The following is a 102,995-nucleotide window of genomic DNA, read 5'->3' as shown; positions in this document are numbered from 1 at the left end:
GAGAGAGAGGGGAAAGGATGGAGAGAGTAGGAGGAAAATAAATGAAATAAAAGATGAGGAAAAGACAGAGGGAGACAGAAGTCGGGGAGGAAGACAGACGGAAAGGCAGGGACAGAGAGAGTTGGGGAGAAAGAAGAAGAGAGGGAGGGAAGGGTGATGAGAGAGATGAGTTAGAGAAGGAGAGATAAAGAAAGAGAGGAGGGGAAAGAAGAGGGAAGGAGGGAGAGAAACAGACAGCGGGAGGGAGAAGGAGAAATAAAGGGAGGAGAGAGGAAGGGAAGAGAGGGGAAGGAGAGCAGAGGAAAAAGGAGAGGGAGGAGAGTGGTAGAGAGAAGAAAAGAGGGACAGAAGGAGAGATAAACAGACAGGGGAGAGAGAGAGGGAGGAAAGAGCAAAATTGAATTGAGAGAGAGAGAGAAGAAAGAGTAAGGGAGAGAAGGAGAGATAGACAGGAGAGAGAGAGGAAAGAGAGCAAGGGCAAAATGAGAGAGGGAGGAGAGAGTGGGAGAGAGAAAGAGAGAGAGAAGAAAGGGAGGGAGAGAAGGAGAGATAAACAGATTGGGGAGAGAGAGGGGGAGGAAACAGAGCAAGGGCAAAAGGAGAGAGGGAGGGAGGAGAGAGAAAAAAGAAGAGAGAAGAGGGAGAGATGGGAGATGGAGATGGAGGGTGAAAGAGAGAGAGGGAAAGAGAGAAAGATGGAGAGAGAGATGATTTCTGATAAATAATTGCAGCAGCTCCGCTACGTTCAGCCTCTCATGCTGGAGGCTCAGAAACATCAGCATCAACACCCACAGTAAAAATAGGAGCTATTATCTGAAAACAGGCCTGGGGAAAAATGTATTTGCAAATAATAAGTCTGAACATTTGTTTCATCCTACTTGGAGTGCCAGATGGGTGGGGTTTGTCACATAACGACAATGTAAAAAAAAAGCAAAAAAAAAAAAAGCAGTTACACCATCACAGAAAAGCATTTGAAAGTCATTTTAGTATACAGTATGACCGACCTGTCTGGATTGTGGTAAACACCACCCATCTGGCACTTAAAGCAGACTATAACAAACCCTAAAAAAACAAAAAAAAAAAATCAGTAAAAAGGGAGGTAAAGAGAAACAGCGACGGGTGGATTTTCACATTTAATAATAGACAAAAATGTTCTGTCATTCTTTTATGTACATCGGTAATTACAAGTTCAGTAAGCTATTATCCTCAAGTTTTACACATAGTTTCATCAGCTTCTAGTAATGCTTGTTCATCTTTACACTGCCGTCTTACATACAAAATATGCTATGTACTGTACTCACATTTTAAAAGCCTGGAGAGTTTCGCCATAAATGATTTTTTAAAACCATTCAACAAATGTCATTCACAATACTTTCTCATTATTTACAAAAAAAACAGAGCAATGTTGCTAAATTATACATATTAACAAACTACTTCCCCAGTATATATAATGCCGCTATACAAAGAGAGACAGAGAAAGAAAGAGAGGGTAAGGCTTGATTTTACAATGGCCTTTTTCCTGTGTATTAATATGTGGAAAAGTATAAAAAGTACACATTAATACTGAGTGCTTAACGAAAACTCCTCCCTGTATTGTTTTAAGCATTAGGGAGATTTTCATTAAGTACTTACACAGTATAATTGTGTACTTTGTGTACTTTTCTATCAGTTACTACACAGGTTAATACACTGGACTAAAGCCACTGTAAAGTTAAGTGTTACCCGAGAAAGTTTGAGGCCTGGAGAGCAGGGTGGGATGGAGGGAATCGCTCGTCTCTTTAAATCGAGACGGACCCCTGGGGTGCGATGGCACGACGACGGCAGACTGTCGGGGGGGGGGGGGGGGGGGGGGGGGGGCAGAAAGACGTAAACAGGGTTCCTACACATTTCCCTTTTCGACATTCAACTCTGTTTTTTTTACCCCCCTCAGAATGTTAAGTTTGAATAGCTCGGTCAGTGTTAAAGCTGCGCTAGGCAATTTCACACGTTGGCGACTCCACATGGCAGCGAGAGGCGAGTGAAAAATTTAAACTTCAAAACTTTATACCAAAGGAAACCAAAGAGACGAGAGAGGGACAGATCTAACGTCGGTGAGTCCAGCTTTCTCTCTGCTGCTGTTCAGGAGACAGTTTGGATTTCACTCTTCAAATTTTGATCCATCACTTCCCGTGGGTGGAGAAGTGACCAAACCTGACTCCAGATTTTAATTTGGGTTAATAAGGTGAATCTATGGGGTTTCGATTAGGGAGGATAGGACACTTTTTTCTGTTTCAGCCCCACTTTGAGAAATGTATTTAGGCCAATAAGGTGCATTTTGCCTAGTGCAGCTTTAAACATGATGTGTGCTGTTAGTGGCTGAGCAATATGAGTGTCAGCTAGGCCAAATCACTCCACAACCAGAGATTATTCTATACATCAGCAAATAGCACAATATGGTAAATGACATGATAAATGACAAGGTGCAGTCTCGAGTAAATATTGAACCGCAGTGCTTTTCCCGTACTTCGCAAATTTGTCATGGTTTAGGGATGAACAAAAATCATTTTCCAATACTTTGAGACTTTCCAGACCTGTGCAGGAACCCTGTGTGTGGCTGCTGACAACAGATCTGGGTCAGATAGGATTTACAGATAACCGAGTTTGTTTTTCTCCCCCCTGCCGTTATTGGAGTTCCAAATGGTGAGACTGGCCACAAAGGAGAACAAAACAAGATCCAGAAAGTTTAGACCATCACAGAAAAGTATCTCAAAGTCAATTTAGCATACTTTTTTTGTGACTACTTGTCCGGATACAATAAACCCCACCCGTCTGGCACTCCACGGAGATTAAAACAAACACATACGATTCATTTGTATCTACTATGAGACCCGGGATCTGGCTGTCTGCGTCACCAAGCGATGAAGACCGCGGTTTGCCAGGCAACAGGGCGGAGTAGCTGCCTCACCTCACCTCACATTACATTTGAGGCGCTCTCACAACGGCTTCGATGTCTTGCCGAAGAACACTTCAGCAAGACAAACTGGCTATTACCTGGATTGAACCTGTGACCTTTCGGTTACGCGGCTGTCTCTCTTAACCGCTGCGCCGCCCCGTCGCCCCGGGACACAGAGGGACTGATGGAGGATCCGGCTGCAGGCTGCTGGGACAACACACTGCTTCCCAAACAGTTTCCACTTTACAGGTTTGCCTTGGGGCCCCCACAGCCTTTTCTCATTATACATTCATTTACAGAAAACAATCTTCACCCTTTGTGAAATTATTACTACAGTACATTTGAATCAGCCTCGCAACAGATTCCTTAATAAGAATCCGTTTCATATATGAGGAGCTTCGGCCCAAAATGAAATCTCCACCTTTGGAAAAAGTAAAGAAAACTCACTACTGAATATTATTGGGGTTATTACATATCTTGAGCCTTCTTACAAAACAATAACATTTTATGTTATTGGATACTATTATTGGAGGATGTAATCACCTGGGTTTTTTTTGTTTTTTTAAATATTGAGCAATGAACATCATGAACAGGCAATGTTTTTTTTTTCCCCAAATGGAAATCAGATGTAGGCAGATCCCAGAGCTGCCCCTGTTAAAGTGAGAGGGAGTGACGTTTACTTTTTAGGCATTTCAGTGTCAGGGGTTCAGTGTCTTGCTCAGGGACACTTCAACAGCACACAGCGCTGATGATGGAGACACTTTGGCTATTGTGGGGATTAAACCTGTGACTGTTTGGTTATGGGTTATAGAATTTCAAAAGTTATGGGTAAAATAAGAGTTTGAGACACGGTTGCTTGCCTCTCCCCAGTCTCCATCAGATCTGGGTCACACACTACCTTTGTTTTAACCTGCTTGGAGCACCAGATGAGTGGAGTTTACCACATCTGGGCATTTCAGATAGCACCAAGGTGCCAATCACAGCAAAGTGTATCCTAACTTACTAGCACACACTGAATTGTCCAATGAGTCAGGCCACACCCATCTGGTAACCAAGCAGCTTAAAACAATGGGAACTGTTATTTGACACTACAATCTGACCCACATCTGGTCTGTATGCAGATTGAGTTTTACTCAGTAGTCAATGGACAAAGGTTTTCTCCAACAGCCACAGTGGCTTGCACACCCCAAAATCTACCAGCTAATTTCAGTATTTTACTAGCCAACTACATTTTTAGAAATGAATAGCATCTCCAAATGATGCTCGGTTACCTGCCAAAGAGGCTTGTACCAAATTTACCAGCCACAGTCCAAATGTTCTAGTATTTGGCTGGTGGCCGGTGGTGATTTCCCACCCACAATTCTCTGCAGAAGTGACAGAATTAAAACGTAATTGAAACCAAAAACAAGACCTGATCACTGAAAGGAGGATTGCTGTAGTGGGGAAATATAGAAACAAGACTGGTAGCAGAGTAAAGAGAAAGGAAGTGAAGCTCTCTGATTCCTCTGTGCGTCCGAACAGTCGACTCCTCATCGCAGCGATGCTGGTCAGAGTCGTTGAGGGAAGTTGCGAGCACAGCTAGATATCCAGCTCTCTATAATTACAGAATGTCAACTTTGTTCATGCTTTCTGCTCTGACCTTTTCCCAGTGCTAAAAGTGTGCCCTTTAACCAGACGGTGAGCAGTTCTAGTATGCTGAACACATGTGAAAACTTTGAACTAAATACGATGAGCTCTTTAGGGCAGGATGCGAGTTATTAAACTGTTCTATGACTGTACTTCTCCGAGGGTGGAAGTTAATAACTTTGCCAGGCTTGTGAACAGGAGAAGGTATATATATTTAAAGGTATATGACTGTGCCTTCAATCAAAGGCCTACAGGAGTTGCCTGCTGAATACTGGTGTAGTACAAAACCAATGTTCTGCAAAGACAACCGGGATGGACCAATACAAGCCTGGTGATATTGCGTTTCATGCACTGAGGGGAAAAGGCAGAAAAGGAACGAAACAAAGATCTGACAAAGCAAAGCTAACATCCTTTACGGATGCTGCTCTATGCTTTCGCCACCCTGATGCCCTTACAAGACTGAAAATTACTTCTGACATTTCGAAGTAGCTCTGTTTTAAACAAGCAGCCTGAGTTTTTTTTTTTGGGGGGTGTCTGTGTTTGCCTTGTGTTTTTCAGTCTGTGTTTTCCCTCATTTCCGCCTTTGACAAAAAGAAGTAATGTTTCTTTAAAAATGGGCCAGTGATTTAAGATAAGGACTGTGGAGCAGACAGGTAAAACAGATATTAAGGGGGAGAAAAGGACTTGCTTAGAGAAATCTCACACATAGAGCGCCAAATGGAAGAAGCCAAGGAGACCGGGCAGAGAGAGAGAATTTCAAGAGGTAATTTGAAGAAAAACCAATGTATTTTTTTTTTTATCAATACTCGAGGACTACAGCGGAACGACTGTACGTGGTCAATTTAACAGTTCCATTTAACAAAGGCGCCAATATGGCAACAGAAGATCTCTCCATTGACCCTCACACTGTGGCTGTGCACTCTGCTGACGTCTGTGTGCACTTCATGTTCCGGGTTGTTACCCTGGTACCGTTTAACGTTAGCAGCCTCGTTGTAGCCGCATCAATAGGAACACAGACGTCACTGCTGCAAGAGGCTAATTGGGCAGCCGTAGATAGCTCAGGGACATGGAACAATCGCCATCGAACGGCGGGGGGGGGAGGGGGTGGTGCGGAGGGCTGGGATGGGTTGGGGGCATGCATCACATTCGGGGACACGGGAGCAGCAATTAGAGGCTATGGATTTCTCAGGCAACGATCAGAGAGGTTCCCATCCCATCGCCGCCGCCACCCCCCTCCCCCCCTCCCCCTCCCCCCATCTGAACCGTGGCCCCGGCTCCCCTCATGCAGATCAGCCTAATCACTTCAGTCAATCAGAGTCAGCAGATCTATAGGATGCCTGTTCCACATGAGCTGGGAGCACAGCGCAACACACTGCACTGCCAAAGGGACAATCATTAAACACCGAAGCGTTTTCTCACTACCAACTGTTGTGCTGTGCGTGTGTGTGTGTGTGTGTGTGTGTGTGTGTGTGTGTGTGTGTGTGTGTGTGTGAGCGCCCGACGTGGCACCTATGTGTGTTTGTGTGTGCGCGCACACGGGGGGGTTGGCTTTCATTGTGGCCGGAAGAGTAATTAGCTGGAAAAGTTTCAATCACCGCTGGGTTAGTATCCAGCCGGCGCGGATGAGATGTTGCCACGGTCTTGCGCGCTCTGTTCTGCACACAGCCGCGGCCCCACAATGCCAGAGACGCTAGAAAGGCAGACGGATCGGTGGCCAGATGGGCAGAGAGACAGAGAGAGACGGGCAGAGAGACAGAGAGAGAGACGGGCAGAGAGACAAAGCTCCAGACTGGCCGCGGAGAAGACAGCGGCGGAACACACAGAGCGGACGATTAGAAATGTCACAGACTCTCGAGATGGGCTTTGCTCGCACGGCCAGCCCCCCCCCCCCCCTACAGTAAATCCTCATTAAAGGAAGACTGAACACGCTGTTAGCTCGCATGGAGGCCAAACTGTACAGGACGCCGGTGACACCAGCCTTCAGTGCTGAGCCATGAACATGACAGCAGGCGACAATGGGCGACAAATGGGTACAGGGGCTGGGGGACTTGAAAGGAGTGGAAGTGTGTGTGTGTGTGTGAGAGTGTGTGTGTGTGTGTGTGTACGTGCGTGCCGTGTGCAGTTGAACATATTCAGTTAGTTCCTGCCATTTAAAAAAAACCAAAAAAAAACAAAACAACAATAATAACTTAAGTACAACATGACTGAAGAAGGGTTGCAGAGTCTCTGGATTCATCGAAAACTACGAGACAAGGATCTCTTCTAGCAGCAAGCCGTGGCCGCCTCTACGCTAACGAGGCGGTATCGGACAAATGTCAGTTTGTTTGTTTTTTTTTGGGGGGGGGGGGAGGGGTGGGGTGAGCGCCGCCTCTGTCCCTCCCTCCCTCCCCTCCTCCTCTCCCCGTGTCCAGTTTCTGTCAGTCAGTTTGAGGGGACCCCGAGTTCCCGCGGGAGGAAGGGGAGGGGAAGCCGGCTGAGGCTTCAGTCCGCCAGGCGACGCGGGCCCCTCCCTCCCTCCCTCCCTGACAGTTCCAGTCCTGTGTCCCAGCATGCACCTCTCCCCGACAGCGCGGGGCTGGGAGGGTCTCTGAGGGAGGGGGGCCGAGGCGGGCGGCTGATGGGAGAGAGCATGGGGCGGGGCGGTGGAGGATGTGGGCGTGGTCAGATACAGGTGGATGGCTGTGCGCTGGGCTGCTGTTTGCGGTTTCTCAGGCCTCCAGACTTCTCCTTGTAGCCCACACACATCTGCTGGGACACGTCGACCAGGGCACTGGCCACGGCGAGACCTGCACACACACACACACACACATTATATTTAGCCGATGATCTTATCCAGAGTGACAAACAATGAGTGAGCAGATAGGGGTTCAGTGATCGGTTCCTGTGAACATGCACCCGCACACAACCACATACACAGGTGGTGAGATCATAGAGTCTGAGAGCAGGCAATCATCAACTTATAACACACTTCATTAACACTAATTAATACTCTTCCAGCCATGAAATTCCAAGAAACTCCAATTTATCTCCAATGCTGGATGCACTTACCCGGTTCAACTACATATAGCCAACAGCAAAATAAAAAAAACCAAAGGGAGCTGCTGGAGTTGGGATCTCACCCTCCAACAAATCATACAGTCTGATACAGTCTGATAGCCTTCAGTGTGCCATGCTGAGACCATTAGCTCGCTCCTTCATCTAAAAGTGGGTGCTGGATGGTTCAAAGCACCCAAACGAGGCTCAGATGCTAATCAGAGCTAATCGAGTGCTGACCTCCTCTTGGCTATTTGGAGAGTTACGCGGGCGGCCATTTTGGAAGGAGACAAACTGTAAACAGATGTAGAGCGAAGGTTGTGACGCTCTCGGCGGTCTGAGGATGCTGAAAAGAACGAGGCCCGGATGGGAAACGAGTTAAAAGCACTAAAAGAGAAGAACCTCGGGGGCAGGGGGAGGCGGGAGGAACACGGCTAACTTGGTCTCAACAAATGCTGCCCTGGGGGAAGCTCCATAGAGAGCAAGGCGGTTTTGTTATGACAAAAGGGCTATGTGGTAATTAATAAGGGCCTGGGGCGCACTGAGGGTCTGGGGACTGCAATAGTGGGAAGGAAACAGAGAAAAACACTGAGAGAACACAGAAAAACTAGAGAAAAGGGGAATCAAGTAAAGGGCTCTTGCCCGAGTTCTCGAAGGAGAGATTGGAAAGACAGAGAAAAGAAAGAGATAAACAGAGAACAGGAAAAAAAACTAGGGAAGAGAGAGAAAGCAAGTCCTCAATCCTGGGTCCTATCAGACTGTCCTGGAAAGAAAGATAAGAAAGATAGATGAAGGACAGATGAGAAAGGAAAGAGAGCAAGAGAGAGAGAGCAGAGGATTAAAGCAAGTAAAGGGTTCAATCCTGGGTCCTATCAGACTGTCCCGGAAAGAAAGGTTGGAAAGAGAGAGGAAGGAAAGAGAGCAAGAGAGAGCAAAGGCAAAAAGCGAGTAAAGGGCTGTAGCCTGCACCTTATCACACAGACCTCAAAGGCAAGGGAAAGGGAAAGACAGGAGGAAGGAGAGAAAAATGAAGAAAGAGAGAACAGAAAACTAAAGAGTGGGAAAGCAAGGAAAGGGCTCTAACCTGCATCTCACCAGAGTCCTCAGAGGAGAGATGACAAAGACAGAGGAAGAAAACATGCAGAGGGAAAGATGATCAAGGGAGGATAGCGGGGAAACAGAGAGAACAGAGAGGAGAGGGAAAGCAAGGAACTAGCCTCGGCCTTACCAGACAGAACTCAAAGAGACAGAGAGAGAGAAGAGACAGAATATGGAAAGAACAACGGAGAAAGAGAACAGGAACAAAACAAGAGGGAAAGCAGGGAGAGGGCTTTAGCCTGCAGGGATCAATATATCAATCAATATGTCAATCAATATATCCTTGTCAAATTAATTGTCATACCTTGGTATAATTACTGTAAGCAAATTAGACCATGGCAGAGATGATTGATAGCCTCTGTCTCACACAAGTGGTATTTGTTAGCGCAAGTGTTTCTCATAAAACCATTTCTTGCTGCAAAGGGGATCTTTGCTTCTTCAGTCAAAGGTTTTCTCATTTGCTTTGCTGAAGAGGACAAACATGTTGGAAGGGATTTTTGCATCAGCCTTTCACTCCTTCCACCATCTGCTCTGAAAGCCGTTTGCACTGGAAAAACAGCTCCCCCCTCCTGTTCTGTGCTGTACAGCAATGTCCCTTTGTGCCAGAAAGCAATCCAGCAGAAAGTCATTCCGGTGCTGCACAATAGGGCTGGGCGATATGAACCCAAAATCATATCTCTGTATTTTTAGGCTGAATGGCGATACACAATATATATCTCGGTATTTTCTACAAAGTGGGCTAAATGTTCATTTGTAAGTAGGGCTGGGCAATATGGACAAAATCAAATATCACAATATTTTTGACCAAATACCTCGATATCGATATTGCGACAATATTGTAGGAATGACTATTGGTGCTTTCACAAAATATTTACACAATGAGATGTTTGATAAATAATCATCAGTAATGTGGATATAATGACTAAGTGGGTAAAGGCAAATAATAGAACAGCTAGAACAGTCTGGTAAGTTCAGAAAATGACATCACTTTACTGTAATGCAGCCTTTAAAACCAGGAAAAGACAACACTTATGCCATATCATGATATTACGATATCCAAAATCTAAGACGACATCTAGTCTCATATCACGATATCGATATAATATCGATATATTGCCCAGCCCTACTGCACAATGTAAAATGCAGTGTAGAGACCGGTAGAGACAGCTAATCTTCTTGTCTATGGTAATTATACTCACTTGGGAATCATTTATTGATGTTAAAATGCTACATGTAGCAGCTCTAAGGGACCGTACAGGAAGGAAAAATAGTAAAGACAAGAGAGAGTGGAAGAAAGAGCAAGTAAAGGCTCTAGCCTGAGTCTTTCTAGACTATCAATGAAGATAGCAAAGACAGACGAAGGAAAGCGAATCGAGGGAAGATAGTGCAGATCAAAGCAGAGAAGACAGATAAATGAAAGAAAGATGAAAAACAAGTTAAGGACTCTGTGCCTGCGTCTTACCAGACTGTCCTGGAGGAGGGATGCCGCCGGTGCCCCTGGGTAACCGCACGAAGATGGAGAGCACGGCGGCCTTGTTGCCAAAGCAGGGCTCCAGGGCGATGGGCTTGGGGACGGTCTGTAGAAAGAAAAAAACCCAAAGCATTACACATCACAAGCCTCCCAAATCCTGTTAAACACATGGCATTTTCAAAGACAACAGGGGCTTTGCTGTTACTCTTCTTGTTTTTGTTGGCAAGACAATACACACACAGCAACCCCAAAAAAATCCCCCACCGCACCCCAGCCTCTGTCGAGATGCACACACTGATCTGTGGGCGGAAATTGGATCCCCCCCTCCCCCTCCCCCTCCCCCTCCCCCTCAACTGTGCACAATTTCATGACAATGCCACCAGTGTGCAGCGCGGACGACAACCGGTTATCGAGTGTGCCAATGCAAAGGCCGTAGTGGCGGCACCGGGAGAAGAGATTTGTGTCTGTGCACTCCTGTCGCCACAGGCAGTCCGACACACCTGACTCTCTAATACCAATATCTCCTGTTTATCAGCAACTCATCCATATGTGGGGATGAGTTTCTCCCCTGTAAACACTGGCCAGATCTACTGCGGCTCGCCTGTTACAATATTCATGGGTTTACCTCAGCTGAGGATATGGATATGGAAGACGCCCCGCACGTCTCCGGCATACAGATGCTTTTCTATCTCTCTCGCTCTTCATCTTTCTCTCGTTCTTTCTTTCCTCCCCCCCCCCCCCCCAATTCCTGAGCTGGACAGAAAAGTGGGCCATGGCAAGGTTTCACACACTCCTGACACTGCCTCTCAATGCACTCTCTCTCTCTCTCTCTCTCGCTCTCTCACACACACACACACACACACACACACACACACACACACACACACACACACACACACACACACACAAATACACAAGTTCAATCCCTTCCCACACCAGTCTTTAGACTCTGGAGAGTAAAGCTTAATGCCCCAAGTGGCAATGCCACTAGAGTGTAGACACACACACACACACACACGCAAAGGCACACACATACACACACATTTCTCGCCTTTCTCTTACAAACACTCAAATTCCTCACTGCATCTCCCTCTCTTTGTCACTCACACACACACACTATATGAGTGAGCACACATGGGGAGTAGGACAGTAATGATATTCAGGCTCTGACCCATTTTACACATTTATTCTCTGCTCCATCTCTCTGAGGCTTACCTTTCATACCAGCAGGATACACAGGCTGTCACACAGGTAGCTGGGGGAAGTGGCACAAAGACCTGGGTGCTTCTGTGTGTGTGTGTGTGTGTGTGTGTGTGTGTGTGTGTGTGTGCATGTGTGCATATGTGTATGTGTTCAGTGCAACTGATGCTGTAACAGAAGGGAATTCTGTGTTTGTTTATGCTTCTGTGTGTGTGTGTGCGTGTGCATGTATGTGCATATGTGTGTATGTATGTGCATATGTATGTATGTATGTGCATATGTGTGTATGTGTCTGTGTGTGTGTGTTTTGCATGTGTGTGCTCGATTGATGCAATTGACGATTAACTCACTGCCTTCATGTGTGTTTTGACAGAAGGGAGTTCTGGATGATGTGCTTGTGTATAATGTGCCTGTGCCTGAGTGTGTATATGTGTGCATGTGTATCAGTGAATGTGTGTGTGTGTGTGTGTGTGTGTGTGTGTGTGTTTTACATGCTTGCTCAATGCAACTGAGAACTTGCTATGTTCATGCATCTTCAGACAGAGATTAGGAGATTGTTTGTTTAAATATGTGTGTGTGTGCTCAGTGTGCAGCAGTTTCCAGGCGTGCTGATCATGCACATACACACACATATGCTGTAGCCCCCCCCCCCAAAGGCCTGACAGAGGGAAGGGTTCAGATGCAGACAAATGGGCTCGTTGGGTGGACCGACTGGCTGTCTGGAAACGCTGCAGCAGCATCGACAACACGCAGCAAATATCAAACACACAGACTGTTAGGACACATGGTGCAGCAAACCGTACAGTCCCCCCCCCCCAACAGCAAGTCTTACGTTATTAAAAGGCGCTACATGTAACATTTTAACATCAATACCACATTAATTTTGAGACATTAGCGTAATTATTGTAAACAAACAAGACCATCGCTGAGAAGATTGGCAGTCTCTACACCATTTTGTTCTGCACCATCTTTCTATGATTCCTCGGTTGTTTTTTCTCCTCTTCCCATCTTTCTGTTAATGATGGTCTAGAAAGACACCGGCTAAAGCACTTTACTTTCTTTCTCTCGTTGTCTTTCCCATTTCTCCTTCCTGTACAGTCTCTTAAAAGGTGCTATGTATAGCATTTCAACATCAATAAATCATTACTACATTAATTTTGAGACATTAGTATAATGGTTGTAAACAAACGTAAATGGTTGTAAACAAACGAGACCTGTCGTGTTCAGCTGTCTCAACAGTTGAACGCAGCTCTATTCATACACATCACATACACTTAAACATCGACTACTCATCACTACATGTTGTTTTAGAGCAAAGGTTCCCAAACATTTTCATGTCCAGGACCCCCAGTTAGAGCCACATAACACCACACACCCTGTTTGATCAGATTTTAGCTGTTAGATATGACTGTCTACACTGTAGGTGGGGAGAGAAACAGCAGAGAGACTGAAACCTCTGATCAGAATAGTGATCGTTACGCATTATTTCATGAAATAACAGTGAAATTAAACTTTTATTCACTTTGCTGGGGAACCCCCGGGACTCTGTCAAGAGCCTGTTCCTCACTTTGGAAGCACTGTAGAGAGGCTTCTTTAAAAACGCGACAAGAGAGGTGGGAGTCGACCAAATGAAAGTTTCACAATTAAATACAGCAATATATTGCAAATGACTATTTTGTTTTTCATTTGAATGCAGTAAAAGCTACTATTGTCCCTTAGGGCAATAAAACATTAATATCATTTATAGCTTTGTGTGATAAATGAGTGATGACTCAATAACTAGATAAGACAACCAAGCACTCCTACAAGGATCATTTGTTTCCATTTTCAAAATCATGTGCTAGAACATCATTATATTCAGCTGTCATTTATTGCTCTGAAATGGGAATAAAAATACTGACAACTGTGCCGATACAACATCGGGAGGTAACGTAATGCAATATCGCACTTGGCCAATTTCCTCCCCTTATCCCTTGGTACAAGGAGAGATGAAGCATTTCTGTTGGCCTTGCCAGAAGCAGTGCAACCAGGCTTGGATTGCTCCAGTCCACAGGTTTGTTGTTGCCTCAGGCAATATTTATTTCTCATCCAGTGTGTTTACAATTGGAAAAATGAGGCCTACCCATGATAAGTCTACCTGCAATGCATCTGTGTTTTATGTGTAAAAACAAACAAAAAAAGACTGGCAGCTTATAATTTCACAGCTTAGGGCTGTCAGAAGACACCTCTGCCAAGTCCAATTTCCTATGCAGCAGCTGCAAGCTGCTCTTAGGTCCTAGCTTGTTTATGTGCTTGTTTCTCATTTTCCAAAACCAGCATCTCATATTCAAATTGGAGAGGGAATAAGCATGGCAAATAAATTGGGGAGGGGAAAGACTTGTGCTGTCGAACATATTTGGGATGTGACAGTGGGATCATTTCCATCTCAACGGGCTCCATTTTGTAATCAATCGCATTGAGTGTTCATCAATTCGGGCGACTGTACCCAATGCACAACCTCAATTTCAACCTGAAGCTACAAGCCTGGTGCTTCTCTCTCCATTTCTGACAAATTCATAGAACCACACAAAACAGCGTGCCATAAACAAGATTTATCTCCGTCAACAGACGCGCCCACTCCATTTTGTCTCAAGCTGAAATTAAGGGGGGAAAAAACAAAACAAAACACCTCGTAAAATTCAATTATGCATCCCTTTAAATTGCTTGTGTGTGTGATTTTTTGCCTAAGATGTTCCCCAAAGGTAGAGTGTCTTTTCTCATGGTCTTCTTCAGAGGCTGTGTTAATAACATTCCCAAGCAGATGCCTTTGTTTTATGCAGCTGAAGCCCTCCCCTCAACGCCCCCCTGCCCAACCTCCCCCACCACGAGCACCACTCCGGAGACTTATCTAGACTGGCCAGGCAGAGCGGCGAAAGGTTTTGTTAAATTACCTCCAGTAATTAGCCCTGTGCGTAGGATCGCTGCTGAGCCCACACACGGCGTGGTGGGCACACACTGGGGCTGCACGCTGCTACGCTTTCATCCGCCGCATTCATCTCTACTTTACCAGCAGCCAGGGATGAGTTTCCCCCCGCCAGCAGTGAGCGCAAGTCAAACTCCCTGTTGCTATGACTCACCAGGTACAGCCACTTCCACTGAGCCATCTTTGATGAGCTTTTATTCGGTTGGCTTCTGTTTGCCATGAAATGTTTTGTCAGCCTGTAATAATAACGGCATATTGCAAAGTAATGAAAATAAAGACTGGAAAAAAAATCTCTGGATAAAAGAAGTGAACTTTCTTTTTTTTTTTATTAATTTTTAAAATTTGGAAAAAATAATTCAAAGGAAACTACTGTCAGGGTGCTGTAATTTTGACCTTTGCACTCCTTACTATTGGTTTCCTGTAACATTGGCAATCTAGGAATTTAAGGTTATCACACTGGTGCAATCATTATGATTTGCTCTGGGCAAAAGCGTCGGCTAAATGCCGAAAATATAATGTAGGCGAAGATAATGGAGCACCACAATCATGTTAGATAAACCAGAACTGATGCCCCCCCCTACCCACAGAACCCCTTCTTTTGCATCGCATGTCCCCGTTTTCCCCCCCATCCCACAGTACCTATAAATAAAAGCAGAGCAGAAGGCATCACAAAGGTAATCATCTGCCTGCGATGCCGGGGCCGCCAGCTCCATTTGGCAGAAGCAGAGTGAATATATCTCATCGGCGGAGCAAGTTTGGACTTCCCACCGAGGCTATAAACAACTTTAATGATCTTCGCCTCACTGTGCGGCGCCCGGCCCCCCCTTCTACTCCAATCGCGGGTCATAATGCACTACTGTAGCCTCCTGATAAAACAGCATGGAAACAAGGGGAAGAACCTGCCCCGAGTCGCTCAATCTGAGCCGGGGAGGAGATAGGATAGTGTGCGCTAACCGCCGGAGCTGGTGGAGGCAGAGAAAAGCAGAGGAGGAAGATCTAAATTGGATCTCTGCTCCCGGGCTGCTCCTGCCCTGATGGAAAGGAGGAGAGCAGGCTGGGAAGAATGGGAGAAAGGAGGAGGAGAGGTAGAAGGAGAAGAAAAGGTAGAGCAGAAATGGAGGAGGGGGGAGGCCTGATTTCCACAGCAAGCCGCTTCTTTCCTTCACACAGCAGCATGACACACACACACACACACACACTCCAACTCACAGATGTACACAAAGACACACACGGTCGCACATATACACACACACATACAAACAGCAGATAAGGCCAGCAGAAAACCCCAGACTGCTGATAGGATCAGTAAAGGGCTAGTAAATTAGAGGAGAATGCTAGAGTAAAGTTAGGATGTCAGGCAGGGGAGAAGAGAAGAGAAGAGAAGAGAAGAGAAGAGAAGAGAAGAGAAGAGAAGAGAAGAGAAGAGAAGAGAAGAGAAGAGAAGAGAAGAGAAGAGAAGAGAAAGGACAGGACAGGACAGAAGAGAAGAGAAGAAAAGAGAAGGGAAGAAGACAGGAGAAGACAGAAGAGAAGAGGATAGGAGAGGACAGAAGAGAAGAGGATAGGAGAGGACAGACGTGAAGAAAAGAAGACAGGAGAGGATAGAAGTGAAGAAAAGAAGAAAAGAAAAAGAGAGAGGATAGGAGAGAAGAGGATAGGAGAGGACAGAAGAGAAGAGGATAGGAGAGGACAGAAGAGAAGAGGATAGGAGAGGACAGACGTGAAGAAAAGAAGACAAGAGAGGATAGAAGTGAAGAAAAGAAGTAAAGAAGAGAGGATAGAAGAGAAGAGGACAGGAGAGGACAGACGCGAAGAAAAGAGAAGAAAAGAAGAAGACAGGGGAGGACAGAAGCGAAGATAAGAGAAGAAGATAGAGGACGGAAGAGAGTGAAAAAGTGAAGAGGCGGGGTAGTTTCTGTTCCAGCGGGGAGTCGATTAGCTGGAGAACTACCCATGGGGCCCCGCAGCCTTTGCTGGGATGTAACCTTGTGCTCGGGAGCCAAACCCCTTGAGATGCATGGGCCCTGTCAGAGCCGAGGGGCCCCGAGCGACCCTGCTGAAACAGCCCTATAATTCTGCACTGCATCTGCATTCAGGGGTCATTCATCACAAAGTGCACAGTCACAGGTACGCCCGGCCCGGCCCGGCCCGCGGCTCCGCGCCCGCCGAATCTCCCACTGCAATTTCTATAACTCTGCATGATCCGTACTTTTAAATGTACTCCACTGCTGCTGCTGCTGCTGCTGTGCTCAAGATCTACATTTAAATCTACTCTAGCCTACTTCCATCCGACTCTCCTCTACATTCAAATCTACTCTACCACTGTGTCCAACTCTACATTTAAATCTACTTCCAATGGCTCAATCTCTACTTCTAATCTACTATACTGCTTCTTCATCTCTACCTTTAAATCTACTCTACTGCTACTATGCCTCTCACTGTGCTTGAACTCTACATTAAAATCTACTCTACCGTTAACGCCAAACTAGGGCTGGGTGATATGGTTGAAATCAATAGCATGATAATCATAAGGATTTTTCTCGATATAAATATATATCACGATATGGTTCATGTATGCAAAATCACATTAAATAATCAAATGAATGTTCATCTCATTGAACCGAATGGTAGTGTTAGGTGTGATGTCAAACAAAACAGAAATATTCAAATAATATTCCTACCATACCTAATTTTATCATAGTTTTTAAGTAAAATTTGCTTGTCATCATCAATTTAGACAGCAGAAATGTCACGTGTCACGATATTAAAATATCTTCATATCATCACAATATGATTCCACTGAAAGACGATAAACGTGAGAATGAGAGGCTTTTCAAAACAAATTTTGGTCAAAAAGCTGAATTGATATATCGTCTCTGACGGCTTGCACACTGTGTAAAGTTCATGCAAAAAACTGTGTGAAAAGATTAGATTCAGACATTACAGACCTTTTTTAATGAGATTGTAAAAAGAGTTTGAACTTTGAATAAGCCTCGCAATCAAGCTTTTTCTATCCAAGTAACAAACCTAAGTTGACAACTTTAGTCTCTTTAGCCCTGACACCTGGTCCAATGAAAATCTACTAACAGTACTCTTGTCAGGTGGAAACCCACCAAAAACAGGACCAAACCTGTTTTGGTTCCAGAGCCATAGAAACACAGACCAACTCTCTATTCCTGACTCTGTTCCACGCTACAATATTAATAACCCAAATTTGATCTTACCACTCTTTAAACGGCACTATAAATATATGAAGGGTTTTGTTCCAGAAAGCTGCATATCCATTTTGGCAGAATTTGCTACCTGCAATTAATCAGTCAATATTTCAAAAACACAGATGGTTCCATCCACCAAAACAAGGCTGTTTTGTAAGATGAATCATAACTTTAATAGTATCCCCTAATGTGCTTTATTTTCATGCCAGCAATCATTTCCTAAGAGTAGGCGTCAAGTTTTATTTTTCCAAATGGCGCATATCTCAATGTTGGAATGAAACTCTTCAAATCTAATTTCTAACTATAGTCTTACTCTACAATAGTTTGCTCTCATTTGCATCTATTTAACTCCAGGGTTAACTGGATTAAGCCAAATCCCCATTAGAATTCACAGCCTACCCACTGTACCTGGTATAATGTGCTTTGTTACTCATCGTCAGCCCACTTTCATCACGTCCTGCCTTCACTCTCTCTGCATTGACCCTCATTAGGTCTACTAGACCCCGCACTAGACTTCCAGCTCTTCCTGCCAAATTGGCCTCCTTGGTGCGTGGAAAACCAATGGATTCACCTCCAGAGTTAAAGCCCAGAAATGACGCAAGGCAGACAGTGGATGGAATATCTATCGTTGCGGCACGACTGCAGTCTAGATGGCACAAGACTGAGCTCCCCACTTGAGGGAGGGTGAGCGACGGTGCCGATGATGAATGGAGCCTCCCCGCCTGCATCGCTGTCAGCCCAGGCAAAGGTTTGATCTCTGGGGTTCGGCGGGCGATCTCTCCAAGAAAAGGTTGCGCTCACCTTGACGTTTCCTCCTATCAGGTCAGGCGGCTCCTCGTCCGTCTCCAAGGCGACGTTGATGGTGGCGAAAGGCCGGCTCGCCATCTGCTGCATCTCCCTCAGCAGTTGCTAGGGAGAAGGAGGAAGAGGAGGAGTGCGAAGGTCAGTAACAGGTAAACAGAAGAGAGTTTATTCTCTAATCAACTGCCTGCCAAGATAAAGTTATTAAAAAACTGGTACAGATGGTAGTTTCTTATCTTTAAATCATGAGGAACACAATTTTCCGTGATTTATATAATGGAACTTGATGAAGAGAAGGAGGAAGAGGATTATGAGAGGCAGAAGAAATTGAAAATGAGTAGCAGAAGGAAGTGGAGGAAGAAGAGAAGGAGGACGTAGAGGATTATTATGATGATGATCATCATGTGAAAGACGCAGAGAACAAGGAGCAGAGGAAAACAAGAGGACAATGGGGGAAAAAAGAGGAGGCGGAGGATGAGGAAGATGGGGGAAGAGGAAGGCCGGAGACCACGGTAAACAAAGAGAGGCATCTGTGTCATAAACTGTCAAAGCAGCCGGCACGCTATAAATAGGGAAACAAACACCGTCAACTGTCAAGACACCAAGACCTGAAAACCTGAGGCACTCCCCTCAAAAACATCTTGGAACAAACAAAAACACCTGCAACCGTCACATACGGAGAAATGAGAGAAAATAAAGAGCGAGGGAGGGGGGATAAAAAAAACAAAAAACACAAAATATGAAAATCAAACAAAAAAAAAAGGAGGTCTAACTGCTGGTTCAGTTGGAGTGTGTATCACAGAGACAGATCACAGAGGAAGTCAAACAGTAAAGATGGAGATTGATGCTGTTTGTCTGTGTGTGTGTGCGTGTTGACAAAGACACTCAGAAGAAGTTTGACACAATCCATTACCCTCTGTCTCATTAAGGTGATGCTTTCTGAAGAACAGGCAGAGCGCAGGTGGGAGAAAAGGGCAGCGCCGCAATTCAGCTTGAACGCACGCGAGGTAAAAATCACATGTGCTTTGTGGTATTTCTGTGTCGACGCGTATTCATGCGGGGGTTAAGGCTGCGGGTGAGGGGCCTCCTGCTCGACTCAACAGCTTGCAATTAATCTGCCAAGCGTGTTTTTTTTTTTTCTTTCTTTCTTTTTTTTTGCCCTGCGAGGCTGTCGATTACGGTTATTGACATCTTCACACTCACTCTCTGGATGTGACGCCTTATAATCATATCCTTAACAGGGGTTACGGAAATAGCTTGAGGGGATGTCGGTCTCTACAGAAAAGCCTGACAAGAGAAAAAAAATATATATAAAAATCCAAATTTCATGTCCCGGATTCTCTTTGTGGAGCAAGCCAACTCATTAAATTTCCATGTGTGTCTGGGGATGAGTGCTTATACCCAAATCTCGCTACTCTCCTCCCCATGATAACAGCTGTGCTTGGAGGAGCTGAACCCTTATTTTCCCTGAGTAACTACTTTTAACCTTAGATAAACTCAGTAAAGAACCAATCAAAAGTTTAACCTTTTTTTTTACACATTTTTTAAACTAGTAACGTAACGTTGATTCTACTCTTGGAGGGGGGCTACCTGCTGTGGGAGCCGAGAATATCAGACATTAATAAATAAATAAGCAGTGATACACACTCCTGTTGCACACACACACACACACACACACACACACACAGAGCAGCTGGGGAGAACAAGTGTGAGGTTGGAGGTTCTCTAAATAGAATGCCAACCGGTATAATGCGATCTAATGGAAATGGTGCAAAAGCGTTACCTGGATCCAGCCCCCATGAATCGCTCATTTTCCTTTCCGCTCATATTTGCTCGCTAACCACATGGCCATATAAATTTCATGATTAACAGGGCTGGCATGGCCATCTTTTGGAGCTGCCTTCCTGAATTCATTGTCACCTGGCCCCATGATATTTCTAATTTAGTTCATTTGCACATCACTAAAACAAAAGTGAACTGACGAATGAAACCACGGTTATGAAGTAGGATCAAAAATCACTAGTTTGTGGAGGTAAAATAAAAGAGGGGCCGATAAAAACATCTCACATCAAAACACAGAAAGAAACAACAACACAAATCAGCAATGACAAGCAAAGCCACAAAGCAGAATTTAAATGACAACATGGCGCAACATGGTAGAACAACAATAAGACCCATAAACTAACAGGGGAACAATGGAGAATGAATCCTCAGCCTGGATTAGTCCTGACCAAACACGGTGGTGAAGAGTTGCTTCACTACCGTGTGCACAGATAAACACAGGCAGACGCATCCAACCCACAAATTGGCAAGCGCCATCTAACTTCTTAATGCCGTACACTCAAACTACCTATCCACTGCCACCGCGGCAGTTAACGAGCAGAAACGGATGAAAACACAAATGAGCAATTCATTGGGCTGGATCCTAATTTGATGGGATTATACGTCCTACTGCGTGAAGCATCCGAGCGCCAACACAGCCCTCGCCAGTTGACGACTGCTGGGCGTTGCGTCGTCAGATGACAGCCCAGGAGCCCGCCATCTTCCAGTGGAGTCAGTTTGGTTAGTCTTTGAAGTACTATACTGCTAATCTACTACTAACTACTATCAAGTACCAACTATATTTGTAACTTTCCAGCCAAATTGCAAAATCAAATGTCACCACTTTGTAAAAAAAACGACAACAACAAAAATGATTGTTTTTCTCTTCCTGGCTCTGTGCAAGGCTTTTCTGCAAGGCTAAGATGAGGGTTACGGTAAGAATTAGGTTCATAATGAACTTGAATGATGTGTTATGGTGTGTTGCAGTTTGGAAAGTACAACATCTTTGGATTTGGGGGGGGGGGTTCATCCATAATGATGCAATGGGGCGAGCCAGGCAGCAACATCAGACTGTGAGAGAAGCAGCGAGAATCTGCATGCAGACAACATCCTTTTTCATAAGCTGTGCTCCTTGATCAACACAGAGCAAGAGAATTGATTTACTGGCTGCAAACCAGATGGAGGAGCATCTGAACGCTGGAGTAAACAAACTTTATATGCACCTACAGGTAACATACAGGTAAGCTTTGTTCATGCAGGGACAGTTTGGCTGATTGCACATGCCCTTTTTCAGCACTGTGCTGCTTGACATTCAGTTATAGATATCTACATGAGTTCTGTCCACAGCCTCAGCCCTCTGCTACTCAAAAACGTCCAGCTCTCCTGGAGCTGGTGGTGTATGGGTGTGGGTGTGAGGGCAGGGGCTTAAGTGCCTCGCTCAAGGGCACCTCAACAGTAGTCACTGACTAAGGCCAGCTGCACATTAGTGGCTTATCAGGTTGATTTTCAGCACATATGTCCATCCAATCGGACGCTTGGTGAGGACCGATGTACAGTCGAGTCATCCCAATAATATATCGGGATATATACAGTATATATTACATGTTTGATATTTATGACTTGACATCTGGATGGCTCCTGTACAAGTGTACGATTGTACCGTTGTTGTTTTTTGTTTTGTTGCCTGATCGTCTAGTGTGAGAGCAAATTTACAACTGAGAGACCAAAAAAGAAAACGGTGAAATCCCTAGTTATAGTGTGAAGTAGTAGTGTGAAGCAATGTGTTTTCAAAATCAGTTAAGATTTTAAAAGTCTAGCGGTTAGAGGAGCCTGCTTCTCTGAACTCCAGACTGCCACCGGTAGAATTCACAGAACAACGGTCCTAGAAGGAGTCCTACACAAGATAGAATTTGCACAAATCTCATTATGCCGTGCTGCGAGCAGGCAGCCCCTGTACAGCAAACACTCAGCACTCTAAAGATAACCAGGAGCCAGAAGAGTTACAGTGCGGTCGCCTACTTCTTAAATTGGCTCTCAGTTTTCCGCAGGGTAGTGTATGTGGACGGGAGCAAATATCCTGACTCTGGCAGAATGAGCTTCCCCCCCACTTTAATTGTGCATATATATACCTAATTATGAGACATGTGCATGGGGACGGACACACAAGAGTCTGCGCGCATGTATGCACCCACACACACACACACAAACACACACACACACACAATGAAATGCATGCCACTTGGAGACACCTGCACACGAGCAATCACATGTGGTGTGTACATATTCACAAATGCAAATGAGTTCTCTCACATACAAAGACACACACGTGCACACACACACACGCACACACACACACACAGTGAAATGCATTCTGCAGGCACACACAGATAAGAGCACATATGCAAACATGACTGCATGTAAGTAAACACACACGAGTGCACGGATGCGCATGCACACACAGAATTAAATGCATGCCATATGTGCATACAGATAGCAATATATAACCAATCCCACAGAAAAGCACTGGCATGTGTGTGGACAAATTCACACACACACACACACACACACACACACACACACACACACACACACACACACACACACACACACACAGAAACTGTCTGGGGGAATTCTGTTTGAGCATTCTCAAAGTGAGCAGCGGTGTGCCAAAGAGATTGAGTGCGTCAGCAGAGTGCGCGAGAGGGGAGGGAGGGAGGGAGGAGAGAAAAAAAAAAAAAAAAAAAAAGGCAGGATGCGGGAGAGAAACAGAAGAGGGAGGGAAATGGGACCAAAGAGAAAGGGGGGAAGATACTGGAGAGGCAAGAGTGATGGCGAACGCAGGGAAAAAAAGCTTGGGAGGGAGAAGAGAGAGAGAAATGGGAGGGGAAAGAGAGAGAAAGGCGTTCAAAGAGTTCGCCCCTGGGAAGAGGCGATTGAGTGAGTGTGCCGGAACGCCTGGGTGCGGAAAAACACACATGCAAACACACAAACACACACACACACACACAACACCCCCCTTCCTCCAAGCAGTTACCGGTGTGCGTGGACAGGCGGCAACACACACACACACACACACACACACACACTCACAGAGTACACACATTGCACATCTCGGTGCACTACATCAAGCCGTTTATTCATTGATGCGTCTGTTTAAAAATGCTGTCGGTGGGAGAGCTCTCAATCATCCTTCAGCATCACTAAAGGAAAACTGCAGAGTGAGAGGAGAGAGAGAGAAAGGGTGAGAGAGGTAGACAGAGAGAGGAAAGTGTAGAGAGAGAGAGAGAGGAAATCTTCATCTGTGAAGCAACGTTAGCTGCTTGCTGGTTCTCCCTCTCTCCATCTTTCCATCTCTCCAGCAGTGAGGTGGGGGGTAGAGGATGCACGCTGTGAATACTGACAAGGGAGAAGGCTTTGATCCCTCCTTCTCCCCCTTTCTCTCTGCCTCTCCATCTCTTTATGTCTCTTTCTCTCTCTTTCCCTCTTTCTCACTCACTCTCTTTATGTCTCTTTCTCTCTCTTTCCCTCTTTCTCACTCACTAACTCTCTCTCCCTCTTTTTTTTATCCCCCCGCCTCCCACTGTCCATGTACCCTTCTCTCTCTCTCTCTCTTTCCCCTTCTCACACTCTTCTTATCTTCTCTTCTGTACATACTGTATACTTTCATTAACCCCACTCCACCCCATCATCGCTAGAACTTTTCGGAGTGTAGAATGCTAAATCGATAACCCCATCAAAGAAGTGCGGACGATCAACAGGAGCCGTGACAAAAAGCAAAGAGAGAGGAGCAACAGAAGAAGTAAAGTTGGGGGGACAGAAAAGAGTGAAGAAGAACAGGGCGGTGCGTGTGGGGGGGCTGGGTTTCCGTTATCCGGTAATGACCATTTTTTTACCGAGAAAATCTGTCCGACATATAAATCTCTCCGGTCATAATGTCCGGTGAAAATAATTCCCTCTAAGCACAATTATTGGAACATTGTGCTCCTTGTTTTACTGAGACTGAGCTACAGCAACAGGTTGAGTTCTACTCCCAGTCTATCTCCCGACCTGCTCCAGACGAGTAGCTTCGAGTAGCTTTGAGTCTCTTTCAGTAAAGTAATAATCGATATTGCACTACGTGAGTTGATTTAAGTGACATGAGACACAACTGGGGAGGATTTACTAAATTGTTTTGAATGTAGCGTAATATATTAACCGATCAAGGGTGATGTGTGTGTGTGTGCGTCGGGTGAAGGTAAAATGCTTTTGCAGTTTATTTTCATGACTTTTTGCTGGGCTGTGCTTTTTACATATTTACTGTGTTGTTTTTCTTGGTTGTCGGTTGCGTATTTAGCCATTGGCAATGTGTGATGATGGTTAACGGGACATGCACGTTGCGCATTTGGCATTGCGTAATGGTGACTGCATATGGCTATTTGGCAACAAAATACATGTCAGGAACGAAGTAAGTCTTTCTATTTTGCATGGTAACGTTGTGTGTGTGTTTGAGAGAGAGATAGCGTTATGCACGTGAGTTTTATTTGGAATATAATGTATAAGCAAAAGTAGCCTACTTTTCAATAAAAAATATTATAAATCTACATGCCTTGATGATGTCATTCTTTATATAGCCTGCCTATCAATTGTTTTTAAGCTCAATAAACACAGATAATATTTGACCGGAATTTCTCCCATTTGTCCGGGACACTGAAATCTTCAAGGACACGTGGACTGGCACCAATTTTTTCTAACGGAAACCCTGGTGGGGGGGGGGGGGGGGGGGTAGCAAACGGAGAGGGTAGCAAAACAGAGAGAATATGAAATGAAAGAATGAAAGCAGAGGAACTGAAATGGAATAATGAACCGTGGGGGGTGGGGGGTGGGAGAGGGGGGGTCGGGGACACCAAAAAACCTCCATTAAAACCATTGCTGAGGAAATTCTCTGAAACAGCATTGAGCCAAATGACACTAAGAACTCTGGAGTAGCTCATGCAAACTCTAGAAAGTTTGGGCAGGTGAGAACAATCACATTTGAATTTGGATGGCACCAAATAACCGCACCAAGACGGCCTGGAAAACGGTTCTTTTCCAAGCAAACTGCGGTGCTGCTCATTCTGAGTGAGATCGTAATCTGAAAAAAATTACAGGAAATGACCCCAAAATGCAAAGTTTTATGGGTATAAGGCGACAAATGTTGACCTCTGACAGCCAGCAGTTACTCATGCTTGGAAACCCTAGCAACAGGTTCTTGACCAAAATGTTATAAATTAATTTTTGGATGTGCAAGTGCAGACAGTTTATAAGTGTTTACCTTATACAGTACTGTGCAAAAGTCTTAGGCACATGTAAAACAAAAAAAACACATCCATAAAGCAAAGATGCTTTCAAAAATAATGAAATGAAAAGTTTCTCCATCCATATCAAAGAAATGTATACTATAAAGACCCCTAACTCTAACCCTAACCCTAACCAGTCTATGACACGCCAATGCAGAAAACAAATAAACATCAAAGATACATTTTACATAAAAAAGCTAGGGTGCCTAAGACTTTTGCACAGTACTGTATATCTGTGGCCTGTTGTTGTGGCCTTGTCCTACGCAGCGGTCACTAAGACTGCCTCAAAGTCTTCTTCATTCACATGGAAAGCCTAGCATAATGACAAGAACCAAGGACAAACTGCAATCTCCACTGATCAGATTTGTTTCGACTCCGCCCACTGCCGAAATCTCTAACCTGGCGGGATGACAGGTTACCAAAACTCCGTCCAATGAACAAGCTACTTGTGAGTGTGATTTATATTTACAAGCCCTGGTTCAATCACGAAAGTAAACTTTTCCACTTAGTTTTGGACCAAAGAAAACAAGCTGTAGGTGTGATTCTACCCTAAAACTGTCCCTTGAAAGTGACTGCATTGATGTTTCCTTTGCACCCCAACTGCAGTCTGGATTGCTTAGATTTCAACTCCGGTCACATTTTCATTCAGTGGATCTGGTGACTGTCACCCCATCGGCGAGGTTAAGAGAAAAGAATGAAGAAGAATGGAGGGTGGCGGAGGAGGTAAGAAACTGAGGGAAGAAGAAATGATAAAATAAAAGTAAATAAACTGAAGAAAGCCAGTGATGAGATGAAACAGCATAGCGAAGTGCAGGAGGGGTGTTGACAGAGATTCTGGATGTGTGTGTGTGTGTGTGTGTGTGTGTGTGTGTGTGTGTGTGTGTGTGTGTGTGGTGGTGGGGGGGGGGGGGGGGGGGGGGGGGGGGGGGGGGATGTTACTGGGGCAAGTGGGGGTTACCCAGAGTGCAGCGGGGTTAGGGTGATAAGTCAGCCTGTATATTCTGGGTAATAAGACATCGACGCTGATCCACATTCTAATTATACACACCATCTCTGTGGAATACAGATTAGGAGGGTTTAGAAGTGTCTTGGGAACTCTGAGAAACAAAAGACACATGTGCACACATACTGTAAGCTCACACACACACACGTGAATGACACCGGCGCACACTGCACTGGAACAAAATGTGGGAAGCAGTTAGAATGCAGTCCAACCCACCCACACAAACACAAACTAGTATTCATTCATTTGCACCCACATGCTGCAAAACCACACACATTTATTTGTTCACTTACACACACCCTCCCAACACACACATAAACATATTAGTATCCCTTCACTTGCACGCACATTTATATATTAGCAGTCTATTATTTGCACATACACACGCTGTACCACACTGGCCATTTCCCTTTAAAACCAAAGCCAATATTTGCAGTGGAACCGGCTTGGATGCCGAAGGCATGACTGTAAAGCTCGTCTTAACACTGTTGCAGAGGTAGCAGGCTGCCAGTGCTGCAGTGGCTCCAGATTCTTTTTCATCATATTTTGATGAATCCGCATCCTGTCAGGTCCGAGGAGACTCTTGTTAACTTGACTACACGGAGAATACCATTAACGAGGTCTTGCTTTACCGCGAATGCATGTTTTCCCTAACACGCTCAGCTTTCAGTATAGCTGACCTTCAACGCTGCCCCCTCCTATTCTTCTTCTTTCTCTCCCTCTCCTCATCTTAACTCCCTCTCCTTACCTCTCACTTCAGGATTGATCACCTCAGAAGTAGGCCTTTTGTTCTGTGCGGTGGTGCAGCGAACGCTGACCTCAGGAGAGAGAGGAAGAGATGGAAGGCAGCTCTCAGAGAATCTTAAAGCATCTCTCTGGTCTAATCTAAATCTACAGGGGCCTTACAGCGCTTTAAAGAGGAACGCCGCCGCTGCTGTTGCTGCCTCCGCACCCAGGAAACACATTTTTCCCCCTTGTCTGCCTGCCTGCCTTCATTTGCATTATAATCTGTAACGGTGACCACATCAGTGTTTCCCCTGCTGACGAATAGTTAGGCGGTGCCACGCTGCCGAGGGGAGCTGTCAGCCCTCCTAAAAGAATTTCATTAGTATTAGTTTCAGTGGAGAGTTTTAGTATTTTATGGACTAAATGCTGTCCTTAAGAATTTCATGAGTATTTGTTTCAACAGACTTTTTGTGTTGTATCATCTAAATGCCATTTCAAAGGCTTTTATTAGTATTGGCTTCAATGGAGGTTTTATGAGTCGTATGGTATAAACGCTGTTTCAGAGAATTCCATTAGTATTGGTTTCAAGGGAGAGTTTTAGCGTTCTATCATCTAAATGCTATTGCAGAGAATTTCATTAGTTTTGCTTTCAAGGGATAGTTTTAGCGCTACATGGCTAAATGCTGTTTCAGAGAATTACTGCAGTATTGGTTTTAATGGAGGGTTTTTAGTGTTATGTGCGAATAAAGTAGAGTAAAACTTGTCAAAATGTAATAAAATGTCCCTTTAAATGAGTCAGAAATGTAATAAAACCTGATGTTATAATAATTTCTTTCCTGATAATGTAATATATTATTACATTAACTGGCAATTATTACATTATAAGAGTTATAACTTTTCTAATTATCTCAGTATCAGTCTGAAGATGTTATTATATTACCTGGTAATTTACTACATCAGCATGTTTCAGTAAATTTTTGCCCCCTTTAGAGGAAGATTCTATTACATTTCAACAAGTTATTACATTAACAAATAGTTATTACATTATCAGCTGCCACACACCCCACCGACAAACACCTGACCACACGGCAGCAGACTGGAGAGCGGCAGGAGGGGGTCTGAACCGAGAAGCTGTTGCAGGAAGCTCTGAAGTCTGCTGCCTGGGGGAACGGGGAAGCGAGAGCCAGCGCTGCCGAACGGTTAAGTGTGAGGAATGGTGGCAGGAGGGCCGGCGGGCCGAGCAGGCGGCGTACCGGGTGGGGTCACCTTGAGCAATCCATCTCCCACCTCCAGCAGGGAGGCAGACCGGAGGAGCCGGGGAGAGAAAACCGGTTCCCTCCCCCTTAATGGCGCTCTGCGGAGGGTGAGATAAGGTGAGGACTCTCCCTCTCTGATCTCCTCTGGTGAGGATGCAGCCACAGCTGGATAGGTGGGAGGGAGCTGTCTTGACAGCCCAGACGGCTGAGACAAACAACACATTCATTTGAAAGGAGCCTGTCAAACGCCGCAGCTCAAATGAGCTTTCTCGTTGTGAAAAAGCGGTGACGCTTTGGTTTCCTTTGCTTAACAAGACTGGGATAGGCTCTTTGTCACATAAAAAGGAAAGTAGGAAGTCAATCTTTGAGTCCTTTGAGTTTTTTTCCCCAATAGTAGAATTTGAAGAGACAAAAAAAACAACAACAATACAAACGGAAATGTAAGCGACAATTAAAGTCAATTCGTCACCCGCACATGTCTTAATGTTTTGGAGGCCCTGTCCTCACCGGAGACCCATGTGGCGTTCTGTTATGTTAACCGTCAATCGATAAAATCTCATTTCCCATGGTTCCTTGTTTCTGAGAGGAAGAGGTAGCAAAGAAAACAAAAGTTCTATGTTGTATTCACACTGTAGAGAGAACAAAGAACATTTTTTTTCACCAAGTGACAGTTGTAAAGCAGCTAATAAAACGTTGAGGATGTCTCCAGAAGCAAGGAGTGACAGTTCTTGCTTATATTTCACAAAGTGATGCAAGCACTTTTGCTGCATATTCTCAGCACAGTGTGCCGAGCAACTGAGTCATCACGACAACCATGGACTGAACAATCTGCCTTCAAGGACATGATTATCCGTACTGACAGAGGGCATGGTGGAATCCATTTCCAAAGGTACACCATGGTAACACTGACCCATTTCCATTTTCAAACAACATTACCTTACATTGCTTTCTAGTTTTCAAGTATACCATGTTTACTGGATCTAGAATCACATCTCTAACATTTACATTTTAGTTATATAGTTTAGAGTTAGAGTAGAATAAGCTTAAATTCATAGATTTTTAATAACCCTTTAACACTTTACTAGACAAGCAAGAAATCTTCAGATTGACTTCCGTTGGGAAAGGGTTCAAGTTGACCCCGCAACACAATCCTGTTAAAAGCTCCATTTGTACAGGACTAGTATTATGTGTCATTAGTGGATCACCGTCCCAACTTCTGCGCTTCGTGAAACACATTTGTAGTTGATAATTATGAAATGTGCTGCAATCACTCATGCCCAAGACAAGATTTTACAATTTGACACTTCCTGATTTAAAAAATAAAAACTTTTGTGCCAAAAATGGATTCAAAACTTTCCTCTATTGAGTCCACTACTGCATGACGGGGGGAATATATTAATTGCATATGTACAAGAAGTAAAAAAATAAAATTACACTCCAAAAACAAATTAGGGCTGAAATTACAGAGAGTTTAGCACTGTCCAGCTGGGATTAGTATCACTGGACAACGTTGGTAAAGTAATTTACTACATTGCTGTCGGTGATGTTAATGAGCGATCCGGACGGCAGCTACTCTCACAAATTACTGAGGGGGCGTTTCATTGCTGTTAGACTCCAGAATACATCTACTGCACAAATTATTTGTAATTTATAAATCACATAGCATCAATCATCAGCATGGTACTAGCATTAACAGAGGATGTGTGAGTTCACTGAAAAACACAAGGTCATTTGCCTTGTAACTATTATTCCCGCTCTGTAATAAATGGCAAATAATGTTGATCCTCACAGGATCAATATTACCCCTAATAATACTAGTGCCGTCCGGACAAGGCTTTTGATTAACAGGATTAATATTATCAGGGGAACTCTATCTGTACCAAAGCACCGTAGGTTATTTGCGCTGGAACTTTTACCTTCTGAACTACAGACATGGCAGATTCACAAGGGATTAAAATCACAGACGATCTCCGCAACTATTACAAATCACTGGCTGTCTCCAGGTAATATTAGTCCTGTGTGAATAGGGCTTAAGATAAGGGCTGAGAGCTGGATCAAACTCTGCTCAGTTCGGTGCTTAACCCGTATCGCTCTGCGCTCGCGGTGTCATCTCGTCTGCCATTTTGAACACAGAATGTGAACACGCTTTTGATGACATTATAAGTGCAGCATCATAGGCGTCCCTGTGTACGAGGCTCGGTGTGAATTGCCTATTGTGGAATGCGCCCAGATAATATTTCCGGGTTGTGTGAGTGTGAAAAGGGCATAATATCCCAAGCAGCCAATAGTGAGGAGGAGGAGGAGGAGAGGGACAGTCACACTCACAGCGCATTCCTGTGACTCCAAAATGATCATGTATTATAGAGAGCGTTATAGAGAAGTGCTTGGTTAGGAAGTAACAGCTGCAAAGTAAAAGGTAGAAAGATTGTTTTTTCTTTCTTCCCCGCTCATGTGTGAACCTCATTCACATCCAGCCATCTGCTTCTGGGACTGGCGTGTGCAGGGAAGGAGCAGCCTCCGTGGTGAGAGGATCCTCCTTATCATTACCGATGACTCTGGAAACTAATTTGATGTGGAGCCTACGTGCTCCTTGATATCTTCATTGTGTTTCCATGCCTCTGCTTATTCAAAGAACACCAGTGCCAATCTCTCCCACTCTACTGAGCTTTCACATTAAACCATCTGTCGTAGACCTCGTTGCAAGCGTGGGTGTGTGTATGAGGGAGAGAGAGTGGGAATGAGCGCGAGTGTGTGTGTGTGTGTGTGTGTGTGTGTGTGTTTGTGAACGTGAGAGTGTGTTTGAGAGCGCATCTCTATGTGTGAGTATGTGTGTATGAGAGTAAGTGGTCGTGTGTCAGAGGGATTTCATCTATGTGTATGAGATTGAATGTGTGTGTATGAGTGTGTAGTGCATGCTTGTGAGAGAGAGAGAGGGTGTCTGAGTGAGTGTGTCTGTACGTGAATGAGTGTGTGTGTGTGTGTGTGTGTGTGTGTGTGTGCTCTATGAAGCGGCAGGAGCAGTCGGGAGTGCTGAGAGCGGCGGTCGCAGTGAGTGATGTCAGGGGTCAGAGGTCACGCGGTTCTCTCCATCAGCGGAGGTGAGAATAGATGGGGGCGGACAGGAGAGGACAGGGCCGGACGAGACGAGGAGGCTTGGTGACACAGCCGGCTGCCCGAAAAGCGAGGGTCAGCACTTTGCGGTGGCTGAGGACACGGCCACAAGGACGCCGCCGCGGAGCCGTTTAAACCGACTTTACTGCCGGTTCAGGCTCGCCTCGCCCTCTGCATGAGATGGCAAAAACAGGTTCCAACAAAAAGCTCCGGCTGTGCTTGTAGAATGGCCTTATTCCAGTGTATTAACCTGTGTATTAGCCCCGGGGACAGTATTGTTAGTATAAAATAATACTATGTGGGTACTTTTTGCAGCTTGCATTAGCCAAAGTAAAAGACTGACATATCATAAAAACCACTAGCACGGCCTGATTCATAAATTTAATATTAAAATGTATCCTTGACTGACTGACTTGGCTGATGTAACCAGGTTTATTTTCAGAACTATTTCAAGTGAGTAACCACATATTCACATGCTGCACAGTGATTTTTAGCTGTACAAAGTATTCCATCGCCTACCATGTTCACTTCCTATGGAAACAGGGAAAGAAATTCCTGGAAGTTCAAAACAATACATTATTGATTTTTTTTTTAGCATATTTTGTGTCAATTTGACTAATCTCTGAGATAAAATTGACAGCCTTAGACGCATATCATTTAAAATTACTTACCATTTAGTTTTAGAGCTGCTAAAAGTTCTAATTTTCTCACTTTTTTGATAATGCTACTACACTCAACATAGTGTATGTTTAAGTGTTAGCATGGAGCACCGGAGCGAACGATCTACCAGGAACACATGGATGATTTTGGTGTTTGCGGTATCTTAGTCCAATCTTTGTATTCCATTAATGAATATCTCCCTTCGACATAATGTATTTTAAAGGGTATAACAACACAATACAAGTACAGTTTTTTACACTACAGTCGTGTTTGCATGTTGTTGATATAACACCCTTGTAGCTACATTGTGTATTAGAAAAGATGTCAGCAAAAAGCTACAGTAATGCTCTGGCCTTCTTCCAGTGGATTAATCTAGGTATTAACCTATGGAAAGGCATTGTAAGTATCCAATAACACTGTGTAAGTACTTGACTGAAAATCATCATAATACATAATAAACTTATGTGGGGCGTGACAAAATATAATTGTACTTACATTGTGGTGTTACATCCTTGCACATCATGTACTGTTTACACTCACAACTACATCACTACACACAGTGTCTTTCCATAGGTTAATGCACACAAGTTAATACACTCAGAATAAAGCCATTGTAAAGTCTTGCCGAAGCCCCTTAGCAGCCTCATAGCAGCCCGTCTCGCTAAGGCTTCAGATCTTTCCTCTGATCCGCTCCCATTTTTTAGAAACTTTTATGTGTGGACTGTACACTGTTCCTCGCGGAATCATCAAAGGCGGCTGTGGAACGGTGGCTGTACGCGGCGGTGGATTCGTTCCCATCAGGGGGATGTGGTGGTGGGGGGGGGGGGGGGGGGGGAGCTGTACAGCAGCACTTCTCTTCATAAAAAAATCACGACCTGCGCTAGATAACATGTGATTTGAAAAAGAAAAAAAGGAGAAAAAAAACAAAACACAGATTCACACATGCCAGGCCATTGAGCAGCTTCCCACTCGTTTTATGACATAATGGCAGGTATTTCCAACGGGGGCCAAAGCCTTGATACCATGGTTGTCATTCATATTTATAGACTGGGGTGGAGGGCGGAGGTGGTGGTGGGGTGTCTGGAGTGAGAGAGGAGTGGAGGCGAGTGAGGTGGGAAGGGGGCAGTTTAATGGGGTAATAAATATGTGCGGGTATCTGGAGACGTTTATGCTGCATCCTCTCCCACCTCCCGGCGATCCGCCTCTGGCACAGTGTAAAGAATATATAACACAGTTAATCATGTGGGTCGACGAGGCAGCGATCAGGGACATTATCACACCTTGCCTTTCTGTCAATACCTCGCGGTGCAATACGCGTCTAATATGTGTCAAGTTATGTGTGATATACTGTATGTCTGTGTTAGGGCTGAGATAGACGTGGGGTAAACACACACGCCGTCTTCCCGGGGAGATATTTTGTGGAGGTGCAGTGTGGGTATCACTGGCATGAAATCAGGGGGACGGTACAGTACGGGACACCAGTGAAGCAGAGTAAAAAATATATATATCTATATTCTGCAAACAAACAAAATATGGAACATTTCAGACAACCACTGGCCTTCCTGTATTGTGCCATATAGTCATGTTGGATGAGTAATCTCAGGGTAACCCTAACCCAAAAGTAAGATTTGTACTGCTCCACAGCACAAAATGACCATAATCTATCTGCAGGGGGTTGATAGGGTTGAGAGTCAACAATTACTTCATTAGGTGCGGAATATTCTGTCTTTCATAAGTCACTTTCCGGCCCGTACCAGATTGTTTTGGTGATCGTTTACGGCCAAAAAAGCAAATGTTAAAGCGGTACATTATTACTGTACTTTACATGATATACAGTCATCATTTTTACCCCCTGAAGAGCTCGTGTTGGATAAGACACGATTTCCCCTGATGTTCCCGTAGGAATAATTAACCAGCACTGACAGTGGGCTTGCCGCGCGGCAGTGGGTCTTATTCCGACTAAAAGGCCGGCACCTTCCACGGCAAATAAAATGGCTGCTGTGGTCAGGTCTGTCAACAGCCATCTGGCAGCTCCAGCTCCTTCAAAGGAACTGTCGGGCCTCAAAGGAGGGTTCTGATTAAGACTCAGACAGAACAGAATGAGACACAGACACACACACAAACATCTAAGGACATGCATACGAGCAGATGCACAGTGCAACATGCAAATGCATGTGCACACACACACACACAGAAAAACACACAACCAACAGGCACGAGCACAGACCCCAACAGGTGGGCTTTGGAATTTTACAAGAACCTCCACAAATCTCAGCAGCTGTTAGACTGATACCAGGGTGAGAAGAACCTCAGACATATGGGCTATTCCCAAAATGAAAAAAATATTTCCACTTTCTTTTAAAATAATCCACGTTGACATTTTTAGGCATATTAGGCATATTTAAGCATTTAGCTGACGCTGTTATCTAGAGCGACTTACAATGACTCTAACAACAGAATAAGTTTAATTCCTGTGTCAGATTACAAGCAACTAATAGCAAGGCATGCAAGGGTCAGGGCCACTGTGTCCTGACAATATTCCTGTGACCCTACAATGACCAAATGAAAAAAGCAATGGCCACCATTTCGCATTGCATTGGGCGTAAGCGAGGCGAACGTGGGCATAATCAGATGCAAATGTGTGTCACTGTGCGGCTGATGCAAGCGCTGGGTAATATGGAGGAATCTGAACGTAACAAAGCCTTGAGGGACGCCAGCGAGGAGAACAAGGGTCCTGGTGTTTGGGGAAGCAGGCGGATGTAACGACAGAGCCGACCCCACGGAACAACATGATTAGCTCTCCGTTTTCTGGAAATTATATGTCACTCTGTGTTTACACAGTGCATGCATGTGTGTGAAGGCAGGCGTGTTGGCTGTGTGCATGTCTATATGTGCAAGAACAAGGTTAGTTAAAACTGAAACTAGAAACAAGGTTCCTACATGGTTTCAATTCCAAAAGTCCATGCTTTTTCCAGATCTTTCTTGATATGAAGATTTTAAGCTGGTGTTCAGTATGACTTATGCAGATGGTTGTCTTGGCCCTACTAACTCCACCATATCACTCTACAGATATACATTTTTAAAATTGACGAATATGTGAAATGGCGGGGGTCTAAAACCACAGAAAATGTGTACATACTTTTTCAAAACTTTTATGCAATTCCTGAACTTATCAAGACCTAAACCATAACCAAATTCTTAAATACCAAAAGAAATTACAGGCTAATTCAACTTAAAATGAAAGTCTGTGAAAAGGCTGAGAATAAAACTATAATTTCTGCCTCCAAATAACCTCTCCATTACGTGGACAGGAAATTTGAATGGGCTCAGATCCACTATCTATCCCACTGAGCAAAAGACGTGATTTCAACATCGCGTCTATGCTTTAGCTCTCATATAGCCCAGGATCATTACAGCTATGTATAGACCTATTTTAGACCAAGCAGTAAATACATTATTACAATGAATAAACATCTGTAAATACCAAAAATATGCACCAGAGACGTCCTGTAGACTAGCCTACAAGATAATTATCTCAGCACAAGAAGTAATTTCAACATTGCGTCTATGCGTAGCTCTCATATAGTCCAGGATAATATTGTCTATGTATAGACATCTAATAAACTTTCAACCACATTTAAACTTAATTTAGCCTAAACGGCTATGGCCATTTAGACGTGTTTTAAACGTCTAATCAATGTAAAATTGCTCAGTGGGTATATATTGACAAATACTATGCCAAACCAAATATAACTCCCTATGTGTAGAGAAAACAGACTGTACCAGCACATTACTCACTGTTGAAAGTGGGTGTGGAGGGAGGCGGCTCTGGGATGGCAGAACTATTGCTGCCTTGTGGAGGAGTCGTGGGCCTAATTCAACCAGACAGCTGTGATGGGAGGTGCCCGCTTGAAAACTAATGTATACCTGCTTTCTTTCTCCCATCCCACTTTCATCTAACATCCAAACAAGGCTGTGGTTCTCATTTCTTCAGTTCAGGCTTCAGATCACATTTCTGATGTCTTGGACTTGTCTTTGCCGATTTGCGGATAGATCTACATCTCTGTTCATCCTTAAGAAACTCCTTAATCATTAGTTTTTTGCATTTGGAAAGAAATCTACATGGCTCATTGCCTATTTTGGTCTTGATCTTGAGTAGAACTTGATTTGCACCTTTGTAAAAAAAAAAACATTTTTAAATGAAAACTTGTTCTCCTGCGTTTTAGAGATTATGTTGTTTCTTCTCATTCATAGCTGCTGTGCCTTAGTGTTGTAAAATGTCTGATATTTGAGCTTTCAAGGTGTTTATAGTGATAAATAAATGGCTTATAAAAATGTTTATAAGCCATTTATAATGAATTATTAAAAATTCTCCTACTTTTTTCTTTGATCATAACCACCAGATTACGTAAATTGACACTTTCCCTCCCTATTGCTGCTAATACTGATTTGGGCCAATCACCTGGGCGCGGCTCAGATGCGGTTTAGGAAATTCCCCAAAGAGCTCGACTGGGGGTATCTGATAATCAAAGCATACCTTCCGGCCAAAATCGTTGTCAGGCTTTTCAAATTAAATGGCTGACCAGTTGACCCTCGCTGACAGAGAAAGAGCAGCACAAACATAAATTAATAATGTGATAAAAACGATAACTCATGTTAGTAAAGATTAGAAAATGCAACAGAAGTCAGTATGTCAGCTTTGTAGTTGTGAAGCCATTATTGAAACGCTCCATCATTTCTGGAGACGTGTAGTGTTCCATTATGCTAATTGTTAATATCTCATGTTACATGTTTGCCTACTTGGGAAAACAGAAAGCATCGTTTTTGGTGTGACTGTACTCAGCACCCCTGCTTCAGAGGCTTTTCCCTGTGGATGGGACTCTGTGTCACCCTTGATTTTGGCCTTACATTATCCTGTATGCTTGCCCCTGTCCCTCCTTACAATACTGAAGTGCTTATTTGGCTTAAAGGTTAGCCTGCAGTGGCTTGGCTAGACAATGGTGGCTGTGCGATGGAGAGAGAGGGCGGAGCGGGAGCAGGTGAAAGGGGGGGGGGTTGGTTAAGAGGCACCCGGAGGTGCAGGTGATGACAGCACTCTTCGTCGAGGTTACAGCCGAAAGGCACTTCAGCAGGCGCGCCGAGTGTGAAAAGCACAAACCAAAAGTTCACATTAAGCACAACATTAGCTTGCATGCTCACACACACACGGCCCCGCACACACACACACACACACACACACCCTTTCAGCTGCTCATTCAAGAGGTGGTTCAACCCCTTCTGGAAATACACTATGAAAATGCATTTTGTCATTTCTTTGGGGAGGGGGGTATTCAATATTCAAAAAAGAAAGTGCACTCACGGTGACTTTTCACAGTTTCTACATCACCGCAGTTCGCTTGTCAGTGTTCTACAATCAGTTGTGACAGCCAGTCATTCACCCGGCCAGTCAGACAGTAAGTAGCTCAACCAGCCAGTCAGCTAGTTAGCCAGTTAGCACCAGTCACATATCAGTCAGTCAGTCATTCAGCCTCAGTCAGTCAGTCACATGAGCTGCTGACAGAGTTTGCCCTAGTTTCTCGGGCGACACAAAATACCATCACAGTTATTCCACACCAGAATAGACAATGAATAAGAAATATAGCTCTGAATTGTGCAAATCTATTGTGGCTCCTGTCATCTTAGGAGGCATAAACCAATCACACAGGAGCTTTGTCAGGGTGCCTGGAGTGTGTGTGTGTGTGTGTGTGTGAGTGTGTGTGTGTTTCTGCAATAGTAGGTTAACATCATGCATGTTTAAAGTCTGCTCTGCATCATAATATATTTTAGTCGATGCGAGACAAGCCCTTCCCCCCTAAGGAAAAAAAAAATATAAAATCGGGAATTTTATGGGATTGAGCTGGTAACTTGTCAATCCGCTATTCATACATCGAGTCACTCAAATTGTCAGTTAGTCTTCATTCTTCACTACGCAAATTTAATTTCAAAATTCCATTGTGGTGTAGCAGTTCAAGTCCCTTCCAAAACATTTTAATGGTTCTGCTTTTTTGTTTTCCAACTGTTAAAAGACCCGGACGTTGTCAGTCATTCTCCACACTGTCCAGACCCTGCAGTGTTTCCCACAGTTGTCAGAATGATTCGGCGTCCTCTATTCAGTTTATTCAAATAATGATGGATGTTTTCCAGCTCACTCTGTGTCACTGGAACTGACGGTCTGACCAACACCATGCACTGTGTCATAAACACAATGATTTATGGTCACTGTAGTTCACAAACTCACATTCAGTGTTTGACAGTATTGAATCTTTGGTTGTTGGGAATTATGAATTTGGAAATTTCGAATGTTCAAAGCAAGTTTCTACTGACAGGTTCAACAACTTTCCAGTTGCTATACATCTATGTCTAAATATACACTTGTCCATTCTGGCCTCTAGGGACAGTTACTAGTCTGATGATTGTATTTCTATGTTGATATAAATGTCCATTCCTCAGTATATTATAGTGTTTTTTGGTTATATCTGATTTAATACTGATGATGGCATAAGCCGCAGCTTCTGTCTGTCTAATTCCTTTCTTGAGCACAGATCTAGGGATTTTTTCCTCGGTTTGACATGGAATAAAATCATAATTTATTTTTTAAATGCTGTGAACGGGAACTCTTTGCAACATTGTATTATGAGTTTTTATGCCCAGGTTCACACCCTCCACTTACTCTTCTATTGTAAGGCACATTGACCAGAAACACCAAGTCTGAATGCCAACTTCACAGCATCCAAATGAATATGAAACTAAAAATGTACATAGTTGGCTGTCAATTTACCTGGCCGGGCCGCTGAAATATAATCAAATATGGGAAACCCTGCTCTGTGCTGTAAGCGTGAGTCTCAGACTTACCTCTCGTCGCCGTGACGCCCAGCAGCTCTGTTTGATCTTCCACACCACAGCGGCCACCAGGAGCAGGGACAGGAAGCAGCTGTGGACAGACAGGAAGAGGAACGCAGGGGGACGCGTCAGTAAAAACAAAGAATGATCAAGGAAGAGGAGAGTTGACACGGATTGCGAGCCTTGGGAGCGTTTGAGGTTCTGTTTGTGCATGACTACGCGTGTCAGTTTCTGTCATACGCAAATTAATCAGTGAGTGTTTATTTCCCCCATCTGATACATATTCATGCGTGTTTTGGTCTGACAGCTGAATTCAGACGTGATCAAAGCCCACGTCAACCTGTATTATTATTTAACGAACCAGGGTCCCAGGCCCAGGGACCAATCTTCCGTTTTTTTTGTCCCCTGCTGAAAAAACTTCAAATCACTTATTTTGCCCTGATGAGTACAACTGTTGTTGAGTTGTTCTCACTTATCACTGCAGTTTCTCCTGTCTTGTCATCCAGCAACATGAAAATTAACACCAACTGCCAGAGAAATGTGAAACTAATACCCTTTTTACACCAAAATTAGCGTGTATATGCAGGTTTTTTTTAAACGCGGGTAAACCTGCTAAAAATAGGCGATTGACTCCTTTCCCATTGCCAGTAGACGAGTTTGCCTTTCTGTTTTTTTTTTCTGGTGTGTCACGTTCGACGTCAGGAACGCACCGGAAAACAGGGTTAGCAAACAGTAGAAAGCAGCATGGAGGCCAGTGACAATGTTACGGTGGTTACCCAACACCGACTGAACGGTGCCATGCCATTGTTCTGACGGCTCATTATTCCAAAAAATGTCCCATTGGACCAAAAGCCCATTTGTCTCGTTTGTCTCTCAAACAAACAGAAGCACATGGCTAATTATTATGCAGAATGACGTCATCCCGGGTGCAACGGAGGAAACAATCCTACTTCCCTGGTTGGAATTCTGCAGCGTTCCGTGCAGCAGTGATATTACGATGGTAGTGAGGCTTAATCCCCTAAGAAGAACAAGCTCCTCACGTTTTCTTCACGGACGCACATGGTCTGATGTTTGGAGCAGCCGAGTGGTGTAGTTGGTAAGTTATATATATATATATATAAATAAATAAATAATTAACAATAAATAATGTTCCTGCCTGGCTATTTACGCGCCAACACCCAGAACTTCAACGCGCATCATAGCTGCGCGCCGGAAAAGGGGCGAAAATTAGCGTGTCCACCCGGGTGTCATGTTTCCATTACTGCCGATCGGAGTTGGAGCTAGGGCTGCAACTAACGATTATTTTCTCGATTAATCGATTAGTTGTTTGGTCTATAAAATGTCAGAAAATGGTGAAAATTGTCGATCAGTGTTTTTTTTCAAAGCCCAAGATGACGTCCTCAAATGTCTTGTTTTGTCCGCAACCCAAAGATATTCAGTTTACTGTCATAGAGGAGTAAAGAAACCAGAAAATATTCACATTTAAGAAGCTGGAATCAGAGAATTTTGACTTATTTTTCTTAAAAAATTACTCAAACTGATTAATCGATTATCAAAATAGTTGGCGTTAGTGGGTTTTTTGTCCAGTGTGAAAGGGGCTTAAAAATTACATAAGCCAAATTTCCCTCTACAAGAAGTGTAGTCCTGTTGTTTAGAATTATTTCTTGCAAATATGATACAGTATCCAAAAGTCTGTTTTTATAGCACTGCGTAGCAACCGGGACCTAAATGCGGACGGATACGGTACCAAAACAAAACACAGTTCCATAAAATGACAGAGGCAACGCTGCATTGATTCACAGGATGCAGGGCGAGCGTGAAGCAGTGTCAGACAGACAGTTGAAGCAGCTGTCAGGGGGAGCGGTGTTAATGCGCCGAACATTTCCCAACTAGGCTTTGCGCTCTTTATGAGATCGCCTAGAGGTTGAGGAGGTAGCGGGAGGTGGCATGTCACACACACATTCCCTCCCCGTCGCAACACCTATACACACACACACACACACCTCCATTCACTATGACACTTTGACTGATTTCATTACCATTATCTGCATGAGTGTTATTTTATTTCCCGTACTTGTTATTTCTGGATTTTGCTGTTTTTGTACGATTCTCCTCCTCTTTTGAGTTTTGATGTTATTTAGCGTCTTTGTTTGTCATCTTGATTTGTTTTTTTCTTCTCTTTCTTCTCCTGGCTGGAGATGTTTTTGTAAGTCCCTTGGGGTTTCTTCCGTCTTGCAGTTTGTGTTTTCTCCTTTTCTGTTTTCACTGTTTTTAGCATTTGTGCAAATAAAATATACCGAGAGACAAAACCGCGAGTATGCTTTGCGCGCGATAGGAGACTGCCTAGAGGTGAAGGAGGCAGAGGTGACATGTCTTGGAGAGGTGGTTTGTTGGCAGTGTCACTCTGTGTGTGTTTGTGTGTGTGTGTGTGTGTGTGCGCGTGTGTGTGTGCGCAGCCCCCCCACCCCTCCCGTCCCCTCCACTTCCCCAGGCCGCTTTCACACTCACACTCAGGAATGTGTGAAGAAGACAGAGCAGAGAGAGGCAGAAAATAAAGACAGAGAGAGAGAGAGGGAGGGTGTGTGTGTGTGTGTGTGTGTGTGTGTGTGTGTGTGTGTGTGTGTGTGTGTGTGTGTGTGTGTGTGTGTGTGTGTGTGTGTGTGTGTGTGTGTGTGTGTGTGTGCATGCGAATACTTCAGACAACTGCTTCTGCGATCTGAACTTCATTCCCTGGCTGTCATGCCTTTCGTTGATTTCCTGTAAGCGCTCCTGCGGCTCTCTGACGTAAACTTCCTATATTTCAACTCACATCGTTGTTCACAAGTGGCTGCCGGTGAGCGAAGTGTCAGCGGCGTGATGGAAAAACGCTTAAACACCAATGATCCCAACATCGTCTCAGACTTTTCCTCCAAGGGAACATCCACCATAAAAATAGAATTTGCATTTTTTTTATGTCATCTTAGACAGCTCAATCCTGATTTGTGAACACGAACAAGCTAGACACCAGAGCGCCGGGGCACTGATTTATGATGTCACCACGGGACAAAAGTTGGAGCTGCTCCATTAACGAGTTGTAAACAGAGTTTGCGGACACAGATTGTTTGTTTAAGCTTTCACAGACAAATGAGCTGCAGTGAAAACAGTCATGAACCAGAAATGCATCAATATCCCCATAATACTTGTTTTAACTCTTAAAGGATACGGCTGGTGTTTTTAAATACATTTCTTATTGTCAACAAATCCTATGAAAATACAGTCATCAACAATGCGTTTGCTCTACTCCCGTTACACTTCCGACTTCCCACGTTCCCTTTTTAGCCGTCAACCCGGAAGTCATTGGCTCCGATTGTAAGCTAAAAACACTCAAATACAGCTCACAAAGACATAGTTTCAATTTAAAAAATCGCTAACTGTTACCACAAAAAGTCAGGCTGTTGTAGTTACTACCAAATCAAATTCAAATGGGAACAAATTCTTCATTACGCCGGGGACTATTTTCCTGAGAACTACTTTCCTGAGATCGCAAACATGTTTACAGCCGGCTTATTAAATTGTTTGAGGAAAAAGTCGGCTGGCCCGGTGCATCGCAATGATGAAATATGCTGCCAGAGCAGCAGCATGGCTCTTTGACGTGTTTTTAATAGTTTTTTAATACAATGGAGTTCTATGGCTGCTGGGACATGGCTGCATTGTGCATTGGCTACATGGACAAGACTTGGTAGCAAAACAAAGTCATTGCTGATTTGTTATTTTCATAGGATTTGTTGACGGTAAGAAATGCATTAAAAAACACCAGCGTTATCCTTTAAGCACTTGTTGATCTTTCGGATCCGGTTTGCCATTCAGATAAATCAATATTCTGCCTTTCCACTAGTCCCAGTCACATATATTCACATTCAGAGTGAAACAGTAAAAAGGTTAACAGGCTAAATGATGTGAACCATTTTCTATGTGAATCTTGAATCTTTTGTTAAATTATTTGCTTTGGCAGGGGATTTTTCATTTAAAATCTGGACTGTACAATGCAAGATCACTGGGATTCATCAGTGGGGCTTTGGGCAGCGGTCTTTGATTGAATTCTGTGAATATACACACAGTGTATATACACACACTGAGACGTCTCTTGTGATTTTCTACCTTGTTGGAGGCTACAGAAGCTGAAAAGTGTTGGCTTTGCAATAAAAAAAATTCCCTTTATTGTTCCCCAAGTGCAGCAGATTTTTTTGCTTTTGTTCTTTTGTTCAAGATCACAGGAATAACGTACATGAATTCTGTTTCAGGGGTTAGAATTGGATTTAATTAGAGACTCCAAAGCAAAACACATAACTTTCCCGGATATACAGGCCTACCAGCGAGACCCCTCCAAGATCTATATTTCTCAAAAGTTTTACCACCTTTTCAATCGAAACGCCTTTGCCCATTTTCATAGCGGCTGCGATGCACTCAGATCTTTATTCATTCCCCACCCCACCCCCCACCCCCCACCCCCCTGCCCGCCCTGGGTGACTCTTTAAAGCGCCATCCATTCAAAAAATTCCCTTATCTCTCCAGGCTGAAGAGGACTCTTAAGAGATCCATCCGTTCAGCCGTCTTATTGATCTGGCTTCCTGCTCGCTGCTTAAAGAGCGACACGGTGCTGATGAATGACCCGCGTGAATAGATATCAGCCCCACATCAAAGGCCTCCCATCGCAACGGGGTGGGAGGGATAAGGAGAGAGGGAGAGAAAGATGGGGGAAGAGAGAGGGAGAAAGAAAGACAAAAGAGAGGGAGAGACAGTGGGGAACAGACAGGCAGCGATGGTGGGAGAGACAGAGAGATAAAGACAGCTAAAGAAGAAGATGGAGGGAGAAACTTAAAGGCAAAGTCGGGACGATGGAGTAAGACAAAGGGAGAGGCAAAGACAGAAAGACAGAGAGAAACAAACGGAAAGAAACGGATAAGGGCGGCGACTGAGTGACAAAGGCCGAGGGAGAAACGTATATGAAGTAACGACAGAGAGAGAGAGACACAAACAGAGAGAGAGAGAGAGAGAAAGATGCAGATAGAAACAGACAGACCGGTGCGCTTCATTTGATCTCAGCCTCCACGAGGGAAGCTGGCCAAGTTAGTCAGGCATCAGCTCTCTCTCACCTCCTCCAACCACTCCATCACACCTAGAGCTCCCACTCTCTCGCAGAATAGAAATGAGCATCCACCGGCAGATGCTGCCTCGCCCAAACCACCTGCCCCGACCACACTTACCTCCTCGACTGAACAAGCGTTGTCACAATGACCAAATACTTGCCAATACTACTTCAATGCCACTGCCAGAGACTGAATCTGATAGTTCATTTCATAAACTTTCGATACTTGCTACCAAACGTGTGCTGAAATTTCATTTCAAAGTAAAAATTCTGGTATTGTGAAAACACTACTTTGAACCCAATGTACCAAGGGGGATGTTAAGGATCTGGTTTTCCCAATCAATACCATACTCCATATGCCAATTATTCCCAGTCATGTATATAAATTCACAATGAGAAGTCCAGAGTCACATTAGAAAAAAAAAACGTTTCAAAAATTCTGGATATTTTCAACCTGGCCCTTATTTTCCTAGCGCTTGCCATCATATCGATTGTGTCCAAAATTGCATCACTTACTTCACTGTAGAGCTTCATGTACCTCCAGCTCGCGAGGAGAACTGCTCTCCAACACACACCCACAGGGCAAAACCAACCTCCAATGGCTGAATCCAAAAAGCGATTAAAACATGCCCTTTCAACACAATAACGCTCCCACCGCAATGGGACCTTCCTAGATCTGTATCGGCTGCAGTTCATTAACGGTTGACTTTAAATTCATGAATGCAAATGATTTTGGATGTAGAACGTGAACGCTTTGAAGCTGTAACAATGAAACCCTGTTCCTCCGCTTCTTCCAATATGACCTGAACACAGCGCAGTAAACAAGGAAGTGTGTGAGCGACACCAGAAAGTATCAAATGGGCTATTATAACTGAAACGGCATGTGATAATTGTTCGATCACAGCTATTTAAAAACATGTAACTGCAGAGTGAGTGAAATATTCAGGAGTGAAAAAAGCTTGTTTATGATGCAGCAGTTTTAGTCTCTGGACTTTGGCCCTGCCTACAGTTACTATAGTGCAGCACATCCACTCTACACTGGTTTAAATGGATGGTGGCACAGGGGAATCACAGGGGTTGAAGGAAATGTATCAGATTGACAGATAATGTGATTTGATGCAACCACTATAAAAAAGACAATAACTAAGTGGCAAGGACTGACAAGGTAAACTTACTCTCAATCTGAGAAAAGTGCTTTTGACAGCCAGAGACTTAGTCTTCATTTGGATTGATTTCTGCTTTAACGGACAGTATTATTCCTCCTTATCCATAAAAATGTATCATTCCACCTGCTTTATAAAAAAGTCAAGCCTGATAAGCCTGACTCTGACTGTCTATACACAGTCAGTACATCACAGTCAAAGTTTATACTTATAAAAACTAAAGAACAGCTCCTTGGTGGCTCTCAGAGGAACACATTCTCAACCACATGGCTTATTAGTTAGTATATGTTTTAAATCAAGCCATACACTAATCAATATACACAAAATATGTTTGTTACTAATATGCAATTAAAAAAAATTTTAATTAACATTTTGTATTAGAGAGCACTTACACAGTTTAACTACAAATGAACTATGACCGTTTGGTATTCAAATCACACTTGCTTCCAGGTTCTTCTTCAGCCTGGCAGTTCTGCAGGCTAGAAACCAGAGAATTACAAGAGGAAAACCTGGAGTCACTCCATTAATGATGAATTGCAAACCAGGTTTGTGGACTCAGATTGTTTGTTTTGGCTTTCACAGCTAAATTAGCTTTGTTCCATTGTCGTGCAGCAGTGATGAACCCGTGTCTAAATCCCCATATCAACACATGCAATATGTATGTTACTATACATGTATGTAAATATTAATATATGCATATTACATTCTTTGCCATATCGCTATTCTGCATGGCATTTCTGCATTTTTTGTTGCTTTAATAAACAGAAATAGTGGGAAATGATGGTCATGGTTTCAAAAACTTGCTTAGTGAGTCATACAGACACGTCAATTCTAGATCTGCAACGATTAATCGATTAGTTGTCAACTATGAAATCAATTGCCAACTATTTTGATAATCGATTAATCGGTTTGAGTAATTTTTTAAGAAAAATAAGTCAAACTTCTGATTCTAGCTTCTTAAATGTGAATATTTTCTGGTTTCTTTACTCCTCTATGACAGTAAACTGAATATCTTTGGGTTGTGGACAAAACAAGACATTTGAGGACGTCATCTTGGGCTTTGGGAAACACTGATCGACATTTTTCACCATTTTCTGACATTTTATAGACCAAACAACTAATCAATTAATCGAGAAAATAATCGACAGATTAATCGACAATGAAAATAATCGTTAGTTGCAGCCCTAGTCAAGTCTAAGGAAAGAACAGAAAAGATTCATGTTGGAAGAGACTAGAAGAGAGTTTGTTTCTGATAGTCAAAGGGCTGCAGCAGCTTTATGGGTAGAGACGCGAGTTTGTGCCTGGTGCTCATTGGTTGGAAACCCACCTGCGGGAGATTTGGGTGGGGGAAGAGAATTACACACCCTTTCCCCTCTTTCAACAACCACTGCTGAGATGTCCTTGAGCAAGGCACTTAAAACCCAGCTGCTCTGGCTGGGCTGCTCAGCGGCCAACAGTGGAAAACTGTGGCTGTACTGAGCAGCTCCCAAGCATGACTTTATATCTGAATGAGAAGCAGGTGCATAGCTGAGAAGGAGCATACGTGTCCAGCAAAGCTTCCTAAAAAAAACAAAAACAGAAGCTGTCTGTTTTAAAGGCAGATTGGAGTGAGGGAAGACAAACCGAGAGAGAGAGTGTGTATTATAGCGATGAGCCGCTCAGACCGGAGAGGTGAGCTCTGACGTGTCATTGGCTAACCTGACAGCAAGACAACAGCCACAGGGCATACACCACCAGACCAGCTCTGTTGTCCACAGCCAGCTGAATACTAATCCACCAGCCTGCCTGCCTGCCTGCCTGCCTGCCACCAGCTCTCTTACTCAGGGTGGGAAATCAACACTGCCCACCAACCAAACAGCATTTAATTTTCACTATGGCTGAAGTTCGTCTACTCAACCAGACATATTGGCGGGTAACTAGCAGTTGTTCAGAGGTCCTATTGTACTGTAAAAAAAGATTTAGCTGATAGAATAGTGAAAACCTTAAAACCTCCAGCACTACAGGCGGCAGCATACTAAGAACAAAGCCGAACTGGTCCGAAATAGAAACACAGTCGAAAGCTTCCCCGCATACAAATTTGTGTATACTCACTGCAGCTTCATATTGTTAAGTTTACTTACACTTCACGCCACTGAGGAATAAAGCAGTAACCGTAACCAAGGTAAACCAAAAATAACAGTAACACAAACTCGGAGAACAACAACAACAACAACAACAACGACGGTGGCTGCAGTGAAAGAGCGAAACAGGCGGCTGAGGGAATATGAGGATTTAGAAGCTGTTTGATCGGTTATAGTGGTGCAGATTTCCTCCAACAAGCTCAATAAACCATTCATTCTGCAGATGTTGACCACAAGATGTCAACAAGGAGATCTAAACAAAGGCAAAAAGAAACGGAGACACTTTTCCACCAGGCGAGGTAACCAACATGCAACATTTTTAGACCAGATTTGCAGACAGTCATGCAGCAGGGGGCTGGTGTACGAAGACTTCGACTAGTTTGACTAGCAAACCAGCACACACTGCAGAGTCCAAAGCCAATGCTGACCTACGAAGCTGCCGAAATTAATTTCCGAAGCAGGTATACCGGGGCCTTAAAAGCACACATACTGTACCAGGCAGATAAGAGGGGAAGGGAGGGGAGGGGAGGGGAGGGGAGGGGAGGGAGGAGCCGGTGCCGATCAGATGGAGAGCAAAGACTACGCCTCCCTCTGGGGAATCCCCTGGAGCGCATTACAGCCCTTTTCACATTCCTCCCCACTCGTTACAGGTGAGGAAGAGGAGGGGCTCTGGAGGAGGAGGAGGAGGAGAGAGTGGAGGTGTTGAGTCAAAGTGACTGATCCGACTCATCTATTATTAATCAGACGCAGAGCGGCTTTCAGCTCCTCGCGGACCTATCAGGAGAAGCTTTAGCCGCGAGGCGCTCTCGATCTCTCTATCTGTTCTATCTCTCTCCAGCTCCCTGCTGATGACCTGACAATGAGGCCAGAGAGAGAGAGAGTGTGTATAAGAGAGGGGAATAAAGAGAGAGAGCAAGAGGCCGGGAGAAAGGATGAAGAGAGGAGGAAGACAGGGTTACAACAGGAGGGAAAGAGAGGGAGAGGCTGCGAGACAGAAGACAGGGAAGCAGTGGAGGAAGAGGGAGAGAAAGAAGAGGCCGGAAGGCTGGAAGAAACAAGAAAGACACAAGGCGGGAGGTGGGGAAAGAGAGCGAGAGAAAAGAAAGTGCGAGAGGCAGCAAGGAAGAAAACAAGAATCGCTGAAGGAGGGAGGGGAACGGACAGACGGTGAGGCAGTGGCAAAGATACAGATGGAGACGGAGAGGGAGGGAAAGACGGCAGCAGAGAGAGAGATTCACACAGAGAGAGAGAGATAGAGGAGTAGAAAGTGCAGAGCGGAGAGTGGGGATTGTGGCACAGCACCTGCGGCAGCCCCTGCTGAGTGCCCGGGGAGGCCCCTTAGGACAAGCAGGCAGGGTTTGAATGCGTGCCGAGCATCTCTCTACCTCTCTCTCTTTCTCTCCATTTCGCTCTCTCTCTCAGGTATCTCAGGGGAGACACACAAGAGAGTCTGCTGTCAGTCAACGCCGCGTGGGGCCGGCCCAGACTAGCGTGTCACTGTGTGTGTGTGTGTGTGTGTGTGTGTGCGCGTGTGTGTGTGCATAGAAGTGTGTGTTTGAAAGAGGTTATATGTGTGTAAAGTATGTGAGCGTATGTGTGCACGTGTCAAAACACAGCTGGGTTTCCCTCCAGATATTTCCTTTTAGACATTTTTTTTTCTAATTTTAAGATTCATTTTTTAGGCATTTATTTTTTTTTTGCTTTATTGATAGAGACCGTGTGAGAGAGATAGGAAGGTATAGACTGAGACTTATGGTACGCACTCTACTCGGTGAACCACCGGGGCGCTCCCTAGAGTATTTTTTTCTAATATTTAAATATCGCTAAATAATTTAATATGTATATTCAAATATATACTGTATGAATTATGACATACTGAATTAGAAAAGCTGAAGCAAAACAGCAAAATTTGATCAAATTTCCTCAGTATTGTATATAGCATAACAACACATTGATAACTTTAATTATGTATAATAATATATTAATATTACGAACTATAATATAGTTTAGCTCACCTTAAGCTTAAACGTTTTTTGTTGATATAAAAAGTTATGTGATAAATTGCGATTTAGTCTTTGTCAAATGTAGGCTTGGCATGAAGGGTTCAGTTTCATTGCTCAATAATTCAAAAATGGCTCCAGTGACATCAGTGACAGTGGAGATTGTATGGCTACTAGTTGGTGTGTTTGAATATCATCAAATGCATTTCTTTGTGTTCGTCTTTGGATGAAAGTATGAAATATACCCAACAACAGCCGACACCTCAGAACAATAACAAGTTGCCCAATATTCATCAACCCTTGAAAGACTTCTTCCATTTGTGTTCTGGTTGTGTGTGGTTTTCTTTCCATTAAGAAAGCCTATTTATTCACTTCAACATTTCAAAAGTTTGGGTTAAATTTGCCTGACAGCTGGATGGACACATAGTGTGTGTTGCAGAATAGAGGGGAAGGGGAAGGGGGGGGGGGCTTCAAGTACACCTCCACCATGCACTTTTCTGTAGCCCATCTCCGCTGTCAATCTCCCATCACAGCCATGTCACTGCTGCTGGAGACGCTCATGCGGACTGACGTGTGTGTACACACAAACAAACCAGCGTGGGGGGGGGAAGCGCGCCTGCATGCTCCACAGCGCGGATCACAGTCGGCGTCAATGTCACTTTCTTTTCAACTAATCAGAGTGAAGGACTCCTTTCCGAACGTGAAAACCGAAAAGCTCTTTGCTCAATAATGAAGTCACTGAGAACAAATGCCACGGGGGAAATAATTGAGAACGAATGATCTGTCATTAGTAAATGGGTTGCAGTTGAAATTGACATTTTGAATTGATTGTATTGAGCGGACCCCAACCCTTGCACCATTGCAGGCTATAGGCCGGAGCTGTGCAGAAGTAGCAGAGAAAGGGAGAAGGTCCATGTCAGCCTGTGTGTGTGTGTGTGTGGTGTGTGTGTGTGTGTGTGTGTGTGTGTGTGTGTGTGTGTATGGAGGACAGAGCACAGGACAGAGACGAGGAGCATGGAGGGCACACAGCTCCACTGAGTGGCCAGTATTCCAAATGTTTTTCACTTAAGAGCCTGCTGCCTCCTATGTGTGTTTGTACAGATGAGTGTTTCTGAGTGCATGTGTGTGTGAGTGCATTTGTGTAAGTGTCTGAGTGTGTGACTGTGTGTGTGTGTGTGAGTGAGAGAGAACAAGAGAGGGAGAGTATTTGTGTGTCTTTGTCTAAGTGTGCAGGTGTGTATAAGAGGCTGTAAGAGGGTGAGTGAGCCTGTGTGTGCATAAGACAATGTGTGTGTGTGTGTGTGTGTGTGTGTGTGTGTGTGTGTGTGTGTGTGTGTGTGTGTGTGTGTGTGTGTGTGTGTGAGAGAGAGAGAGCTTCACAACAGCAGAATAACCCATGCATTGTGGCTGGGGGCAGAGGGCCCAATCCATATTATGTAAGAATGGCTGGGATTGCTGATGACAGATCAGCTCCTCCTACTGCTCTTCAGCTATGGCACCGGCCCAAAATTGAGAGTGTGTCTGTGTGTGTGTGTGTGTGTGCGTGTGTGGATGCTTGTACCTGTGCATCTGTATTTGAGACTGGATGGTCACACCTATATGTCTTCATCTGTGTGTGTGCATGTACTCATGCCTGTGCCTGGATGTGTGTGTGTGTGTGTGTGTGTGTTTCCCGTCCCCGTAGGCCGGTATGTGCGTTTGCGCCCCTGTAAAAGTTAGTGGCAGATGATAAAAAAAGGAGTCTATCGCAGCCGAGCACATTTCCCCTGGGGTCTGCCGCGCTGGTTAATAGAATACCACAAAGAGAGATAGAGGGGGCCACCGCGGAGAAAGTGGAGGCGCTGCCGTGTAACCGCACACCGGCAGAACACGCCGCACACAGACCGAGAGCCAGGGGTGAAAACCGATGGCTGGACCTCGGGAGCCGGAGCGAGAGCGGGGTGGGGGTGGGGGTGGGGGGGCAGCAGGGAGGAGGGAGGTGGAGGGCAGAGGGTGAGAGGTGGACAGCGGAGGAGAGCGAGGTACACAGTCAGGACGCGTAGTTGACTCCGGAGACCTGGGAGACAAAACACAAATCATCTCTCTGCGTTAGCGAGGTTCACAGTTCAGGAAAAGGTCCTCGAGCGGTAAAACACCGCTGACCCTCTGCTGCTGCTGGTTAGGCGCTGATGGAGGCGGATAGCTACTGATGGTATGCGCCCAGGCTCACATACACTACCAGTCAAAAGTTTGGACACACCATATTTTTCCATATTTTAGAATAATAGTAAAGACATCAAAACTCTGAAATAACACAAATGGAATTATGCATTGATCAAAAAAGTGTTAAACAAATCAGAACTATCTGATATTTTAGATTCTTTAAAGTAGCCGCCTTTGCCTTGATGGAAAGGCAAAGGCTTTGGAAAGAAACTCATACATAGGATCACTATTTATATTTGTCTAAGAAACACATTTCAAGTATTTAAGCATAAGCCTTTAAGATAATGCAAAACACAGTACATTCAATCAGGTGTGTCCAAACTTTTGACTGGTAGTGCACAAGGAAAAAACAAACAAAAACCTGGAGAAAAACATATCAGTTGACGTTGCGCGAGGAGTAGAGTGAAGACAGAAGCCTCAGATGCAGACAGAACGCAGCCTGAAAAGAGCGCTCGTCTTCACTCTGATGTACATTTGAATCAAACATGTCTGTCTCTCAGAGGAGAGACGTTAAATCTCCTCGATGGCAGCAGGGTGACTCATTCATGTCACTCCATCCCACCCACCCACACACCCACCCAGACATCGCCCAGGGCAGGAAGCCTGCTGGTACCCCATATTCTAATGCCTCCACCCCGATGAAATTATGTCTCCCCTCTGTTCAAACAGGCGGCAAACAATGTAAATTACTAATCATTTTGAATACACACACACCGTGATAACATGCTGCAAAGCAACATAAATTATTATTTTCAGAAGTTTTAAATTTTAATATTCTTCTCACCAAGTATGACATTTTTCAAGGGTGATCTAGGCTGCCTGGTAGTGATTTAGCATAAGCTCACAGCGTGAATTTATGGTCATTACTTTAGCAGCAATTATTATGTCGTCAATGCTTTGAAAGCACTATATTCTCTTGTGGCACCCTGTGCCGTTAATAGTGCTCCTGTGTACCTCAGATGGTATATTGTGTCTGTGTTTTGCACTGACTGACACTTCCAGGGTTAGAGGTACACAACACTGTCAGCGTTAGGGGTTCAATTCCCACTGGGGCCACTCACACTAAAAAAGTGTGTGCTCACTTCGGATAGAGGTGTCCACCGAATAGCATATGTTATGTTAATATTAGCTATAAAGGAGCGCAGATGTGCCAGGGAGCCACATTCTCACGGGAAGCAGAATTTTCTGGGACACCGGGCCCCAGTGCTAGGCTGACTATTAGAAGGTTAAGTCAAGTTTTTTAAGAAGTAAACAACCCAATGTGCTGACATGTGGTCAGTGTTCTAGAACAATAGTTCAGACTCTCGTTTTCTTCTATTGCCGGCCCCAGAACAAAGAATAGTGATCCCACTGCAGGTTGCAGAACTTCTGGATTGTCAAGGCAACTTGATTGTTTTGTCATCGGTGCCTTGACCTTATTCTTGCTCCAGGATTATAGTTATAACAAACAACAGAGTGTCTCTCTGGCTTTGCCCCCACTGCAGTAGTGAGTGGCCTGCTGTAAATTGGTTGATTCTGCAGGAGAACTCCTTGGAACTCACTGCTTTGTTGAACTATACACACTTGGCTAAAAAGGAGATAACACATACCTACATCATTTCGTTAATCATATACAATGACTTTCAGATAGATCACCTTTGTGGAAGTCTCAATTTTTACTGCATGTTTGCTGATCTACTGCCGAACTCCTGATCCATACTCAAGAGTAATTGTTTGTGGAAAAAACATTTATAAAAAGAGACCCCTACAATAGCTACAACTGCAGCACTATTTCCATGGCAACTATTTGCCGGCATGTGATGTTCAAAAGTTACATTTTATGTTAAATAGTTGTTTTGGCTTACTAGATGCAGCACGCGGGACTTATGTATCCAAGAAATCTGTCATTCAGGTCACTATCACTTCAAAGGCAGCTTGCTCAAGCAGCAGCCAAGTTTAACATTAACACCATGACTGTTTGAAAAAAAGCTTAAGAATAAATTTTCATGCCATTTCCAAAAAAAATGTTTTGGATATTTCACATTCTCCAAGACTTTTCCAGACCTGGAAGACACAATATTCAAATTCCACGACTTCTCCAGGTTTTCCATGGAAGTTGAACATTTGCATTTAGCTGACCACAGACAGAGTTATTCACTTGTGAGAGCCTAGGGCGCGATGCTGCCGGACAGCCGGACGCAGACACGTGAACGCTGATGTTTGTGGTTAACGCTGATGTTTAATGCATCTGTTTCATGGCTGCCGAATGCTTGTGGGGGGATCTGTGCTGGTGCTGCAGATAAGGGGATGGCACCACCTTCCCCTGTCCCCACAGGGAACATGGCAGGGAGCGGGGAGAGAGAGTGAGAGAGAGCAAAACCGACAGCGAGAAAGAGCGGGATTAAGAAAGAGAGAAAGTCAGAGTGAAAAAGAGCAAACAATTTTCACGTTAATTAGCATCCCTCTCCTCCCCCGCGCCACAAACAATGCGGCGCCCAAAGTACCAGCAGCAAACAGGGACAAGGCTGCTAGCTAGCTAACTTTGGGTCTCTACTCATCTCTGCTGAATCAGTGGCAAGCAGCACACACACATCAAAAAAAGACTGAGCTGTGGGATTAAGAGCAAGCCAGTGAGAGTGGTGGGAGGTTGGGAAGGAAAAGAGGGATGGAGGAAGAGAGGGGATGGGGCAAGGGAGAGGGAAAGAGAGAGAGGGAGGGAAGCAAGGCATGGAAGGAGAGAGGAGAGAGGAGGGAGAGATGGAGGAAGGGAGGAAGAGAGAATGGGAGGGGGAGAGGGAGAGCAGCTTGGAGATGGAAGGAGAGAGAGAGGGGGAGGGAGGACGAGAGCGAACTAGAGAGGGATGGAGGGAGGTAGGGAGGATGGAAGAGGAGAGAGGGAGCGGGAGAGGGAAAACAAGGGGTGAAAGGAGAGAGGGAGGGAGAGCGAGAAGGAAGGAGAGAGAACGAGAGCGAACGAGAGAGCCAGGGGAGGAGGGAGGTAGGGAGAGAGGAAGAGGAAGGAGGAGGAAAGCTAGAGGGTGGTTATCTTTATGGATTGCTATGATGCCTGCTTACTGCACACAGTAGGTGCCCGTCCAAAGCTTCAAATGCTGACGTGCCCGTGTTCAAATGCTGACGCATGTGTATAAACATACCTGCATCATGAGCCAGTAATTGCAGGGTTTGCATTTGTGTGCAAGGAGGGGGAGGGAGGAGGGAGGAGGAGGGGAGGGAGGAGGCTCACCGGCTGGAACAGCGTAAAATATCCCTACAGCTTTTAATGCAGAGAACCCATCAAGAAAAATTTACAAAAACCTCAGTGAGGAGGGTGAATTATTCAGGCGCTGTTTAACTGCACTGCTTTTGAGCGTCACAGTAATTGCAAAGGGCTGTTCACAAAAAAAAAAAAAAATCAGAATCTTCCAAATTGCCACTATCAAAGCTCTCCGCCTTTATGTGGCTGCAGGATCAATAAAAGCACCGTGACATGGAACGGCCGGCAATTTTTTTAGGGCGTTGTGGAGTGTGCACACAGTCCTACACTCTCCTTCAGGGAGCACACGTGGGACACTCAAGAGGAATACACACACACACATACACACACACACACACGCACACACACACGCACTCAAGCGCGCATGGACACACATTTTACCCAATTTTTGGTCCTTCTCAGTTTTTAAATCGATAACACATTACAGCAGTTCCTGAAGTGGAGTCCAGCCCAGGAATAACCCACATTTCAACACATACCCATGCATGTGTGTGCAAGTATGCACAGATACACATACAATCCAGTCTGCATGTCCTGTTCCCTTAGGTGGACCACACAGATGTGAAGTAAGAGTGTGTGTGTGTGTGTGTGTGTGTGTGTGTGTGTGTGTGTGTGTGTGTGTGTGATATGAGCGAATGTAATAGAGCGACACAGAGTGAGAGTTGCCTGTGTGTGTGTGTGCATGTGTGTGTGTGTGTGCGTTGACAGCTTACCAGTTCCTATAAACCAGTAAGCTGGAGCGGTTCTTCATAGTAATGAAATAGTAGTAATGCATAGCTACAGTAGAGTGGCTTTGGTGATCCATCACCATGGTTCCCACTGCATCTCACACACACATACACGCACACACACACACAAACACACACACACACACACACACACATACATCCAAGACAATTCCAGCCACCCTAACAGTATAACACATCTGTGGTGCGGAACAGTGACTTGACAGGAGGAAGGGGGGTGTTTGCAGCTGTGTGTGTGTGTGTGTGTGTGTGTGTGAGGGGAGTGAAGGGAGGAGAGGGGGGGTGCTCACCTGAAGAACGTGACAAAGAACTGCACCAGATCCATGAAGTTACTGTGCTGGGAGAAGGCGATCTGCAGCGGGGGAAAAGAGAGGACAAAACACAGAGAGACAGAAATCTGCTTTAATAGGGGGATTTTAAAAAGGAGGGTCAGCATTATACACTCATAAACATGCAAGCTTAGGACTGGAGTCGACCTTGTAGATCTGTCAAAAGGAGCAGAACAGAGCAGGAAAGATAACGCTGCCTCCGCTCACACACACACACACACACACACACACACACACACACACAGGCTGCGCTGTATGTGAGATGCTGCATGTATGTTGTATGATACTATGCAAGTCTTTGATATGACTGTGCACCGGAATTCGTCTCGGTGACATTGGTGCATTCATTGTACTTAGATGAACATATTGTTAGGGTGTACTCTGGCTTAGCTCTGGTATTTGGCTGTGTTTTTCAGGGACACACAACTCCTATTCATTTCTACTGGGAGGTTCCCCGTCTTCCTGCTTATCTGTGTTCCAGACTGCATGCCTGTCAAACCGACAACATGCAAGCAGCCGGCCTCTCAGCTGCCCACAGCTCGCACAAACCTCATCCCAGTGCACATGTGGGCAGAAATATTCGCTGTGTAATCATCACAAGAGCAATTGTACTAACGACATCCTGTCTTAATCAAGGTTGCCAGGGGTAACATTGCTAGTGCTTTATCCCCCCCCCCTCCACTCCCCCACCCCACCGCATACCCCCCCCCCCCAAAGAACACAGCCCTTGCTGGCACAACACTGCCCCTCTCTGGTGGCACGGGGGTACTGCGTCTCTGCCAACAGCAGAATTCCCCTCACACGCGCTCCGACAGCTCTCCGAGGTGACACCTTGGACCAGAACTCATCACCGCTCTCGCTTATTATTCCCCAGCAAAGCAGGGATTTGCATACAATTCCACGGGAAAAAGGAGGGGAGAAAAAAAGACAAAAGCCGGAGAACGCAGCAGCGTGCACGTCAGATTAGTCTATGAATTCTTAATATATGATCAGTAATAACAATATATGCGTGGAAAAGCTTGATGGATTGGAATATGTAAAGCTACAGTGGCTTGTTCGAGAGCAACATGGAGCCAAAGGCATTGGCCCTGTGCGGCAGGATGACAGGCGCGTGTGCGTTTGTGAACGGCCCTGGGTCTAATTTACTTGTGTAGTCGGCGCCATCTGGCTCGCTAATGTGTTGCTGTTGATTACTGTTGAGCGCCGAATCCTCGGTGTGATCGTTTTCCTCCAGACTGTTGAACACCAAATAGACGTTCGGGGTGCTAATACACCCATAGAAAACTTTGAAAAGATGATGTCACCAGCATGGGACTGAACTGAATCTCTCTGTACTACCTGGTGCTGAGTAGCTCGATGGGTAGAGCATGGCACCAACACCGGAAGGGTTAGGTGTTCGAAAACCGACTCGGGCCACCCATGCTGTAAATGAAATGCACCCATGCTGTACTGTAAGGCACTTTAGATAAAAGCCTCCATTGAATAGCATCTAAATGGCTGTGGGGCACAGAGAGACACACCAGCTGCAGGGTTAAGATGAAAAAGTGTGAGGTGGACAGCCAGAACACACCGACATTTTCCGTTTTCCTACTCCTCCTCACTCGCTTTTTGACATTCCGATCAGAAATATTCTGAAGCAGCGGCTCTCGTTTCTCTTGCCCTCTCCCTGTTCCGCCCACTTCCCCAGCGCTTCTCCAAAGTAAGCAGGCTTTAAAAAAAAAAGGTCTGGTCCAACGCCGTGCTGCAGGCGACAGAGGTTCGCTCCACTCTGCCCGACAGATCCTCACATACACCTCCGCAAGCAAAGCAGAGACATTTCTGGGAAGTGTTCAGAATTTCTAGGAAGCCCACCAGCTCCTTGCGATTAAGGGAAAATCTTTTCTGAAGGAATCTTCTCTTTCTGCCCATAAATGTAAATGGGAGGTAAAAATGAAAGGATTAAAGAAAAACTATCAGAGATTGTATGAAACTGTGATTGGCAAGGATTCTTGTAGGAGCAAAGCCTAGAGATATCAAAGAAGCCCTAAGCTGTCAGCTGGTATACTGAAACGCGGTGCGCTTTGTGACAGCAGCCTAACAAAGCCGTCCATGTCTCTAGGTGATTATAGATACATAATGCTCTCTCCTAATGACACAATAGCTGCCTTCAAGGCCAAATCCAACTTGCTGTAGTTCCTGAACACAAGAAAAACATCATTGAAGCTTAGGTGCTTCAACATCATGTCAATGCTGCATCTTTGCTTAGCTCCTTCGTTTTGAAAAGTACAAGCGGGCCGCCACGGCGAGAAGATGTGCGATAACAGTTATGGTAGCAGCTAATCTTGAGTGTCAGCTGTGTGCTGTGCTTTGTCACCGAGAGGCAGGCTGATGGTGGCGGCGGGAGGCCCGGGTGACGCTCTCGTTATGTGCCCAGCGGAGGGTGACTCTTTAGGGGCCGCGGAGGATCTCACAGCAGGCCCTGTCATCCTGCCGCCGGTCATTAAGACGGGAAAAATTCTGGCTCTAATGGCTTCTGACAGCCGCTTGAACAATACTGGAGCTTTCAAGAAATGTATCGTTATCGGCGTGAGGGAGGGCTGCTCAACAGGTGCCACAAAGATATTAAAGAAAAGGAGAGAGGAAAATAAAGGGAAGATGTTATAATAAGGCGAGGTTGGTGTGCGGGTGGCTGAACATGTGCACTTTTGTGTTCGCACTTACATGCGTGTGTGTGTGCATGTGTGGATGTGCACACCCAAGTTCGTCCAGTGCCAGTGAATATTTCAAAAGGTGTCTCTTCAAATATGCCTGTGACAATGGTGGGAAAAATGGCCAGCAGTCAAATGCTGATAAATTTTCACTATGGCTTTCTACTCTTCCAATAGAAGATGCTGTAATCTGCCATCACTTGGAGGTCCTATTCTGTTGTAAAAAATTATGCAGTTAAAATAATGAGTGGCTAGTCGATGATCTTTCAGATAAACCAGCCACTGTGGCCAGCAGGCCAAAAGGTTAGTTTCCCCAACCTGTCTGTAATCAGTCTCAAGAAGCACCAATCAGGCAGCCATGCATGGTGTAGATACACACTACATGCGTCCAGACTGATACACAGAGCGCCCCAGCCAGCTGATAGCTACAGCTGCTACTCCACAGCGGGGTATTAAATTGGAGACTGCTCTAATCTCCACCATATCATGACATGTTCACTAAGGCACGGAACAGGAGATCACAGCTCTTTAATGTAATTAGTCTGGGATTTGCGTTTCATTACAAACATCATTAAATCCAAATCTATTCTTCATCAGGAAAGCAAAAAAAAAGGAGCGGCAGAGCTCGCTGACTAATCTCAATGCAGTTGATTCTGCTTTGATTATTCAGGCCCCTTGGCGACGATGAAGACAACATAAAATTCACTTTGAGCATTGTAGAAGCTGTCATTTTGTGGGTCGAACTGGTATTACAAAAGGGTTTCTGCCGCACTCCAAGACCCATGCTTTTCAGAAGTGTTATGAACTGTATTATTTGATACACATTATGTGAAAAATTGCAGCGCATTCCAACAAGGACCGTGGCTGAACTGTCCGATTCCTTGGGTAATAAGGTGTGGTGCTGACTTAATGCAACGGATTGGAAGGCGACGGTACAAGTCACAGCTCTGTAGGTGAATCTCTATGTAAATGGACGAAAACAAACAAACGTGCTCTCTCACCGTGCAAAATGCATGATTCACACAAGGGCACATACACACACAGAAGCTGCTGCGAACGGTATACACACCGTTGTAGCGGGACTTCTGACCACGTGAAAGAAAAACAAAAAACAGAGACAACCTTGAGGTGGTATGCTGGAGAGTGAGTGAGTGAGCGAGCAAGAGAGAGAGACAGAGAGAGAGAGAGACAGAGAGACAGACGGAGAGAGACAGACTGAGAGACAGACGGAGAGAGAGAGACAGATAGCTTTGTATGGTTGCATACTAAAGCTGGGAGAAAAAGCTTCGCTTGCACACAGCCCACTCTCAATGCAGCATGTGTTTCAACTTAACATTCCACTTTGCCCTTGCACTTTCTCCGTTGCTGTTTATGAACCATTTTCCAACACTCCAATCTCTGCCTGCCAACACTGGAGGACCAACCGCCTACAATTCCACACACACACTGAGCGCACAACCAACAGACAACAAACCACTAACGGCAAGGGAAGCAAGTGAAAGCAACAAAAGGCGAATAAAAGGCCTTTATAAAGAAGAAATGGTAAAAAAAAAAAAATGAGACAGGGTGGGGGTGGGAGAAAAGGAAGAGGAACAAGTGGAAAATGTTACCTCGCTGACGAAGGTAAAGCTCCATGAGTGCGAGGACGAAAACTTACACGCTAGCAGACCTGCATGCTATGGTTTGGAGGACAGGGGTGATCTCCAACATGATCCCACCCAGCAAGAGAGAGGGGCAGAGAGGTGAGGAGGACCAGAGGTGCCTGGCAGGAGGAAAGGCTCTCTGCCGCGCTGCAGAGCCGGTCTGAAGACCTGGCTCTCCTCCTCAGGCTGCTTGGCAGGAGCCGGGGGTTTGGTTCTGAAGCTGGGCAAATTAAAACACTCATGAGGGAGGACATGGAGGATGGAGGCGGGCGAGAGGGAGGACTATCCCTTTTCGGAGGGTGGGGAGGGGGAAGGAGCTTGGGACGAATCACTTCCAGAAGTGATCAGGCAGGCACACGGGCGGGCAGCCGTGGGGAGCGCACACGAAGACAGAGCAAGTCGCCGCAGTTGTCCCAAACCAGCACCAACCAATCCTGGCAGCACATTCCCGTATCAAATTTAGCTTTGATGCTGAGTCATTTCTATCCTTTTTCACGCTGCAAAACACGAACGTATACACTCATGCACATGTACAGAAACATTTGTCTCAGACATTACTGGAAACTTGCTTTAACTACAGGATAATAAACAGCAAGTTTCAGCCACTGAATGGTTTTAGTATCAGCTACGCACACAGTTTGGTTGTAGATACAACTCAATATAGAGCAGTTGAAAAGCTACACATCTTTTGAAGTATTTGTACCAACATAATTGGGTAGGCTAGTCGTGCAAATCAGGGTTAGAGTTAATTAACTTTCAATAAACCCAATTCATAATGTATATTGAAAGTAGTAAATTCAACTTGTTCATGAAGCGCTTTAAAAAAACAACAACATTTGTAACAAAGTGCTTTAGAGAAAACAAGGAGACAAATACACATAAATGTCGAGAGACACTAAAACGCGGGATAATGAGAACGAGATAAAATAAAGTACACCACAAACTGTGTGTGTGTGTCTTTGTGCATATGCATAAGCGTATGTATATTTATGTGAACACATACACATACACATAAAGGGGCCGTCTGCAGGATAAGTAAGGGGATGACAGACTGCGGGGAAGTAGATGAAGGGAAAGGAGCGGCTGGCAGGGTGGCAGTTAAGGAAGTCTGCACTTAAATTCTGATTATATGTAATTCACTAATGATACAATCTTCTTTCTCAATAATTTCCAAATAGACTGGATATCAAAAGCCTTTATATGACAAAGGATTTATATTTTTCTAACACTGAGGAAAATCCACTCGGTGAATTTATCGAAGTGAGTTGACCCTTACCCTGGTGCAAATAATGCAATTAGAGGTGCTAAACACTCCACATTACGCCAGTACATCACTGCCGACACACAGGAAGAGCACTGTTGATGGGACAGTTTGCTCTCCTCTACTCAGCCCCCCCCCCCTCCACATGGCAGAGGTTCACTGAGTGCAGCAGTGGTTGTGGCTTGGCTGCATAAACACATGCCACCGGCAGCCAGGCGAGTAGATACAGGGGAGTATTCACTACTGCTGCCAACGAGCAACACCTAGCTAGGAGCCACATCAACACTAGAGAATGGATACTGGACAACCGGGGCAGGAAACCGGCCACAGTGACCGGTGAAAGCCAAGATTTACCGGCCACTTTCATTTTTACCAGCCAACGGTTTTGCTTTTAGAATAGAACAGGACCAGCAAATGATAGATGGTTACCTGCAGAAGTGGCAGGTAGAGTAGACAAGCTTACCAGTCACAGTGAAAATTTAGCTTTAGACTAGTCTGCAAGAGGCTGGTGTTTTATTTCCCACACTACACATCACTTTAATCACAGGGCATATAATGGGGCACTGTGTGTGTGTGTGTGTGTGTGTGTGTGTGTGTGTGTGTGTGTGTGTGTGTGTGTGTGTGTGTGTGTGTGTGTGTGTGTGCGCGAACGTGCATTTGTGTAACATGTGTGACCCGACTATGAGTGAGTGCACACATGAAAACATATTATACGACCTGACGTGCCATTTGGTGGATGCTTTTATTCAGGGAGCCTTACAGTATCATGAATACATTACATTTTGAGCATGGTTAGTCCCAGTGGGAACTTGGGCCCAAAGTCTACTAGTTAGTAACATGCAGCTGCACAGAAGCATGTATGCAAATATAAAAAATGAGTTCAAGCAGCAACAGAGAATATTCAGTACTTTGTTTAGCTTGCGTAAATCATATTTCTATCATATTTCATTTCATATTAAATGATATTAATTTTCGCATTTGTATTATCTGAAGATGGAAAATAGGACAGAGCTTTAAAGCTGTACTAGGCAAATTTGCCAGTTTGCGCCCAAAATGGCAGTCAGAGGCAACTGTTTGAATTATTAGACTTCAGTACCCAGAAATCCTGTAAATAAACTGCTCATGTTGACCAACCCGGCCGGTCTGTGATGCTTTTTTTTTTTTTACCAAAGGAAACCAAAAAGACGAGAGAGGAAAAGGTCTAACGTTGGGGAGTCCAGCTTTCTCTGCTGCCATTTAGGAGACAGATTGGATTTCACTCTGAAGTTTCAATTCGTCACTTCCTGTGCACAGACTCGGTTTCCCGCCAGTGACCATATCCAACACCAGAATTTAATTTGGACAACTAGCACAAATCTACAGCATCTCATCTCATCATGGGGACTGGACACTCCAGTCCTTATTTCAACTGATAAAATGGGTGTATTTTTACATAAAAGTCTTGCCTAGTGCAGCTTTATGGCAATTTCACATTGACAAAGCACAAACCATTTGTAAATGTATTTTATCACGATAGAGGCAGAATGGAAATCATTTTAGAGGAGCTGTAGAACTTACTTGAATGATTTTTTTTTTTTTTTTTTAAGATTTATTTTAGGCATTTTTATGCTTTATTGATAGAGACAGTGTGAGAGAGAGAGACAGGAAGGTATAAGAGAGAGAGAGGGGAGGACATGCAGCAAACGACCGCGGGCCGGACTTGAACCCGGGTCGCTGCGAGAAGGACTGAGCCTTATGGTTTGCGCTCTACTCAGTGAGCCGTCGGGACGCCCAACTTACTTGAATCTTAATGGGCCATGTGAAGTTGCTGACATAGACAAAGAAGGTTATGTTTGGGTTGTTGCGGAAATCAAAGTTCTCGTTGGAAAAGCTGTCTTTGAACTCCTTGATGTTACTCCTGGAGACTATGGGAATCTCCTCCCCAGTCTGGGTTCCTGCTGAAGGACAGAAAGAAGAACAGACAAGAAAGATAGAGATGGAGAAAGGATAAAAGTATAGAAAGGAAGTGAGTAATGGAAGGAAGGAAGGAAGGAAGGAAGGAAGGAAGGAAGAAGGGAAGGGAGGAGTGGAGAAAGGGTAGGAAAGAAAAAATACAAGTAGAGAGAAAAGACAAAGGAAAGAGAAAGACAAATGAAGAGAGAAAAGGAACAAAGATGGAGAGAAAGGAAAATAGCAGAATAAGAGAAAGAAAGACAAATGAAGTGAAAGACAAAGGAATACAGACAAAGAGATAGAAAGGCAGACAGACAGAAAGAAATAACATTTATGACAGAACAAGTTGGTGAAATGGCACCACTTCTCACTTCTAAGAAAATTGTTTTTCGCGCATCGTGTGGTGGCACAAGGTCTTTCATTGATGGTCTACTAAGATGACTGCACAGTATAGGAGAATTCAGACATAAGTATAATACATAGTAGATATAATACGTAATATCAGACAATAACAGTGTTTAATATTTTGACGCTGTACTAGATAAAGTGAAGTGAAGATGATGTTTAAACATGAACAGTCAGCTTGAAATGGAGGATATTTTCATCCTCATCTGATGAACAAGAGGAACATGACAGCACTTTCTCTACATGATTTCCCCATTTTGGGATGCCAAAAGTATTTTCCCGCGATTACACAAAAGTCATTTTGAGTGTCCCAATGAATTTTTTACATATATCAGGTTTAAAAGGTCTCAATTACGTCTACAAGACTGCAACCCAGATATATAACTAGGCTCTTGATATCTTATTCTTCGCTGCTACATTCGGCACTACACAGAATCTGATCTGACTATTCCTCGACCTATTAAGCTGCATGGGGCGAGCGCCTGTGAGGGAACCTGGCCTGGTGAAAGTAGGCCCCTCCCATCACAGACGCTTCACTGAATTAAGCCGGTTGCACCTCCAGAAGACTGAGCTGGCATGTGACAGCATGTTGGTTGAGACCTACCGGTGAAGCTAGTGGCCCAGGTTATGTTCAGGTTGAAGTTCTTGGAGGCATTGATGAACATGTCCAGATCTCGGTTTGGCTGAGGAAGGACAGAGGACACAGAAAACATGTATTCATCATCATCATCATCACCATTACTGTTGTCAACATCTATTTCCAGTTGCATGTATCATATAAACATGCAGCGAAGAGGAAATAAAACACTCCCAAGAATCACTGAAGAGTCTCGTGGTCGACTTTTAAACATCAAAAGGCACGGTGTCAAAAAAGGACGTTAAAAATACTATACGTGCCAAAAAACAACAACAGAACCAACGGTGCTGTAAATGCAGGGCAGGGACTTTTCCACTCCCTAGCTCCAGTTAGCAGCAGTGCAAACAATTATGGCATGCTACAGCAAATTTGGACAGCTAATTGCATTTGGATTAGCAGCAAAATGCATCCGTTTGAATGAAAATCAACGTCTAAAACGATCCGCATCAAAATAAACAATTTTAAAGTGATTCCAGTCTGTGAGCGGGACGTTAAGTAGGTGTAAGTTAACAGCTAATAAATATTTACCGGCCAATGGATAGCCATGTCTTACTAACAAGGCAATTGTTAATAATTAATTTTTCTTGTTAACAACACAACAAACATTTAATTAGGTTTAGAGGAGATGAATAGTTAAAGAGTTAAAGAGGCCCCACTACAGAAATTCAAAAGATCCTCTATTTATCTACATATACGATGAAGGATGTGTAATGTACAGTGAAAATTTGATTTTGAGTGCTTAAATTGAAAGCAAATTTTCAAAAATCCATCCCCTCTCAAGGCCCATTCACATCCAAAACGATAACTATTAAGATAATTATAAACTATAATGATACATTGTTGCTCAAGCATTCACACTACAATTATATCTGTAATAAGTTCCTCAGCAAACAAAGCCGTCCAAATTCTCCCGCCCCCTTCTTTCTTACAACTTCAATTTGATTGGTTGAAAATGTTTTATCATGGTCTCTGAATCCTAATAAAAAATAATAAATAAATAAAAATTGGTCTGACATTGAACCAAAAATATAGTTATAGTTTTGGATGTTTTTATAGTTAGTGCTCTAGTGGGAACACAGACATTCCATTTACTTGGAACAATTTAAATCTTTGTAGTTATCTTTACTTTGGAAAACCTCCAGTCAATGCATCACAACTGGACTTGGCTCCCCTCATTAAAAAAAAATTGCTAAAATCCTTCCAGTCAGGAAAGTTTACAGCATTTGAAGTGACTCATCCCCCTGAACACCTCTATTCTGCAGGTTTGTCTCATTTGAATTAGGTGCTGATATTGTCTGCCAGCAAATTTCAATCAGAAATATGTTGAAATACAGAAGCAAGACACCATGAGAATGCAGTTTTCCTTCTGACTTCTGCAGAGGAGGGATCTAGACCTAGTTCTGCCTCGGACGTCACTTGCTGAAAGCTTTGTCAGGGAAAAAAAATCCCATCTGGCATATTTAATCAGATCCTTGTAATTCAGCTTCATCTCCAGACGCTACAGCCAGGTAAACAAGACTGGACAAGGCTTCGTTTTCCGGGGAAAACATCTGTGACACTGCCTGGGTGCCGGTGTAGTTCATGTTAAGCCATCACACTTCAATCTGCTTTCTTTCCTGTCTATCCGTGCTGCGGGGCACAGGAAATTTTGTTGAGTGAACTTTCTGTTTTTCAGTATTGTTATGATAACATGCCACTGAATTGTTTTGTCGGCTCTGCTGACTGGGTCTTAACGGAGCCAGCGGGGCAAGTCTTCTCTTCATTATGGTTGATGGTTTGTTTATGTTCGATCAGTTTGTTTTGTTGCTCTTATTTTACACCACTTTGTAATATTGTGAAGAAAAATGCTGTATAAATAGTTTTGAATTCTTACAATGGCCATTATTATTATGATTACTACTGTTATTACTGGTGCTATTATCGTCATTATTATCATTATAAAAATGACAAATAAACCACTGGAGAAGAATCATAGGGCGGAAATTGAGAGTCGCTTGACAGAAAACAACAAAAAAAAAAAAAAAACTTCATCACCACCATCGCCTCATGCTGACTTTACAATCTTTAATCCTAATAAAAGCGAGACAGATGCTGTGTCGGTGGGGCGTTCGGTGTCGGCTACATACCTCCTCAGGCGTGGCCACAAAGTTGATGGCGGTGTAGTAGCGGTCGTCCTCCTGTGACAGGCTGAAGGTGAACTGGTAGTCGATGAGGAGCGTGTCTGTTTGAAGTGTCAGAGCCGGGGGAGTGGGTGGTGGTGGGGGGGGGATTACAAAAGAAGAAGAATAGCTCGCTCAGTCTAGTTTGAAAGTCACACAAGAACATGTTTCCACACAGCGCTCAGGGCAGGAAATTACCCGACTCTCCCGAGCATTTTCCATTTCAAACTTCCATACACACTTTGTGGGCCTCAATTTCTTGAATGGATTTGAAGATTTTGGTGGGTGTTCTCTATGATGAAGGTCGGCAGTGGCTGGGTAATACGGCTGTCTGCTAGCCTGCATCAAGCTACAGCTGAAGATCACTGTTTGAAACTACAAATAGCGAAATAAAAGAAATGTCAGCGGGTTTTGCGGTGTAGGCCCCCAAGTTATGGAATGGCTTACCTGAGACTATTAGAAGGTTGTCACTGAGTTTAAATCACAGTTGAAAACATACTTTTTTAAACTCGCTTTTTCCCAATTGTTTTATTCTCCTTCTCTGTTGGCTTTTATTATTTTAGTGTATTTTTATGCTAATTCTTGTATTTATTTCATGTCATTGTTTTAATCTTTTGGTGTCCAGCATTTTGTAACTTTGTTAAGAAAAGTGCTATATAAATAAATTATTATTAGAAAATGGGCAGTACAAGGCCAATCATGTGTATCAGAAGAGGACCGAAAGACTTTTTTCATACGTTTCAGTCTTTTTTGTCCAATTCCTAAACAGTTTTTAATTCATTTCCATACTTAACCAGACTAGGAAGACTTTTTTTTGCTGGCAGATTCCAAAATTCACCGACCACTTCTCAGGCTTGTTTCTAAAAACTAGGTGTAAAATTACCACCAGCCACCAACGAAACTTTCAACTTTGGCTGGTAAGTTTGTCTACTCTACCAGCCACTTTGGCAGGTAACTAACCATCATTTAGAAGTCCTACTCTATTCTTAAAAATAAAGAAAAAAGAAAAAAAAAAGATAGTTGGGCAAAGAGGACATCAAAGTTATTTTCATTAGCTGGTTTGAAAGACCTATTTTCCTACCTATATTATATCCCCGTTTCATCACAGTTGAGTTGACAAGTATAATGATGACAGGAGACTTTGTAATTGCTGTGTGGACTTAAGAGCAACGGCACTGCAATCTGTCCCCGGTGAAATGACTGTCATCACGGCACAGATGAGAGAAAGACAGGGCTTCAAAAAGCCCCCACGTTCTTCTGCAATTTAGTTTCATCTGCATCTCACAATTGATTCCTTCCTACCTGCCACTCACGCTCGTTCAAAAAAGCTGCGTCTCCTCTAGCTGTTGTGGCTTTAAACATCAAACTACCTGAGACCTACTTTGATTTAAGAGCCATGTAACTGCCTTAGTATTGACCTGAACAAGGAGGAAGAGTCAGGCCTGACAATGATTTCTTAGTGTGATTCCCCCACCCCCCACCCCCAATTGAAGTTGGTAATTGGAATTCCACTTACAGTAGCATGTTCCTTTGAGGGGGTTGCCTTGGTAACGGTTCTCCACTTCACACCTGAAAGCAAGAGGCGGAGAAAAGGCGACAGCAAATGGGACAAAGATGGTGGAAAGAGAGAAAGAAGGGGAGACGTGAACGAGGAGGATTTAATTGTGGGTAAAAACTACGCTGGGCAGCAATCCATGCGTCACGCAGCGGGCTGAGGAGCCACGCGGTCGACAGCGCCGCGGGCCCTGACCTTCAGTCAACTGGAGTCAGAGGCACCGCGGCGAAAGGAAAATAGAGAAAGAAGAATGAAAGACCGAGGCCTGGCGGTGCTGAGAGACATATCTGTCTGCATAGTCGCTGCCGGATAAACACCTGATGTCTATAAGAAGTCGACTTTCCAGAAATTTAAGGGCAAAAAAAACCAGCCTTATTTTCAGATTGGCGACCATGTAATTTTGCCGGTATTATCACAGGCTTTGAGAAGTCATGAAGCCCTTGGTCAGTAACAGTAAACGTCTCATTTCCTCACAAATGATGCAGACCCTCTCTCGGCCAATCAGTAACAAATATGTCACCTTGTTTTGATATGCATCACTCTCCCAAGTTTCATCAAAATCCAATCAGCGATGTCTGAGATATTGCATGCGATGGACGGACGAATTAACAAACGAGCGAACAAAGACTGATCCACCTCCCTCCCCCTCACCCCTGATTTCATTGTAGGGGACAAAAATATTCCAGTTACAAGGTTTGCCGGCAACAGACATACTGTATGGTAACATAGCAGAAGGAAGTGGGGGCATAAAAAAAACAAAGGGAAGAAGACAGCGGGACAGAGGAGTGTGATACAACGGCTCCTGGGAGACTCACAGGTGGCAGCGGTCCCCTTTGATGCCCTTGGTGGTGCAGAAGCACTTTCCGTTGTTGGGGTTGCACATGCTGGCGTGGCCGTTGCACTTGCAGGCTGCAAAAAACAAAAACAACAACAACAACAAAAAACACATCAGTTTTAGAATGAGCAGCAAGAAAAGCAACTTCATATGCTTTATAAATGTAACTACTGCTACCATATTACCACACAGCTACAGAAAGCTCTACCAGTACTGCTGAATACTGAACACAGGTTTATTTAGTTTCCATTCTAGCAAGATTTCACGACCAGTAATGTTGATACATTTTGACTGCGGCTAATTGGCTAAAAATCTCTATTTGAGCGTAGTTAGCTCCAATTAGAACACAAATTTAGATGATTAGGGTAAACAAAAAAAAACACCTAAAAAAAAAAAAAGATAGTTGGATCTTTCTTTCACGATTTTGTCAGTTTTGTTTTATTCACCATTACATTAGGACTCCTCCCTGCTTTATGTTTTATGAACTCCATTTTGTCTTAACACTAATTTTTCATGACAAATGTTCCTAAGTGTTCTTGCTGCATCTTGTTCTACTCTGAAAGAGCTTTGACTTCTAATTCCAGGATGAAACATGCTTTGTCACCATTTTCTCATTCACTGTGACAAATAGAGATGTTAAGGGCAGAGCTCTTCTACTAATTTAGCAAACAATTTAAATAATTTAAAAACTTAACACAGTCTGTTAAGTGTTTTCTTTTATTTTCATAGAAACGAAAACTGAAGTGTTATGAGGACATAGGTCTGCATGACTGGGCTGATTTCTCATCAATCACATACCAAGAAACCACAGCATTGTTAAGACCTCTACAACTGAATTTAAGACTTAAAATGCTTTATGTAACTGTATCCAATATCTTTTATGGCCTTAAGTTTGGATAATATGATTTATGACATTTTAAGACCTGCAGACAGCCTGTTACAGATAGTGCCAAATTAAAATATCTATTATGTTTGTTCATTTTGAGGTGTGATGTTTTTAAGTCCCTTGGGATTTTTATCTCACCTGCACAAATTTGTACTATTCCCCTCTTGTGCCGTTTTTATCTTTGGAGTTTATTGCTTTTCACTTCCTGCCTCTGGGTTTTATCACTGTGCAAATAAATTAAAGTGACTGTCTGACAAATCTACACCAGCTGCGAAATATGCAGCTACCTGCAAAGCAATGAGGGACAGCTAGTTACAATTTTATCCTCATGTGGATATGTGTTTGCTTGATTACTTGCTTGTAAGTTGAGATGTATTGATAATGTGCTTTGCACTTATGCTTTGGCAATTTAAGAAAGATCTTACTGTGCTCATAACACATCAAGAAATTGAATTGATAGACTGACTGTCACTATTAGCTGTAAAGTAAATCTTTACTATCACCGAGGGGCAATTTGCTGTACAACCAGGAGTCAGCAAAACAAGAAAAAGAAAAAGCGAGAAACATACTGACAAGCTGAACAAAGCTATGTAGAAAGACCAATAAACTGACTGTCACTGTTAGCTATAAAACAGAGTACATTTTTAATATTCTGGAGGGACATTTTGCTTTACAGCTCGGTATCAGCAAAAACACAAAACATACAGCATGGCTGTAATATATTGGCAAGCTAAATGAACCTGTCGAAGGAATGGCTGATTGATTGACTGATTTATTGTTTGATTGACTGACTGTCAGTATTAGCTGTAGAGCAGAGTAAATCTTTAACATCCCGGAGAAGCACTTTGCTTTACATCTAGGAATTAGGAAAAAGGCTGAACACAAAACATAACTGTGAAATACCAACAAGTCAAATTAAGCTATTTAGAAAGACTGATTGATTCATGTATTGATTGACTGATTGACCCGTGGCTACTCACGCTGGCAGCTGCCCCCGTTGGTGGGATCGCCATAGAAACCGGAGATGCAGCTCTCGCAGTGTCGCCCAGTTGTCAGGTCCTCACACTTCTCACACACACTCTCGTTGACACACTGGCTGTGACCGTTACACTGACAAGCTGCCAAACAGCAGAGAGCATACAATGGACATATCAACATCGTACAATGGAAAAAATATTATTTTTAATACACAGACCCAGGCTCAAACAGCTAGAGAATTTTGAGTATGTGTGTACACAGAGAGTGATATCTACAGTCTGTTATATCACACAAATTCCTGTAGAATTACATGATCCTGATTTTCTCTAGAACTACCAGATTTATTTAGCAGGCATGTAAGATTTACTACACTACTATCAACCAAAACGATCAGTCCCAAGAGCCACTCCACTTCATTGCTCGGTATTTGTGAAGTGTTTTTCACTTTGTTATCATAAATTAGTGAAAAAATCCCTATGAGTGGTCCAGCATCTGCAATCCTTTTGGGAGCTAAAAAATTGAACGAATAACAAAAATTGCACTTGAGATGCTTTCAATATTTCACTCAAGATTTAAGTGCAAATACTTAAAAAAATATGAATAGTTTCAAAAATCTCAGTCTCTCCAAAATCTCTCCAAAACGAACAGCTAACTGATCCCCACCTGGACAGTGGATGAAGGACCAGTTGTATTTGGCTTCGTTGGGGCACATGCTGGCGTTGAGGGCGGGCTGGGGGCTGGAGGGCAGGCCGGGCAGCGTGGAGGGGGCGGGGACCGAGGTCTGGAACGGGCCGCGGTACGAGCCCTCGATGCACTGACCCTTCCCTGTGTTACTGGGGTCGGTGCACCACCCACAGCCCGGCTGGTCCAGACACTGGCCACAGGTTCTGTAGCCAGAACAGTTCTCCGCTGCAGCACACACACACACATCATAGCACCAGTGAGAAACCATGCAATAGACAGATACCTTTGTTTTTAGACTGTAGTTGCTGATAGCTGATATTTTGTCATGCAAAGAAAGTGTTCAGTGTTATCCTGCAGAATTCTATTATTGGCAGGATGGAAAAGCCTCGCAAACACATTTTAGACCATTATGAGACACTAAAACTGTCCACTGAAACCCAGACTAATGAAATTCTTTTAGGGTTAGCGGGGTTAAACTGTGATCAGGGAGGAACCTCTATCATATATCGGAGGTGGATGATACTGACTGGCCGATAGGGCTGAACAATTAATCGAAATTTTATCGAAATCGCAATATGGCCTACTGCAATTTTCAAATCGCAGGAGGCGCAATATTTGTTAAAGGTGAAATGTGTCAAAATACCATTTTAAATTAAATATTGTCATGCTGCAGAGATGTCCTGGCCTACACATCATATTCTACAGACTTCAGAAAACATCTTTGGTACAGATCCCCGCAAAAATCACACCATAATCATTTTAATACGTTTTTCAATGAAAATGAGAATAATGATGTAAAAATTATCATTCCCTCTAATATCGCAAATCATATCGCAATTGCAATATCAGTCAAAATAATCGCAATTAGATATTTTTTCAAAATCGTTCAGCCCTACTGGCCGATATCCAATATTTAGTAAAAGGCCAATATCAGCAAGCCCAATATATCTGCAAACTGATATACCAGTCTAACCCTAGTATTTACCAATACACAGGATGTAACCCTGCTATCAAATCAGGGTGAGCGTCCATGTAGATGAGTGATGGGTGAGAGCTGAATTACACCCAGGACACCTCCAGAAAACTCAACAGTAAATTCTGGCATCCCAGAACCATCCGTTCACTATACCTGCTCTCTGTAGGCATTAGCCTAAACTTTAATTCCTACCTCTCACCCCTCTAGGGATTTGCCTGCCCATGGCTGTAAGTAACAATTTGTTCTTAATTGACCTGCCAGGCCAAATATATTAAAATTGTTCTCTGCTGCACTCTACACAAACAAAGTACGAGCTGCAGATGATGTTACCAAACTATTAAATTAGATTATTAATCCCCATCTCCACTGCTGGAGGGGCCTTTCACCATGCCGTAGTTTAACGTGCTTGGTTAAATGAAGGTTGAAAAACAAGCATTCAAAGATGCTCTTCTGAATACTCATGATTCTCCAGAAAATCATGGTTATTTATAAAGTTGTCTTTATGTGGTTGTTTTAAGTCTGATGAACATCAGTATATATGCTTGAGTGGTTGAGTACATTAACTGTAATTGGAGCATTATGGTGTGTGTACTTCATATCTATGTTGGATTTTTGTGTGGAGTGTTCCTGCTTTCATTGGTTACGCCACATGAATCGTGCCTAGGAGGGTTTTAGATGTGCATGCAGCAACTGCTGTTTAATCCAAGGCTTAAGTAATAATTTGAAACATTTTCATATAAATACATGTTTGTTAGCATGAGCAGTGATAGCCACCATGGCTGAGCAGACAAAGAAAAGAGCGCCACCTACAGAAACTCAAATTATATCAATAGAAAATCCAAGGAAAAAGACGTCACAGTACTGGATACACCGTTTGATTGCCAAGTGAACACACCACAGCACTGACTGCTTAGTACCATAGATGCATATATATATAAAAAAACAAAACAAAAACATGAATCTCGCAGCTTGAAACTTGCAAAGAGGGAGACAAACAAGACGATATATCTTACGTGGACAGCTGTTCATGGTGTACCACTCCATACACTGTCCGAAGGGGAAGGAAGCCACGTAGGCGTTGGAGTCGACGCACTGCTTCATGTTGCTGCACCACATGCACTCAGAGCTGCTGCTGGTGCATTCGCTGCAGGTGGCCCGCATGGCACAGGGCGTCCGGCACTGCTTAGCGCTGTGGTTGGCTGAGGAAAAGTTTAAAGAAATGATGTGAAAAGCCCCTTACAGCACCATGAGCGCCTAACTCTGGTAGTGCAACACGGGGAATTGAACCCGCAACCCTGAAGGTGTTGCTGACATGTTCTGCCACGATGAACAAGGCATTACCAGATCTGGGTCAAATAGTATCTGAAAATAAATCTTATTGTTTGGGAGTAGCAGATTGGTGGGATTTACTGCCTGAGGACGATACAGAGAGAAAGAAAATGTTATTAAATTGACTTTCCGATATTTTCTGGCACTCACTGTATTGTCCAGCATAGCAAAACACACCCAAATTTTTAGGCTAAAATAAGAAGTATCTGCAGATACTATTTGGCCCGAGTCTGGGCATTACCACCAATGTGTTCACCCATCAATTATATTTTGCATGCTGTGTGTGTGCGGGTGTGTTTCTGTGCATTAGGACATAATGGAATTACACTGATAACGACCATATGCTGAAAATCATTTGTTTCTGATTGCTGCTGGCATAAAGAAAACACTGAAACTCATTTTTGTGAAGGTGGCCTTTTAAATTACTCCTTTTACATTTTCGCTTTTAGGCATTTACCTGACATTTTTCGGTAACTCTTCACAATAGCCTTATTCCAGTGTGCTAACCTGAGTATCAACCTATAGGAAAGTATTGTAAGTACTCAATATTCCCGTGTATGTACTGTGTTTGCACAACACATCACAATTTTGCCAGATTTGGTTAAGTTCTTCCTATAGGTCAACACACAGGTTAATACACTGGAGTAAGTGTCCCTTTGCCTTTCATTCATCGTTCTGAACCAACCTGGACGTTCACAAAGGCTGCCGTTGACCGGGTTGATGCAGGTCTGGGCCTTGAGGCCGCTGGGCGCCGGCTCGGCCAGGTAGCCACAGAACCCGGCGTCGCTGGGCTCGCCGGGCAGCCACTGCAGGGTGGTGTTGGTGAAGGGAGACATGTCCTCCCAGCACCAGTAGGACACGTTGATTTTCCTGAGTCCCACCCAGGGCGTCACCGAGGCCTTGTACTGCAAACACACACCAGCGGGCCACATTAATAACACGTTTTCCATTTTGAGATGCAACACTTTGCAGATCTGAATTTCTTCACTGGAGTTGACATTTTCAGTGGTGTTCAATTTGATGAATGCTGATAGTGGTTGGGCAATATGACACATTTACTCTATAGCTGAAGACTGATGTGTCACACATTTGATTTAAAAATCAATGTAAATAACAGATTTTGAAATAAAATTTTATTTCCCATAAATCACAACTTTGGCTGGGTTGCAAGCAACAAAATTTGTGCACGAGGAGGTTTGTTGTCAGAGGAATTCTTCTCCTGTACTGACACAAATTCCCCTGGCCAGGCTGAGTGGCAATAAAAGGAACTTTACTTCACTTGACTTGATAGGCTGTGTTATCCATCCCATCTCTAATCAATCGCCATGCCGTTGCAGTAGTAGTAAACAAAGAGAGCTCGATCTCTTGCAGACATCGGTCGAATTACTGTTTCCAAGGGATTTAATTGCCTTTCTGGGATTGATTGATCCTGTCTGGAAATAGTTGAAACTACCCAACAGCACAAACGGCATCAATATAACACAAGAAGACTTGAGCATGATTCACAGTCTTTGTGACTGTGTACACTTGAGAGTCTCATTCTTGATCTGCTGGATTTCCAGAGCTTGTAGCCTATTTTGAAATTTCTGTTCCTGGGTGACTGCTGATCAAATGCATGAAAAAAGGGAGGCTGCAAGCTACAGTTAACGCTGCACTAGACAACTTTGCATGTTGGTGGCTCCAAATGGCAGTGTGAGGTTACTCTTTGAAAACTATGTGAACTTCAGTACCCACAACTCATGGAGTGTAAAGTCAGTAAAATGCACACGGCACACTCATGTTTACCAACCAGCCGGTCTGTGATGCTTTACACCAAAGGAAACCAAAGGGATGAGAGAGGAAAAATACAATGTTGCTGCTCACTGCTCAGGAGACAGTTTGGATTTCTCTTCTAAGTTTCGATCCTTCACTTCCTGCAGGCGCAGAAGATTTCCCGTGAGTGACCGCCATAATTTAATTTGGACAAATAGACCAAATCTATGGGATTTCAATTAGTTTTCAATTAGTTAGGGCACTCTCCTCTGTTGCAGCCCCACTTTGTGATCCAGACTGATGTGTATTTGTCACATAAAAATCTTGCCTTGTTTATTCTAACAGAACATATGCAATTTGGTGGATCCTCAGCACTTTACAGGACCATGAGTGCACACATGTTTGCATGGATGGCCTTAGTGAGGAACAGAATCGCGTCCCTGGCAGTATTTGTGCAGAGCAAGACGGTAGAGCTTCACATGTGCAATGCATTGACACATTGGGGCTGTGCAATACTTCAAACTCTTCACTGACCTCAAGTGTGGACACACTAAAACATTTAGATAGATTTAGCTGTAATTAGGCCATTCATTTCCCACTGAGCAAAAGACGTGATTTCAACGTCGCGTCTATGCTTTAGCTCTCATATAGCCCAGGATCATTACGGCTATGTATAGACCTATTTTAGACCAAGCAGTAAATACATTATTACAATGAATAAACATCTGTAAATACCAAAAATATGCACCAGAGAAGTCCTGTAGACTAGCCTACAAGATAATTATCTCAGCACAAGAAGTAATTTCAACATTGCGTCTATGCGTAGCTCTCATATAGTCCAGGATAATATTGTCTATGTATAGACATCTAATAAACTTTCACTTTTCAACCCCATTTAAACTTAATTTAGCCTAGACGGCTATGGCCATTTAGACGTGTTTTAAACGTCTAATCAACGTAAAATTGCTCAGTGGGTTAGATCCCAAAATACTTTTTTCCCCCCGCAGTGGCTTTGTCAAAGAATTCCAACCGTAAAAATGTGAGACACCAACTTCAATGCCTAATTAATTCAGGAAATGTGATGGTGTGCACCCCTAAATCAGCCATGGGGGGCTTCTCTGGCCACTTGAAATGATGTTTTAGGGGGAGTATGTTTTGTATTACAAACCCTTTGCTTAAAAGAAGTCAAGCTGATATGAAAGTGAGAATTATGGCACTGTTGATCAATAAGCTGCACTTTAATATCTTTTTAGGGTCATTTTTTTCTACCCATAATCTTGGATTCATGAAATTAACCCCTGCTAATTTCCACCAAGACCCAAATCCAGCCCTGATTGATTTAAGGCTGGACTTACATTACATTTACATTTATATTTCTAAGTTTTGAGCCAACACTATTAACTGGCGAGACTTACAATGACTGCAACATTGAAATGTAATGTGAAATGCTGTATCTTCATCCCCATTTATTTAGCTGCTGTATTATTTTTAAATGTTTGGTTGTTGTAATCTTCTGGCGGTAATTCCCCAGTTTTATCTTCACGACTCTCTATGTGTCTTATGTCTTATCTACATCCTATTCTCTGCTGCTGTGGAGACCCAATTTCCCCACGGGGATCATTAAGGCTTCATCTAATCTAAATCTAATCAAATATAATAATTAATACCCAGTCCCCCTCCCCCTTCTCGCTTCCTGCTTACCACCACGCTCATAATCTGCAGCTCCTTCAGGACAAAGTCCACCTTCTTCTGCGTGGTGAGGGAGGCCAGCACGGCGTTGTGGCTCCTGCAGGCCAGCTTGGCGTTGTCGTAGGAGTCCTTGGCTGTGATGAACTTCAGACAGGAGTTTCCCACCAGGTGCCAGCTTTCACCGCACACGTTCTCTGAAACCCAGAGAGAGAGAGAGAGAAGGGATGACTGGTCGGTGCTGAGAGACTCCCACAGACAGTTCAACTGTATGTTTTTGAAACGTGTGATATAAGTCTATGAATATGAAATCAATTACCATTTACATATAAATGTAAATAGTAATTGGACAATGAGGTATTATGCATATGGATGTATTCATCATGGATTACAGCTGTTGTTTGGCGTGTGTTGTGAGATGCTTATTTGCATTAAGGGATGTATTAAAGGGAGCTATTTATTTGACGTGTGTGTGTGTGTGTCTGTGTGTGTATGTATACATACATAAATACATACATAAATACATACATATACATACAGAGTTTCTGTACATTTTCCATTTCAAAATCCCATAATTTTTCAGACCTAATTTTGTAACTGGATTTGAAGATTTTGATCAGTATTCAATATAATGTATTTGCCAATTATGGCTGGGCACCATGTCTAAACTAGGCCATATCATTCTATAGTGGAATTGTCTATGCATGTATGTGTGTGTATGTGTGTGTATGTGTTAATGTCTGCCTGCATTTGTGTGTGTGTGTATGTGATTAATTTATGTCTATCCCTGCATGCGTGTACGTGATGCTAATTTGCCGGCGCTATGCTGATTTAATTTCCATTTTCTAACGGCCACAATCACCTGGCAGTGAGATGCATTCCTGGTTGCGAGGTTCCCACTGGCAGTTCTGGTCCACCGCGCAGCTCTTGCAGCTGGTTTTCTTGTTGCAGACGTAGGAGGGGTTGTCCTTGGGGCAAACTTCATACTCCGCTATGGCCCCCTGGGAAGAGAAAACACGGTAAATACCAGGCATCAACTCTTAGGACTCGCGGTACCAAGTTATTACATTTCATGCTCCATAAATGACACTCGTTCATGCGGCACTTAATGAAATGTTATTTCATTACGAATGGAATGCACAAGAATTTCATTAAGACGACCCAAGTCTTTTTAAGTTTATGAGATTTTCGGTGAAAAAGATGAAAGCGTTTGTGCCATACATAATGAGAAACAATCTTATTATATCTGCAATGAAAAATAATTTCTTTGTGAAGACTTAATTATCTAAGTTGAAAAAGATGTTGTGGATATTTAGCACAGGCAGGTGTGAATTGAAAACCCACAGAGGGAGTCTGGAACGAGGAACCGATTATCAACATAGTTATAGTTAGGGAGGCTGCCTGTAACTGGAAGATTATAGCTTCAGTCCCAATGTGCCTCCATCAACACCTGTGTTTTTTGTTTAAGTTTTCCACGTTTCACAAAGCCATCACACACTGGAAGTATGGCTAGCATTTTTTCTTTTTTTTTAAGCTTCTGATGGGTTTTGAATCTCTTCAGCTCTACCTCAACAAATAATGAATGCATAACAGACAAACACTTGAAGGCAAAAACAATATAGAACTCCGTTAAAGGCAATCATTTTACACCCTATTCTTTTTGATGTTAGACTGAAAGGGGGAGGATGCAGAAGAATTGAGGCGAAAAATTCTGTTATCACTATGTGAGAGGGCAATTGCATGCAGGTCTAGCATCCTACACTCTGATATCAAACCAGCTAAACCCCACCGACCAGGGAATGTTGACACCATTATCACATGATTTATGCTAGTGTTGGAATATGGACAATTTTAGGAAAGCACTTATTTCATGTACTTTCAGAACCAATTCCTTCAGTTAAGCGATGTCAAAAAACATCTGAGTGTTTCTGGCAAAAGTGGCTCCTCACACTTTCCACCAAAAGTGTTCGCTCTTGCTTGACAAACGAGTCCAGTCATGGTTTCTCCTACAAATGAATCTTTTCGGAGCCAACCTGCCTGAAACAGTTTTCCTTAGAACTGGCTTCAAATGAAGAGTTTTAGCATCAAATACTCTAAAAATGCTGTTTCAGAGAATTTGATGAGTATTGGTTCCACTGGAGCATTTTAGTGTCACATCGTCTCGATGCTGTATCAGAGGCTTTTCCACAGCATCAAGAAACATTTCTGAAAAACAACTTTAAAATTGATTCACTCTGCTCTCTACCTCCTCCCATGGTGCCTTTTGGCGAAAGAAGACCAAAGAATACCTAGCAAACCAGTTTTGAATCTTAAAATTTATATTGAATCAAGTGCTGCTTGGCGGATTGGACGCGTGCCAAAATGAGGAGCGGACCTTAGCGATTTGGGAAAAAAGAAACTTAAATCATGTTTTAAGAGATATGAATGTTTGCCAGTGAGCGAGGAGACATTAAGGTGCCAGGTTCTGACAGGCGGTTGGATGTGACGACCCCTCTCCCCGCCTGGCAGCCTGGCCCAGCTCTCTTACCGTGGCAGAGGTGCAGTTGCTTCCCAGAGAAACGCACTGGACTGAACACCACTGGCAGCCGTTGGTGTTGGCAGTGCAGCTGTAGCAGTCTGTATACTGGTCACACCTCTCCGTATCAGCATCTGCAAATAAAGTATACATGAAGAGTTTCGGTCCAGCTGAGAACTGAGATATCCGCTATTTGAAGTGGAAGAAAATGATGCTCACTCTTAGAAAATGATTGCTGGCAAAGTAAAGGTACATTATTCATAATTCATGTTCTGTGTCGTATATATATATATATATATATAGATATAGATATATAAGTCTACTGCCCATAGCATGTCTTGCACTGTAACTGTTCATGTCATTGCTCCTAGGAATTAAGTCCACGCTCTATAGAATAGGGCTGCAACTAACGATTATTTTCATTGTCGATTAATCTGTTGATTATTTTCTCGATTAATCAATTAGTTGTTTGGTCTATAAAATGTCAGAAAATGGTGAAAAATGGCGATCAGTGTTTCCCAAAGCCCAAGATGATGTCCTCAAATATCTTGTTTTGTCCACAACCCAAAGATATTCAGTTTACTGTCATAGAGGAGTAAAGAAACCAGAAAATATTCACATTTAAGAAGCTGGAATCAGAGAATTTTGACTTATTTTTCTGAAAAAACTATTCAAACCGATTGATTATCAAAATTGTTATAGGCGATTAATTTAATAGTTGAGAACTAATCGATTAATCGTTGCAGCTCTACTATAGAACGCATTTCTTGATTTTCATTCTACCCAGTCGAACCATCCCATGGTACACTGCTGGAACATTTATGTCATGCTGTTTGAAAGCACATAATGCTGAATACAGATATATAGAGTCACATTTACAGTCTATTGACCAGAGTACATCTTGCACTGTCCTTCTGTATTATATGCAAGCCCCTGTTGTCCTTGTACTGTGCAACACTGGGTTGTCAATATGTCTCTGCAGCAAATTCCTGTATGTTTATTTTATTTTGTGATGCAAGTTTTTTTTTTCCCCCCCTAGTGACGCTCATGCACTGCCCTCTGTATGATCGATGTGCCTTTTTTATTCTGCCCATGAACAGTCCCGGGCACCGTCCTTAACAAGGTAATGTGAGAATAAATCGTTCTGATATGAAATCTTGTTACCGAGGAAAACACTAAATAGGGCAGCCTCACCGCCCACTACGTCAGTTTAGCTTGTCAACCCCGAGGCTAGATAAGACTGTCAAACTGGAAGCACAATGTGGTGACATACTGTTGGAGTTAAGGGGCCAGCAGACACAGATAATAAGAGAGGTGGTGCGTTGCAGCGAGCGAAGGGGGAGATACTGGGGCCAAAGAAAAAAAACTACATTTCAATGAGAGGAGACATGATGAGCAAGGCAAGGTGCTCTCTGTGCTCTCTTGAATGTGTTCATTTTAGATTTAAGCAGCTTCTTTTTATCCTATTGTCAATATTATCTGCTTTAAGCGCTCCATCACTGTAAGCATACTTGAATAAATACATGAACTACAACCTATAACATGTCCGGCTTATGTTTTGTGTTATCATATTTAGCCTTTAACAGTGATTTTAAAAAGTGTGTGACTGGTGAATTTCCCATCACTGAAAACAGACTTATTCCAACTTCTTCACCTTACATGATCATTCCATGGTCTTTGGGATATTAAAAGGACATTGTGGCTCCAACCATTACACTGATGGTTGTTTGCATTCATGTTGATCTAGGAATTCAAGTTTTTTCTACTATTGCACTCAATTCATTCCTCATAAGTGCTTCACCTAAAAGCCTAAAAATGGAAAAGTAGAAAATGTATTTAGTTCCTGTACATTTATTGTGCATGACAATTTAAGTAATTGTACTTCTGCAATGAACCGCAGATAGCTGCGCTCCTGGCTGGGAGGACGGGTCACAGTTCCACCTCTCCTCTCAGCAGGAAGAGCTTTCTACTGGGGAAACTGGGGCAGGACGTCAACACAGACATAGCAGAGGCCTCCCTGGTATTAAATCTGCCTGAAAGATATTCCGGTGCGCAGGTTTCATCTCCCGGCGCTTCTGTAGATGCCGACCCTGGAAAATGAGACCAGCCGTGTTGGGGAACCGGAGGATTTTTTTCCCACAACCGTGACAAATGGCAAACGGCAGACGAAAAAGAATTCTCGGCGGGGGGGGGGGGCCGGCCGTCCCTGATGGTTACCTCTTCCTCTACTCCCAACACACACACTCACGCACATGTGCACACACACGCATCCCTAGACAAGGCACTGATTCTTGAGAACTGGGACAAACCAGGTCTTAATTTTGAAGAAAAAAAACCTAAAGTTAAGAAATCTAATCAGATGTTTATAGAACACGTTCTGAGCTATCAAGCTGTCTCTCGGTGCAAACTCCTGATTTTACAATTTTTTCATTACTTTGTGTCAACACCATCAGACAATAAAAACATGCTATTCTGATTTTCTTCCTCTCAAAATATCCCCTTCTGTTTCTCATTTACATAGCTGCATATATGTGCAATTAAATTCCTTTTTTTTTAGTATATCCCTGTTAGTGAGAAAAACGGTGAGAAAATGATGCTTATTTTAAGTATACAGGTTAATGAAAGATGAAGGTGTTGACACAACACATTATCACATATGTGCTCTACACAGGACTTGTTTCCCCCTGCTGCCTGCTGCCTCTGAACCCTACTTAAAATGCATACATTACACAAATCTTTACATTATAAAGGGGTGTTGACATATCAAGGTTGTGACAGCAGTAATATCAACACAATAGGTCTAAATGATCAAAAAGCAGCATACTTATACACACACACACACACACAAGCACACGCATGTGTACACACACACCCTGGTGACACATATTTGCTATTTTCAATCTCTGACTTGCAAGACTGCATCGGCAGCCTGTGACAAACAAGCTATTTCAGACAGTCTATGCATCTCATCGGACGTCACGCTGCTGTGAATGCAGATGAGGGCTGCAGAGAACCAAGGAGAAACAGCGAGACAGGGAAAAGCTCCCGTGTTCAATTTACGCAGCGGATGAACACCGGGGCTGGATTTCAACACGACGGGAGAGGTGGTGTGAAGCGGGTGAGGGGGGGGCGGGGTTGTTGGGGCGGAGGGGGGGGGCTGGTCGGGGTTTCACCTACATGATCTGGTATTACAGGAGGCCGGGAGCTGCTGCGGCTCCTGAGCGTCGGGGCTGCTCTCCCAGGGCAGGCAGGACCCTTGGGTGCCGTTCCAGATGCAGCGGATCCCCGGCCAGGCCTGGCTGCACGACACAGCGCTGGAGAAGGCCGAGCAGCTGGGCGAGGTGTACATCAGGACGTCGCTCAGCAGCAGGCTGTTGAAGCCCCCGAACACATACATCACACTGTAAGACAAGAGAGGCGAGGGGAAGAGACAGGGAGAGAGAGGGGAAGAGACAGGGAGAGAGAGAGAGAGAGAGAGAGAGAGAGATGTTAAACCAAAGGGCTTTGCAAATCCGATCCGGCAGAGCAGGTACAAGCCAACAGGAGGGCGAGGTGAGAACAAGGTGAGAAGAGGGAAGGGATACATGAAAGACAGGAAATAAGACAAGTCGATTTCTGCCCAGCAATCTTCCCAGGTTTCGACCCCCTCTGCACTGTGAGCACTGGAGGAGCTTAGTCAGACTAGTCTTCCCCTCCTCCTGGGCTTCCACCCCCCTCGCGAGTCCATTAAATCCCCTACAAGCGCTCCCTTCCTGTGCGGATGGACCTGACAGAGCCCCCTGCTGAGTGTGTGTGTATGTGTGTGTGTGTGTGTGTGTGTGTGCGAGGTGGAAGCCAGGTCCGGGGCATCTCTGAACATCTCTCTCCACTGGCCTTTGTGCAGCTGCTGGGATTAGTGTGTGACTGTGAGTGTGTGTGTGTGTGTGTGTGTGTGTGTGTGTGTGTGTTGGTGGCGGCTGGACGGGGAGGATGGACAATTTGCACCAATCTGATCAAAACCCTCCTCGGATCAGAGAGAGCTCACTTCAAACCGCTCGTTCTGGACGTCCCGCTGAGCGGAGGGATCAGGAGGAGGCACACGGGAGGGGAAGAGGAGGAGAAGGTGAACGGTTTTGCAGGGTCTACGTGTGGCTCGCCGCTACTACCCATGATGCTCTCCTTCTAATTTAAAAGCTGCGAGTCATCACGGAGAGGATGACTGAGACAGTTGAAGGGCGTATTAAGTGAGGATCTGTATGGTCTGCTCTCCATAGAAGGTATTGCACTCTCCCCTCTCTGAATAAATGAACGGATGGATGAGTCAGGGTTTCCCACACCCACTTGGATATCAAATTCAATGACTTTCAAGGCCTTGTTTGGTGAAATTCAAGACTCAAAACTGCCATGTTTTGGGGTTAGATCTAATCAAAATAAAGGGATTGGAAGCACCTTACTTGTGTAACGTCAAAATATGTATTAAAGCTTTATTAAAAAAAGCTTTATTAAAGCTTCAAAAGCTCATAAATGCTCTTCCTCAGAAAACACTGAGCTCAAAACATATTCTCCATGCTTATAGCCTATATACAGTATGTTCACCTGCTCATTATGCGCTGTTGTTCATTTATTCACTTTTGAAGATTTAATAAATATTTTGACGTTGCACTTCTAATCCATTTAGTTTGATTATATCCTGTGCAACTTTGGAAGCCCTTTTTCTCCCCACTGTTTTTGACGTGGATATTTGGGGTTAGATATATAGATATGGGTCAAGATTAAATTGTTTTTTTCACTCATGATCTTGTCAAGAAATCCTGGTGAAAGCACTGATTTTAAAGCTGCTGCTGCACAAATCTCCATCCCAGGGTTTTCCTCAGGTTGTGAAGTGTTGATCCCGGGATGGAGAGAAGTCCAGAGAGCTTATTGATGTATCTGGGTGCTTTATTTTAGTAAAAAATCAAATACTTTCAAGGCCATCCTTTCATTTTTGAAAAACGTTATTTTAGCCTTGTTTGATTTTTCTCAAATCCAAAAACTTTGAAGGATTTTCAGCACCGGTGGGAACACTGATGAATACGTGCAGTACGATGTACATGTTCTACAGTCCACAGTGTGTGTTGGTCTGTGTGTGTTGGTCTGTGCCTGTGCACTGGATGAGCTCCAGAATTAATCAATCAATCAATCCGTCAGCAAAAGGATCAAACTGTTAATCAATTTTATATGCAGAGGGATATGTATTGTGTACCCAGCTAATTCAGTATCATCTTTTAAATAACTTCTAAAACCGCATTTTTATAGACTTACTTTCATGTAATTGTTTTTTGATCTTGAAAACTTTTAATCTCGTGTTGTTTCTTTTGTTGTTTATCTCATTTGGTTTTTCTTTTACCCCATTTTCTCGTCATTGTGTTTCCTATTTTTATCTCCCCATTATGTATTTAATGATTCTTGTTTTCATGCCTTTCTGTAAAGCACTTTGTAAACTATAAATGCAGCTTATTATTATTATTGCTGTGAGTACTGTCTTGTCCCCTTGCACTACACATGAGGCCCTGCTGTCCCTGTATGTGTCAGTATGTACTGTGAAACTCTGCACAGTTGTAAAAAATATCTTTGCACCAACATCACCAAGACAAATGAGAATGTATCGTATCTGGTGATTAAAGCAATAGTCCACTTAGTTTTAACATGGGGGGTAATTCGGCTCTTAAAACCTCTTCCTCCCTGCCGCCCCCACCACTGGGTCCATCATTACAAACGCAGGTTGCACGGCCAAGCTTTGTTCAAACCCACAGAACTATATTTTAAATTCTAGTCAAGATAACAAGTTTTCCAAAGACACCAAATATGTCATGCTGAATTACAGGGAAACATGTATAAAATGATGCACAAACATCTAGATTTTTTTCCATTTGATGTAATGGTGCAGCCATAAAAACATGGCATCTTGTATTTGAATACTCACTCAGTGTAAGCGGCTAGAGTACTTCAAGAAAGAGTTGGAACGATCAGATACAGAATATGGATGTGGCATTGTTGTACAGTTAGGAATTTTTTTTTGTTCTTCGAACTTTTAAGCTACTTAAGGGAAAATTTAAGGGTAAAGTCAGGTAAAGTCAGGGTACAAGGGGTTAACCGGCATGAAAACCAGAATATAAACTACTCACAAAGATCGGATGCAGCTGGACGAGTTTGTAGCGTTCGGATTTTTACTTCCCATTCATATGAATGAAGCCACGAAAACAGCCTGAAAGCTACATCTGATCTTAGTGAGTAGTTTATATTCTGTTTTTCCATGGCAGTCAAGTGCTGAATAACCCCCATGTTAAAACTAAGTGGAATATTGCTTTAAGGCAATTCTGAATTTGAAGAATGAATGAATGAATGAATGAACAAACCCTCTATTGCCCCTGAGGAAAAAAAAAGGCATCATTGGTGAGGATCGACTCAAACCGAGGCGGTGAATCATGTTGGTATTTGATACCTTCTCTACAACAGGATGTATAATTTAATATGGATCGATGTGCCTTGCTCTGTTGGCGGTGCAGATAATGCTTACCGATGACTCATCCCTTCTGGTCGCAGCACTATGCTTATCACAATCTATTCATATCGCAGCCTAATACTGACACGTCACGCATGAACGCACAAAGGACTTTTCTTTCAAAAAGGTAGCAGTGAGGTGTGGAAGTTTCCAGGTATGCTGTCTGTCAGGTGTCTCGTCAATGCGTCAATGCCCTTTTCCCCCGGCCCCATGCTGCCATACAGTTCATGTTAGGGTTAATTAGGGTTAAGGGTCAACTCATTTGATTCAAGATGTGGATTTTCTTCAGAATTCAAATACTGGAAATCTTTTTTCACATTCAATAATTCCCACATTCCATCTATAGGGAAATTAGAATCAAGGCTCTGGACTAGGACTGCAGAACGAATCCTGTATGATCATATGAATAAAAATGAATGGAATAACACAGACAGTATTTGCACAAAAGAGGAGTAAAATAAGTTTGTTCTTGAAAATCATCACAACTAGTAATAGTGATCACAACTTCTAGATCAAAATAACGGGGATTATATTTTTATCCTGCATCTTTATTCTATGGTATGTGAACTGCTGTTTTGAACTGTGTGAAATTGAAATGTAACGGACCACAAACCTGGTGAGTGTGTGTCCTTCATAAACCTCCTGATCAAAGATTTGAAGGATTTCATTCCAATATTACGACATGTTGATTTTGGAGAAAACTTTGCTATGTGAAATAATAATGATAATGAATAATGTTCTTTACTTTCTTGGGAGCGATCATTTTCTAAGATTAGGTGTCATCTTTCCAACCAAATGGTGGGTATTTCAGTTTGGAATGCATCTTGTTGTTTATTTGCAACAGACCTCATGCTGAGTGTATGCAGTTTGTGCCTGCAGCCATGTTCCAAGAGCACAAATGTGATCATGAATATGAACAACTAGGAAAAGAAGCAGGGAAACTGTAATCTCCCATTAGAAATAACAGGGGAGCTGAAAACACCCATAACACAAAACTCATGAAAAAGAAAAATCCCCATAAATGACAAACCTTCTGACCTTTACAGGAAAATTGGTACATGTCCATATTAAGATCAGACGCACTCACATGCTTGCTTGCTAAAACATATGGCATTTCATGGAGGCTTTTATTCAAAGCGCCTTTAAGTACCATGACTTCATACATTTTTTAACATGTGTGGCCCTCGTGGGGATGGAACCCTTAACCCTGGCAGTGCTGGTACCATGCTTTACCTGTTAGCCTATATAAGAACACAACAAATTAAAATGAAAACATGAAGGCAAGGCCAAAGTTTTATGAACTTGCTTTTTAAGTAATGATGCTCTTTTTCTTTCTTATTTTAGTATTTTTAACCACTTTAAACACTTTCTTTTTAATACGCTTCCCATCTTTTATCCTCTTGTTAGATACTTAACTGTTCTTGTTATGACATTTTGCAAAGCACTTTGTAAACTCTGCTTTTTACATAAGTGCTACATAAATTACTACCTGTCACTGAAGACTGCAGAGTGCCCAAAGCGGTTGACATCGTGGTGGAGGTCTGGTCTGGGCAGCACCGTCCACTCGTCACACGCTGGAAAATCACAGAAGAAAAGACAGACAGGGGTCAAACTCTTGACCTGCTTCCACATATTAAATCATACGTCTTCAAACAATGGCAAATTCGACTGACACGCAGTGGGTTGTTAGCGAGACCTTTAACAGCTTTCAAACCTGTGACAACCAATGTGTCAGTCTCTGGAAAAGTGTCCTTGACCGAGACACCAGACTCTGACTGACTGTTGACTGCTCCAGGAGTGACAGTCCTGCCTATGAATCCTTTGGGAAAATGTGGACAGGTGTGTGTGTGTGTGTTCATGTGGCACTGACACTGTCAACCTCACAGCAAGAAGGACTGCGGTTTGATTCCCGGTCCTTTCTGTGTGGAGTTTGCTTGTTCACCTGGGTTTCCTCTGGGTGCTCCGGTTTCCTCCCAAAATCCAAAGTAGGGACGGGACAATGTATTGAAATTCAATATATCGCAATAATCGCGAAAAAGTGGGCAGAAAAATGAATCGCGATATTAGCTCCATTTTACTCTGCTGTAGTAATCACAAATGAGACAACTTCGCAAGCTCTCATCCAAATTATATTATTTGCACTTTGTAATGACATTTTTAAATTGTTGTTTACATTCTAGCAAGACAACGCCATCACTAGAAAGATTTGTGGCTCAGAAATAAACACAATGTTGTACAGTCAGACAGGGTTCCCACACTCACTTGGACATCAAATTCAAGGACTTTTCAATGACTTTCCAGGTCTTGTTTGACTCAAAAATACTTTCAAAGCCATCCATTCATTTTCCAAAATGTTTGGGGTATCATTTTATTTTTCTCAAATCCACAAACTTGGATTTTCAAGGCCCGTGGGAGCCATGAGTGAATCCGAGGTTTGTTGTTGTCAAATGTTTTTTATTTTAGCATGTTGACATATATACACATACATGAGCACATATATCCATACAAATATACATGCAATTAGACCGGAATATGCTCTTTTTCGTTTTCTTTGAACAAATATATATAATACATATAACAAAACGCAATCCGAGGTTTGTTGTCATTGGACTTTTATTTATTACATCGTATCGTGGTTGTATTGATCGTAAACCCATATCACGTATCTAATTGTATCGTGAGATAAGCGTATCGTCCCATCCCTACTCCAAAGACATGAAAGTCAGCTGGATTGGCGACTAGGTGTGAATTAGAGTGTGAGTGCTTGTCTGTCTAGTTGTGCTAACCATCCGTTTCCCTGCCTTCCACTCACTGCATTCTGGGATAGGCTCAAGCTCCCCCGTGACCCTGACAAGGAATAAGCGGGTAAAGAAAATGAATAAATTAATATGGCAATCGAGTGCCCTAGATTTCCTAAATTAAACTCAGTACAGCATGTGACGGTGTGCATCATGAGTCAGCACAAAAGAAAACAAAAAAAAAAGGATTAGGCGTGTGAGCTTGAAAGTCAAAGATGTTGTAACACAAAACAGTGACTGCAGTACATCACCTTCATCCTGTACAATGCAGTGCAAGTCATCATGGTTTCCCAGAGGAGAGAATGACATCTGTGAGACTTGCACATTTGCAGGCAGACAGTGCCCTCTGGCGTCGGTGACCGGTAGTGCAGGTGGCGTGGCGTGGCGCACTGGCCCAGCAGAGTATATGGAGTGGGGATTTATTACCGTGCCATCTACCAATGTCAGGACAGCGGACAGCCCTTAAATCCTACGCTCTAATTGAGTTCAGCTTGTTAAGGAGGGGCAATTAGTCCTCGGAGCGCGGCCCATCTCGACTGTAATTACCAGACAATTACAGCGCCGCCGCTATGCCACTGTCCCCGCAGCTGTTCGGTGGTGGGGGGGGGGGGAACAGTCCGCTAGACTTTTCTGTCCAATTACAGAGTCAGACGGAGGACGGGGAGTGGCAGGGTGGGGACAGGGGTCACAGCTGGGGAAAAAACACTCATAAACTTTTTAATTCATGAAGTTCAACTCGAACGCAAACTCTCCAGGGAAAACATAAAAACAATTCATTTTGCGCGGTGGCCAATTTGAGGAGAGTTACTCTCATTACGCCACTCAATAGAGGGCATGCGGTATACTGAACGTATAAATGGGACACTATGCTAAGAATTAAATTAATGCGATACATCCACATGTGCTGCTGCAATCTATCATCTGCTCTTTTCAACACTAGTGCAGATGAGCCGTCAAATGAAAAAGGGACGTTTGGTTCCACCATGCAATTCTGAACAAAGCTAGTCGCACAGGGGGTTCTTGGCCCCCGGAGATTGTAATTTCGCTGCCTGTCAATCACCCCGTAATGACGCGGAAAAACAGGATGTCCTGGGGCCATTTCGCGGCCTGCAGGGAATACTCCATATCATCCAGACAGACTGAAGCCTCCCATTAATGAGGGGCTTATGACAGCACTGCGGAAGACGGCAGACTCAATTTTCAACAATGTTTGCAGGCAACAAGCCAAATGAGGATGCGAGTATGGATTCTGACAAAGCTGTTCCAACTTCTATTAGGACATATCAGAGAACTTTGATTGTTCTTTTGATTAGCAGTCAACATCAGTGTGCTGTAATTGAAAACAATCAACTTTCTGATTTTGATACTTAATTAAATAATTAAAGAGAGAAAACCCTGTTTTTATCCGGGGAAAGTTGGCTGAGCAGACATGCCATTTTTCAGCAACACCCTGCTTCTCATCAGTTCCACGCCTTCACATCCGGGAGTTGCCATGTCCAACTACTATCTTCTGCTGTTGGCCACTGACCAGCTGCACTGGAGATATTGGGGGTTAAATGTCTTGCTCAAGGGCTCGTCAATTATTGAAGGAGGGAAGAATGATACTCAATCACTTCCCTCGCCATTATTTTTTTCTGCTAGTCCTGGTCAAACAGACGGCTTTCTGGTCACAAGCTTGCTTCTCTAATGCTGTGCCTGATATCATGAAGGTAGAGTGCTGCTAGAGATAGAATACAGGTTGGAGAAATGACCTGGTCTCCCAGTAGCCACCAGTTTGAATCCCCAGACTGGCTAGTCTAAGCGGGGAAAGTGCTCCGATTAGTAAACTTCTTCCTCTCTACGGTTTACCACGCACGTACCTTTGAGCACGACACTTGACCCCCAATTGCTCCAGTGGAGCTGCTCAGTGGCCGGCGATAAAAGACTGTGGATGTACTGGGCAGCTCCCAGGTGTGAATGTGACTGACTGTATGAATGTAAAGCAGGAAAAAAAACATAAAATAAATCATGCATGCTCAGCAGAATCCTTCCCCGAGCGCGGCTGGAGGAGCCGACTGCAGGAGCTGCTGTGGTGCAGGCGGTACTGACCCAGGTCGTAGGCCATGAAGTCTGAGGAGAAGCACTTGGCCCCGTGGCTCATGGATGTGTCGTTGTGCGTGTTTCCTCCAAACACCAGCATCGTCCCGCTCACTATCGCCGCCGTGTGGAGGTACCGAAAGAAGCCGCTGTCCCTCAGAATGACCCTGGACAAACACACAGCGACGGTCCATAGATGTTAGAGTTATCGTTTCAGCCGAGAAATGTGGTTAGTCAAATATTTATTCCAACAGTTTTAAGACAGCACACACACACTTACTGGTGACCACTTATACAGTCATTTAATAATGCCGTTAATAAGCTATGATACACGTGTACATGATACTCTGCTGCACTTTGTACCTATTCATGCATCAACGTTGTACCTCTGACCACAGTAAATAATGGCCTCTTGGGTAATATTGCTGTAGCATAATATAGTATGCCAGTGTTAGTGTAGTACCGTATATTATATCATAGTATTGGTGTAGTATAGGATAGTGTTAGTAATGGAAAGGTGAGATGACAGCCAATGCATCAGTGTAAATGTAAATCATGTCACGTAATTTTCAAAAGGTGTCTGTGTTTCTTCAAAGTTGAGATTCTGTTAGTTCTCTTGATTTTATCTGTACGTATGCTCTCTGTTGCACTGTAAAGCACTTTGTGACAGATGTGTTTTGTTAAAAGCACTTCCTAAATAATTCTTACTTGAAAAGTCTCAGTAAGTGAACACAGTGGAAGTGGAGCTACAGGTGGATACACAGACTCACTCCAGTTTTCCCCTAATGTCAGTGGGTTAGCAGACCATGAGCGCTGAGCTTTGATAACAACGACCAACTGGACACCAATTTGAGCGCAGAACAGAAACAATGCTATAAAAAGATAATAGTTATGAAGATAAAACCAAACATGTCATATGTGGCTAATTGGGCAGTAAAAATTTTTATAATGTATTAGGGCTGGGCAATACATCGATAGGGCTGCAACTAACGATTATTTTCATTGTCGATTAATCTGTCAATTATTTTCTCGATTAATCGATTAGTTGTTTGGTCTATAAAATGGCGGAAAATGTGGATCAGTGTTTCCCAAAGCCCAAGATGACGTCCTCAAATGTCTTGTTTTGTCCACAACCCAAAGATATTCAGTTTACTGTCATAGAGGAGTAAAGAAACCAGAAAATATTCACATTTAAGAAGCTGGAATCAGAGAATTTTGACTTATTTTTCTTAAAAAATTACTCAAACCGATTAATAGATTATCAAAATATTTGGCGATTAATTTAATAGTTGACAACTAATCGATTAATCGATTAATCATTGCAGCTCTAGATATGAGACTAGATATTGTCTTAGATTTTGGATATCGTAATATCGTGATATGGCATAAGTGTCTTTTCCTGGTTTTAAAGGCTGCATTACAGTAAAGTGATGTAATTTTCTGAACTTACCAGACTGTTCTAGCTGTTCTATTATTTGCCTTTACCCACTTAGTCATTATATCCACATTACTGATGATTATTTATCAAAAATATCATTGTGTAAATATTTTGTGAAAGCACCAATAGTCATCCATACAATATTGTTGCAATATCGATATCGAGGTATTTGGTCAAAAATATTGTGATATTTGATTTTGTCCATATCGCCCAGCCCTATAATGTATGCTGATGGCTGCTTTGAGTGGCAAGACTCCAACACCTGACAGGTCTGAGCGTCATTCAGAAGTCTATTTTAAGTTACAACACATTTATCAAAGCTATATTTAACCCATTGATTAAGAAAGCAATGCATTCCTATTTAAAGCAAAGGCCTGGGGGAGTTGTTACATGGGAAGGAAGCTCTTCATGTATGTACATGGCTCTTCCCCTTTCAAATTGCAAAATTTTATGAAAACATACATTTCTTGACTATATCTAGACCACATGAAATGCACAGTCATGTTTGAATAAGTGTGTAAAACTTTTGTTGCTCAGATGCAGTGTTTTAGTGCAATTCCTAAACTTTGTACAGTGATGTATAATCATTGTTCCATTGCGCTGAAGTCAGTGTTTCCCTGTAGCATGTGTCAGTATGTTTTATTTCACTGTGTTGTTGATGTTTCTCTCCACCAAAGCCAGACAAAATCCTTTACATTTAATTTCACTTGATAAATCACATGATCCTGAAGGCTGAGAAGATATAAAAAACAAAACACAACAAAAACAAACAAAACAAACCACCAGCCAAAAACAGAAGCATACCATTTGCTCTTGTCCACGTCGAACTTGTACAGGTCTCCTGCCAGGCCGTACTTGTTGGCGCTGAAGGCCTTGTACCCTCCGTGGATGTAGATGGCTCTGGTGCGGGGGTCGAACACACTGCTGTGGCCGTAGCCGCCCTGGACCAGCGCACCGTCCGTAGACACGGCGCTCCATGTGTTCTTAGCTGGACAAAAGAGGGTCAGGTTAGCAACTTTGGCTGAGCGACAGGGAGTTGGCTTCAAGTTATCAAAATAATTGAACTACCAAGTAGAGACGGAAGAGGAACTACAGGTAAAGGAAGGTTTTTGGTGGAGGATCAGTGAGTTCACCCACCTTTGTATTTGTGACATAGGGTCTAGTCAGCTTTTTAAGCCGATATAAATCTTCATGTTGTAACCTCTTGGTATGCATTTCAAGTACGAAAGCGGCATCAGGCTGATATCAGTTTATATTGTGATTCTTCAGCTGACGGTGATCACCAAATTACTTTTTCATTTGCTCCTTTATCACTGATGTGAGCAAATGGGGATCAGGGTGGGAAATGAACTCTTGGCGGGTGAATTCATCCCCATTCCTCAGACAGATTGGCTTTTAGAATAGAACAAGCCCTCTAAATGATGTTTGGTTGCCTGCCAACGCGGCTGGTGGAGTACACACATTTACCAGCCAGGGCCAAAATACACCAGCATTATCTTGGTGGCTGGTGTTAATTTCCTATTTTTACAATTTAGGCATTTGGCACACACGCCTATCCAGAGCAATTTAGAAGGAGGGAACAGCTCGGGGTTGAGTGTCTTGCTCAAGGACACATCAACGGGACACATGGAGGTTGCGAGGATTGAACCTGTGACGTTTTGGGCACAGGTTTGGTCTCTCTGCTGCCTCCTGACATTACTGACAACTTACCGATGTTGTATTCCTGGACTTGGCTGATGTAACCGTAGAGAGGACAGTGTCCGAACAGAACCAGCATGATTGGACTGGCCCCGTCCTGGATGGGAGGCACGATGTGGGCCGAGTGTCCCACCACGGCGTACTGGTCTTTGGCCCGCGGGCTCAGCAGGACCCACGTCTGGTTCTGGATGTGGAAGACCCACAGCTGGCTGGACACGTTTCCCGTCGAGTCGATCTTCCCTCCATACATGTAGATCTTCCCCTGGAGCAAACCAGGAGACAATGGAGAAGAATTAGCTTATAAATATGCAGAGTTCCACTCCAAAAATGAAATATACACATCGTCTAGTGACACAAAATGAATTTTAGAGCATAAAAACCCCCAAAAAGTATTTGTTAAAGGCTAGAAGGAAACTTTAGTCTTCTACAATCTGGATCCTCTATTTTTTATTTTATTTATTTATTTTTTTCTCTATTTGTTGAATGTTTTTGATAACTTTTCTAAAATGTGATAAATGTTTTAGACACAAACTCAGACAAACATTGTAAACTATTCATATGAATCGACTAAATTAAATAATAATTTAGTTAGGATATGAATGTTACAGAGAACATATTGTATCACACACACATACTGTATATACAAGTGTGTATCCAAAAGATTTCCATTCTTCCCATGAAAGTGACTGGGTGACTCCTGGTGAAAGCTAAGATCCCTTATTGATTTTACCTGTTAAATCCACTTGAATAAGGAAAGGGAGGAGGCAGCTTAAAAAGGATTGTTTTAAGCCTTGAGACAACAGACATGGAGTGTCTGAACGGTGGTGCAACTCGGTATTAGGAAGGCGGCATAATGCTTGGTACAGTCTGTAACTCCTTATGCTTGATTTACCCTATGAGGATCACTAAAGATCAATCTAATCCATTCTAATGATGAACCTTTGTCAAAGAGTTGAGGGAAATTCATTGAACACATCAAAAACACTAGGGACTCTCCAAGTAAAACTGAAACCCTTGAGCGTCAATACCCTTCCTATTGTCCTTCAGTTTAGAATAATAATAATGTCTGCCTCCTCCAGACAAAGACTAGCAGACAGCGCTAAGTAAGTTTAACCTTATTCCCTAGACTTCACTCCCAGTCAAGTTTTCTACAGAGCAATACTCCTCCTGAAAGGCTGAAGACAGTCTGACAGGCAGACAGAATGGATTGCACAGCGTCTTTTGTTTGCCATTTTATTTTCAGGATTTCATGATAGACTTGAAAAAGGCATCCGCACACTCAAAATCTGTGCACACATCATTATTAATTGCACAGATTTTGAGTGTACGGATGCCTTTTTCAAGTCTATAATTCTCCAGCTCCAGCAACTCAACCAAGCCTTGTACCGGGTGGGTGAGCAATGTCTTTTCTTCAGTTTGACTTCACACGATTTCATGATTAAAAATAAAGAGGAGTCATCTTTATTCCATGTACTTGATGTTTGCAAGAAATGATGGATAATGTTATGTAAAGAAACTCCTTGGGATTGGCTTCTAGCAGTAGCTGTAGTTCAGTCAGTGCAAATGTGTTTTGGATTTTGTATATTTTAAGCAGATTTGGATGAAATAAGCACTGGAATATGGTAGCAATGTTCTCTTTGTTGTTTTCTTCAAGAGATAGTATATTCACCGGTCAAAAATAACTTTGTCTGGTTAAATTTGCAAGACTGTATTCTGATGACAGGTAACACATTTCTACTCCAAGGCCTTTGTCGTCTCGATGAAAGGTGTTGCTAAGAGATTAGAGGCGTTATCTGTATCCATGACAGTCATAGAAAACACTTAAAATTATCACATTACTTGTCAAGATGCTCACAGCTGACAAGCCTGTAACTACTGTAGCACCAAGCAGGTTTTCACTTGTTCCTTTTCAGGAGAGGGAGAGGTGTGCTGCGTATCATATTTTTCTCTTCATTCAGACGGTGGAAAAGGGAAACAGAGAAGTGGGAACACGGCAGAGAAGTTTCTAGTCAGATCCTAGTCAGCGTTTTATAAAGCAGAGTGGGCAGTCTTTTTCCCTTAGTATTACATGAGTGGGAAAGCTGACAGTGACACAGAGTAAGGGAGACCCAGAAGAGAAGGTTCTGGCTGTGAGACATCTGTCAATTATGTCTCTTATATCAACATTAATTTGATTTCAGTTCCACGCACCCACCCAGCCCACATCGGCTTACAAGACACATCTAGGTATCACAGTGCAATGTGTGCATTACAAACAAACTGCAAAACAAACTCAGGTCTCACTGAGCTCTCTCAAACCACACAGCAGACAGATCGTGTCTTCGTCTGGTGTACCGCTGAGTCTTCCTGCTCCTAATTTATTATTCCATCAGCAGCTCCGAACAGTCTTTTTGGTTGAGAAGAAACCGCTTCATTTAACACTGCAGCGTATCAAAAACCAGAGATTTATATAATAGTTCCAGGCAGCAACCAGATACTATCAAAAGCATAAATAAAAAGGACAGGGAGTATGCGATTTTTCTGCTTGTGTCACTATTTAATTTTCTTGTCATCTGTTGTTTTGCCTCATCCTCTTTTGATGTCAAGTCCATATTACGCTGTGGCTGAGTCGACAGAAAAACAGATTTGTAGTGTGATATATGAAGTGTACTGCAAATATGAGTGAAATGTATATATGTAGCATTATGTGTACAGTCTACTGTCTATTTTCCATCCTGCACTGACCCCCTGCACCATGTGTTACTATGCAAGTTGTCAATATCGCTCTGCATCAGTGCCACCCAGGCTTTGCATTTGAAGTGTCTCTGATTCTGAAAAGGCTTCCTTCACCTCACTGTCCTGGTACATATGCATTTGACTGTACTCCCCACCGCTCTCCGTACCTCATGCAGAGCCAGAGAGTGTCCGTATCGCGGCGTGACGGAGTTGACAGAAGGGTCGAGGGGCAGCCAGGTCTTCGCACTGAGGTTGAATCTACAGAGAGAGAGAGAGACAGGAGACAGGCATGGTGACAATGAGGAACAGCTTTTAGAAACACCTTGGGGGTGATTTTAGCTCACCTGCACATTGTGTATTTGTTTTCTCTCCTCTGTGTTTTATCATTCTATATGTCAAAGAAAATAAGCTGTAAACAGTACAGCCAGTAGCGCCTTGATATAAGACATTCTTACAACAAATGGTCCATCTGGTGAGCTCATTTATTCATTTTTAATTGAATTATGTTATATTATGTCCACATTATAAATATAACCACAGGGGTACGTGTTACTGTAGATAATGCCAGGGAGCCAACTGTTACCATCCCCTACTGGGACAAAGAAGCTAAACAGTGACATTCAGGAGGAGAATGATACGACTGTCCAATACTAACTACTACCTCAAGGTACCACACATAAGGGAAAGCTGTTTTTTGTGGGTGGAATATCCCTTTACTGATTTTTAGGCCTCACATATAGATTTTGAGTAATAAGACCAGGGCCTTGGCCAGACTAGAGCTCCATAAACACCAAACGATGGGCCGAGGGAGTAAGTGTTTTTTTTTCCTGGGTGGAGTTCAGGGTAAGTAGCACCAACTTATCCTCTAATTTTATGGTTTTAATTACATCCTGCACTGAGTGTCCAACAGAGAGCTGTCTTTACAGCGCTGGCTTCTTTTTCTTGTTGATTTCAACAGAAACAAAGGGCTGTTGCTTGTTCCCGACTGCACTGACAGACAAGCATTATTTTAGCGCTCGACACAACAGAGGCTGTTAAGTTAAAAATATTAAATGTTTTGCAAAAGAGACACTGCAGTTCAAAAACATGTTCTCAATAGTCGCATAGCAACAGCAAGACCTGCGTCTGGCAGCCCTTCTGGATAAAAGCTAAATGCCTAAAATGTAAGTGTAGGTCTGGGCAGGCACAGGCTCCGAGGGACTGTACTTACGCTTTGACCATGTGGTAATCAGAGGCATTGAAGACGTAGCCTCCGATGACCCACATGATGCCCTGGTCCACCACGGCCTTGTGGGACGCCCTGGCCAGCCCGACCTCGGTGTACTCCTCCCTGCCCCAGTAGGAGGAGTTGGCAGGAACCGAGACGGAGCAGTCCGGACCTGGGGAGGGAAGGAAACCAGAGCGTCAGTCCAACACAAGAGGCAGAGTGACGCAGGGAGCTCAGTTAAGATGATTTATTTGCACGTATAAAATTAGCTCAGCTCAAAAGAGACAAAATACAAACAAAATGAATCAACATAAAAGCAGAAACACGCTTTGCATCTGAAAAAGTTTCTCCGGTAAAAAGGGAGGATGAAATTTTCAAAGCCTCCATTAGTTTTCTTTTAAGTCCTGGAGCCAGGCAGAGTGAACAAAAGATTGGGGCCACCTGTTCTTTCCATAAATTGACTGACTAGGTGAAAACCATGATCCATTATTGATTTCCCTTATTAAATCCCCTTGAATTATGAAGAGGAAATGTAGATGAAGGGGCAGAGAGGTTAAACAAGCATTTTTAAGCCTTGAGATAACTGAGGCATTGATTGGGCAAAGCAGCAGCAACTAAGATTAGAAAAGTGTCCCAACAGTTTTGTACACTAAACGCAAGCTGCATAGTAATGTTGCATAAAAACTGACTACTTGCTGAAGCATTATTTGATATGTGGCAAAATTGAACTTTACAGAACTTTCTATTGGGAAACAATGACAACTATTGAGGCCTTGGACATTTGTGTGGAATAATTTTCAAGATAGATGGCTCTGGCCAGTGCTATGTCTGTCCCCGGTTCTGGACAAAAACAATAACACCAGCACAAACCGGAATCTTTCCTGAATGAAGGGAAAGGATTCTGGGAAGTCTTTTGGATGGCCAACAACTGTGAGTCAGAAATAGAGAGGGTGTCTTTGTTCTGACTGGCGCATTGATGTCTTTTGAATCAAGCAGTTGGGGGCCAGTTTGCTAATCTTGTTCATCTGTGTCCCTCCCACCTGATGAAAGACATGTTTGGATTAAAATATTAACCAACCAATTAGCTGTATCGCTCCATCTTCCAGCAGAATATGATAAGTCAAAACGGCACAGGATGTTATTCACTGGGAGAGGTCCTCAATGGTCATTATAACACAATGCAGAAGTGGTCATGTGACAGGAAAGGAAGTGATGTGACTCACTGTGCCAATCAAGGTCACTTTACTCATTCTCGGGTGGTTTTGTTCCGCGGCTGAAAACTCCCATCGACCCATTGACATTCCACAATCTGACTCCGCAATCGCTAAACAAACAAAATCACCTTTGCACCTTGGTGGCATTTCCGTAAAGAAAACAAACGCCGCCTTGGCCTCCTTTAAAGATGTAATTTGTTGAGGGCCATGCATCTGTGAAAGGGAGATTAAATGCAAGGCCAGCTTCACTAACCGAGCATCCGTCTCTGCTTTTGCACTGGCTGGCGTAGAGAATGAGTTCATTTGGAGGCTGACAGCATGGGGTACACTAAATGTGCTATTCCTCGGCTAAAACACCGTGACAGGGTAATAAAGGCTACGATAACGCCAGTCCGTTTCTCAGCTCCCTCAGCCTTGGTAATTAGATCATGAGCACACTGAGCTGCGGATATAACTGCAGTTAAATTAAGCCATTGTCTCAACTTGTGTAAAGCGGCACCGTGGAGCCGTTTAAGAACTAACAGAGCAGCTAGAGCGCCCAGATGGTCTGATTCGAAAAAAGTATGCGTGTCAGGTCATTAACAAATAGGAACGCTCGATATTAATGACCCAATCGGCAGTGATGGGGAAGCTGATCCTGCAGAACCTGGTTTGCTGGAGGCATCTTGGCAATACGACTATCTTAGTCCATTGGATTACAGTCGAACAAAGATGGATCTTGGGGGGGGGCAGTGGAAGCCTAAACGGTACAGATGATGGCTTGTAATTGAAAGGTCACCAGTTCGAATCCCCGGACCACCTGGGAAAATCTGGATGGATCAAGTGAATGAGTAACAGAGTCTCCACTTAACCCTCAACTGCTCCAGTGGAGCTGCTCAGTGGCCAGTTGTGCTGGATATTTATTAGATATGTTCTTCCTTTATCCCTGGATAAGTTTAAAAAAAAAAAAAAATAGTTTGAATGGATTGATGCTAGTGCTAGTGTTGGACACTGGGATCAAAATAAGGCTATATAACATATCAGTATTGGAAAATTTCCCTAAATCTAAAACCCTAAACATCTCAGAAATCAAAGCAGTGTTGAAATGACTTTCTGCCGTTTTAATCCATAAGGGATGTTAGATGAATATGGTGCAGATAAAATGTATTTATAGCTCAATAATTTTTGTCTAGTGACGTCAAGCTAATGGCCCAAGTAAAAGTAATGGATCAGATCGCTACTTTACGAGTAAGTGCTTAAAGTTTCGTACCTCAAATCGGTGTCGGCAGGTTTTCCTAATGTTTTGTACACTCGGTGTTTAGTGAATGTTGGGGTTGGGTCATCAGGCAGCTAGTGGCCAGGGGTGAGGTTACATCAGCCAAGTCAAAGTATCTCATCACCCTCATTAAAACCTAAACACAGTTGTCTTTGCTTCATAAATATATTTTTATTTTATATTTTCATATAGTCATATGAAGCAATGAAATTAACACCCGCCACGTGCCAAATGCTGGTCAAATTAGTCTTAGGCGTGTACCACACTGGCGAGTCACTTTTTGAGTTGATTTAACTACCTTGGTTAGACACAAGTCTTTGGTTTTTGCCTGTTCTCAAACTCTCCCTGCTGGCCATCACACACTCTCTCTGACTGTGAGCGAATCAAATCAAAGCAAAACAATCTCTGTATCAAACAGGCTCCTGATTGGCTGCCTGTCACGCTGCTCTACACAAAGCGGTAGCGTCTAAACTTTGTTTTTTTCCACTGCCTGGATGGTTAACTAGCCTTAATTACAGTTTATATTATACTTTGTTGAAACTTAATGTTATTCCCATGCAGCAAGTCACTTCATGATGAATTACCTACTTGGCCCAATGTAAAGAGAATTAACAAGTTTGAAATTAAAACTCAAAATCTGCTGTTGTCTCTTTAGTGAATGTTTCACAAAGTACCCGCTTGCATACACAAAATAGCACTGAAAATGGGTAGGGTGGCATATTTCCTTGAAAAACGTGTATTAATTATTTTGGCTGGTGAAAAATATTCTTGGCAGTTAAATTTATGGTTTATCAGTCGTTGGCAGGACAGCCAAAAAGTGAATTTCGGACAGTGCGTGCAAGCATACCACATTCCTCATTAAAGTGCTTATTTCAGTCAGTGAGAAGGTTTGGCACGTGTGGGTCTGCTGAGGCCAACCCGACAACACTGTGGTTGTTCAGAGAAGCACAGGATGCGAGACAATTAGGTCGCACCACTGGCAGCGGTAGCAAAGCCGCAGTGCCAACCAACCTTGCCACCCAGTCTTGCAGATACAGGTCTTGGTGTTGGCCTGGCAGCGGCCTCGGTCTGGATAGCTACAGTTGGCCAGGCAGTAGGGAATATCGCAGGCTTCCCCCTTCCAGTTGGCTTCACACTCGCAGTACACAGAACCTGTGGAGTTCCCCACGCGACACTCCCCCCGACCCGAACAGTCGTTGGGACACGTGTTCACCCTGGGAGTGAGAGTGAGAGTGAGAGAGAGAGAGAGAGAGAGAGAGAGAGAGAGAGAGAGGAGAGAGAGAGAGAGAGAGAGAGAGAGAGAGAGAGAGAGAGAGAGAGAGAGAGAGAGAGAGAGAGAGAGAGAGAGAGAGAGAGAGAGAGAGAGAGAGAGAGAGAGAGAAATGAGGATTCAAATTCTGCCTGAAAATACACTCTGTGAACAAAACATCGGGAACACCTTCCTCAGATTGGGTTACACCCTCTTTGTGCAAGTCATGCCTCAGTTGTCTCAAGGCTTAAAGCTACAAAATGCAACTTTTCCCCTTGAGACAGCAAAAAGTGTATTGTTAGTCCCGGCTCCCTCCCCCTCGGTTGGTCAAGCGCCCGCCCAGACACTTGTCACTCATTTTAATGAGCCGTCTATTGTGAAATGACATCTAGCCTGAGGCTGAGGTAACCGACATCCACAAAGCCTCCACAGGCTCTGAAGAACACAGCCAATCTGCAATATAAAAAAAGACAGCAATGCCTATTCTCACCATGTTTTTGAACGGGTTTTGTCTACTGCACAGTTAGCTTTGCTGTTCTTTCATTTCCTACTGTTTTTCACCATTGTTGCTGTTGCCATGACTTCCCTGTGCCTGATAGCCACAACTCTGCTCAGTGCTGGCCGGGCCAGACGACACACGCCCACAGCAAACGGTATATGAGCCAAAATGTTCCCAAAATCATGGAAAACCAATGTCAGGCAAATGAGGGGATTTATACAGTATGTACACATAAGGTCACAAATAGTCACAGACTGACAATTTATTGTTATTTTAATGAGGAAAAAGTTGCACATTGTAGCTTTAATTGTTTTGTTTTAACCTGTCCCCCTCATCTATATCATGACATCAAAAGGGAA

The 102,995-nt window shown here is 43.5% G+C and overlaps 1 protein-coding gene across 1 annotated transcript; it reads right to left on the bottom strand.

Annotated features, from left to right (window-relative positions):
• Positions 1–7,139: 7,139 nt before the first annotated feature.
• On the bottom strand, positions 7,140–102,125 carry atrn (attractin; the record flags this gene model as incomplete). The annotated part of the gene is made up of 25 exons (XM_071543121.1): positions 7,140–7,344; positions 10,152–10,266; positions 18,339–18,446; positions 39,122–39,200; positions 56,009–56,070; positions 63,418–63,575; positions 64,580–64,658; positions 66,739–66,833; positions 68,288–68,340; positions 69,142–69,235; positions 71,028–71,165; positions 71,689–71,934; positions 73,699–73,884; positions 74,700–74,919; positions 77,468–77,649; positions 78,315–78,453; positions 79,980–80,101; positions 83,145–83,368; positions 87,977–88,061; positions 91,374–91,528; positions 93,604–93,787; positions 94,510–94,759; positions 97,380–97,470; positions 98,423–98,591; positions 101,900–102,125. Coding segments are annotated over 25 exons (3,585 nt in total), but the record flags the coding sequence as incomplete, so codon positions are not given.
• Positions 102,126–102,995: the final 870 nt, after the last annotated feature.

Source organism: Centroberyx affinis, unplaced genomic scaffold (genome assembly GCF_046629955.1).
Source record: "Centroberyx affinis isolate AG114_WGS23_722 - 3 ecotype Tasmania unplaced genomic scaffold, CSIRO-AGI_Caff_v1 ptg004228l_1, whole genome shotgun sequence".
NCBI classification, from domain to species: domain Eukaryota; kingdom Metazoa; phylum Chordata; class Actinopteri; order Beryciformes; family Berycidae; genus Centroberyx; species Centroberyx affinis.
The sequence above is the reverse complement of the archived record's forward strand: the minus strand, read 5'-3'. Positions and strand labels throughout refer to the sequence as shown.